We start from the raw sequence: 140,042 nt of genomic DNA, 5'->3' as shown, positions 1-140,042 counted from the left end.
TTAGAACCGGCACCCATATGGGATCCTGGCGCATTCAAGGCAAAGGCTTTAACTGCTATGCTATCGTGCTGGGCCCTGTTCTTAATTTTGAAATGATTTGTTTTATTTGAAAGTGTGTATGTGTGTGTGAGAAAGAGAGAGAGAAAGAGATCTTCTATTTGCTGATTCATTCCTCAGATGGCTGCAACAGCCAGGCATGAGCCAGGCCAGAGTCAGGTGCTTCATCCGGGTGTCTTGGGCCACCTTCTGGTACTTTCCCGTGTGCATTAGCAGGGAGCTGGATCAGAAGTGGAGCAGCCAGGACTCGAACTGGGGGGGCGAGACAATGATCTGGGGGACCTGGCAGAGCAGAGCAAGATCTCAGCAGGCAGAGGTGTGTCATTTCCCAGAGGCAAGCAGAGGTGTTTGTGAGGGTGCCGAGGACCCCAGCACTTGTAATCAACCCCCCTTTATTTATGTATTTATCGTTTATTTATCTGTTTGTTTGGCTTTGCCAAATTGGTGCAGCTGCACCTCCTGTGCTACAGTGATGATGTGCTGCAGACAGAGGGAGCACAGGAACCCTGGGTCCTCCGTAGGTGCCTGGGAGTGTCCGACTGCAAGCCAAGACAATGAAACCCAGGGCTGTGAAAACTGCTGCTTCTGAGGGGGTGTGCACCCTCTTTGTTCGGGAGGAAGGCAGTGGCAGCCACTTGCCCAGCCCTTATTTCTCCTCTGCAATGTGATTGCTTATCATCCAAACTGTGGGTGGTCTTGCTGGAGCAGCTGCCAGATGAAGCCTGTTGCTCTATGCTGGCCTCAGCTCTTGATTCTTTCTCTCTTCCGTTCTCTTTTCCCTCCCCGCTTTCCTTCCTTGCCTTCTCATCACAATGGAAAGAATGTCTAGCATGAGATATGCCCTCTTACCAATTTTTAAAAATGTATTACTTGAAAGCAGAGTGATAGGGAGATATTTTCCATCTGCTAGTTCACTCCCTAGATGGCCACAATGGCCAAGGAAGTTGAGATAGGTGAAAGACAGGAGCTCCATCCTGGTTTCTCAGATGGGTGGGAGGGGCCTGAGCTGGTCCATCTCCAGCTTACTTTCCCAGGTGCCTTAGCAGGGAGGTGCATTGGACGTAGAACAGCCAGGTTGCAAACCAGCATCCCAATATTCCAAGTATCACCAGGTGGCAGCTTAGCTGACCATGTCACAATCCTGGCTCTGGCTTCCTTCTTTTTCTGATTGAAAATTCTTCTAGCATGTGTGCCTAACACATGGGTTTCATCCATCCCTTAGTGTCTAGCTGGGTTGTGTCCAAAGCTTGATGTTTAGGAAGAATGCTACAGGGAACATGGGACTGCAGTCTCTGGGGTCTGCATTTCCTTTCCTTTCCATGCCCACCCGCAAGTAGAACTATGACTCATTGCAGTAGTTCTTGTTTTAATATTTTCAGGAACTTCCAGCTGCTCTCCATGGCAACTGTACTATTTCACATCCCTAACAGTGGACAAGCATTGCAGTGTTTACACAGCTTCTCTGACAATTGTCATCTTTTGGTTTTTAAAGAATTACCTTCTATGGGCAACAGTTGAGGTATAGTAGCTTCAACTGCTACTTGGGATCCCTGTATATCAAACTGGAGTCCTGACTAATCTGCTTCCTTCCAGCTTTTTTTTTTTCTAATGGGCCCAGAAAGCCAGAGGGCAGACTTGGAGCCCTGCCACCCATTGGGGGATCAAAATGGAGGTCTGGACTCCTGCTTTTGACCTTATGCTTCACTGGCCATTGCAGCCATTTGGGAAATTTTTTAAATTTATTTTTATTTTATAGGTACAGTGACAGGGAGACGGGAGAATGAGAAAGAGAGAGAGATCTTTCATCCAGTGGTTCACTCCCAAATGGCCCAATGGCCAGAGCTGGGCTGATTCAAAGCTAGGAATAAGGAGCTTCTGGGTCTCCCATGGGTACAGGGACCCAAGGAGTTGGACCACCCTCCCCTGCTTTCCCAGGTGCAATAGTAGGGACTTGGATAGGAAGTGGCACAGCCAGGACTCAAACCAGTGCCCAGATGGGATGCTGACACCACAGGTAGATGTTTAATCTGATATACAGTGGCATATACTATAGCACTGACTACAACGAACAAATCTTTTAAAAGATTGGCATGACAAGCTGAGTCAGAGCATCCATTGGCAGGCATGTGATCTATGGCTGGGAACAGACCCGGTTGGGGAGCAAAGGGGACAACCCTAGCTGGGCTGAGGTTCCCACCAAGAGGCGCGTGGCCTGGAAGGGGGCTGCGTTCTGATCTGGAAACAGTTGTAGTCTCCCTTGGCACAAGTGTGGACTGGGATTGAATGCACCGAACTGGGCCGGACCCCGACTCCCCCTGGTGTTCTGGAGGACCAGGGCAGATGTGGGATGGACTAGGCAGGGTCTCAAACCCCTACTGAGCCATGTGTGAGCCATACGTGGGTATTGGCAAACCATGTCTGGGCTGGAACATCCAACAGCAAGAACCAGATTGGGTTGAAGGCCAGTCAGGAAAAGCCACAGTTCCTGCTATGACAGGAGGTGGACTGAGTAGGGTTGGCTCATGGACCCACTGGTAAGCGTGAAACCTGGCATTGGGAGAGGTTCTGATGGAGGAGCCTGGGCAACTCCTCTGGCAGGGCACAGACCCAGCAGGTAAACGCAAGAAACATGATAGGAAACAGCCCAGAAAAAGCCATGGAAAACTACCCACTGGCATACAATTGGCAGACGTGGGGGCAAGACCAGGCTGAATCTGTCCATGTCATCCACTGGCAAATCCAGGCACCAGTGTGGGTCGACCCAGGTTCGGTCGCAACAAAGACTAGTGCACATTATGGAATGCCGCGGTGAGGTTGCCTGTACCGGAAGGGACCGCAGCGCCCAACCAGCCTGAGAACAAGAAAGGAAGTGGGCAGAGCTGGCAGGGGAATAAGGGAGGGTTCCTTTGCAGGACAGCTACTTCCACAGGAGAGCATGGGCTGGGATGGGGGCAGACCAGACTAGGCAGAGCTACCACACCTGTGCGCCTCATGTGGACTAGATCAGGGAAAGGCCAGGCTGGGCGGATTATTCCTACTGGTGCAAACAAAATTAAAGTGGGCGAGGTTTGTTTGGGCAGCATCAACTGGAATCTGGGAGTGGGAGAGGCCTGGGAGGGAAATAGTGGGCTCATCCCTCTTGGGTTACCACTTCCATGGGAGGACATAAAACTAAGACAGCGGCTGGGGTGGAATGGGATGTGGGACAGACTGGATTACTGCTACACTTACTGGCAAACCAGGGTAGGGGGTGGGCCTGGTTGGGGTTATTGTGGGTCGCTCCAACCTAGGCTACAGCTCCTGCTGGTTTATGTGAGGGCCAAGTATGTGCTGGGCAGAACCAGGCTGGACTGCAACACCCATTGGTTCCAGTGGAAGTCGGGAGTGAAAACAGAACCAACCCAGGAATTGCAACCACCAGCTGATTGGAGCGATGGACGGTGCCAGGCCCTGTACTTGTTAGCACATACAAGAAGTTTCTTTGGAGATCTTCCTAATCTAAATGCTGGACTCAGAACCCTAACGAAGAAAAGAGAGAAGACAGAACAGGTCAACCAACCATCTCAGCTATGATGGACTATGTCAATCAGTGGATTTTTCAAAGATCTCATAGTGCTTGGAGTGGCAAGATTGACAGTGATTCATAACTGTGGCAATATCAAGACCACTTGAGCAAGAACCTCAGAGCATGCCCTATATCCGGGACCTGGGGAGGGTGGGAAATTGGGTGGGCTTCTCCCTTAAATACCCCCTTTGAATATGAAGCTAACAATATGGAAAACATACTAGTATTATCCACTTTCCTGTAGCCCTTGAACCTTCTTACCCTAATTAACTATGTAAAGAATGTCAAAATAAAATTTATTAATAAGAAAAAAAAAAAAAAAAAAAAAAGATTGGCATGAACAACAACAAAGATTGGCATGATGATATATGACAGGCTAATCTTCTGCCTGCAGCTCCAGCATCCCATATGGACGCTGATTTGAGTCTCAACTGTTAACACTTATGATCCCTTTGGGGAGTGATCCAGTGAATGCATGATATCTCTCTCTCCCTCTTGTCTCTGTAATTCTACCTTAAAAATAACAATAACCACTCAAAACATGTGAAGTGACAGATGATTGTGGCTTTCATTTGCCTTGCCTTTATTATAAATGATGAACTGGTGCCTATTTGGGATGCTGGTGCTGCAGGCTGAGGTTTAGCCTACTGTGCCATGATGATGGCCCTTCTATGTGAGGTTTGTAGGATGCACACTGGGGACCATCTGACTAGTCCTGTGGGGGGACCTGTACTAGGCAGCTACTTCCTACTCAGGCCCCTGACCCAGCACAGTGGCTCCCAAAAGTTAGCAGTGCCCTGGAGGCCTGGCATAGTCTACTATGTCTGCTATGTCCCATCCCTACTTTCCTAGGATCTGAAGTATGCTTGAGAATGTGTGTTTCCAGCAAATCCCCCAGTGATCTGGAGACTCCAGTTGGAGAGTCATCACCCTAGTGTCTGGGTCAGTAAGTGGGGGATGTGTGCTAGGGGGAAGACAGCACCTGTAGCCTGGGAGACACACAAGGACCCAAACCCTGTCCCTGTCCACTCCCTCCCCCGCGACCCCTGGTCAGAACTCTTCTCTCTGGCACATCCCTGAGATTCAGTCTCAGAGTGCGGCACCATGACAACGCAGGAGAAGGACTGTCATCTGACGGGGTGTGTGTCTGGCGGGCAACCACAGCCCTCTCAAAGCTCCAGGTCAGTAAGAAAGATGTCTGAAGAGAATGTTCAGTGTATGCTGCAAGAGGATTTCAGATTCAATTTAAAGAAGAAATATAACCACAGCAGCCCAAGCAGGTTCCCCCGCCCGCTCGCTCACCTCCAATCTTTTCCACTCCCACCCCCGCAAAAGTGACAGCAGGTGGCCCTGTGTCCACAGCTGCATGCTCTGCTTGGTGGCTGTTTTTTTTCCTGGACCAAGGGCGGGAGTGTGGGGCTGCTTGGCGTTCTTGGAACAACACTGCCCCCAAGAGGAAATTATGGTGTACATGCAAGCATGCCAGTTCCATTACAGACAAAAGCAGAAAAGACCCAGGAGCCAGCTTGGAAAGGATTACACTGCTTTAAAGATGAGACATTGTGGCTATAGCATCCCAACTGGTTTATATTCCAGGTCTGCCAGTTAGTCAATGTGTGACCCTGAGCAAGTTGTTAAACCTCTCAGATCCACCTCCCTGCTAATGTGCCTGGAAAGCAGTAGAGGATGGCTCAAATCCTTGGGGCCCTGCACCCACGTGGGAGACCCAGAAGAAGCCCTTGACTCCTGGCTTCAGATTAGCTCAGCTCCAGCTATTGCAGTCATTTGGGGAGTGAACCAAGAGATGGAAGATGTCTCTCTCTCTCTGTGATTCTGATTTTTAAATAAAGATTTATTTATTTATTTATTTATTTATTTATATTGGAAAGGCAGATTTACAGAGAGAAGGAGAGACAGAAAGCTCTTCCATTCACTGGTTCACTCCCCAACTGGCTGCAATAGCCGGAGCTGAGCCAATCTGAAGCCAGGAGCCTGGAGCCTCTTCCAAGTCTCCCACAAGGGTGCAGGGTCCCAAGGCTTTGAGCCGTCCTCTGCTGCTTTCCCAGGCCACAAGCAGGGAGCTGGATGGGAAGTGGAGCAGCCAGGACATGAACCAGTGTATATATTGGATGCTGCCTCTTGCAAGGGGGGATTACATAATTGAGCCATTGCTGTGAGCCCTGTAACTGATTTTCAAGTAAAATAAAATAAAATAAAATAAAATAAACCCCTTTCCAAAACACAACACTGTTTTGCTCCAAGTTTCATACCCTGCGCTTGCTGTTCACCATGCTTCCCTCCAGAGGACTTCCCAAAAGGAGGCTTTGAGAACTGCCACCTGACATGGATGCCTCTCTTGGGTGGGTTTGCCAGGTCGTCATCCCACAAGGTTGCCTTCTGTTTTTGCATTAACTCCTAGGCTTGCCAGCCTGAGCACCTGATGGCAGGAAGGTTCTCGATGCGCAGGCAAGAGTCATGGCCACCTTGGTGACACAGAGCCCAGTGGGACCCCCTTCCTTCCAGGGAGCAACACAAGGGCATTGCGAGAACATTACAAAATTGCTTCAGTCTTGCATGGAGGGGTCTCCAAAGGGACTGCCCGCCTGGCCTCCTGCTGTCCCCAGCAAGGCAGCGGGAAGGGGGGACCTTGAATGTTGTGGACTCACGCCATCTCCCAGAATTCTTATGAGGGGACTCCTAAATGTTCATGGGAATGTAACTGGAAGGTAAGGTTTATTCTAGTGTAAAAAAAAATCTTGTAAAAGATCATTTGTTTTTCATAATACACTCTTCTACTAACTTTTGAAAGCCCTCTTGTGTGCATGGATTTAAAAGATTAAAACAAAGTATGGAGTGGCAGAGGGGGAGAGAGCAAGAGAGAGCATCTGTTCAACACTCATGGTGGCTGAAGTGGTTGAAGCCAGGAGCCAGGAAGCAGTCACTTGTGCCATCACTACTGCCACCCAGACCCTGAATTAATGGAAAGCTGGAGTCAGGAACAGGACTGGGGAATTGAACCCAGGTCTTCCAATGGGGGACTTCGGCAGCTTAAATCGTGGTTGAACTTGTAGGACAAATTGTCCTCACAAAAAATTTGTCTACTGGGGCAGATATTTGGCCTAGCTGTTAAGATGCTAATAAGATGTTCACATCACATATCGGAGTGCCTCATTTTTTTTAAAGATTTATTTTATTTTCATTGGAAAGTCAGATATACAGAGAGGAGGAAAGACAGAGAGGAAGATCCTCCGTCCGATGATTCACTCCCCAAGTGGCTGCAATGGCCGGAGCTGAGCTGATCCGAAGCCAGGAGCCTGGAGTCCCAATGTGGACTTCCAGGTGTCCCAATGTGGGTGCAGGGTCCCCAAGGCTTTGGGCCGTCCTCAACTGCTTCCCCAGGCCTCTAGCAGGGAGCTGGATGGGAAGTGTGGCCACAGAGATATAAACTGGCACCCATATGGGATCCTGGTGCGTTCAAAGCGAGAACTTTAGCCGCTAGGCTGTCTCACTGGGCCCAGAATGCCTCATTTTAATATCAAGTTCCAGTTTCTCACTCTAACTTCCCACTCATGGAAAGTTTGGGAGGCAGCAGTGATAGTTCAAATGATTGGATTCTTGTCCCCTGACCCAGAGACTTGAGTTGAGTTCCCAGCTTTAGGTTTTGGCCCCACCTGGTGGCTGTTGCAGGTATTTGAGAAGCAAAGCAGAACATGAGATGTTGTTCCTCTGTGCTGCTCAAATGAATAAAAATGAAAAAAAAATCCGAACACCAAAATAAATTTATCTTTTAATCCCATTTTCCATGAACTGTTGAAATTGTCCTGGCATGTAGTCCGGTGCCACTCATGCTTACTGTCCTTCAATGCATTCCTGTATGACTGGTACTGCTGCCAGTTCTTACTGGTACTGCTGCCAGCTCTTCCAGGACAGGGTCATATCTATGTATCTTAGTCACCAGTTGAGTCCCCATGTCCAGGCACAGGTAAGCTCTCCGTAAATATCGGCGTCTTTAAGCAAGCCATCCTGGGTACACAAAATAATGATGATGATGATAGTGATAATAATAGTAATACTAAACAAGCCCAGCTTGGAGAAAAACAGGATATATTGTTTATAATTTTAATTATACTTTTATAAATATTTTTATTTGAAAGGCAGAGTTACACAGAGAAGAGAGACCAAAAGAAAGCTCTTCTATTCACTGGTTCACTTCCCAAATGGCCACAAAGGCCAGAGCTGAGCTGATCCGAAGCCAAGAGCCAGGAGCCTCTTCCGGGTCTCCCACGCGGGTGCAGGGTCCCAAGGCTTTGGGCCGTCCTCGACTGCTTTCCCAGGCCACAGGCAGGGAGCTGGATGGGAACTGGAGCAGCCGGAATATGACCCATTGCCCATATGGAATGCCTGTGGCACAGGTAGAGGACTCGCTTGCTACACCACTGTGCCAGCACCTGCACTTAACATACGCTGTAAACAAGGCACAGGCAGTTCAGTAGTACTCCTGTTCTGGGCCTTGCTGCACAGAGGCCTGCGTGGTCAGGAACACCTTTCTCTGATGCCGGGGACCAGCTAGGGTTGGAAGCACTCTCTGAGTGAGGTGCAGAACTTGTTTGAGTCGTGGTCAGGTCATCTCTCCGTTTGGTTCTCTCAGCCGCTACCCTGTGTGTGGGGTCAGAGAGTTGTCCCGGGGAACTAGATGCCTCAGGCTCCTGTCACCTGGCAAGTGACCTGCGCCTTCAGCTGCATGCGGAACTTCTTTTTTTAATTTTTATTTTTTTAATTTTTCATAATTACATGGTTGAGCAGAGTGGGAAGGATCAAGGGTTAGGGAAAAATGGGTGAAATCATTTCCAAATCTGCCCTTTTTTTTAAAAAAAGAAAATTTAAAAAAAACAAATTTGCTCTTTTTTTTATTGTTTCTGTGGAAAGAGGAAGTCACACCCAGCTTCCCAAATAGCTCAGTACTCAGGAATGGGAGCTGCCACCCGATATCAACCCAGGGTCTCAATATGTACACGTTCTGAGGGTTCTGCCCAAGTGGTTTGGATAGTTCTAAAATTTCTGTCGATTTCTTTTTTTTTTTTTTTAAGATTTACTTATTTATTTGTATTGGACAGTCAGATATACAGAGAGGAGGAGAGACAGAGATAAAGCTCTTTCATCTGCTGATTCACTCCCCAATTGGCTGCAAATGTCAGTGCTGAGCCAATCCAAAGCCAGGAGCCAGGAGCTTCTTCCTGGTCTCCCACACGGGTGTGGGGTACCGAGGCTTTGGGCTGTCCTTGACTTTTCTCCCAGGCCACAAGCAGGGAGCTGGATGGGAAGTGGGGACACCAGGATTAGAACAGGCACCCATATGGGATCCTGGTGTGTTCAAGGCAAGAACTTCGCATTGGGTGCTGGGCCCAATGCTGTCAGTTATGCCGATCCAAGGATAATGCAGCCCTCCCAATGTCCATTGGCTGACATGGTCAACCTCAAGTCTCCATTCATCCAGATTTTTGCTGTCATCATTTGGCTGGGTTAGTTGTCCAATTTACTCCGTTCTGCTATGGTACCAAATGGACTGCCATAGTCTCCATGTGCATCAGGGTCTGCGTCCACTGCTCTGCCTTTTTCACTGAGGAGAGAATATTCTTGCAGGCGAGTCCAAGGACCAGTGCCAGGCAACCCAAGCCCCAATGGATCACTCATCCCTGGGGCTCATGAACCCAGCATCCTCTCGCTGGTGGGCCCAAGGATTGGAGCCAGGCGACATGAGCCCTGCCGAATTCCCCACTCCTGGAGCTCACAAACCCAGCACTCACCGTGCAGGTGGGTCCAGGACCCTGGCCAACCAATCTGACCCCTGCCAGATCCCTGCCAGATTCCTGCCCCCAGGTTTCACAAACCCAGAATCCACCTAGTAGGTTGGTCCCAGGATCTGGGCCAGACGACCCGAGCCCAACCAGATCCCCCATCCCCCGGGCTCACGAAACTGGCACCCACCGGCTAAGTGGGCACAGGGGCCTGGGCCAGGCGATCCGAGCCTTAATGGATCCGTCACCCTCGGGGCGCATGAATCCGGCACCTGCTGACCCAGGCTGTCACGGCTTACCTCACCTCAGCATCCACTATCATATTGTGCAGCCCTGCTCAGTCTAGTCTGCCCTCAGTTTCAGCTCCTGCTGGTGGGTGCTGCAGCATATCTCAGCCCAGCTTGAGCCATGCAGCATTTTTCAGGAAATTGGGCCATCGCAATGATGTGGACAAGCCGTGGATGACTTTCTGGTGTGTCATGTTACAACTGGTCACTGCCCAGTCCTGGCCTTGGGCTGCTTGTATCAGTTCTCCCCTTCAGGGAGTCATGCAGGGTGGCAGTGATGCTGGCAAGGGTATTCACCCTGCTGCCTCCTGGCATCAGCACCCAGGCATCACAGCAGGCAGGTGCCAAGCAGTTCTTTGGGTCATGTGTCTCTCTTCCAAGGAGCTTCAAAACTACTGCTGCGGGGGCCGAGGTTGTTGAGGTTAAACTTCCACTTACAGTGCAAGCCTCACATATAGGTACTGGTTTGAGTCCCAGCTGCTCCACTTGTGATCCACTTGTGCTCCTTGCTTATGCACCTGAAAAGCAGTAGAGGATGGCCCAAGTCCTTGGGCTCCTGTACCCACGTGGGAGACCCAGAAGAAGCTCCTGGCTTCAGGTCAGCTCAGCCATTTTGGGGAGTGAAACAGCAGATTGAAGATTTTCTCTCTCTCTCTCTCCTCTTCTCTGTAAAAAAAAAAAATTAAAAAATTAAAAATTCAAGGGGTAAGAGTGTGAGCAAGTAAACCTTTACAGTAATAGTTGATCTTGGCGCCAGCATTGGAGTGCAGCAGGTTAAGCTTCCATCTGTGGCATCAGCCTCCTAGAGCAGGATGATGATACACAATGAATTGCTACATTTCTTTTCCTGTTCGCTGCTGCCATAACCCTTTGAAATCTCCACTTTGAATCTCTTCACACTCCCATTGTCGAACTCACACTGGCTCCCTCTTTCCTGTTATCATGTGTGGATCCAGCTCATGATCCCCGCATCTTCCGTGTGTACACAAAGCCTGACAGCCTAGGGCCTTGGGACCCGGTACCCGCATGGGAGACATGGAAGAGGCTCTGGGCTCCTGGCTTCAGATCAGCACAGCACCAGCCACTGAGACCACTTGAGATTGAATCATCGGACAGAAGATCTTCCTCTGTCTCTCCTCCTCTCAGTATATAAAAAAATAAATATTAAAAAAAAGAAAAAAGAAAAGCTGCCTCCTGTTTGTGCAGTGAGGCCCTGGTCCTTTTGGTGTGCCATAGTCATGCTGAACAAAGCGGGGGGAGGCCTCTACCCTGACTCATTGAATGGATTGTCAGGGTCATTGGAAAACGTCAGCCCCTCGAAACCAGCTGCTCTGTCTGTTCTGTTCACTGGTAGGGCCTGGTACATATGGAGAGGTCAGCTGTATGGAAGTCAGAAGCACACTCAGCTGGCACAGAGTGGGCAAGTGACCGGCTCAGCATCTTTTGGTGTGATGATGGGAGAGCCAGGCGTGTGCCTGGGGCCCTGGCTATATACTCAGTGGCTAGTCGTGATTTTCTTTGGCTTCTCTAGCATGGTGGCAACTATAGACAAGGGCCTGTACCATCCCTTTCCCCCAACCCCCTACCCCATCTGAAGGAAGGACTCACTGTAAGCTGCAGGCAGAGCTGCTGGCAGGCAGGCAGCTCCTGTGGCTCCCGCTGCAGACAGTCACGCCCTGCCCAGGCCCAGCCTTCCCTTTGAGCCGTGCCAATGCTCCTCTGTGACTTTGACCTGCAATGCAGCTTAGCATGTGCATGTGGGCGCGCGCGCACGCACACACACACACACACACACACACACACCTGCTGGATCCTGCCTCCTTCTCTTTCCCTTCACAGGAATTGATCCCTGATAAACATCTTGTCCCCTGAACTCCGTCTCAGATTCTGCCTCCAAAAAACTCTTACAGTGACATGGATTCAATCCAATGTTCCAGTGGCACCAGGGGCCCCAAACACTGCATCTGCCAGGAATATCTACCTTGGGAGAAAGGAGATGGGTTGAAGGGGTCACCTCGTGCATCAGCCAAATGGAACTACCTGAGGAGTTGAAAGAAATCAACAGGCTTGGGCCCGGCAGTGTGGCCTAGCAGCTAAAGTCCTCGCCTTGGATGCACCTGGGATCCCATGTGGGCACTGGTTCTAATCCCGGCAGCTCCACTTCCCATCCTGCTCCCTGCTTGTGGCCTGGGAAAGCAGTCGAGGACGGCCCAAAGCTTTGGGACCCTGCACCCGTGTGGGAGACCTGGAAGAAGTTCCTGGATCCTGGCTTCGGACTGGCACAGCTCTGGCTGTTGCGGTCACTTAGGGAGTGAATCAATGGATGGAAGATCTTTCGCTCAGTCTCCTCTCTATGTATCTGACTTTCCAATAAAAATAAATAAATATTTTTTTAAAAGAGTCAAGGGGCTGTCCGGGATCCAGGCATGAGACGCCCCGTCCTGAGACCCACCAGCTGCTGGGAGGCTGCTGGAGGTTTAAATTCCCAGGCCCAAGGTCGCGCCCCTCCCAAATCCCATTCACTGCCCAATGAAGGCGGCGGGTGGGTCCCGGACCTGCCCAGTCCCGGAGACCTCCCCCCTCGGTCTACTCACCCCGAAGGAAGCAGCCCCTGGAGCCCAGCAGGCCCGGGAACAGCTCACCATGTGCACATGGCGGCTGTCTGGGATCCAGGCATGAAATGCCCCATCCTGAGACCCACCAGCTGCCGGGAGCTTACTTATTTATTTAAAAAATTTTATTGTTTATAATGATTACATGGTTGATCAGGGTGGGAAGGATCAAGGTTTAGGGAAAATTGGGTGAATTTATTGTTTCCAAATTTGCTATTTCTTCTTGTTGCTTCTGGGGGGAAGGGAGACAAAGGGGGGAAGCCACACATGACTTTCCAAATGCCCTAGCACCCAGGAATGAGGATCCATCACCTCATATGAACCCAGGGTCTTATTTTTATTAGAAAGTCAGAGTTACAGAGAGGAGGAGAGGCAGAGAGGAAGATCTTCTGTCCAATGATTCACTCCCCAAGTGAACACAATGGCCACAGCTGAGCTGATCCAAAGCCAGGAGCCAGGAACTTCCTATGGTCTCCCATGCAGGAGCTCTTCTGGGTCTGCCACATGGGTGCAGGGTCCCAAGGCTTTGGTCCATCCTCGACTGCTTTTTCTCAGGTCACAAACAGGGAGCTGGATGGGAAGTGGAGCTGCTGGGATATGAACCAACACCCACATGGAATTCTGGCACATGCAAGGTGAGGATTTTGGCCACTAGGTTACTACACCAGGCCCTTTTCTTAGATTTTTACTCATTTAAAAATTCTTCCTGGGGCCTGGCGTGGTAGCCTAGTGGCTAAAGTCCTTGCCTTGCATGCACTGGGCTCCCATATGGGTGCTGGTTCTAATCCCAGCTGCTCCACCCCACCATGCAGCTCCCTGTTTGTGGCCTGGGAAGACAGTTGAAGAAGGCCCGAAGTCTTGTGTCCCTTTACCCACATGGGGGCCCAGATAAAGGCTCCTGGTTGCTGGCTTCGGATCGGCCCAGCAACAGCCATTGCAGCCACTTGGGGAGTGAATCATCGGGTGGAAGATCTTCCTCTCTGTATATCTGCCTTTCAATAAAAATGAATAAATCTGACCACACTCCCAGTAAGGGGTGTCGGTCAGCCAGCTGCCTGCTCTCAACCAAGAACCCAGGCTCAGATGTGCTGAGCTTGAATAAACCATCCTTGTGCACTTGGATCAACTTCAGACTCCTGGTGATTTCTGGGAATCTCAAAATCTGGGCACAACAAATGGGGGCTTGTCCGGGATCCCCAAGATCATCAGGACTCCACTCAAGGAGTGTGTGTGGACCTACAAAGTCTGTTCAGCTATATAGTTCTGCATGCATTCAAATGGACTTACTGCTAAGGGTACAGTTTCAAAACTGGCCATGGGACCCCAAATCCCCATGAGCTAGATGGAAAATGTATGGATACATGTATGCTAGATGTCTTCCTGAAACTTTCAGTTTCAACATTAACCTTTGGGCCTTGTATTCTTAATAGATTACTTACTTTTTTATTAGAGGATGCATTAGTACCAGTGACGATTCTGAAATCCCAGTACCGCCCTTGTCCTGAATCTGATTTAGAAATAGAGACCTGGGAGCCGTGATTGGCTCCCATAGTTACTAGAAAGAGAATGAAACCATCCTTGTGCACTTGGAAAAAATAAAAAATTAAAATAAATAAATCTAAAAAACAATTTTTAAAAGACTGTTTTAAAAAAATGATCTTCCGTCCCACTGATTGATTCAGGGAACACAAGTTGGGTTGCAGGAGCCTCTAAATATTTGCAGTATAATCCACTGCTTTCCAAGGTGCATTTCACAGGGAGCTGGGTCAAGCTGTGTACCAAGACTCCAGCTGACACGCTATTCACCCAGATATTTGCTATCAAAGCTTGGCTGGGAAAGTTGTCCAATTTGTTCTGTCCTCCATCCTCTGCCATGGTACTAGATGTCCTCTGCAGGTTCCAATGGACTGCCATATCCCCCATGTGCATCTGGGCATGCTGTTCACTGCACCATCTTCAGCAACTGAGGAGGCCCAGTTCTGACACATGCACTCCATGGTCAGACATTTTCCCCATGGTTGGAGTTCTGAGTCCAGTGGTCCAGTTGCGGGGTGGGGGGTGGGCTCCCCAAAGAAACATCACTAGAGGTGACCCCAGCCTGACTCCTGTGTGCCAGCCAGTATGGGGTCCAGCTCAGTCCATCACCCACATCAGCCTACACACTGGTAGTTGCAGTTGCTTGGTCAGTTCTGTCTCCAGCCCCATCTCTTATGCAAACCAATGGATGCTGCAGCCCAGCCCAACCCTGCCCACCACACACTCAGCCCTCCAGCACATCAGCAGGAAGTACAGCCTAGTTGGAGCAAACTCCAGTAAGCCCCACCAGGCCTGCCCCCAGCCCTGGTTCCTGTGCATGCCAGTATGTGCAGCAGACTGGTCCAATCCATCCCACCCATATTCCATTTGACTCTCATGCACATCAATGGTTGCCGCAGCCTAGCTCAGCCAGACCACCCCACTATCCAGCCCATATTATGCTGGCTGGTGCTATCACCTGTCCAGCCAGGTCCACCCCTAGCTCTGGTTCTCATGCTCACCAGTGGAAGTTGCAGCCCATCAGAGAGGTACCCAGTTTCCCCACTAGTCCCACTCCCTACCCCAGATCTTGCACTTTCTAGGTGGTTCTATGGTCTAGCCTGACAGGACTTGCCCCTATTCCCAGCACTTGCCAACTGATGCTGCAGCAAAGCCCGACCAGCCTGCACTTACTCTGGCTCATGCATGCACCAGTGGATACAGTCGTTTGGCCCAGCCTGTCTCTCCCCCTAACCCAGCTCACCTGCAGGACAACAGGTTTTGTAGCCCTTCCCAACCTGGTCTGCTCCTGGTCCCAGTTCTCATGCATACCAGTAGCAGCAGTGGCCTAGCAGTTAAGCCCCAACTGCCCCCGCCCCCGCTACTGGGCTTGAGCAAACCAGCAGGTATTGCAGTTCCACAGTGGTGAGCCCACATATCCCCCACAGAATCTGCCCCCAGACCCAGTTCTCTCGTGTGCTGGTTAGTAGCATGGTCCAGCCTAATGTTACCCATTCTTTGTTCCAATACTCACTGGTGGGTACTGTGATCTAGCCCTGCCAGGTAGGGCCCAGCCCTAGCTTTAGTGTGTGCCAGTGGGTGGTGGTCAGTGATGGTTGATGCTAACTAGCCCAGCTCAGGTTTCCCATGTGGGTGAATGCATTGGTTTGACCCAGAAAGATTCCCCAATTTCCGCCTCCAAAATTCTAGAGATTTGCTTACCTGCAAATACGTCTTGTTGGTGTTCCCCCAGAAGTCATTGCTCACCAGCAACATACTCACTCAGCGGTCCTCCCTCTACACATCCCTATACCCCTTTCCCTGATCAATCCTCAGTCCCTGCACCTGGGAGCGCATGAGTTTCCTAGCCCAATCTTCCCACATGGAATAGTTTTGTCCACACAGCAGTTTCTCACTTCATCATATTCCATATTTCCATCATAGTGGCCTCTTAGAAGTCCTTATAAATTTTAGCAGTTTTGAGCTAAATATTTTAATAAATTTATCTCTTTTGAGCTCAGGTCAGAAGACCTTGAATGCTAAAATATTCACCAAGTGCCCCAGTTTGAAGTCTTGCCAAAGGTGCATGAATGTCAAGACTTCACAATAATTCAAGTTCACTATCAGAAAATTAGGACATGGGTGATAGGTTAATTAACACATGCCAGGGTCTGTTTACTAAAACAGGAGAATACTCATAGTGAACTAACCAAAGTTTTTAATGCAGGCCAGCCAGAGGGACATTAACAGTGATGGTCTTACCAGAGGTTTCCCTGGAAGGCAGGCACACTAACCACCAGTGGAAAATAAAGTAATGGTGCCAAAATGAACAAATATCATTTCATAGTCAAAAAGGGGTACTGATGGTCGAAAAATTAATATGCAGTTAACAATAACAGACAAGGACCTGGCACGGTGGCCTAGAGACTAAAGTCCTAGCCTTGAATGCACCTGGATCCCATATGGGCTCCCGTTCTAGTCCTGGCTGCTCCAGTTCCCATCCAACTCTCTACTTGTGGCCTGGGAAAGCAGTCGTGGATGGCCCAAGGCTTTGGGACCCTGCACCCACATGGGAGACCCGGAAGAAACCCCTGGCTTCGGATTGGCTCGGCTCCTGCCATTGCAGCCACTTGGGGAGTGAACCAGCAGATGCAAGATCTTTCTGTCCCTCCTTCTCTCTGTATCTCTGACTTTCCAATAAAAGTAAATAAATCTTAGAAAAATAACAATAACAGACAAGAAAATAATTGATGATGGAATATATAGACTCAGATTTGGGGTCAGATAAGAGAAGCCAGAAATTTTAATTAATAATGATTCTGTTTGATATCCGGGTGGAAAGATGAGTGCTGATGTTGGAATAGTTAAGAAATGTTTGAACTCAAACTCTAAATGTATCCATAGTGTTAAGGTACTTTAGGGTCAGACAAAAGAAAAAGGGATGAAGAAAACTGAATAAATATTTGGAGTTGAGATCAATTACTAGAGGAGTAGATTTTAAAAACAGTTACCAATGCCTGGGGTTTGACTTCAAATTCCAGGGGCATCAGTGTTGGAAGAGATAATATAAGTCAACAACAGATCCACATGGCATAGGTGAAGGAACAACTATCAGAGGATCAGGTTTGAGGAAAAATCAGAGGAGAGTCAATGGTAGTATGTTTAACTGGTTGGCCTGGCTTGAGGACAGTTTGAGTGGAAGGAATTTGGAATAGTTTAAATGGCCGTGTTAGCTAGCCAGATTAGTACATCTTTCAGTATGGTAGAGAAGTCCCAGCTGAGTGGGACAGACAAGAAAGCAAGGATAGTAGAAGAGCTTTGCTTAGGAAGCAGGCTGGCACTGAAGGTAGAATACATATAAGACAGCAGGCCAGAAGAACATTTATGCTATAGTGCTTAATAGGGAAACAGGTAGGGGTGAGCATTGTGGCACAGCAGCCAAAGCTGCCACCTGCAACACCAGCATCCCATTGGCACTGGTTTGTGTTCTAGCTGCTCCTTTTGATCCATTTTTCTTCTGGGAAAAGCAGAAGATGGCCTAAGTATTGGGGCCCCTGCTATCCATATGGAAGACGTGGAAGAAGCTTCTGGCTCCTGGGTTCAGCTTGGCTAGACACTTGTCAGCATGTGTGTGAGCTGACTTTGGTAGTGGTGATGGGAGCAGGAGCAGGCCAGGCTGGGCTGGACCAAGTCTTAACACCTGCTAGCACATGTGGGATCCAGCTTGGGGTGTGGACTGTGCCAGGCTAGACTAAGCTAGGCTACTTCGCATGCTGGTTCACAGGACAGCAATGAACTGGGGCAAGCTGGGGGCAGGGGGAGCTAGGCTGCAGCACTCACAGGCAAGAGCTGGGACTGGGGACAGGCTGGATCAGGCTGGGTTGAGGCACCACTAGCACGCGCAAGATCCAGCTGGAAGCAGGCCTGGTAGATGAACTAAGGAGACTCATCTGCTAGGCTGTAGTTCTCACTGATGAATGCGAAGCCCAGGGCTGGGGGTGGACTGGGCTGAACATGCTGCAGCGCCCCTTGACTTCCTTGTGGGCTAGGCCCTAGCACTCACTGGTGCTTGCAAGAGCCAGAGTGAGTATGGGATGTGTTAGGCTAGGTTGCAGCACCTGCCAGTCCACATGACAGCCATGTCTGGGGGTGGGCCAGGCAAGGCTGGGCTACAGCTCCTGCTGGTGAGAGCCAGAATGGGTGTGGGCCAGTCGGACAGGGCCACAGTATACTCTGCTGGCCAAGTGTCCGTAAAATCTTGAGATCTCATGTGTACAAAAGCTGGATAGAATGCAGGCTTGGCTGGGCTAGGCCACAACAGAGGTTGACACATACAAAAACTGGGGCTGGGGGCAGGCTTGGTGGGAGTTATTGGGGGTTGCTCTAACTAGGCTACGACATCTGCTGATATGTGTGAGGACTGGGTCTGTGGCAGGCTGACTGGGCTGGGTCACAGCACCTGTTGGTAAGATATGGGACTGGGGAAGAGCTGACCAGGCAGGTGCATCCACCAGTGTATGTGCATTGGCTGGTGCAGGTGACAGACAGAACCTGACCCTGCACTGGCTGATGCACACAAGAGTCAAGTCTAAGCTCACTCCAGGTGAGGTTTCTTGGGGACTCCCCAGGTAGACTGCTGGATTCAGATCCTGGCCACAGAGAAAATCACAGGATGTGTGGTCTGACCTTGGAGTGCATGTATCAAGACTGGGCCTCCTCAGTTGCTGATGCCTGTGCAGTGGACAACATGCCCAGATGCACACAGGGGACATGATGGCCAGCTCATCTAGTCAGAAGGGGACATGAACTGCCTCATTAGAGAATGGAAAGCAGAACAAGTTAGACAATTCTCCTGGTCAAGCTTTGCAGCATGTTCCTGGGTCTGTGGATGCACTAAGGTGGACTCTGTCAACCAACAGACCTTGGAAAGATTTTTCTCAACCCTGGAGCAATGAAACCAACAACTTTCCAGAATTATCAAAACCATTCAAATAACATCCTTGGAAAACTCAATCTCTAAGATGACATCAAATGATGATTGTCCATCCCCAGGTGCTGATGCAGTTTGGCAGCAAGGAGTGGCCTCCTCCCTTCCTCCTCCCCCAACTCCCCCAGATACAGGAGAAAAAGAAAAAAAAAGCTGGAAATATTTGTCCCACCCTCCTTCCTCCATACTTCAACCCTCCCCATCCTAATCAGTGGCGTACATATCCTTCTCAGCTATGTGAACAACATTAAAAATAAAATAAACAATTTTTTTAAATAAATAAAATAAAAAGAAGTGGTGGTAAATCAGTCAAGAGAGGCCTGGGCTTAAATTTGGCCCACAAAGACATTAGTGGTACCACTGGAATATGGCTATAGTGTGCCAAAAGGATATTGATGGTAAAATAACAGAGGTACAGAGATAAGGTTAAGATTAAGGTCACTCAAGGTTAGAATGGAACACAAAGAGCATTGATTGCAAAACAGTGAACAGAAGCCCAAGTTCAAGTTCAAGAACATATCATAGTTACTGGTAGAATAATATACTGATTTGATCAGCACTGCATTGATTGGGTAGTAATTAACAAGAGCCCCAGTTTCAAACATAGACCAGTGAGGCTCTTGATGGTAAAATAATTAAGGAAATGCACAGTCAGACAGAGTGCATGAAACACTTAATGGAGGCATGGATTTGAGGCAAGACTAGACTGGCACTGATGATGGGGGTGGTTACCAGAGCTCTAGATCTGATTTCAAAGCAAAGGCACAGTGACAGGTGATGGACAAGTTAAGAGAGGCTCAAGTTTAACTGACAACATTATTTTGTTTATTTTTTATTTACTCAGTATTTATTTATTCTTAGGTTGTAAGTCAAGAAAGGTGTCACCAAAATGAATTTAAAATAGAATATCACTCTGCCACCTCAATATTTTCACAAGAAAACCCCCAAAATCATGCACAATATTCATGCTCAATCATCTTTAATCAGGCTCAATAAAGAACATGAAGAGTGTGGAGAAAAGAAAGTGTTGAGAAAAATGAGCCCCTGCCCTCCCCACCCCCTGACACACAGCAAGTTATCTTGCCATCTGTACATCAGGCTTAAAATTCAGTGTCCATTCTGTGTTGCATACTGTTAGGATTTGAATGTGTCCTCAAAACGTGATCCCTATTGTAACAGTATAAAGACGTGGAGCCTTTAAGAGGTAATTAGGTTGCGGGCTTTACCTCATGAATGGACTAATGCCATTATCAGGGGAGTGGGTTCTTGCTAAAAAGATGAGTCCCCCCTCTTCCTGCATGCTTGCTTCTTCTATGTTCTCTTGTTGTATGATGCAACCATGTTATGCAACTATACATGTTATGATACAAGAAGACCCCTGCCAGGTGCTAGCCTCCAGAACTATGATCCAAATAAACCTCTTCTGTTGAAGAGTTAACATGGAAGAGCTGGATTGCTATCTGTGGGAAGGCTTGCATCAGGTTGACTCTTGGCTGGTGATTGGGAACTTAGACTTCAGGAAGGTTTCCATCATGTCCAAATAAGAAGACTACTCATTATGGCTAAGCTGTACAAACAATGTGACTCATGACAAATGTCACCTTTCTTTTCTGGTAGTCTGGAACCTGGGTACATGCCAGGCTCAGGGTGTCGACATGAACAATCCCCCTTAAACAAAACAAACAAACAAACAAAACCTGCGCACTGAGCCTCTAGTTGACAATATTTCACATGTGTTGTTGCAACCCATTATGGTCCCTTGAAACTTCAGCCTGAAAACAAACAAACAAAAAAACATGCCTGCTCTCCCCTGACCTTGGTCCTGTACATGATCTCCCTTTGCTAATTTTATTCTATCATCTTTCTGGTGTAGTAAGTCATAACCATAAACACAACCACACTTTAAGTCTTAGGAGTCCTAGTCGCTCAGCGCAGGGCTGGGCTAGGAGCCTCTAACATGCATGCATACATGAGTGTGAGATCACATGAAGACTCCAGCTCATGGATATCCCTAACTCATCACCATTTACTCTAGATCTGTCAGATGGAAGAACAAGTTCTAGAAACACTTTTGGCTGCAAGTAACCACTCTCCCAAATAACAGTGGATTAGACAGATTATTTTCTTTCCTTAGCAAAACTGCAGGTGTTAGTTCAATAGCTTAATAATGTTAGGCCAGACTGGGGTCTCTAGGGAATGACCTTGGACGGTCACAGGTATTAGTTAGCCATAATACCAATTGCTGTACATGCTGCAGCACATGCAGCTGGAGGGAAGCAAGCAGCTGCAGTGAGAGTCTCTGGCATTCTAGTAACTTAGGCCACTGACAAGGGACTTCAGTTACTTATCCCTATCAACACCCAAATGTCCTCTCTTCACTAGGGTCTTTCTTCAGGTATGAGGGTACTTTTTTAAAAAGTTCATAAAAATGTAATTAAAAGATAAGTTTGGGAATGACACTAAAGCACAGCATGTTAAGCTGCTGCTTGCAACACCAGCCCCAGCATCCTGTATCGCAGCACTGGCTCAAGTTATAGATGCTCCAATTCTAATCCAGTTCCCTGCTAATTTGGCCTGGCAAGGCAGTGGAAGATGGCCCAAGTGCATGGGGACCTTGCCACTCATCTGGAAGACTAGTATGGGGTTCCAGGCGGCTGGCTTTGGCCTGGCCTAGACCAGGCTATTGTAGCCATTTGGGAAGTGAACCAGTAGATAGATCTGTCTTTTCCTCTCCCTCTTTCTCTGTCTTTCAAAGATATATTTTAAAGGGAAGTTTATTTTGGTGCAAAAATATTTTGAAATCTTTTAATTAAAGAATTTGTGCATGGCGCAATAACTAAACTGGCTAACCCCCAATTCCTTTAAATACCAAGATCCCATATGGGCACCAGTTCATATCCCAGCCGTTCCACCTCCCATCCAGCTCCCTGCTTGTAGTCTGGGAAAGCAGCAGAGGATGGCCCAAAGCCTTGGGACCCTGCACCCATGTGCGAGACCTGTAAGAGGTCCCTGGCTTTAGCAGATGGAAGATCTTTCTGTCCCTCCTTCTCTCTATAAATCTGGCTTTCCAATAAAAAGAAATAAATCTTTCTAAAAAAAAGTTTGCTGGAAATGCTCATATGAAAGAACTATGCATGAATTTGAGAATATCTCTGCAACAAAATAAACTTACTCTGTAAATCCATTTTCCCTGAACTTTTTTGAAGTCCCCTCATACTGAACACCACTTTTTGATCAGAGTTGCTCCAAGGCTGGCCTTTGGGCCTTGGGTGGCCATGGGAGGTGATGAGGCTGGTCTCAGGGTTTTTCTGCGCACGGAGAGTTTCCCCATCATCTGAATCCCATAGAGGGATTCCCCAGTTCACCTGTGCGATAAACCAACATGCTTGTCCCTGCACTGATATGGGGTTCCAAAAACTCAATGCCTCTGCTCCCTGCTCGTGGGCGGACAGCTGTGGGGCCTTGGCTTGAGCTGTCAAGCATGCAGGGAATTTGGGAGCCTCAGCCAGCCCATCCTGAGAACCAGCAGGATCCTGCAGCCCAATGATGAAAGCCTTGGAGTAGAACTGAGTGTGCCCCCACCCCTACACCCCCAGTCCTCTCCTTGCCACCACCTCCCGGCAGGCTCCATCGTGCCTCTCCCTGTGGTCTCCTCACTGGCCCCTGCTACCACCCGGGACTGCTGTGCCCTGTCTTCACAGCAGCCAGAGGGAGCCTGCTGGAACCAGATCCCATCCCATCCCATCTCTGCTCAAAGCTGCTTAGTGAAGTCTCCTCTACTCAAGAAACTGAAAGCCAAAGTGTTGGTGGTGGCCCTCGAAGCCCTGCGGCATCTGGCCCATCTAACCTCACCATCACACTCTGGCTTCCACGACCACACTGTGGACACTCTCCAGCCCCACTGACTCAGCCCCTCTGTCTAGAATGTTCTTCCTCACACACTGTGGCTGCCTCTCACTTCATTCAGGTCTTTGTTTAAATGTCAGCCTGTCAGGACAGGTTTCCCTGAGGTCATCACCCACTACCCATACTACTGTTGCCAGCCTGTCTCCTCAGTCCACCTTGTGCTGACACCACTCACCTTTAGCTGACCTGCTCCATTCGGCTTCTCCTGTCCCCTGGAGAGGCTGTGTCCTGATGGACCCACAGGGAGCTGACAATAGCGTAAAGCTCCATTTAATCCCCACCACCCGCTGGCTTGATTGCACCAAGCTCATGCACACTGAGAACACTTGAGGAGCCCACAGATGGGCAGAATCCTCTACCGTGGCCTATTTGAATATAATATAAAAGTGCTGAGTAGCTCAGGCATGTGTCGAATACTGTATTGAAACTGAGGAACAGAATGGCTGCATGGGTGCACTTTCATACCATCATAAAGTAAAAAAAAAAAAATGCTGATGTTACTGTAATTCTGTCTGCTGTTGTCTCCACGGGGCTGCAGATCCCACCACATCGCCACTACCCAGAAGGCTTCCTGGCACACCGTTTCGGTGTTCGGCAGTGCTTGCAGAACACACAGCTGTGGAGAAGCTCTGGGACACAGTGGACATTTGCTAAGTGCTTGTTGAATGGATGAATGGACACATCACCGTGGGAAGACATGAATCAGACGATGGACCCCATTCCCCTTGGCTCCTGGAGCTGTGGGCTCTGCAGTGCTGCCTCCCGGGACACCCGGGAGCTGGTCCTCACCACCACCACAGACACTTTATTCACAACACAAAGCTGGTGGCGGGGACAGGAGCAGGGCCGAGCACAACCCTACTTCTGCTCCCGCCTCCAGACGATGACCATGCCCCTGGCATCACTGGAGGCCAGCAGGCTCTCGTCGCAGTTGAAGCTGACGTCAAGCACGGGCGCGCTGTGGCCCTGAAGCTTGTTGACGGCAGCCTTGGCCGCCCGTTCCACGTCAAAGAAGTGCACGCACATGTCCTCACTGCCCGTCACTGTCCGGGTGAGAAGGAGAGGCTGTCAGGAAGCACTGGAGTTCCCTGGGGCCGGGGGTGGGGTAGTCCCTGAGGCAGCTGAGGTGCCAAGCCCCAGCATGGCTTCTCTAGGCCCAGGGTATGTGAGGTCTCCGAGCTGAGCTCTCACACTGCTCCCTGTGAGGTTTATGAGTCCCCAGCAGGAGGCTGTCTTTGAAGCCCAGGTGGAAAAGGGCATCATCAAGGTTGCTACCAGTCCTGGTCCCTGCTTGTCCCCCGCTGCCCAGCACCACCCACTCTCTGTCCTGCATACTCACCCACACAGGCTCCCTGACGAAAGGACATGAGTGGGCAGAAGATACTGCGCACAGGGTGGGAACTCTGCTCAATGGGGAAGCTCCTCTTCAGCTGTAGGGTCCCCTCGTTGTCCACCACCCTGCAGGATGACAGACAGAGTGGCGGTCAGGGCTCGTGGCCTCAGCCCCAGAAGCGGGCCCAGTATTGAGCATGCCTGTATCCCCACCGGAGTGCTTGAGTTCTCTGCCTTGCTCATCAAATGCAGTGTGTGGAGATGAGGGCTTAAACCTCTATGTGTGGGTACCTGGATGAGTGTATGCAGGTTCTGAGACACCCATGGGAGCCTCTGCAGAGTGGGGCTGATCTGCAGGGTGAATGAAAGAGCTGAACACAGCACAGTTGTGTTCACTGTAACAAGGCCCTGGTGCTATGGTTCCAGGCAGCTGGGCCAAGGCTTCCCTCCCTCCACAGCATGACAAAGGCTGGAAGGCAGAATCCCCTGTGGTGGGAGGGAAGAATGGGGCATGGCGGGGATTGTGGGGAGGAGTGGGCAAGGACCAAGGACTCAAATTTTATTAGATTGCTTTTCTTTTTTTTTTCTTCACCATACCTCCCCTTCCCCATCCACATACGGGCCAAGCACAAGGCCATTGAGCTGATGTGTATGTGCGGGAGGTCTCCCTCTCCTTAGATACAAGACCGCAGCCTGTGGGAAGCAAGCATGCTTAAATTGACAAAGCAGACAGATGGATGGTTACATTTGGAAAAGGAGAACCAAAGGAACAAGGTATAGTGAGCTGTAACCTTCTGGGCAGTGGTTTTTCAAGCCAGGCAGGAACTTTCCACCCCAGAATTTCAAAATTGCTGGCCCTCAGTAGGGCCAGCACATGGGTTTGTGAAATTGTTCCATGTCATTCCACTGTGTGGCTCGACCTGAGGCCTTCATGTGGTAAGAAGCAGGTGTGAGTCCTGAAAGTAAGCCACACCTCCTCCCGCAAAGAAAACCAAAACAGGGAGAACAAAGGAGGGGCGGGAAAGGGAGTAGAAGGGAAAGAGGAAGAGAGAAAAGAAGGGAGGGAAGGAGAAAAGAACGAGGGAGAAGGGAAGGAAAAAAGGAAGGTTGGATGGAAGGGATGGAGGGAGGAAGGAAATAAATGAAGGAAGGAAACTGGGTCTGAGCCTCAAGGGGATTATTGGCTAATCTATGCCTGTTTGCTTAATTATATAAGGGAGCTGGTAGCAATATGTACAATTGGTTGTTATAAGGATGCAATAAGGTGATATGAGAAAGTGCTTAAAAAGGGCCTGGTGTGTTGGCTCAGTAGGTAAATCCTCGCCCTGCATACACAGGGATCCCATATGGGTGTTGGTCCGTGTCCTGGCTGCTCCACTTCCCATCCAGCTCCCTGCTTGTGGCCAAGGAAATCAGTCGAGGATGGCCCAAAGCCCTAGAACCCTGCACCTGTGTGGGAGACCTGGCAGAAGCTCTTGGCTCCTGACTTCGGATCAGCTCAGCTCCAGCCACTGTGGCCACCTGGAGTGAACTAGCGGACAGAAGCTCTTTCTGTATCTCCTTCTCTCTGTAACTCTGCCTTTCCAATAAAAATAAATAAATCTTTATTTAAAAAAGGGGGGGAGGGCCTGGCCATAGCATAGCAACTGCTGTACAGGTGCTTGCTACTGCTAGGACTACTGCTACTAATGACACGTAATCCTCATTGTCATGTGAAGAGGGGACTGGGCATATAGCCTCGGCGAAATGCCTGTGCTGCAGGAGGCAGGCTCTTGTCCTAGTCTGATGGAGGAGGTGGGCCTCTACCACATGGTGGCTGACAGGGACACACCTGTAGAGCAGCAGCTTGTTGAGGCAAGTGTTGATGAGCAACGAGGGGTCACGGGCCTCACGGCTGACCCAGGAGCGGGCGGAGATGCTGGTCACGGGGCTGCCCTCATGCACCACCAGTCGCTTGGCCTTGGTCAGCTTCCCTGAAAGGGAAGAGAAGAAAAGGCAAAGGGAAGGGCCACCGCTGTGCTCTGAGAGCGTGGGCAGGGGCGAGCAGCAAAGTGTGTCAAGGCGCAGGCCTGTTGTCCGCCTACCTGTGGCCATGTCGAAGAGGAAAGAGAAGACGCTGCCACGGTCATCACCCGCCCAGAGCAGCCGGCCAGGGGCATCAAAGGACAGAGCGAGGACGCGGCCTGTCAGCTTGCTGGAGCCACCCTTCACTTTCTTGCCCGTGGAGATGTTCACAACATGCACATTGTGCTTGGCATTCCCCACCTGTGGATGGAACACAACAGCCCATCATCCTGCTCCCAGCCAGTCCCTCCCTGAGTCTGATCATAGTGGTGCTCTGGCAGGTGGCACTGGTAGCTCTCTACTAGAATTTAATCACAGTGGGCATGTGGCACGTAGACCAGAAGGTGACTGAGGCATTCATTTCTCCCTAGCCAGCCCCTCTGGGGACAGTGGCTTATGTCACAAAGGGGCCTCGGAGCCATCATGCTGCCTCTTGGTTGGTGGCCTTACAGTTGGAAAAGAATGGAAAAGCCCTTCCATTCAAGTGTTGCCCAGCCCATGGCCCTGTGAGCAGCAGCTTGCCTGTAGTTGGTCCCCCTATGCATCAGCACGCCCGCCTCAAGAAAGGCGAGCACACCCTGCATTTTCCTCCCCAGCTCTCCGAGCCGTCTGTCCTGCAACTGGACCACAATGGGACTTGGGGCTGGTGCACTAGATGATGTGCCAGCCTTTGCACCATGCTCCCCAGGATAAGCCCCTGCTTGGCCAACACTATAGGACTACAGCCAGAGGGGCCAAAGGGGTCCCTGCCCCCCTCCCTGGAGTCTCCCAAGGCAAGGTCATCCCAAACCAACACTTGATCTCCCCATCCCCACACCATCTTGGCCTGTTTCCCTCCCCTCTGCCCACAGCGGGCTGGACCTGCGTGGCAGGAATGGGTGTGTGTGTGGGGGAAGCTTTCTAGATTCCCCAGGCCATCCCCCCTTAGTCTCCGCTGCCCTGGGGTGAACGGGCGCCCTAGAGCCTGACCACAGTGAGGTTGTTGTTGACGGGCTGGAAGGTGCAGCAGAGCAGTTCAGCGCCATCGGGGTCAGGGATTTCCCGGATGCAGCGACCATCCTCAGAGGCCCAGATGCGCATGGTGGCATCGAGTGAGGTGGACACAAGGATGTCATTGGAGAGGGACCAGGCAAAGTCGGAGACCCCGCGGGTATGGCCCCGCAGCACACGGAGCACGGTGGGTGGGGCGGGTACCAGCTGGCACAGGGAGATGCTGCCGTCCAGTGAGCAGCAGGCCAGTCGGTGTCGGTCGTCGTTGGCGAAGCGCACCCTTGGGACTGCAATGTCAAGGAGCAGTTGTGGCAGTCAGCACACTCACTGGATACTTTGCATCTCTAACATGCTCTGTGGCTGTGCAGGGGGCGGGGCTGTGCTCTCCCTGCACAAGCACAGTAGCCTCAGCAAGATACCTTCCTTGGTTGGCACAGGGAACTGCTGCCCCACAGGGTCCTCTCCCGAAAGCTCCCTCCAACCTCAGCAGGTACTTCGCAGATTGCAAAAGCCACGTGCCACGTGTGCAAGTCCCTCTGTCTTCACAAGCCCCTGACAATCACCAGGGCCTCGACAGCCTGCAAAGACCCATGCTTCTCCGGATCCCCTTCTGCCCTCCTCTGAGGGGGCACTGCTCATCAGCACAGCTTTGAACTCTTCCCAGCGCTTCAGGAACCCCGTCAGCCTGTGGCCACAGTGCTCTGTGCACTCCTCGGGCCCTTTATGGTGCACAACCAAGCACTCGGGCCCTGGAGGCCACTTCCGCAGAGGGCTGCAAAAAGGCTCTACAGATGCTACTGCCTGCCTCGGAGGGGCGCCAGGGGCTTGCATTCTGGAAAAGAATGCATTGAGTGGTGGTCACGGTTTGGGTAGCTGCACAGTAATGCCCTGCCCGCCCTCCCCAGCTTACCTGCCTCATCCACGTGCTGGTCAAAAACATGGTACATGCCAGCAAAGGCGTAGTTCTCACTCAGTGACGTGTCCCCAGCCATGGCCCGACTGGCTTCTGCTGCTGATGTGGGTACCACACTGCCAGGGGGCCTGGGCCCCAGGAGGAAGTGGACAGTGACAGGAAGGAAGTACGTTAGGCCTACCACTCTTTCAGGGTCCCTGTCTTCTCCACAACACCCTCCCCACTCAACACCCCCCTCCCCGGCTCGTCCCGCCAGCCTGGCCCTCAGCTGCCTCCGGGGCCTACCTGTCCTCATAGGTAGCACGGTTCATCTGTGCCTGTAACTGGTAGGAGCCACGACTGACGGAGCGGCGGTGCCCGCGGGCTCCCAGGGCCCGGGGGTCATCCTCAAAGTCCTGCAAAGGGATAGGTCAAGGATGGGCTCATCTCCAACACCTGAGTTCTGGAGCTTTCCAAATAGCTACAACCTGGTCCCTTCTTACCCACATGCCCTATCACCTCCCCTGCCTTCCTGTGGTGCCTCTCTTACCACTTTCCCTGCTGGGCAGATCAATATTCTGAACACAGAAAGAACATGTTCTCCTGGGAAAGCCACTGGCCTCTGTTGTACCTCACTCAAGTTTCAACTGTCACCTCCTCTAGGCCATCGTCCCTCCTCATCCCACTGAAAACAGCTTCCCTCTACTTCTTGCACTGCTTCTTTTTCATCTCCCAAGTCCACGTTAGTTTTCTAGCTTAACACATGTCACTATGAGCCATTGTAGCTTATGTGGCTTTTAACACTTATTCACCCACTTCTCTTATTTACTGTTTACCATGTTTGCTGTATACTGACTTTTGGGAGGTATTCTGTCTCAATCCTCTACTGGCGCTGAGGGGCTGGGACAGTGCCTTGTGCACATCGTCCACGGACTGGGGGCCAGCACTGTGGTATAATGAGTTAAGCTCTCAGTGATGACACTAGGAACCCATACGAAGCACTGGTTTGAGTCCCAGCTGCTGCACTTCTGATCTAGTCCCTGCTATTGCACTTGGGAAAGCCCCAGAAGACGGCCCGGTGCTTGGGCCTCTGCCGCAGACTGTGAGAAACTGGGATGGAGTTCTAGGCTCCAGGCTTCATTCAGCCTGGCCCAGCCCTAGCTCTTGCGGCCATTTGGAAAGTAAACTAATGGACGGAAGACTTCTGTCTCTATCCCTCTTTCTGCCCATCAAATGAACAGACTAAATCTTTAAAAAGTCCATGGGTGGGATGGGACCTATGTGGGACACGTGGCTAGCAACGTGTTTAACGAGCTCACCTCCATGCGGTCAAGGGTAGTGCGGCTGCTGCGGATGATGCTGTTGCTGTAAGCACGGGCACTGCCTGGCTCAGAGAGGGGTCCGTAGCGCTGGCCTAACAGCTGTCCCCTCAGCCTCAGGTACTGCCTACGCAGGGCTGGGGGATGCCCAGCTTTGGCATTCTCCCGGAGCAGCTGGCTGCGCCGGCGGATATACTGGGTCCGAAACTGTGGGAACGTTGGTGTGCGGTATGCGTTGTACCTGTGAGGTCAGGTGGCAGGGTGGACCGCAGGCACAGACCACAGGGACTTGATCAGTTCAAGGGACAAGGTAGAACAAAAGTGTGACTGGGGTCAGGGTGTTCATGTTTATGGTACAAGGTCAATCTCTGCTGGAGTCAGGACAGGGTGACTGAATCAGTATACACCAGCAAGTTAAACTGCCATGGCAATGGAGAGTGGGTTGTTAGTGTCAGGTGGTGATGACGTGAGCATGAGTAGTACCAATAGTAACACTGGCAGGGCAATGACGTCCCAGCTGCATCCTCCCCGCCCAGAGGCTTAGTTGCTTTGCCCATACCCACATCAGATTGCACTTTCCCAGCATGCTGTGGGAACCCTCTCCAGCTACCTTCTGAGCATGCCCCCATACCCTGCCACAGGGCAAGCTTCCATCGAGCAAGCCCACACAGCCACTTCTCACTTATCACTATTTCACATGCACTAGAATAAGTTCTCCCAGCTTCCCACTTATCACTATTCCGCATGCACCAGAGTAAATGCCACTCCCAGGTGCTCCGACCCTGCGCCTCACCTCGCATCCACTGCTAATACTTGCTGCCACACCGCGGCCATTCCCCGGTCTCCTCCTCTGGCGTGTCAGCCCGCGGAAGCCTGCAGGAGAAATGCCTGGAATGTCAGCGTCCCAGGCGAAGAGCTCTAGTTCTGCCCGTTCCGCCAAATGACAGTTGCCATAGAAACGGAGTCCCGTGAAGCTGGCATGTCACGAAATCCCACCCGACTGTTACCATGGTCATCACCCCTGAACTACCCTGCCTAGACAGAGCCCGAGGTGGCTCACAGCCCCGATTCAGACCTGACCCCGCCCCTCCGGGTCGCCATAGCAACGCCCCCTTCCCCCACCCAGCAATTTTTGTTTGACAGTCCCCGCTCTTCTGACCCCCCGCCGCCCTCCGCCTTCCCTTCTCGGGTCCAAGAGAATAGCCCAGGATCGAGGACCACCTCCGGGGCTGCCTCCGGCTCTTGAGGCCCCCCGGGGCGGCCTGGAGACCACTGTCACCCGTTTCTTCGGTCTCGCTTCTTCCTCTGTCAGGCTCCAGACAAGATGGCTGCCTGCTACCAGAAAGAGCTGCCGAGTGCAGAGTGCATCGATAGGAGCCCTTCGCCGGGCGTGGGAGTCCCGCACGCGCACTGAGGGACAGTAGCGCCGGCCCCGGGACTGAGACTCCACCCCTCGGGCGGACCCTCTCCTGAATGACAGTTTTTACCTGGGTGAGCCAGTTCATTACTCATTACAAATCAGAAATACGACTTTCAGAAACAGAGACAAACAAAAACAGACTTTTGAAAGAATAATGCAAGAGTAGGCTCTTAGTCAAGCAAGACTAAATAATAGAATAAAATATCACCGTGGACGCCGAAACCCTTGGAAAGCTCTTCAGTTCCGGAGTGACTGACTGGCGGGCCTCCGGACACTCCCAGGATAAGTGTCGGTTGTGTGGGTGTAACCGGGAGTGGTTGGGTTCCCATGCCCCCACGGGGCTGGAGGCTTGTCTCTATAGGCGCAGAAATACTAACTCAGGACAGGCTTTGCGGTTTGGATCCAAGTAGGCTGTTCGAAGCTTAGTTTCACCTTGAACAGGAAGCTGTCGCTCAAACTGTTCACCTTAACATCGCCAGCACACAAAATTGAAAAGATTGGGACACAAAGTTGAATGGCTTGTAACTGGACGACATTTTCTGACAAAAATTTTAAAGCTTAGTTTTGTTTTGCTTAGGTCGGCTTGGCTTATGAGCAAACTGTTTCCTCCTTTTTTTAGTTGTTGTTATTATTACTATTATTATTATTATTATTATTAGAAGGGAGGCAGATTTACAGTGAATGACAGGTCTTCTGTTGGTTCACTCCTGAAATGGCCACAATTAGTGCAATTGAGCCTATCTGAAGCCAGGATCCAGGAGCTCTTCCAGGTCTCCCACGTGGGTGCAGGGTCCCAAGGCTTTGAGCCATCCTGGAACTGCTTTCCCAGGCCACAAGCAGGGAGGTGGATGGGAAGTGGCACAGTTGAGACTCAAATATGGGCTGCTCGTGGCTGCCAGGAGGAGACTAACCATGTTCAACCACCATGCCAGCCCCAAAACTTAGTTTGTATGCTATGTTTATTTTATTAGTAGTAGTATTTTTAATTTGAAAGAGAAAAAGGGAGGAAGGGAGAGAGAGATCATTTGCTAACTCACTTCCCAAACTCTCACATCAGCTGGGGCAGTTAAGGTAAAGCCAGGCAATGGGGAACTCAATCAGTGTCTCCCACGTGGGGGGGGGCAGAAGTACAAGAACTTGAGCCATCACTGCTGCCTCCCAGGATGCACATTAACAGGAAGCCGGAATTGGAAGCACAGCCTGGTCCTCAACGCAGGCACTCTAATATGGGATGCATGCGCTCCAAGTAGCTATCTTAATCTTAAGCACTACACCAAATGACTGCGTCTTTTGCACTGTTTGCATAAGACAATGAACTAAGGTGTTAATGAAATGAGGAGATATATCCAAAATGTTATTATCCTTTTTTGTGTGTTTCAACAAAAATATACACCTTGTGGCAGAATAACTTTACGTCCCCCTTGAGCATGTAATTGTCATCATCTTTTCTTTTTTTAAGATTTATTTATTTATTGGAAAGTCGGATATACAGAGAGGGGGAAAGACAGAGAGGAAGATCTTCCGTCTGATGATTCACTCCCCAAGTGAGCGCAACGGCTGGTGCTGTGCTGATCTGAAGCCGGGAACCAGGAACTTCTTCCGGGTATTCCACATGGATGCAGGGTCCCAAAGCTTTGGGCCGTCCTCGACTGCTTTCCCAGGCCACAAGCAGGGAGCTGGATGGGAAGTGGAGCTGCCGGGATTAGAACCTGTGCCCATATGGGATCCCGGGCGTTCAAGGCGAGGACTTTAGCTGCTAGGCCACGCCGCTGGGCCCATCATCTTTTCATATTAAGTACCCTGCTGTAATATGTTTGCTAGAGAGTGAAATGTGTAATCTCAGCAAGAACCACTAAATGTTGATTGGATAATACACGGCGCACTAGACAAAGTGATTTATATGTATTAATCTATCTAATTTTTACTGGGAAGGCAGATTTACAGATATAGAAGGAGAGACAGAGATTTTCCACATTCTGGCTCACTCTTCAAAAGGCAGCAATGGCTGGATCTGGATAGGTCCTAACCAAGACTCCAGGAGCTTCTTCCAGGTCTCCTACATGGGTTCAGGACCCCAAGGACTTGGGCCATCGTCTGCGGCTTTCCCAGGCACATTAGCAGGGAGCTGGGTCAGAGTGGAGCAGCCAGAACTAGAGATGCCTCCCTCACGGTTGGAGGCACAGTGCCAGCTCCAATTCATCTAATTTTAATAATGGAATGTTGTGGGGCCTACTGTTTTCCTCATTTTACAGGTGAGGAAATCTGAAGACCAGGAAATGACACTTAATTGGTCCCATGTTTGTGATCAGCACTGAATTTATTTCCATGATTGTTTATTAATTTTGCTTAGATAAAACACATGATGCATACCATTTCTATCCATTTCTCCCCTCCCTGGACGTAGTCCTGTCCCATTCATTCCATCCCCTGCTTCCAGAGAAGCATGATGGGAGGAACTCGCAGAAAAGATGCCCCAGAGGACCAGCATGATGACTCAGTTACTAATTCTCTGTCTGCATGTGCTGGGATCCCATACTTCCCGCTCCCTGCCTGTGGCCTGGGAAAGCAGTGGAGGACGGCCCAAAGCCTTGGGACCCTGCACCCACGTGGGAGACCTGGAAGGACTGCTGGCTCCTAGCTTTGCATTAGCTCAGCTGTAGTCGTTGCAACCATTTTGGGAGTGAACCAGTGGATGCAAGATTTTCTCTCTCTCCTCTCTGTAAATCTCCCTTTCCAATGAAAAATAAATCCTAACAAAAAGGGGGGGAGGGGCTCCTAGATGCATTATTGTCTCACTATTGACATGAAATCTCTTATTGCATTGTTATTTTTATGATTTTCATATGTTATTTAAATTTTAATTTAGTTTTTGGAAGGCAGAGAGAGAAATCTCTCATCTACTGGTTTACTCTTCAAATGCCCACAATAGCCAGGATCAGACCAGGCTGACGCCAGGTTCTCAGAACTCAATTTAGGTCTCCTATATGGTTGGCCAGGACTCAGGTACTTGAACCATCATCTGCTTCCCTTCAGTGTGTGTGTGTGTGTAACATTTATTTGAAAGGCAAGGTTACAGAAAGAGAGAGGGTGGGGGACACACACACACACACACACACACACACACACACACACACACACTGAGAAAGCTTCCATCTGATGGCTCACTCTCAAAATGGCCACCATGGCTAAGGACTAGAAGTTTCTTATGGCTCACTATGTGGGTATAGGTACCCAAGGACTTGGATCATCTTTCACTACTTCCCAGGCACATTAGTGGAAAGCTGGATTGAAAGTGGAGCAGCTAAGACTCAAACAAGGGATTATTAAAAAAATTATTTATTTTTATTGGAAAATAGAGAGGAGAGACAGAGAGGAAGGTCTTTCATGCGCTGGTTCACTCTCCAAGTGGCCGCAAAGGCTGGTGCCCAGCCAATCAAAGCCAGGAGCCTCTTTCGGGTCTCCCACATGGATGCAGGGTCCCAAGGCTTTGGGCCATCCTTGACTGCTTTCCCAGGCCACAGGCAGGGAGCTGGATGGGAAGCGGGGCTGCCAGGATTAGAACCAATGTTCATATGAGATCCCCGCTAGTTCAAGGTGAGGACTTTAGCTGCTACGCTGTTGCGCCGGGCCCCCAAGCAGAATCTTTTTTTTTTTTTCTTAATGCTCCATACTTGTGGAAATAATTCGAGGACAGCCCAAAGCTTTGGGACCCTGCACCTGTGTGGGAGATCCAGAAGAAGCTCCTAGCTTCTGGCTTCAGATCAGCACAATTCCTGCCACTACAGCCGCTTGGAGATTGAATCATCAGCCAGAAGATCTTCCTCCCTGTCTCTCCTCCTCTTTGTAAATCTGACTTTCAATAAAACTAAAATAGATCTTTAAAAAAATCTCATCCTACAAGGCCATGTTATATAAAACAATATAATGAAAGGGTTAAATATAAATTAGTTTTTTTTAAAGATTAATTTTTTATTTGAAAAGTAGAGTTACAGACAGAAGGAGAGACAGAGAAAGCTTTTCCATCTTTTGGTTTTCCCAAACATCTGCTTCACTCCGCAACAGCTAAGGATGAGCTGCTCTGAGACTGGGAGTCAAGAGATTCCTCCAGGTTTCCCACCTGGGTGCAGGGTCCCAACGATTTGGGCCATCCTCTGTTGCTTTGTAGGCCATAGGCAGGGAGCTGGATTGGAAATGGAATGGCCAGGACTTGAACTGGCACCTATATATAGGAAGCTGGCGCTGCAGACAGAGGCTTAGCCTAGCACACCACAGCACCAGCCCCTGTAAGTTAGTTATTAATACACATACAGTGTTTGCTACATTTGTAGTGTGAAGGTTACTGTGTTTTGGAGAGGCGATATAATCCATTTCAGATACAGTATAACTTGGCCGGTGCTGCAAGCTATGCCAACTCTGAGTTATATGGCTTTGTGTAAATAGTGTAACCTCTCTGTGACTCAGTCTTGTCATGCGAAAGAAAGCTGTCTTGGTGGGTGGGTATGAAGACTGAATGAGCTAGTACCTGTGCAACTTAGTCTCGTGTCTGGAACAAAGTCAATGTCCATTCAGTGCTGCCTGCTACTTGTTGTTTTAGAAACTTTACACAGTCAAGATTTCCCTCCCAGAGGTCAACCTACTGCAGAAGTGATTGATACAAACGAGAATTATTCCAGCTGCCACTTGGATGTTCATATTTTGAATTTTTCTTTCTTTTTTTTTAAAACTTAATCTGCTTACTCTAATTCCATTAAAATAAGCGCTAACCGACAGCAGAAAGTACTTGTAGTTGGGAGCTTTGGAGACAAAGAGCAGATGTAGCTGCTAAATGGCAGTGTTATGCAACCCAAATCTAACACTTGTCACAAAGAATGCAATAACTGCAGCTGGCATTTTGGTACGGTCAGAGTGCTGGTTCAAGTCCTGGCTGTTCCACTTTCAAATAAATCTTAAAAAAAAAAAAAAATCCAGTAACTCAGGGTAGGGGTTTAGGGAAAAGAAAGGCAGCAAAATTTCCTCAGGATACTAGCAACCTGGGAGGTGGCAGGTTAATGCCTGGATAGCCAATCTCTCCGGTGAACAAAACACAACCAGAACTTCCATACGAAAATACAGATGTAGCTACATGAGCACAATGAAGCGAGTGGTACGCGGGAGAGAAGTTTTCCCAGTCATTGTGACAACATTCTGTGGAGGCACCTCTGACGGGAAGCATGGCTGTCCGAGCTGTAGACGTAAATCTCTTCCTCAGGCCTGGCACTATAGCCTAGTGGCTAAAGTCCTCGCCTTGCACACCCTAGGATCCCATATGGGTGCTGGTTCTAATCCCAGCAGCTCTAGTCCCCTGGCCATGCTGAAGGTACTGTGCTGATTACTTTGTGCCTTAGGCAACTTTCTTATTAAGGCCAGTTTCTGGAATTCTCCAAAAAGCATTGTATATTGGTTGAATTGGACCAACACTTAGCTTTTGTTCCTTAGAGTGGGAAAAAGGAATTTAAAATGTATTTAGTACAGATTTGGCATGGTTGGGGGAAATGTGGGCCATAGGCCTGTGGGGGCGGGTAGTAAGGCACTAGAAGCAACTTCGCTTGGTTGTGAGTGACCTTGGTTGTGATCATGACCTCTGGAAACAAAGCTTCAGCCATGGCGAACCACAGGCCCCCTGCATTCCAAGAGGAGCTGGGGCTGTTTCCATGCCAAAATCATAGTGAAAGGAGCCCAACCAATAAACCAAACCAGATTTGTACAGAAAAGATAGGGAAACTGGCGCTGTTTTAAAAGGTTCTTTGGGAACTGCGTGATGGCTCAACTGGGTAATCCTCTACCTGCATGTTTGAGCAACCCATACAGGCACTGGTTCATGTCTCAGCTGCCCCACTTCCCATCCAGCTCCCTGCTTGTGGCCTGGGAAAGCAGTAGAGAATAGCCCAAAACCTTGGGACCCTGCACCCATGTGGAAGGCCTAGAAGAAGCTCCTGTCTCCTGGCTTTGGATCAGCTCAGCTCCAGCCGTTGCAGTCATCTGGAGAGTAAACTAGCAGATGGAAGATCTTTCTCTCCTTTCCTCTGTAAATCTGCATCTTCAATAAATAAATAAAAATAATTACATCTTTTTCTAAAAAAGAGAAGAGAATGTTCAGTAGTGGGGTGACTCCATTCACGGAGACACAACCATGCCTTTTCTTTTTCAGGCTTGTTCTTTCTTCCCAGACCTGCTGCCCATTTGGCCCCGCCCCGAGTTGAGAAATGCAAAAGGAAGCTTAGGATCATTTGGGGAGTGCACCAGCATAAGGAAGAAACACAAAGGAAAGTAAGGCCTGCAGTGGCTGAGGCTGCTTTTCCTGACTTCCACTGGCAGAAGCCGGCCCGACTTCACAAGACAGAATGGAGCATGGCTTGAGGGGAAGCAGGTGGCCTGGGATGATCAGGAGGTGCTGAGAATCATGGCCAACGGGGAAATGGGAGGAGCTGTGGTGCTGAGTGTAGGAGTGTAGCCATGTCATCCTCATTCACTGATCTCATTTCTGAAGTTTTTTTCTGAATAGTAAAAACTATTTCCTGATGAGAAGAATTTGGCTCAGGGCTAGAGTCCTGACATAGGGGGATAAGCCACCACCGCCTATGATACTGCAGCCCATATTAGAGTGTTGGTTCAAGTCCCAGCTGCTCCATTTTTGATCCAGTTCCCTGCTAATGCACAAGGGAAGGCAATGGAAAATGGACCAAGTGCTTGGAACCCTGTCACCTATGTGAGAGCCCTGGGTGTTGTTCCTGGTTTCTGGTTATGACCTGGTCCAGACCTGGATGTTGTAGCTATTTGAAAAATAAACTACTGGATCAAAGATCTCTTTCTGTCTCTCTAACTCTCCCTCTCAGCAACTATGTCTTTCAAATAAGTAATAATTACATCTTTAAAAATAAATGAGCCCTTGTTATATTCATATGTCACGTAGACATCCAAAAACAAGAGCAGCCACAGGTTTCCAGTTCACATCTCTCATGTCAGGCATCATGGCGAGGAAAGGGACAGAAGGACTGCGTTGGCAGATGCTAAGACATCGTTCGCCATGGCTGAGTTCCCACTGCAGCTGAGCACTGCGCCAACACAGAGCCCCGGGGAGAGGAGGCCAAGATAGCCTTACACCCCTCCGGAACCTCAGCAGGCCAGAGGGAGAGTGTCTCATGAAGCCTGCCTGGGAACTGGCAACATGAACTGGGAATGGCCTTGCATCAGCTCAGCATGTCCTGCCAAGACTAAGATGAGTTTATCCATAAGGCCTGTGCAGCAACAAGGTAGCCAGAACGCCATGGTGAAGCCATGGCCTCCTATCACAGTTCCTCTTTACTGGCTCCCCCGGAACTCAAGTCTCTGTGCAGAGGCTGCTTCCTCCGTGGTGCCTGCCCTGACTACCCTTACCCTTGAATGCTCTGTAAAAGGGCATCACTTCCATCTCCATGCTGCTTTATTTTCCTTAAGGCATTCCACTCCCCAATATTATACAGTTTTATTTCTTTTTAAAGATTTATTTACATACTTGTTTATTTATTTGAAAGGCAAAATGGCAAAAAAAAAAAAAAGAGACAAATCTTTGAATTATTGGTTCATCCCCAAATGGCTGCATTGGTTGGGGCTGGGCCAAGCCAAAACCAAAAGTACCATACAGTTCCGTTCAGATCTCCCACATGGGTGTAGGTGCCCAGGCGCTTCTGCTGCTTTCCCAGGCTCGCTAGCAGGGAGCTGGAGGAAAAGTGGAGCAGCTGAGACTCAAACCAGCTGAGTTTTTTCTTTTTTAAGATTTATCTATTTTTGGGCCCGGCGCGGTGGCGCAAGTGGTTAAGTCCTCGCCTTGCACGCCCGGGGATCCCATATGGGCGCCAGTTATAATCCCGGCAGCCCCGCTTCCCTTCCAGCTCCCTGCCTGTGGCCTGGGAAAGCAGTCGAGGACGGCCCAAAGCTTTGGGACCCTGTACCCGCGTGGGAGACCCGGAAGAGGCTCCTGGCTTCGGATCGGCATAGTATCGGCCCGTTGCGCTCACTTGGGGAGTGAATCATCGGATGGAAGATCTTCCTCTCTGTCTCTCCTCTCTGTATATCCGCCTTTCCAATGAAAAAATAATAAAAATAAATCTTTAAAAAAAATAATAAAAAATAAATAAATAGAAAAAAGATTTATCTATTTTTATTGCAAAGCCAGATATATACAGAGAAGAGGAGAGACAGAGAGGAAGATCTTCCTTCCTTTGATTCACTTCCCAAGCGGCTGCAACGGCTGGAGCTGAGCTGATCTGATCCGAAGCCAGGAGCTCTTCCGGATCTCCCACACGGGTACAGGGTCCCAAGGTGTTGGGCCGTCCTCGACTGCTTTCCCAGGCTACAAGCAGGGAGCTGGACGGGAAGTGGGGCTGCCGGGATTAGAACTGGCACCCATATGGGATCCTGGAGTATGCAAGGCAAGGACTTTAGCCACTAGGCCACCGTGCTGGGCCCTCAAACCAGCTTTTATAAGGGACACTGGCATCACAGTTGGTGCCTCAGCCTACCACACCACACATAATGTACCCCTCTTAATCTGTTTTATGTAGAATCCACCAAAGCCTCACTGCTAAGCAAAACAACTTTTGAATCTGGCATCCCACTCCTAGTTGTATTATAGGGCAACACACAATACATGCTGTCACTTATTCACTCTATGACAATCAGCAGGTGCTGTGCTAGGTTTTCCCCATGGTGTAGCTAATTTTTATCTTTTAAAAATTATTTATGGGCCCGGTGCGGTAGCCTAGTGGCCAAAGTCCATGTTTTGCACGCTCTGAGATCCCATATCAGTTTGTATCCCCATGGCCCCACTTCCTATCCAGCTCCCTGCTTGTGACCTGGAAAAGCAGTCAAGGACAGGCCAAAGTTTTGGTACCGTGTACCATGTGGGAGACTCAGCGTAGGCTCCTGGTTCCTGGCTTCAGATCAGTGCAGCTCTAGTTGTTGCAAGCACTTGGAGAGTGAATCAACAGACAGAAGATCTTCCTCTCTCTCTTTTTTGTATATCTGACTTTCCAATAAAAATAAAATAAATCTTTAAAAATTATTTTTGGATAATCAAGATGGCAGAATAGGGTAAGGACATGTTTAAACAGACAAACATTAGCCAGTGTGAAGCAGAGAGGGCACATTCCAGGAAATAGGAGAGGACAGAACAACAGCAGAGGGGTACCTGGAGACTGACAGACACAGGAAAGCAGCGGACACAGTGGTGTGGTGTTGCAGTGACTGATACCCCAGCGGCATTCAGTGAGTGGTGATCTGAACTCTACCAGCAGCCAGAACTCCACCAGCAACAAGGTGGGAAGGGACGTTCACTGGGAGCTTGGGAGGTGAACCCAGACAAAGAACTGCCTGTCCTGCTGGTCTGTTTGATTTGACCAGGAGCAGAGACAGAGCGGCAGGTTCCAGATGGGCAGTGCAGGAATAGGGTGGATTTCACAGCCCAGTCAGCCCTCTGGTGCCAAATTGGCACCATTTTGTATAGAGAAGCAAAGGCTATGAACAGTACAGCACAAGCACTGAGCTGGGAGTGAACTCATTTCTGGCTCAGTGAACTGCAACAATGTGGCATTCTACAAGTTCCACCCAAGATAGGTCTGAGTAGCCCTCAGACCTGACGGCCAGATGGTCAAGAACTCTAGTAGTGGCATATCAGGTGCCATTTTGTACAGTGTGAAAAAACTTTAAGACTGCAGGGACAGGCTTGGCATGGTGGTCTAGCAGCTAATGTCCTTGCCTTGAACACATCGGGATCCCATATGGGCTCTTGTTCTAATCCTGGAAGCTCCACTTCCCATCCAGCTCCCTGCTTGTGGCCTGGGAAAGCAGTCAAGGACAGTCCAAAGCCTTGGGACCCTGCTCCCATGTGGGAGACCCAGAAGAGCTCCTGGCTTCGGATCGCCACAGCTCTGGCTATTGTGGTCACTTAGAAGTGAATTATTGGATGGAAGATCTTCCTCTTTCTCTCTCCTCCTCTCTATATATCTGACTTTCCAATAAAAATAAATAAATCTTAAAAAAGAAAAGACTGCAGGGACAACAGTGAACTGCACATGTGCTGAGCTAGAAGCGAACTCACTGAGCTCAGTGCATTGCACTGGTCCCACAGTGAAAATAATACCGACTATTGCATCCTACGGATCAAAATAGGTCCGTGTGGCCCTCAGACCTAACAGCCAACAGGTTCTGGCAAGATCAGCACCACCAACAACCTAGCTATATAGGATACCTGGTGTCTCCCTAATCCTGGGACCTACTCCAACTAGAAGTGGGAGAAAGGTTGTACAGACAATGGTGCAGCCTCAGCACGGTATCACAGGAGGTGGAGAGTGGTGAGCCAGGAGCTGGGGCTACAGAGACCATGGTGGAAATCTAACATAAGAACCCAGACCTGGAACTCGCTGGAGGGAATGGCACAACCCAACTAGAGCTGGGTACCAACTACAATAAATAAAATCGAACTGTAGACTTGTGGGTGACAAAGCTTAGAAACCTGCCCCAAGAAGAAGAATCTGCTAATCAGAAGTACAATGACCAAGAGCAAAAGAAGAGACAAAGGCACAATGAATATTACTGAAGATTCCCCTGCAAAGAAGCAAAAGCCTTTGCCAACCTCAGAGTTAACTGAGGAATACATCGAGAAAATGGGGGATACAGAATTCAAAACACTTGTTATAAAGTTTCTTATCAATGAAAAGCATGTAATACAGGAGTTCAAGGAATTTAAGGAACATGTCACACAGGAAATGAATCAGATATATCAGAAATTAAGAATACAGTGGAGCAAATTGAAAGTATCATGGAAAGTCTCCAAAATAGAATGAGGCAGAAGAAAGAATCTTAGAGTTATGAAAATCTCAGAAATGTGAGGATTACTATATTTTGACAGTAGGATGCTGGACTCTTTGCCATTGTCCATTTCTGCAATGATGGACATATGATTGTTTATGAAGAACTATACTATAGTAATAATATAGGGGAACTAGGTAGAGGGAGAGGGAATTTGGGGAGGGGATCAGGAAAATCCCAGGACCTATGGAACGGTATCGCAAAATGATAATAACAATAATGATAAAGAACAAAATATTTTTGTGAGGGGATTGGTGTCATTGCTTAATAGGTTAATCCTCTGACTTCAGGGACTGGCATCCCAAATGGGTGCTTGTTTGTATCCTGGCTGCTCCACTTCCCATCCAGCTCCCTGCTTGTGGCCTGGGGAAGCAGTGGACAGCCCAAGGCCTTGGAACCCTGGACCCCTGTGGGAGACCGGGAAGAAGCTCCCAGTTCCTGGCTTCAAATTGGCTCAGCTCTGGTTATTATTGACACTTGGGGAGTGAGCCAGCAGATGAAAGATCTTTCTCTCTGTGTCTTTCCTCATAGAATTTAAAAAAAAAAAAATGGAAAAAATTACTTGAAAGGCAGAGTTACAGAGAGAGGAGAGACAAAGATCTTCCATCTGCTTACTCCCTCAAATAGCCATAATGACTTTGACTATGCCTCACTGAAACCAAGAACCAGGGGCTTCTTTTGGGTCTCCCACACGGGTGCAGGGTCCCAAGGACTTGAGCTATAATTTACTGCTTTCCCAGATGCATTAGCATGTAGCTGGATTGGAAGTGGAGCAACCGGGACACGAACCAAATCCCATATGGGATGATGCCGCTGTGGGCGACAACTTTATTCACAATGCCATGGCACTGGCCCCAGATGTAGCTCATTTAATGAGCTAACTTTATCATCCCTGGGTTATATACAAGGAGACAGAGGTGTTCAAAGTGGTCCTGTTAATTTTTTTTTAAGATTTATTTTTATTATGTTTTATTGGAAAGGTGGATATACAGAGAGGAGAGACAGAGAGGAAGATCTTCTGTCCGATGAGTGAGCGCAACTGCCAATGCCATGCTGATCCGAAGCCAGGAGCCTCTTCCGGGTCTCCCACGCGGGTTCAGGGTCCCAAAGCTTTGGGCTGACCTCGACTGCTTCCCCGGGCCACAGGCAGGGAGCTGGAAGGGAAGCGGGGCTGCTAGGATTGAACCGGCGCCCATATGGGATCCCGGGTGTGCAAGGCGAGGACCTTAACCACTTGCACCACCGTGCCGGGCCCAGTCCTGTTTATTTTTGAGATTTTTAAAATTTTATTATTTTTTAATGGAAAGTTAGATTTACAGAGAGAAGTAGAGACAGAGACAGAAATCTTCCATCTGTTGAGTCATCCCACAGTGGCTGCAACAGCTGGAGCTGTGCCAATCCAAAGCCAGGAGCCAGGAACCTTCTCCGGGTCTCCCACGTGGGTGCAGGGTCCCAAGGCTTTGGGCCATCCTCTACTGCTTTCCCAGGCCACAGGCAGGGAGCTGGATGGGAAGTGCAGCATCTGTGATAAGAACTGGTGCCAATATGAGACACTGGCCCATGCAAGGTGAGGATTTTAGCCAGTCGGCTATTATGCCAGGCCCTTGTTTTGTTTTTAAAGATCTATTTTTTCTGAAAGAGGGAGACACTTCCACTCACTTGTCACTCTTCATATGGCTGCAATGGCTTTTACTGTACCAGTCAGAGGCCAAGGATCCATGAGCTTCTTCTGGGTCTCCCATGTGGATGCATGAGCCCAAGTACTTGGGCCATCCTCTGTTGCTTTCCAAGGCATATTAGCAGAGAGATGGGTAGGAAGCAGAGCAACTGGGACTCGAACCGGATACATGTAGGCTTCTCAGACAGTGACTCTACCTAAGTGACAGCATCAATACCAGATCTTTGGGTTTTAGAGAAGGAAAGCCGTGACATCTAGTGCTAGGCAAATGGAAACTTCTGCTGCCTGAGGAAGCGAGAGGGGTCCTGAGATCTGTACATAGCAAGGGGAAGAAGGAAGGTGGTCCAGGACCAGTATCCAGAAAATAGTAACCTGACAAACAAACATCAGAGGGCATGTTAAGAATATGGTTTCCAGGGATCCTTAGAGCAGAAATGCCTCTAACTGTGGAACGGCATGGGCAGGGGGACAGAACAGGCCATCAGGAAAATGTGGTAGCTACCCCCATCCATGCCACTGTTGGCAGCTGAACAAACTAACCCCCTTCATGACCTTCTCCTATTTACAATGAATATTTAAGATTTAAATTTTATTTATTTGAAAGATGCAATGACAAACAGCATGGGGAAGGAGGGATGGAGGGAGGGAGAGAGATGGAAGACCTCTCTTTCTCTCTTTCCCTGTCCCTCTGTGTAACCCTGGATTTCAAATACAGAAAATCTATATTCATAAAAATTGGTAAAATAAAATATATGATATTAGAATGAAAACAGGCAAAAACAAGCAGAATAGAGTTCAGAAATAAATTCACAGAGCCAACCAAACTGTGACAGTGATGTCATGAAAACACATTGGGCAAGGACAGTCTGTTGGGAACTGGACGTTGCCCTGCAAATTCACATCCTTGGATCATGGTCAAAACTTCGTCATAAGGTATTGGCCTTAGGCTTAAGGCCTGCAACCACAACTGGCCCCAGTGGGAAAACAGGCAAAAAGCTGCTGTATGGGAAATTATATTTTCTTGGCTCTTCCAGCAAAAGCTTGCAAGGGGGAGTGCAAGCAAAACCTCGGTTCCGCAAAGGAAACAACCCACACAAGGCAAAGGCAACTTACAGAGTGGGATGAAACATTTGCAATGACTTATCTGTTCAAAGGCTGATATTCTTCAAAATGTAAGAAACCAAACAGCACAACAATAACAATAATCGGATGTAAAAAAACAGGCCAGGGACATGAGCAAATGTTTTTCCAAAGACATACCAAATGGCTCATATTCCCTGAAAGATGCTCAACGTCACTCATCAGGGAAATGCAAATCAAAACCACCATGACATGTCATCTCACAACTCTTTCAATGGTTAATGATAAAAAAAAAAAAAGTAAAGCTGGTTCGTGGGTTTCAAAAAAGTCATGATAGGGTTGGCCCTGTAGTACAGCAAGTTAGCCTGCTGCCTCCTATTGAACAGCCCCTGTGAACAAAGGCTCAAGTCCTAGCTGCTCCACCTCTGACCCAGCTTCCCCCTGATGACCTAGAGAAAGCAATGGAAGATGGTCCAAGTGTTTGCTTGGGCCCATGCACTCATGTGGGAGACTCAAATGGAACTCCTGGCTCCTGGCTCCTGGCTTTGACATGGCCTAGCCAGCCCCAGCCGTCACAGCCCCTTGGGGAGTGAAGCCACGCATGGAAGCGCTCACCCTCCATCTCTAATTCTGCTGATCCAATAAATGAACAACTCCTAAGAAGGCAAGGGAGGGTGCTGTGGTGCAATGAATTAAGTTGCTGTTCAGGATGCCCATGTCTCCTATGGCAGTGCCAGTTCCTATCCTGACTATCCTGTTTGCAATCCAGCTCCCTGCCAATGTTCCAGAGAAGGTAGACCTGGGAGCCCTGCTCCCATTCTTGCACTTGAGCTACTTCTCTGCTTTGAATGTGTCTCTTACACGCTGGAAGAAATGCACCTGGGCACCCTTACAGAGCCCAGAAAATGGACTTGGGGAAAGTGTGTAGCAAATTCTTTGTCTTCCTGCACTGTGCACTTTGGGTGTGACAGATTTCAAACCAGTATCCAGGGCAACCTCTGGGTACATAAGTTGGTGCTGGGACTTCCTTCCTGAACTCCTCAGCTACTCTTGCTACTTTTCCTTTACAGTTTAACTTACAGGCCAGCCTCCTGAACATATAAGGATTTCAAGGTCTATTGGTGTTGATGCCATGGCTTAGTGAGACAAACCTCTGACACAGTACCAGCATCCTAGATGGGTATCAGTTCATGTCTTGGCTGCTGCACTTCCCCTCCAGCTCCCTGCTCATGGCCTGGACTGGAGAGCAGTGGAGGATGGCTCAAATCCAGCTCAGCTCTGGGCACTGCACTCTTTTGAGGAGTGACTCAGAGGAAGGAAGATCTCCCTCTTGGTCTCTCCTCTCTCCGTAAAAACCCTTTGAAATTAAAACCAAATGAAGAGATCACCTTTTTTTTTTTTTTTTTTTTTTTTAAGATTTACAGGAAAGTGGGTAAGACCATTGTTTCCACATTCTTTTTTCCTTCTTCTGTATCTGGGGTAAGGGGGGGAGATAAAGGGAGAAGCTCCACCTATCCTCCCACCCTTCCCAGTGTCCCTGACCTGGGCATGCTCTGAGGGAGCATGCTCAAGTGGTTTTGATATTTCAATAGTTCTGAATTGTTGCCAGTCTCGCTATTCCAAGCATGATAAAATCTCTCCAGAATCCACTGCCTGACTTAGTCCACCTTACACTGTGTTTGCCCAGATTTTCACTGCCAACACGTGGCTGGGGTAGTTGATTTGTTCTGTCCTCCGTCCTCTGTTGTGGTACCAGGTGTCCTCTGCAGGTTCTGATGGACTGCCATATCCTCCATGTGCACCTGGATATGCTGTCCACTGCTCTGAGCCACTGAGGCAGCCCAGCTCTGACACATGCACTTCATGGTTAAACCATGGAACCTGCACTTGACAGATTTAGCCCCCAGTGCCATCCTCTGCCAGCCAGTGCTGCAGCAAAGCCTAAACCACCCTCACCCACTCTGACTTATGCTTGTACCAGAAGGAAGTCAGATTTTCCCTGATCTAGTTCACATGAGGGCCACAGGTGTTACAGTCCTGCCTGGTCTGCCCCCATCCCAAATCACACTATTAGGCGTGGTGGTCCAGCAGACGAACCCTACACATTCCCTCTACCAGCTTTGCCTCTTCCCCCGGTCCTCACATGTGCTGACTGTTGGGCCTGGCTAGGCTGCACCCTCATCTGGCATGGCCTGCCTCACCTTGGCATTTGCCAGTGGGTGCTGCAGCCTAGCCAGGCCCAGCCCACCCCCAATTCCAGCTCACACTGGTGGGGGTTCCAGCCTAGCTAGCAGTTACACAGAAATCGGATCTTCCATTTGATTGTTCAATGCCCAGATAGTTCCAATTGCCAGAGCAGAGTTGATTCCCAGGAGTTCCATGTGCCCAACGTGGGTCCATGGGACTTGGAGTCTTTGATTGCCTTACTAGGTCATAATCAGTGAGTTGGATTCAAAGTGTGGCAGCCAGGAAATGAAATGGGCCTTATATGGGGTGTTTATGCCTGTTAAGAACTTGAACTCCATGAGGAAGGTTTCACATTTTACATGTTTAAAAAAAATTGGGCCCAGCACAATAGCATAGTGGTTAAAGTCCTCACCTTGCATGCGCCAGGATCCCATATGGGTGCGGGTTCTAATCCTGGCAGCCCCACTTCCCATCCTGCTCCCTGCCTGTGGCCTGGGAAAGCAGGTCAGGACAGCCCAGAGCCTTGGGACCCTGCACCGGTTGTGTGGGAGAACCGTAAGAACTCCCGATTGGCTCAGCTCCAGCTGTTGCGGCCACTTGGGGAGTGAACCATCAGAAGGAAAATCTCTCTCCTTCTCTGTATAGCCGCCTTTCCAAAAAAAATAAATCTTTATGCTTGAAAGGCAGATTTGCAGAGCAAATTTCTGATGGCTCACTCCCCAGTGGTAAGGGGATCTTCTTTCCAGTCTCCCATATGGGTACAGGGTGCCAGGGACTTCAGCCCTCCTCTGCTGCTCTTACAGGTTTTCATGGAATTGGATGGGAAGTAGACACAGGAACTGGGGTTCATGACAAGCCAGCACTAAAGCTTAGCCTTAGCCCAGTGCACTACTTTGTACCCAAAATCCTTACACTCCCTTCTCCCATTACTGGCAGGGATGTAGAAGTTCAATGTTTCAGCTGCCACCTGCCATTACCAGGATCCCCTGTAGGAGTCCTGGATGCTCCACTTGGGGTTGTTACTTGCCCACACCTGGAGCAGTGCTTAGACCGTGTTGTGCACATGAAGACACAGATAAAGATCCTGGCTCAGTCCAGCCCAGCTTATTTGGACTGGTTAGGGGGGAACCAGGAAAATGTCCTCTCTGCAAGACTGCCTTTGAAATATTTAAACAGGCTCTCCCCAATCCCTTAGTCCTCCCCAGGTTTCATCATGGACCAGGAGCTGCATATAGCTCATCCTATGAGATGAAGTCCTCACCACCCCGATCATTCCTTTATCAGGGTACCCACACCAATACTCAAGGGAGCACAGTAATTCAACATGATGGGAAGATCTCTGGAAACTCAAGCCTACCCTGGCGCTCAGTTATCCCCTCATTGCAGGTCTGGATAGCCCCCAAGTTCAAGTCAGCTCTGAAGTGAACAATGAAAAAAAGCACTCGTTTTTCAAGGTTCCAACTTTTATTCAGCTTAGTGAGACTATTCTAAGCACACAAGACACAACAGAATACTTTCTTCCAGCACTTAAGTAAAAATGACAATTACCAACATTTTGAAGTTCTCTAAAACCTGGATAATGATCTGGAGTAAAAAAAGTCTATCATGTTGATACAGATTTCTTCCAAGTTCATTTGGAAATTGCTTCCGTGGTAAACAATGTGTACACATTAAAAAAAAAAAAAACTTTAGATACAAATGGAAGAAAAAGTCTGACCAAATAGGCTTTTTCTTTTTTTGTCCAGAAGAAAATAATCCTGAGTCCGAACAATGAAAGGAGTAATACTGAGGCCCTGCAAATATCCTAAAATTTACCTCCAAATGTGCAAGGAAAAAGAAACCACTCAATTTTTAATAAACATACATGGAGCTTTCTAAAAAGGTCTTTCACAAGCTACCCTGGGAAGCTCAATTCAAAAAAAAAAAACAAAAACCAAAAAACAAAAGCTGATGTTAAAAACAGGTGTTTCAGTGCAGCTCCAAAAAACTGTTATAAATACAGCTGTTTAGAAGGATGGTCCTGGGTCAGAAGTGTTAGTCCTTGTGTATCTGAGAATAGCAAGAAGGGGGAGAATCACCCCTGGAAGGATCTGGCCGCCATCTTGCTCACCTTCCAGAGGTGCCTTCAACACCCCCTCCCTCAAGCCCCAAAGAAAGCAGGTGAAAGCACCCCACCCCCACCTGCAAACTAGCCCTGCTGTGCAAACTCAAAGGGGGGGGGGGAGGGCAAAGGATGGGGGTTGTTGGTGGGTTGGGGTATGCGGGGAAACACAGTGCTGAGCAGTTGGACAGGAAGTTGCAAGGAGTACAGCAGGAAGTTTGCAGTCAACACCCGGGTCTCACCTCTGTGACGTGCAGAGCACCGTCCTAGTTGTCGTAATTGTCCCTGTAGTTTCCTCCTGGGTAGCGGTCGTAACCCCCCTGGCTTCTGGGAAAAACCATGCTAGCTTTATATGGATACCTCATAAACAGCTGTTTATATAGTTACACGTGCCACATTAAACCATAATACATGCCAGCACAACATGTCTACAATTAAATGTCATAGTACAATACAGCCAACATAAATGCAGAACTTGGTCTTGGCACAATCCCATGATTAATGCCATCACAAAACCTGAAATGCTATGCTACATAGCCATGCATAGCGCACACAGCTCCACACCCAGGTGTGACAAGCACTAGCCCTTGCATTACCCACCTGCCAAAGTCTCGGGGCCGTGTGTATCCATAGCCATATCCTCCAGGGCGAGCATCATACCTACCAGAGCCATAGCCCTGGTCTCCACCACCTGTAGCAGGTAAGAAATGTCTAACCAGTTACCCAAAGGCCACCAATGGATGGATTCCCCAGACCAACTCCAAAGTCAAACGGATTCCGACACTTACCTCTGGGGTAGCTGCGACCACGCCCCTGGGCCCCAAAAGCGCCCCCTCCTCTGGTCCCCCGGGCAGACTTGCCTGCGTGGTCCACACGGATCTGGCGACCATCCAGGGACTAGGTGTGGCAAGGAGACAGAAGGAGGATGGGTGGCAGTCAACTAAGGCAGTGGTGAGATGGGACTGGGCGGGGGTTTGGGGTGGGTTGGGAGGGTAGGGGTGGGGTGGCACAGGTGGGCTTAAGAGCCCAGAAGTTGTTGCCAAGCACCAGGTTCTGGGTGCCGCATTCCAGAACAAGCTCCTCTGACCAGAGCGGCTTCAAGCAGGAGCTACAGCATCCCACACAAACGACCTGGATCCACCATGATCCCCCTGCTACTACTTACATCTTGACTGAACACAGGCTGAGTTCTCCTCCCCACTCCTCTAAGCTGCCCTACTATTAGGGCTGGACAGACACCTCTCTTGGTTTAAGGCTTCCGAGTCCATCCCAGAAGACTCACGAGGTCCTCTCCGGGCCAGGCCCACAGGTCTGCAGACTCTACTATCTAAGCCCAGAGCAGGTCAACCATCCACAGGTGGCTTCTCGGCCTCATGCAGGACCAGTCGTCGCCTCCCAGGCAGCCCGGCTCTGTCTGCCGCTGCCCTCCACCCCCTAGAACAGAAGGCAGTCACGCTCCTGTGAGTGGGAACTGCGGGGCTTGGTGGCCACGCTGCCCCAAGCAGAGACATATAGGGGAAAAGAAAAAAACAAAACAAAGAAAAAACAGAACGGAGGAAAATGGCACACGGGGACGGGGCCCCACTACAGGCAGAAGACCTCACCTCGCCATTCATGGCTCTCATGGCATCTGAAGCATGTTCCGGGTTAGTGAAGGTGATGAAGCCAAAACCCCGGGAACGCTGAGTCTCCCGGTCCTTGACAACGACCACTGCGGAGGGCAAGAGGCGGGGGTAGCCATGACAACAAGCAATGGCTTGCAAAGGGGACCGTGGGGAACCCACAGAATCCCAAAGAGACTCCAAGCTTTACAACCAAGGCAAAGGAATGTCGGAAAGCCTGAATCCCTCTTCCCCTGGTGTTCCCTGACAAAGGCTGCACCTACTCCTCACCCTCAGAAATCGGTCCGAAGCTGCTGAAGTGGTCTTCCAGTGCCTGCTCATCGGTGTTGAAGTTAAGTCCTCCAACGAACAGCTTCCCTTCTTCGGACATGGCGGCGAGTTCAAGTCCTGCAGGTAAAAAAAAAAAAAGCTACGCAAGTGCGAACAGAGCCACACACGGAAAACACATAGAAAAAAAAAAGGACATCCATCGGGTGGGCAAGTCCTTTAAAGTCACAACTGCGCAAGCTCAGTCTCCGCCCCGGCTCCGGCTACCACGCCCGTCATTCTGCGCAGACTCAGAACCTCCTCACGTTTCTCCCGCGCCCGGACAAGATGGCGGCGGTCACGTGGGCGATGGAGGGGGTTAACCAGGTCCCGGAGGTAGCGTAGTCCCTGCAGCCACCGGGGCCGGCAGCCCCTCTCCGCGTTCAGATGCAACTCCCGAGGCTCCCAACAACCGAGCTATGTTTCACCACTAAGCCGCCCATTCCGATAAATAAAAAAAAAAGCCTCAGCCTACGTGTCAGACTGTCACTTTCCCCGACCCGCGTTCCTTCCCGCTGGCTGCCGCGGCACGTCAAGGAACCCGCTGCACAGCACCTGGACTTTGCTTACCTGGAAATGTAAAAAAAGACGAAAGAGCCGGGGAAATGGCAACCGTTGGAAGGCAGAGGAAACAGGGAAGCTGGAGCGCGGGAAGACGCTTGATAAAGCCTACGTAGAGCGGACGTATGGGAACGCCTCTCCAACGAGCCCCGGCGTCCGTGTTCATTGGCTATGGCCACAGGAAGGGCGGAGAGGAAGGAAGGGCGTAGCTAAGGGAATAATCCACTCTCCGCGTTGGAGAGAGTCGACCTAACCTTGATGCGTTTGCTGCCGCCTAACGGCAGCCTCCTGCCTGCGAGCAAAACGCCTCTGCCTTACCCGCGGGACCCAGATGCTGCACGTCTCTTTGATCATCGTGCTGTGAGGTCAGCCGACCCCGTCATCTAGCGCGTTCACCTCGTACCCCGTAAGGGACTGCTGTTCCTTGCCCTGGTCCACTTTCAACCGCACCTTTACGCACTTTCTGCTTCTCACCCTTAGGCTTTCTCCTGTGTGGCCAACATTTAGCCGAGAGCGCTGGGACCCTTTACACCCTGTCATTCCTTTTTATCTGTGACTTCAGCTCTCACCCTCTAGTTGTACCCTGAAACCACCTCCACATTAAACCGCCTAAAATGTTTTCTGCAAAACAAGATGCTCCGATCTTTTTTTAAGCTTTATTTTTATTTATCTGAAATGCAGAGTTGAGATTTTCCATCCCCAGATGGCTGCAACAACGGGGGCTGAAGCCAGGAGTCAGGAGGTTCATCTAGGTCTCCCATGGTGGTAGGGCCCTTGGACCATTTTCCACTGCTTTCCCAGGCATGTTTGCAGAGAGCTTGATTTGAAGTGGAGCAGCCGGGACTCACCTTGCTGCAACATGGCGGCAGCCCTCCACGTTGTTCTGTCTAGCCTGTGCCTTCTCTGGCAACAGCAAGATTCACATTTTTGCATGGAGTAAGGGAGTTTCTCTTGAGGAAAATTTCATTGCACCCGGCGCAGTGGCCTAGCAGCTGAAGTCCTCATTTTGAAAGCCGGAATTCCATATGTGCTCTGGTTCTAATCCCAGCAGTCCCGCTTCCCATCCAGCTCCCTGGGAAAGCAGTGGAGGGCGGCCCAAAGCCTTGGGAGCCTGCACCTGTGTGGGAGACCTGGAGGAGGTTCCTGGCTCCTGGCTCCGGATCTACGCAGCACTGGCTGTTACAGTCACTTGGGGAGTGAATCATCAGACGGAAGATCTTCCTCTCTGTCTCTCCTCCTCTCTGTCTCTCCTCCTCTCTGTATATCTGACTTTCCAATAAAAATAAAATAAATATTTTTTTAAAATCCAGACTATAATAGCCCCAATAAATGAGTTGGACAGTTTTTGTTAATTTTTTTGTATTTTTTGGAACAATTTGTATAAGATGGTAATTATCAGTTTCTTGAAAGTTGGATAGAATTATGATATGAAAAAAAAATAATCAGTCTGAGCCTGAACCTTTGTTCTTTTCAACAGGCAGACAGAAAATCCAGGAGAGACAGGAGATAAAGAAGTCCCATCTGCTGGCTTATGCCACAAATGGCTGCTGTACTCCAGCTGGGTAGCTGGGAACTCCATCCAGGTCGCCCTCGTGGGTGGCACGGCTCTAAACACTTGGACCATTCCTGCTGTCTCCCAGGGTCTCCATGAGCAGGAAGCTGGAGTGAGGAGCCAGAGCAGGGAATAAAACCCAGACATGCTGGTGTGGGCAAACAGGTGCCCTAAACTAATGGCTTAACGGCTAGGACAAATACTCAGCCATGTGCCTGAAGCTTGTTGTTGCTAGAGGGTGCATGTTTGACCGTCATTTTTGTCTTAAAAATTAGTTATATTGATGTTTTGCATTTGTTTCTGCATCAGTTTAAATGCAGTCTCTTTTCTAGAAAGTTGAACTTTTTCCTCTACTTTTGTGTCTGCAATTTCCCTATTCATCTATTTTTAAAATTTATTTTGGTTCTGTAGTTTGCATCCTTCTCAATGAGTCTTGGCAAAGGTCTGTTTTTAATATTTTCCATGAACCAGCTTTTAAAAAATATTTTGTTTCTTTGAAATGTGGAGTGACACAGAGAAAGGTAGAAACAGATGTAGACAGAACCCTTCCATCTGCTGCTTCATGCCGCCATTGCTCACAACAGCCAGTGCTGGGCCAGGCCAAAGCGCAGAGCCAGGAACTCAGCTCTGAGTCACCTATGTGGATAGCAGGGCCCACGCACTCAAGCTATCTTTTACTGCCTTCCAAGGTGCATTCATAGGGAGCTGGACTGTAAATGGAAATTAGCAATCTGATATGGGATGCTGGCCTTGGAAGCAGTGGCTTAACCACTGGGTTACAACACTAGCCCCTCCAGGAACCAGCTGCTTTATTACCTTTCGTTCTCTAACATTTCCTTCCACACTTACACTATTTCCTCCATGACTCCACATTCTCAGTTTGTTTTCTTCTGTTCTTTTAAAACAAGTTTAAAAACAAGTCTTAATTTTAGAAAATGTATTTATTTGGGAAGGTAGGGAGACAGACAGGGAGATCTCTCATGTGCTGCATTGTTCTCCAAATGTCCACGGCAGCTGAGGTTGGACAGGCTCAAGTCAGGCGTCTGGAATTCAGTGTATATGGGTGGCAGAGACTTAAGTATTTGATCCAGCAACTGCTGCAGCTCAGGACATGCTTTGGCAAAAATCTGGAATCATTAGTGGAGCCAGGATTCAATCCTACGCACTGCAGTGTGGGGTGTGGGTATGTGGTATTCCAGGCAGCATTTTTTAAGCAACTTAAAAAAAAAAAAACAGATTTATTTATTTGAAAGGTACAGAGACAGAGAAGGAGAGGGCTTCCATTTGCTGGTTTATTCCCCCAAATGCCTGTAAAAGACTACAGGTGGGCTGGTTCAAAGCCAAGATCCAGGAGTTTCTTCCAGGTCTCCCCACATGGGTGCAGGGATCCAAGGACTTGATCTATCATTTACTGCTTTCCCAGGCACATTATCAGGGAGCTGGTTGGGAAGTGGAACAGCAGAGGCTTGAACTGGTGCTCATAAGGGATGCTGGTTCCACAGGTGATGGCTTTGCCTACTATACCACAACACTGGCAACCAGATAGTATCTTAGCCAGGATGTCGTCTTTTTTGGCTGCTTTTAAATTGATACATAGAACCTGGCACGATAGCCTAGCAGCTAAAGTCTTCGCCTTGCACGTGATGGGATCCCATATGGGTACCTATTCTAATCCCAGCAGTCCCACTTCTCATCCAGCTCCCTGCCTGTGGCCTGGGAAAACAATCAAGGATGGCCCAAAGGCTTGGGACCCTGCACCTGTTTGGGAGTCCTGGAAGAGGTTCCTGGCTCCTGGTTCCGGTTCGGCTCAGCTCCAGCCGTTGCGCTCACTTGGGGAGTGAGTCAGCAGATGGAGGATATTCCCTGTCTCTTTTCCTCTCTGTATATTTGACTTTCCAATAAAAATAAAATAAATCTTTAAAAAAATAAATAGATACATAAAAATTGTAGGTAATTTTGGGTGCCCATGATTTCCTTCTTTTTTTTTTTTTTTTTTTGAGGGTTGAGGGTGTTCCCATCTACTGGTTCATTTTCTGAATGCTCATGATGCCTAAGCCTTGACCAAGGTCAAAATCAGAAGCCAATCACTTTAGCCATTTCTGCTGCCTCCCAGGGTCTGCATTATTAGGAACTTGGAGTCAGAAACTGAGGTCCAGGTACGCAACGTGGGGCATGGCTTTTTAGCTGTTAGGCTAAGCATTCACCCATGGTGTGATTTTTTTTTAACGTAAAAGGTTTAATTGGGGGTGGGGGGCACAGGATCTAGTCAAATAAGCCGAACCCCATGTCGTGGGCTGACTCTAATGACTTTTCTTTCTTCTGTTCCACTGCTGCAGGGGCCGACCTGGTGGCCGCGGCAGTCAAGCCTGGCAGCAGACAAGGCCACAGCCCCGGCTGCAGGCACACTGGCCAGCTTGCCAATGCCCTGGGCGATCATGTCCCTGGTGTTCTTGCTGTTGAGCTCACAGCTAACCTTTTTTTTTTTTTTTAAAGATTTATTTTTTATTATTTTTTTATTGGAAAGGCGGATATACAGAGAGGAGAGACAGAGAGGAAGATCTTCCGTCTGATGATTCACTCCCCAAGTGACTGCAACGGGCCGATACTATGCCGATCCCAAGCCAGGAGCCTCTTCCGGGTCTCCCACGCGGGTGCAGGTTCCCAAAGCTTTGGGCCGTCCTCGACTGCTTTCCCAGGCCACAGGCAGGGAGCTGGAAGGGAAGCGGGGCTGCCAGGATTAGAACCGGCGCCCATATGGGATCCCGGGCGTGCAAGGCGAGGACCTTTAACCACTTGCGCCACCGCACCGGGCCCCACAGCTAACCTTTTTGAGCTGCTCGCCGTCTGCCTTGATGCCCACGCTGTCCAGCACCTTCCTGATGTCCTTGGCACTCATTGGGCGAGGCATTGTCCTCCTCCCCCAGGACGACCAACAGGTAGGAGGTGACAGAGTGCATGGCAGCATCACCCTCCTCTCGCTTGATGCGCTGTTTTGAGGTATGTTTATATTGTGTAATCTCTAACCAGGGCAAGCGTATCTCTCTCCTTAAATACTTAACATTACCTTATGTTGCAAATATTCGTATTTCTCTCCCTGTCTCCTTTCAAGGGGTCCTCCATCTCGCAACCCTCCCGTGGGAGGTGCTTCCCCGTTTCCTCTTCCCACGGTCACTCGGTCACTTCATGAATAAAACATCTTTCCAACTGAAAAAAAAATTCAAAATAATTTCTAGCTAAAGGCATGCTTATAGGAACATTATCTATGATTTTCATTTGTGATAGATGTATTTAGAATTGAACATTTTTTAACAGTTAATATTACTGTGTCCCATGAATTTGACATGTAGCATTTTTATTATTTTTTGCATCCCCTATTTTTTTAATGATTGAGTTTTATTTATTTGAAAGGCAGGGTTACACACAGAGAGATCACCTGCTGATTCATGCCCCAGCTGGGGCTGGGACTGAGCCAAGCCAAAGCCAGGAGTCAGGAACTTCATCCAGGTTTCTCTCCCATTGGGTGGCAGGGACCCAAGCACTTGGACCATCTTTTACTATCTTCCCAGGCAAATGATCAGGAAACTGGACTGTAAGTGGAATATCCAGAATTCAAACCAGTGCTCCAATATGTTGGTGTCTCAACCTGTTGCAGTAAGACACCAGCCCCATATTGTTATTTAGCTTCAACTATTTCTTTTTTTTTTTTAAGATTTATTTATTTTTAGGGCCTGGCGGCATAGCCTAGTAGCTAAAGTCCTCGCCTTGAATGCCCCGGGATCCCATATGGACGCCAGTTCTAATCCCGGCAGCTCCACTTCCCATCTAGCTCCCTGCTTGTGGCCTGGGAAGGCAGTCAAGGATGGCCCAAAGCCTTGGGACCCTGCACCCGTGTGGGAGACCTGGAAGAAGCTCCTGGCACCTGGCTTCGGATCGGCGCAGCACTGGCCGTTGAGCTCTCTTGGGGAGTGAATCAACAGATGGAAGATCTTCCTCTCTGTCTCTCCTCCTCTCTGTATATCTGACTTTCTAATAAAAATAAATAAATCTTTTTTTTTTTTTATTACAAAGCCAGATTTACAGAGAGGAAGGGAGGTAGAGAGGAAGATCTTCCATCCGATGATTCACTCCCCAAGCAGCCATAATGGCTGGGACTGCGCTGATCTGAAGCCAGGAGCCAGAGCCTCTTCTGGGTCTCCCACGTGGGTGCAGAGTCCCAAGGATTTAGGCCTTCTTTGACTGCTTTCCCAGGCCACAAGCAGGGAGCTGGATGGGAAGCAGGGCTGCTGGTCTGATAAAAGTTAAATAAATCTATTTTAAAAAGTGTTGGGGCTGGCACTATGATGTAGTGGGTGAAGCCACTGCCTGCAATGTCAATATCCCATATGGCTGCTGGTTCAAGTTTGGCTGAACAACTTCCAATCCAGCTTCCTGCTAATGTGCCTGGAAAAGCAGCAGAGGATGGACCAAGTACTTGGACACTTGCACCAATATGGGAGACCCAGATGGACTTGTCCTTCATAGCCTGGCCCAGCCCTGGCTGTTGCAGCCATTTGGGCAGTGAACTAGGGGATACAAAATCTCTTTCCTCCATTCTCTCTTTCAAGTAAAAAAGTCTTTTAAAAATTTTATTTTCATTTTTTTCAGTTGAAAGTCATATATGTGTGTATGTATCTATAAATAGATAGATAGATAGAGACTCTGCTATCCTCTTGTTCACTCCTCAAATGCCTGCAATGGCCTGGGCTGGGCCAGGCTGAAGCCAGGAGCCTGGAACTCAATCTGGGTCTCCCATGCGGGTGGCAGGGGTTCAAGTTCCGTTCTTTTGTTAATATTTATTTGTTTTTATTTGAAAGGCATATTTATAGAGAAGGAGCAATAGAGAAGGGGACTCAAGTTCTTGGGCCATCGTCTGCTGCCTTCCAGGGTGTGCATCAGCTTGCGGGATTCTGCTTCCTCCCCAATCATGAACATATGGTCTAAGTTCCCTGTGAGCCTGAGGACTGGACTTGGCTTGGGCAGCCAACAAGCTGGGATAACAAGCAGAGGTAGACTCAAACCCAGGCCTTGTGTGTGATACGGGATGCAGGTAGCTCAATTTGTGTTTGTAACTGCTATGCTGAACACCAGTCCTATAGGTAATTTGTTGCACAGCAAGAGATAACTACCATATGGGGTTCATTTCCTTATTGCGATGAACTGTTGTCATATCTAAGTTGTCAATTTGTGCAATCTGATGAAGGGCTGGAGGCCCTGCTCTTACCTGCTCTGGGGTAAAGGGCAGTGTGTGGAGATAAACCAGAATGCTGGATAGTCCCAGTTCCTGGCGATGTGCAAACCTCACTCCTGCCTGCTCACACCCGGGATTCCCCCTGGTTGGGGTTCATTTGTCAACCCTCAGAAGGAGGTCGCTTTTTGAAAAGGCAGTCTTTCCCAGTGTGCTGCACCACTTCTGGCGTCGGCAGGAGGTGTGGGGCGGAGGTGATTGCCTCTGGCTGCCGGGGACTAGCTAGCTCCCCAGATACCTGTACTCGTGCACTAGTTGAGTTCTGCCAGGAGGGAGCACCCGAGAGCCTCCCCAAGGCAACACAGGAGAGCAGAGAGCCAGAAGTTAACATTCGGTCTCCATCCCACTCCACCCCCATTTGCTGCCTCTAGCCATGTGCCCTGAAAATGCATCTCGTTACAGTCCTACCTTTGTGCACACATGGGCCTCTCCGAACTACACTGCAGGTTCTGGAATCCATGTGTCTCTAATTTCTTTTGGCTGGCTTCAGGCACAGAAACCGGCAGCTCATGCCATCTGTTGATTTGGGCAGAAGCCAGAGCCTCCAGTGCCCTAGAGGAACACATTTTTTTCTGCCCTTCAGGGCACCTAGCGTCTGAGTCACACAAAGGGCTTCTTGCCTTGGTCCTTGGAGGCCCCCAAGTTGCCATGCACAGAAATGACTGGTCTGGCCTTTCAAATGGCTGAGCTCATTACTCATAGCCTGGAGCCCAAGGGCATCAGGTGGTTATGAAGAAAGGGAAATTTCTGATCCTGGGGCGCCAAACATCCCCTATCATGAGTGGCCCTCAGGGGACTCTGAGCTCCCTAGATCCAGCGAACACTTGTGGGGAGGCACAGCATTTGCACACCCTTGATGCACAGTGGTCTCGTCCTGTTCAAGCCACAGAGCTCTCAGCTGAGCAATGGTCTCCTCCCTCTTCAGCACTGTGGCAATGGGAACCTTTTGAAGGTCACCCCCAGCTTTATATGACATGCTTAGGGCTGGCGGGAAATAAACAGCATGGGCTGCCCTGATGCCCCTTCTACTTTGAATGCAGCAACTTCTGGCCAGGACCTGGCACTGTGAGAGGCTATGAACTGAGGATCCCACTTGACCTGTGAGAAAGCCCCATCTTCTAATGTCAGTGGGAAAAAAGGACCATTTTTGATCATGAGTCTAGCAACGAGTAGGTGGCTTCTTTTAGTGCCAGAATTCTTATGACACTTGATTTGTACGGGAATGGAGAAGGCAAATAAATGCTTATATAAGGAGTCAAGGCTGCAGTGGTCACAGCAGGGGCTGTGAGTTGGCAGCCTGGTTAAGGGCCCTACATCACATGGCAAGGGTACAGTCCCCCAGTTTGCTTCCCAAGCAGATGCCACAGTAGGAGCCTTAGATTCCTGTCCCAGGGCTGCTAAGATTCACGCCTAAGACTTGCAGAGAAGGGTCAGGTGCCAAACTGATACTGTGAAATGCCAGGGCCAGCTCACCTGCTGTTCCTCTTAGCAGCTCATTACTTTACAGTCTTTGTAATATAACCTTGCCCCTTTTTTGGAGCCAGGAACTGCCTCTCCTCTCTGCTTCTGGGTCCTGTCCTGGAAACCCGCATTCCTAATGCATGCCCCTCCCTGCCCCCCACCCCAGGCAGACAGATGAACCAAAAACCGAACGCAGGCAGCCTTTCAGCCTTTCCTCAAGCCCTCTGGCATCTGGGCTCACCTCCTAAGATTCCCAGCTGCTACCCCTACCCCTGCCCCTCTCGCCACTGGGGGAAGTTGGAGCTACCCTCCACCAAGGCAAGGATTTCAGCTGTCTGTTCGAGGACCATCCCTGCAGCCTCCTGCCTAGTGAAGACTTCGGGGAGAGAAATACACAGACTACCATGACCTTCGTGTGTGCAAAGTGTAGTTAAAAATAAAACCGCGCATGGAAACAGAAGAGGCTGTAGCCTCTGGGGATTGCTGGGGAAACTGAGGGGGAGGCAATGCCGAAGCAGAGCCCAGTACACTCAGGCCCAACTCTCCAACAGGTCAAGGAGTGGCAGGCAGGGAGGTTGGGGGTGGGGTGGGGAGGAGGGCCTCATGTGAAGGCCCTCCGGGCAAAGAAAGAACTGGCAGGGTTGATGGGCTGCCTGGTCAAGACGGGGCTGTAGCCTCAGCCCCCTCCTCCGAGTCCCACACCTCTGACTGCAGGTAATCGGCGAACAGTGCCTTGGCCCGGCGCAGCACACGCCCCAAGTGGTGTTTTCGCACGAGGCGATCAAAGTGCATGGCCAGCTCGTTGTAATCCAGCCCATTGCGCATGATGTGGTCGCGATGCTCCAGCAGGATGGCCAGGCAGAGGAAGAGCATGAAGGGGTTCCCTCGGCCAAATTCCTGGGGTGGGGGCAGGCCTGCTGGGGGTGGGGGTGGGGGAGGCAGGGGCTTCCCAGGGTCTTGTGGAGAGCCTGCCTCTGCCATGAAAGGGGATCCTATGGCCAAGTCGCTGGTGGGAGAGGCCTCCTGGGTGGAGGGTGGAGAAGAGGAAGATGGGGAATCGGGATGGGAAGAGGAGGAGAGCAGTGGGTCTGGGGAGTTCAGCAAGGGCTCGGAGAGGGACTTGGTGCTGAGAAGGGTGGCTGGGTGGGGCAGCTGGACACGAGGGTCCCTCCGGGGGCCCATGTTATCCCTGAGTTGCTGTAGGCCATCCAGGCTAGCTTGCCGCAGGAGGCGGCCCCCACCGCCAGGCCCTTGGCTACTGCTATTGGCCAAGTGGTCAACAGCATCTTCAAAGGCTCCGCCTCCTGCACCGGCAGGCCTCAGCATGTGCCGCTGGCGCATAGGCCGCCCCCTGTGGCCACTGAAGCCAGTTTCTGCTGCTTGGCTAGGGGGTCCAATGAGCTCCACCTCATGTTCCGGGGGGTCAGGAGGCAAGGAGCTCCAAGTGACCTCAAGCATACGCAGGGCGTCATCGAAGGCGAACTCTCGCTTGAGCTCAAGCAGTAGCCAGCGGTAACAGAAGAACAGGTCGTCAGCACCGGCTTCTTGCAGGTACTGGTAAAAGTCGGGGTCAGCGTGTCGCAGCAGCAGCTTGAGGTGGGCAAACTTGGTGGCCATGGCACGGCCGTCGGGGTGGAAGTTGGCAGCCAGGCGCTTCATAATGCCACAGAAGCAGACAAAAGCATGTCCCTCATGGTCCATGACGGCGAGAATGGGCGAGGCGAGGTCACTCATTCCCTGACAGTAGGACACCTGTGGGTGGGTAACAGCGTAAGTGGTGAGTAGGTCGTGCAGGGCCCGCAGGTGTGGCCCGTCTTCCGGCCCTGCGTAGTAGGGGTGGGCCCGGTCAGTGCGCAGCACGTCTTTGAGGACTGTGCTTCGGATGAACTCCAGGTCCTCTGGGCTTGCTCGCTGTGCCCACTCGCTCTTGAGCTGCTCATACTCTCGGCTCTTGCGTTTCATGTAGTCCATCCGCTCGCGGCCTGTCAGCCCGTCAGGGTATACATTCAGCAGGTACCTCCATACCACCTGGCCAGGTAGGAGAGGGATGAGGCCAAAGATCAATCCGTCATCATCCACCTACAACTCCTCTCTCCCCTGCCCAGGGTCACGTGAGACTTCTGTCTACAAACCCCCTACACATACACCCCACACGTCCCTACCCCCCGCTGCTGTCCTGGAGTATCTCCATCCCAGCCACCAGTTTGTGGGCTACAGGTGTCTGGAGGGCTGCCGATGAGTGCAAGATTAAAGGAGCTAGTAAGTGATGCAGGAGGCTCACCTTCCGCAGAGAGGGCTCCACCCCGCCGTGGTAGATGCGCAACCGCAGCTCCTCCGGGCGGGAGAGCTGGCCTTCATGGTTGAGGTATGTGTGGAACTCGGCATCACTCAAGGGAGGCTTGAAGGGCTTGGCATCTTCCCCATATGACCAGCTCAGCACCTGCTGGACCTTAGACAAGGTACGGCCTACCTGTGGAGGAAGGAGGGTGGCCCACGTGGATCAGCTGGGTAGGTGAGGGGCACAGGCCGAGTGGGAGGCTCAGAATCAGGAGATGCCAGCTAGGCCCCACCCTCCAACCATGGTGGGGCCCCTGGGGTCACTGCCAGCACCTGAGAGAGGATGGACTGCGTGAAGGGCAGTGCAGCTGTCGTCAGCGATGACCGCTTCTCAGCCAGCAGCACATCAGAGCCAATGACATCCTTGGGGCTGATTATGTCCCAGTCTTCCAGCAATGGACCTGGGTACACAGAGGGAAGCACCGTGAGGGCAGGGCCAAGACCCTGACCTCAAGACCTGATTCTTTTCCTTCTACAGATGCCAGACCACTGCAGGGCAATGCAGAACTATCATCCCCTTTTCTTGTGTCATCCAAAACACGTAACCAAATCACACTATGAGCAATTCTTTGGCGGTCCATGTTTTGCAGACAAAATGGCTGGGTAGCCTCCAATTTTTTTTTAAAGATTTATTTTATTTTTATTGGAAAGGCAGATATACAGAGAAGAGAGACAGAGAGGAAGATCTTCCGTCCGATGATTCACTCCCCAAGTGACTGCAACGGTTGATGCTATGTTAATCCCAAGCCAGGATCCAGGAACTTCTTCTGGGTCTCCCACACGGTTGCAGGGTCCCAAGGCTTCAGGCTGTCCTCGACTGCTTTCCCAGGCCACAAGCAGGGAGCTGGATGGGAAGTGGAGTTGCTGGGATTAGAACTGGTGCCCATATGGGATCCTGGCGCATTCAAGGCGAGGACTTTAGCTGCTAGGCCATCACACCAGGCCCAGATTTATTTATTTTTATTGGAAAGACAGTTGTACAGAGAGGAGAAGAAACAGAGAGATCTTCCACCAGATGATTCACTCCCCAAGTGACCACAACAACCAGAGCTGTGCTGATCTGAAGCCAGGAGCCAGGAACCTTCTCTGGGTCTCTCACGTGGGTTTAGGGTCCCAAGGCTTTGGGCCATCCCTGACTACTTTCCCAGGCCACAAGCAGGGAGCTGGATGGGAAGTGGGGCTGCCAGAATTAGAACCAGTGGTCATATGGGATCCCAGCTCGTGCAAGGCGAGGACTTTAGCCGCTAGACTACCATGCTGGGCCCAGTATTCACAATTCTACCATTCAGTGCTACTATTACAATCACTCCTCCCTCCTCCCCACCTTTTTATTTGAAAGGCAGATTTACAGACAAAAGGAGTGACAGAGAAATAGCTTCCATCCTCTGGTTCACTCTCCAAAATGCTGCAACAGCTGGAATTGAGCCAATTTGATACCAGGAGCCAAGAACCTGCTCCATGTTTCCAATGTAGGTGTAAGGTCCCAAGGAATTGGGCCATCCTCTGCTGCTTTCTCACTCCATAGCAGAGAGCTGGATGAGAAGTGAAGCAGCTGGGACATGAACTGGTGCCTGTATAGGACCTTAGTGCTTGCAAGGTGAGGATTTAGCCACTAGGCCATTGTGCTGGGGCCAATCACTCCTTTTATTATGACAACATAGGTACAGTCAGGATAAGATACTCACTGCAGTCTCCACAGTGAATGAACTGATATTTCGGGGTGGGCACAGTGGTGCGGTGAGTTAAGCCGACAGTTGGGATAGTCATATCCCACACTGGAGTCCTGGTTGGAGTTTTGAGCTCCTTTGCTTCTAATCCAGTTCCCTGCTAATGTGCCTGGGAGCAGCAGAGGATGCCCCCAATACATGGACCCTTGCCACCTACACGGGAGATCTGTGTGCAGTTCCTGGGCCCTGGCTTTGGCCTGACCCAACCCTGTATGTTTGTTGGCATTTGGGAAGTGAGCGTGTTTCTCTGTGTGCCTCTCCTTCCCTCCCTCCCTCTGTCACTCCTCCTTGCTCACACGGAGTGGAGGGGTGAGCAAAGTTTTGGCAATATTTGGTTTGCCACAGAAGTTCCCTGGATGTCTCATGGATGCCTGTAAACCTGAACGGCCCAAAGGTGAAGCCTGAAACCTAAGAGCTGTCCATCCGTGCCCCAGCCATCCCCCCATTCCCTGGGGCAAGCGCTGCTATGCCTTGTGGCTCCCGTGTGTAAAAATGACTCTAAGTCTACCTCTTGTTTCATCTGCACCTCTTCTTTCATCTGCAACTGCCTCCTACCAGGCCTCTGCTCCCTCCCGGCTCCTCTCCACTATCCCAACAGCCTGAATTTCTAAAATATTTAACAGGTGACACAAAGAAGTTCATATGAGTAGCAGAGCAAATTAATGGCTGGTGTTGTGGTGTAGCACATTAAACTACATAGCCTGCAGCACTGGCAACCTATATGGGTGCTCGTTCGAGTTCCAGGTGCTTTATTTCCAGTCTAGCTCCCTGCTCATGTGTCTGGGAAGGCAGTGGATGATGGCCCAAGTCATCGGGGTTATGCCATTCACGTGAGAGACCTGGAGGAAGGTCCTGGCTTTAGCCTGGCTAAGACCTGGCCATTGTGGCCACTTGGGGAGTGAACCAACAGATGGAAAACTTTCTCTCCCTATCTCTCTTTTTCTCTCTCTTTCTGTGTATGTGAAATAAATAAATATTTACAAAAAAAGAACAGGGAGATTAAAAAAAAAGAGAGACAGAACTAAGGTTTGATAATTTGAATGAAGATAAAGAGACTTGAGGCCTGGCCAAGGAGATCAGGAAATGCAAGGAGAGGACAGGAATCAGGTGAAAATGCCCAGATTAAACAGGAAACCGGTAGAAGAAGGACTTTTCTGAGATGAAATAGCTCATCAGGTGGGACTAGTGAATAAACAACTCTTTCATGAGTCCTCTGCTCCCCCTCCTCATATGCTGGTCAAATACCCAAATCCTGTGAACGAGGGAAAATTCTTGTCAGTTCCCAAAGCCAAAGAATGGGCTGCTGACAACAGAAAGCAGACTGGCCATGCCTCTGTGTCCCACAGCTCTGGATGTGAGAAGACAGATGGCTTGTGGTACCCTTGCAGCACTACGGAAAAAAGGCCCCCCATCCAAGGGCCCAGCACCCAGACAAGAGTGCCAACACACCTGACCAAAGCCAGCCATCAGGATATATTCAAGTCACATGCCCGAGCAGGGGAGGACAGTGAAGTTCTCTAAGCAGATCAATCCCAAGTGAGTATGAGTGCTCCAGATCAGCGAAGGCAAAGGAGAGGATAAATGACTACCCATCATGCTTGCACAATTAAGCATGATGGGACCCTGTACTCTCGTGGGAAGAGGCTCCGGGCTCCTGAGTTCCGATCTGTTCAGCTCCGGCCATTGTGGCTACCTGGAGAGTGAACTAGCAGACTGAAAACTTTGTCTCTCCTCCTTTCTGTAAATATGACTTTCCAATAAAAAATAAATCTTGTTTTGTAATTATTTTATTTTTATAATCTTTACATAGTTGATTAGGGCAGAAAGGGTCAAGGGCTACAGGAAAGTAGGTAAGACCATTGTTTCCACATTATTTTTTTTCCTGTATCGGGGTAAGGGGGTTAGGATTTAAAAAAAATACATATATATGTGTATATGTGTGTGTGTGTGTGTGGGAGACCTGGAGGAAATTCCTGGTTCCTGGCTTGGGATCAGCGCAGCACCAGCCGTTGGGGTCACTTGGGGAGTGATTCATCGGATGGAAGATCTTCCTCTCTGTCTCTCCTCCTGTCTGTATATCTGATTTTGCAATAAAAATAAAATAAATCTTTTTTTAAAAAAGATATTGCCTAGTGATGACCTCAAGACTATCATGATGTAGTACAATACACCACACAAGGGTATGCAGGATGCTGATGTGAGCACACCTGCTGCGCTGCTCCTTAGGTAAGTGCAGAACATCCACAATGATGTGCAGTACAGAACAGTTGGTAATGATAATAGAAACAACTACATTACTGGTTTATGTACTTACTGTACCACATTCTAATATTATTTCAGAGTGTACTGCTTCCACTCTAAAAAGCTTAGGAGAGGGCATTATGGGATTATTGCCACTTGGGATGCCTACATTCCATATCAGAATGCCTAGGGATGAGGCCCGTCTCTGCCTCTACTTCCAATCTAGCTTCCTGCTACTGTGTACTCTGGCAGGCAGCAGACGACAGCGTAAGCACCCACATGGCACACACAGAGTTCCTTGTTCTTGACTTTGGGCTGGACCAGCCTCAGTTGTTGTGAGGAATTTGAGCAGTTGAGCAGTGAATGGATGATCTCTCTTAAAATTATGCTTTCAAGAAATAAAAGTTATTAAATAAACATGTTTTTCATAAAATATTTTTAATTGGAAAGGCAAGATATACAGAGCAGAGAGGAGATACAGAGAAAAGATCTTCTGATCCAAAGCCAGGAGCTTCTTGCACTCTCCCATGCGGGTGCAGGGTCCCAAGGCTTTGGGCCGTGTCCTCCACTGCTTTCCCAGGCCACAAGCAGGGAGCTGGATGGGAAGTGGAGCAGCCAGGACTTGAACCAGCACCCATATGGGATCCTGGGATACAAGGCAAGTATTTAGCCACTAGGCTGTTGTTCTGGGCCCAAACAAGCATGTTTTAAAAGCTAAAAATTATGGGGCTAGCCATAATTTAGTACCTGATATAGTACTAAAGCCTCTATCTGTAGTGCTGCCATCCCATGTGAGTGCTGGTTCACATCCCAGCTGCCCCACTTCTGATCTAGCTCCCTGACTGGGAAAGCAGCAAAAGACAGCGCAAGGCCTTGGGGCCCTGTACCTGCGAAACCTGGAAGAAGCTTCTGGATCCTGGTTTTTCAGACTGGTTTTGCTCTGGCCATTGGGGCCATTTGGGGAGTAAACCAGGGAATGGAAAATCTCTCTGTGTCCCTCTCTCTCCTTTTCTCTGTAAATCTGTCTTTTAAATTAAAATAAATATTTTAAAAATTAAAAACCTTACTGTAAAACCTTACTTATTATTCTGGCAGGAGCCTTACATACCTTTGATTTACTGGATCTCTTGATTGTGTAAATTCCCTTATGCTTAACGAAATCTTGCGGTGTTTTGTGCATCAGGGCCCTAGGAGAATTAGCTGAACTACACACACACACACACACACACACACACACAGCCTCACAGTATAGTAGGCTATCCCATCTGGGTTCATGTAGTACGAACATCCAATCTATGATATTCGTGCAATGAGGAAATCAACAACCAACAAATGTCTCAGATTGGAGCCCCATCATTAAGCAACATGGTCCTGTAGAGTAAAACGTAAGATGATAGAGAGAATGTGATTGGCAAATTAGTTTGCGTTACCTTAGGATTCCTAGAATATAAGTGACTCAGAAAATGTTAGCGAGACAGGATAATGGTAACCTGGAATTTAAATGGAGGTGGAGGGATTGCGGAATGGAAGTGGTCTAAACACAATCCAAATGTTGGGAGTTAGAGAGCAGGGAGTTAGAATTAGAAGTGCTCCAAATTTGTACTTCTAGAGCTGTAGAGGGTGGGATAGATGGAAGAAGGGGTCTGGCGATTGCACCGTCAAGTCTGTAAGAAGCACAAATACAGCAATGCAGCTTTGATAAAAACATACTTCAGACGAGGTGCCAAGGATGGCTGCGGAAGGAAGAAACCTAAAGGTGCAATCGGCAAAGGCAAAGGAGACGGCAACAACGGCAACGTGAGTGGCAGACAGAGCACGACTCCAGGCTGAAAGCACACCACTGGAAAAGACAGACCTTGCCTGGACGAAAGGAAGATAAAGCAAGACTCGGAAAAATAGGCAAGACTGTCTGCAAGCATATTATCCAGTGTAAAACCTGACCTCAGCTGACCCAAGACTATATATATATATATATATATATATATATATAGTCTTTATGTAACCCACATGGTGTGAATATGCACACATTTCCTGAAAAACATCCAAGTGTTTCCTTATGGGCTGCTGGCCCAGACCCTGCTGGTGGTATTACATAACACTTGAGCTATGCATGACATTTCCTTATCACATAGTCATCAAACTTGCCAAATCCTAAATTAATACAAAAATTTAGGGCAATGCCAGCCAGTAATCTCAGAAGGTTTCCCCTAGATCTAGGTGAAATTATTTTAAGGTTCGTGTGGAAGAATTCATATTTAAGAATAGCTAAAAACAAAACAAAACAAAACAAAACAAAAAAAAACAAAAAAAAAGGTTTGTCTTATGAAAACAGACCAGAAAACCAATGGCATAAAAATAACAGTCGGGCCCAGTGGCGTGGCCTAGCAGCTAATGTCCTTGCCTTGAACACGCTAGGATCCCATATGATCGCCAGTTCTAATCCCGGCAGCTCCACTTCCCATCCAGCTCCCTGCTTGTGGCCTGGGAGACCAGTCAAGAACAGCCCAAAGCCTTGGAACCCTGCACCCGTGTGGGAGACCAAGAAGAAGTTCCTGGCTCCTGGCTTGGGATCGGTACAGCACTGGCCATTGTGGTCACTTGGGGAGTGAATCATCAGATAGATCTTCTCTGTCTCTCCTCCTCTCTGCATATCTGACTTTGTAATAAAAATCAATAAATCTTTTTTAAAAAAGCAACACAGTGTCAGCCCAGCAGCAAGCACAGCTAGTTGGGTGAAATGCAACAGAGAGACCAAAAATCAATGTGCATGAACATGAAGACCCAATATAAGGCAAAAGTGATATTGCAAATCAGCATAGAAGATATGACTATTTAATAAAGGATGCTGGCAGCGTTGATGACTTGGAATTTTTTTTTTTTTAAGATTTCATTGTGTTTGAGACTGGTGCAGTAGCTCAACAGGCTAATCCTCTACCCTGTGGTACCAGCATCCCATATGGGCACATTGATTCAAGTCCCCTCTGCTCCCAGCTTTGGATCAGTTCAGTGCTGCCTGCTGTAGTCATTTGAGGAGTGAACCAGAGGATGCAAGATCTCTCTATCTCTCTCCTACCTCTCCTCTCTCTCTGTAAAAACTACCTTTCAAATTTAAAAAATCTTGATAAAAAAGATTTATTGTATTTATCCCAGTGGTCCTGCTTCCCATCCAGCTCCCTGCTTGTGGCCTGGGAAAGCAGTCGAGGACGGCCTAAAGCCTTGGGACCCTGCACCCGCGTGGGAAGAGGCTTCTGGCTTCGGATCAGCTCAGCTTTAGCTATTTGGGGAGTGAACCAGTAAGTGGAAGATCTTTGTCTCTCTTCCTTTCTGTAAATCTGCCTTTCCAATAAAAATAAATCAATCTTAAAAAATATTTTATTTTACTTGAAAGTGCGAGTTACAAAGAGAGAAAGGGAGAGAGATCCTCCATGTGCCAATTCACTCCCAAAATGGTCACAACAGTCACAGCTGGGTTGATCTGAAGTTGGCAGCTAGAAGCTTCCTTTGGGTCTTCCATGTAGGTGCAGGGTCCTAATGCCCTGGGACACCATCTAGTACTCTCCCAGGCCATAAGCAGGGAGCTGCACGGGAAGTGGAATAGCTGGGACTTGAACTGGCACTCATACGGGATGCTAGCACAAGTGGAAGATTAGCCTGCTTCACTGCTACTCAGGCCCACAAATGCCTTTTTCTAAAAACGTTAAGTTTTCCACAATACATTTCTGTATGTATAGAGATTCATGTTTCCCCTTCCCTTCCCCTCTCCATTTTCTCCTTCCACCATTTCCCTCCATGGTATCACAACAGTATAGTCCCGTAGCATGTTACAAGTTGAATTTGCTGACAATTCAATTTATCATGACAAGAGTATAGGCAACAATAAAAAACCTAGTATAATGTTTTAACGGTATATTTAAGTTTCATTGGGAGTTCTACTTTTATTTGGAAGTAGAGGCGCATATACTGCATAGCACCTTAACTTCCTGGTGTGCTAGTCCCTTTGTACAATATATATATATATATACACACAATACATACATACACAGATATATATATATTAGACAGAGAAAACATTGCATATTGGTTGTCTTAGAACATATGATATTTTTCCTTTTGGGACTGGCTTACTCCACTAAGCATAATGGTTTCCAGGGGGACCCTTTTGTTGCAAACAGCAAGATTTCATTTCTCTGGCTGAGTAGCAGTCCATGGAGTAGGTATACCATAATTTCTTTCTCTACTCCTTTGTTGATGGGCATCTGGGTTGATTCCATGTCTTCACTATTATAAATTGTGCTGCTGTGAATATAATGTGGCAGGTCGCTCTCTTGAATGCAGATTTCATTTCCTTTGGATATATTCCCGGAGGTGGGATGTTCTCTGAGCACCCCCCATACTGACTGACAAAGTGGCTGTACTAATTTACATTCCCACTAAGAGTGGAGTAGGCTACCCTTCTCCCCACATCTCCACCAGCAGGTATTGCTTGCTGGTTTTTGTATGTAGGCCATTCTCACTGGAGTTAGGTGGAACCTCATGGTAGTTTTAATTTGCATTTCCCTAATAGCTTGGGAACTTGAGAGCATTTTTTCATATGGCTATTAGCCTTTTGAATTTCATCTTTTGAGAAATATCTGTTCATGTCCTTTCCCCGTTTCCTTTTATTTTATTTTTAACATTGCTTACATAGTTGAGAGAGATGCATGCCCGTGGGGGTCTCTGATTAGGGTTAGGAAGGTTGAGGCATGGAAGAAGGTAGGTGGGACAAATGTTTTCATTTTTTTCATCTGTGTCTACAGGAAGAGAAAGGGAGGGAGCCACTCCTTGCTGTCAAATTACAACAGCATCTGGGGATGGGGGACAATCATGTGATGACTCCTTAGAGACCCTGGTGGGGAACAGTGTTCTGAGGGTGTTACTTGAGTGATTTTGATAGTTTCTGAGACATTGTCAGGTTTATTGCACCAGGGTTGATCATCTTTCCAAGGTCTATTGATGGACCAAGTCCACCTCAGTGCATCCACAGGCCAAGGAACATGTTACAAAGTTTGGCCAGGAGAACTGGCCAACCTGTTCTGCTTTGCATCCTCTGATGAGGCACTCAGAGTCTTCTGCCAGCCTAGATCAACTGCCTGTCATGCATCTGAGCATGTTAACCACTGTACAGGAATCAGCAACTGAGGTAGCCCTGTCCTGACACCTGCACTCCAAGGTAGAACCACATAACTTGTGACTTCTCCCTGTGGCCAGGGTTTTCAGTGCAGAAGTCTAGTTAGTTCCCTAAGAAACCTTGCCTGGGGGCCCAGCGCGGTGGCCTAGCAGCTAAAGTCCTCACCTTAAACACACTGGGATCCCATATGGGTGCTGGTTCTAATCCTGGCAGCCCTGCTTCCCATCCAGCTCCCTGCTTGTGGCCTGGGAAAGCAGTGGAGGATGGCCCAAAGCCTTGGGACCCTGCATCCCACGTGGGAGACCCGGAAGAAACTCCTGGCTCCAGATTGGCTCAGTTCTGGCCATTGTGGTCACTTGGGGAGTGAATCATCAAATAGAAGATCTTCCTCTCTGTCTTTCCTCCTCTCTGCATCTCTGACTTTGCAATAATAATAAATAAAACTTTTTTTAAATTATTTCTTTTTATTATTATCATTATATGATACAGTTCCATAGGCCCTGGGATTTCCCTTATCCCCTCCCCAATTCCCTAAAAAAAAAAAGAAGAAAGAAAAAAGAAAAGAAAAGAAACCTTGCCTGGGTGACGTCAGACTTTTACGTGCACTAGCCAGTGTAAGGTCAGGTTCAGTCTGTCACCTGCAGCAACCAATGCACATACCTGTGGATGTAGCTACCTGGTCTGCAGCCCAATCCATCCTAGCCCACCACAGACCTGAGCTTCATGAATACCAGTGTGTACACTGGCCTAGTCAGGGACAACTGACCCTGACAACCCCCACCAGGCCCACCTCCAACCCCAGTTTTTGCATGTGTTGGCATGTGATGTATCCTAGCCCATTCTGTTCCACATCCCATCTGGCTCATGCGCATACCCATGGCTGCCAAATCTTAGCTCAGCCTACCCTGCCCCCAGACCCAGCCCACATTGCATGTTCGTGGGTGTTGCCGCCACCTTGCCCAAACTGGTATTCTACCATCCCTGGCTCTTGTTCTCACCAGTGAGAGCTGCAGCCTAGTAGAGAAGTGCCCAGTTTCTTTACCAGGCTCATTCCCAGCCCAGATCTTGTGCTTGCCAAGGGGTACTGTGGTCTAGCCTGATTTGACTTTTCCCCAGCCTAACACTTACCAGTGGGTAAAGCAGCCTAGCCCAACCTGGCCTGCTCCCAGCCTAGCTCTCACCTCACTAGTGGAAGCAGCAGTCCAGCAATAGGGTCTCCAAAGTTCTCCTACCAGGCCCACTCCCAACCCTGGGTCTTGTATGTGCTAATAAGTGCTGCGGCCAAGTCTGAGGTGGCCCACTTCCTGGTCTCGGCATTCGCCAGCAGGTGCTACAGCCTGGCTCAGCCCAGCTAGCCTCCAGTTCGAGCTCTCATAGGTGAGTACAGCAGGCTACCTCAGCCTCAGGTGAACTGGCAGTGTTGTAGTCCAATCTGGCCTGGCCTTCACCCTGTCCTGGCTCTTAGTTGTGCCAGTGTGTGCTCTGGTCTGGCTCAGAGCAGCCTGCCTCCAGATCCGGGTCACACAGATACTAATGATTTACCCATTTCCCATCAGTGTTGTTTGTCTTGCAATTGTTCAGTTTCTGAAGCTTTTTGTACATTTTTCATATTAGACATCCGTTGAAGTGTGTTGACTGTGAAGATTTTCTTCCATTTTGTTAGTTGCCTCTGTACTTTGTTGACCTTTCTGCACAGAAGCTTCTTAGTTTGATATAGTCCCATTTGTTTATTTTGGCTCTGACTGTCAGTACTTAGGTTTTCTTCTCTAAGAAGTCTTTGCCTATGCTTATTCCTTGTACGGTGTTCTGTATGTTTTCCTCTAGCGGTGTTATGGTGCTTGGGTGTAGGTCCCTGAAATGCTTTATTAAAATAAAGATTTATTTATTTTTTATTGGAAAGTCAGATTTACAGAGAGAAGGAGAGACAGAGAAAGATCTATCTGCTGGTTCACTCCTCAAGTGGCCACAGTGGCTGGAGCTGAGCCAATCTGAAGCCAGGAGCCAGGAGCCTCTTGCCAGTCTCCCATGAGGGTGCAGGGTCCCAAGGCTGTCCTCTATTGCCTTCCCCAGGCCACAAGCAGGGAGCTGGATGGGAAATAGAGCAGCCAAGGCACAAACAGGCACTCATATGAGATCATGGCACATGCAAGGCAAGGACTTTAGCCACTAAGCTACTGCGCTGGGCCTTGAAATGCCTTTTTAAAAAATATTTATTTATTTATTTATTTGAAAGGTATAGGGAAAGGGAGAGGGAGAAGGATCTCTTTAATCTGATGGTTCCCTTTCCAAATGCTTACAATAATTGGTGTTGGGCCAGAACTAAGCAAGGATCCTGGAACTCTGCACGGGTCTTCCATGTAGGTAGCAGGGCTCAAAGTATTTGGGCTGTCATCCTCTGTGTTCCCAGGCACATTAGCAGGAAGCCAGACTGGAAGCAGAATAGCTGGGATTTGAATCAGTGTTCCGATATGGGATCATGATGTTACAGGGGGTGGCGTCAATCACTGTGCCACAGCGCTGGCCCCTGGAGTGCCTTGTTCAAGTCTGGACTCTTCTGCTTCCCATCCAATTCCCTGCTAAGGTTCATTCTGGAGGGAGCAGGTGGCAACTCAGGTACTTGGATCCCTGTCACTCATATGGGAGACCTATGTGGTATTCTGGGTTCCTGGTTTCACATCCTGGCTGATGTGGGTATTCAGGGTGTTAATCTGTGGATGAAAGGGCTATCTGTCTTTGTTCTTTGTTTCACAGCATTCCAAATGAACAAGAACACATAAATAAAGCCCCCTTCTAAAAATGGAAAGAAAGGAGTGCCAATGACAGTAAAGGATTCACTGTTCTGCCAATGGCAGAGGTGCCAGAAATGGTCTACTTCCCAGAGAAGGGACCAGTCCACCCAAGTGGCTCACCACATGCGTACTGCTTTCAGGGTCATGAAATGATCAGAAGAATGCCACAAATAACATTTATAATTATAGTTGCACATATACAATGTTAGCTTAATAATAGGTGATGCACCACATCTACTAAACATACTTGTGCGGCTCTATATGTGGATTACTCTATATGTGAGTGTGGAAATATGTAGAAGTCCATCAGTGTACACACCAAGCTACTTTTGAGACCAGGCCACATTGTGTCCCAGAGATTTCCACATTATCTGAAATTTTATTATTATTATTATCATTTTAATAAAGCAGAATGTATTTAGTGGGTGATTAAAAAGTATCTTCTTTGGCAGGTGAAATACCTCAACAGGCTGATCTTCCACCTTCAAGTGCCAGCATCCCATTTGGGTGCTGCTTTGTGTCCTAGCTGCCTCTGATCCAGCTCTGTACTTACAGCCTGGGAAAACAGGAGAGCATGCTCGAAAGCCCTGGGATCTCACACCTGTGTGGGAGACTCATAAGAAGCTCCTGGTTCCTGGCTTCAGACTGGCTCAGTTCTGGCTGTTGCAGCCATTTGATGAGTGAATCAGCAGATGGAAGATCTATCCCTCTGTCCTTCACTCTGTGTAACTCTGCATTTCAAATAAAACTATATATATTTAAAAAAAAAAACACACACACTTGCTAAAAATGAAAATAAAAAAGAAATGCAACTCCAAGGAAATAATCAGGATTTTAATGGGATGATGAGCTAATTCTATTAAAGGAAAGAAAGTATACAAGCAAATTCAATAAAAATTTTAAAATGTAGAACAACAAATCAGAGACTAGCATTAGGATGCAGTTAGTTAAGCCGCCACCTGCGCCACCAGCCTCCCACATGCACCAGCTCAAGGTCCAGATATTCCGCCTTTGGTCCAGCTTCCTGTTAAGGCACGTGGGAAGGTACAAGATGGGCCACTTGAGCCCCTGACACTTTTATGGCAGATGTAAAACAGAGTTCTAGGCTTTGAACCAGCTTAAACCTGGCCCTGGCTAAGCAGTCATTTACAAAGTGAACCAGTGGGCTGGAAATCTGTTTTTCTTTGTCTCTGCTTCTCCCCTTTCTCTGTCTCCCTGCCTTTCTTCCTTTTTTTTTCTTTCAGATTTATTTTATTTATTTCCTTTTATTGCAAAGTCAAATATACAGAGAGGAGGAAAGACAGAGAGGAAGATCTTCTGTCCGATGATTCACTCCCCAAGTGACCTCAATGGCCGGTGCTGCACCAATCTGAAGCCAGGAGCCAGGAGCTTCTTCCAGGTCTCCCATGCAGGTGCAGAGTCCCAAGGCTTTGGGCTGTCCTCGACTGCTTTCCCAGGCCACAAGCAGGGAGCTGGTGGGGCTGCCGGGATTAGAACCAGTGTCCACTTGGGATCCTGGCGCGTTCAAGGCGAGGACCTTTAGCCGCTAGGCCACAGTCCCGGGTCCCACCCTGCCTTTCAAATGAACAAATAAACCTTTAAAAAAAATCAAAGTGGGCCCGGCACAGTAGCCTAGTGGCTAAAGTTCTAGCCTTGCATGTGCCAAGATCCCATATGGGCGCCAGTTCTAATCCCAGCAACCTCGCTTCCCATTCAGCTCCCTGTTTCTACCCTGGAAAAGCAGTTCAGGATGACCCTCTACCAGTATGGGAGACCCAGAAGAGGCTCCGGGCTCCTGGCTTCAAATCAGTGCAGTTCTGGCTATTGCGGCTGCTTTGGGAATGAATTAGTGGACAGAAGATCTTTCTCTCTGTCTCTGCTTCTTTTTGTATATCTGTCTTTCCAATAAAAATAAATCAAATCTTTTAAAAATTCCAAAGCTATGATGATTGAAACAACATGGAGTTGGTTTAGGAGTTAATAAAGTCTTTTAATATTTATTTTCATCTACTTGGGAGTGTGAAAAAGAAAAACAAAAGCAACAACAACAAAACACACACACAAAGTGGCGGACTGATTTTTCTGTCTGCTGGTTTACTCCCCAAATGCTCACTCCATCTGGATCTCCCATGTCGGTGGCACAAACCCAAGCTCTTGGGTATCCTCCACTGCCTTGGATACAGAGGAGGCTGCATCAGAAACACCGAGTAGCAGGCACCTGAACTGACATTCTAATATGAGATGCTGCATTACAACACATGTCCTGCAGTGGGAATTTTCTTCACATTAGCCAGGCAGACGTTTCTTTAAAACAAAACATTTACAGGCCTAGCGTAGTGGCCTAGTGGCTGAAGTCCTTGCTTTGAACACTCCAGGATCCCATATGGGCGCCGGTTCTAGTCCTGGTGTCCCCACTTCCCATCCAGCTCCCTGCTTGTGGCCTGGGAAAGCTGTCAAGGACGGCCCAAAGCCTTGGGACCCTGCACCCACGTGGGAGACCTGGAGGAGGATCCTGGCTCCTGGTGTCAGACGGCGCAACACCAGCCATTGAGGTCACTTGGGGAGTGAATCAATAGACAGAAGATTTTCCTCTCTATCTTTCTCCTCTCTGTATATCTGACTTTGCAATAAAAATAAAATAAATCTTTAAAAAAAATAGAAAAGAAAAAGAGAGTGAGAGAAAATCTTCAATTCTCTGATTCACTTCTTTTTTTCAACATTTATTTTTATTGGAAAGTCAGATATACAGAGAGGAGAGACAGAGAGGAAGATCCTCTGTCTGATGGTTCACTCCCCAAGTGGCTGCAATGACCAGAGCTGAGCCAATCCAAAGCCAGGAGCCCAGAGCTTCTTCCTTGTTTCCCACGTGAGTGCAGGGTCCCAGGGCTTTGGTCCATCCTCAACTGCTTTTCCAGGCCACAAGCAGGGAGCAGGATGGGAAGCGGGGACACCAGGATTAGAACTGGCACCCATATGGGATCCCAACATGTTCAAGGTGAGGACTTTAGCCTCTAGGCTACTGCACTGGGCCCTTGGTTCACTTCTTAGTTGGCTACAACAGCCAGGCTGGGCCAAGCTGAAGCCAGGGGCCAGGAACTCCATCCTGGTGTCCGATATGGATGGCAGGAACCCAAGGACCTTAAGCATCACCTGTTGCTTTGCAGGCACATCAGTTCTAGAGAAAATTCTGGGCTTTGTACATTACCTAAGCTCAGATATTCTGTTATAGCAACACAAAAACGCCCAAGCCACACACCCAGGAACATGAATACCTGTATAATAGTATTCTCTAATGTATGCAGCAGAATCAAATCTTTGCGACCATGTCTTAATGTCTCTGTATGCTCACAGAAACCAGTATGTGGGCAGCAGTAGGAAAATACAGATGAGAAAAAATGGCTGAGAGATCAAGGGAAAAAAATGAATGAGCAAGAGCACAAATGACTACGGGGGCAGGGTGAGTGAAGGAATAAAAACAGTTGTGTTTTGATAAGCATTGTGTTAAATAACAATATCACTAAATCAAAAATCCTATAGCTACACTGCTAAATTGCATTACTTGAAGATAACATCTGCCACTAGCCTATATGCTTTAAATGTACAACACGAGAACTGGTACAAGAGCTAACTCTTTCTGAGCAGCCACTGTGCAGCCAGACACTGTTCTGGGCATTTGAAAATGAATTGCATTCTCCCAGTGGCCCTGAAACACCATTAGCTATATTTTATAGGTAAAGAAACAGATTCAGTTGTCGTGCCCGGCTCTATGCCCAGGATACCTTGCTACCCATCCACTGCATAAAGAAGTCGATTGCAAGCATGGAGTCAGAATTCTGTCGCAGGCATTGGGTACTCACTGTCCTCTGAAGGTCGAATGTCTACCCGCAACTGTAGGTAAGGTTTGGAGGCAGTGGCGAAGGCTGTGCTGAGGTCCCAATCCGACAGGAGGGAGAGGTAAGCTTCCTGGCCTAGCCGGTCCCGACCCAGGTAGCTGATGCCGAAGTTCTTCTTCCTGGACAGAGGATATATGAATGGAACTCTCCGGGGCCTCGGCAGGCGGAAAGCCTCAGAATTGGTTTCCAGAACAAAGGAGGAACACGGAAGGCGCTGCAAGTCACTGTGTCCTGGATACTGTGCCGAGGATTGTGGGCTGCCTGAGGTCACACTGTTCAGAGCCACCTTGCTGCCCAAACACAGAAGCAGATACACAGCTGATGATGCCTGCAGGGTACGCTGGAAATTGCAAAGACGCTGTTCCCATCTGGTACTTGAGGGGGAAGAAGTGGGAAGCCTCTTACTTTGTACTAAATAAAGCTACCAGTTACACTACTCCTCAAAAAGGCAGCTTCAGGCTCCTAGGAAGAGCCTAAGGTAGTCCCTCCCATCACCAGCAGGTGAAGAGCAGGCTGCATCTGTGCAGGGGACACCCATGCTGTCATCTGGTTCAGCCTGCAAAAAGGCAGGACCCGGCCATGCCCTCACTGTGCAGCCCATGTGTAAGCTGGTTTTTCACTGGCACACTGAGTCCTTGCACGAACTTCATCGAACTGTGTGGGGCTGTTTCTTCTTTCTAATAAAGAGTAGCCACCTTTATGGGCTCCATTTCCCATAAACTCTTGTTTTCAAAAAGCCAGAAGGCTGATGCCTTTTATTTGACACAATAACAACAAAGAAACGTAGGCAACAAAGTTAAATAACACCTAAGAATTTCTTTTCCAGACATTCTTGTGCAACTGTACAAAGAGGCACATTGCGCAAGAATCACTGTCACCATGGAGACATTCTAACTGCTCATCAATTCTGTCCTGTTTCCATTTATTATTATGGGCATGTATTCCTCCCCAACAACCATTACAACAAAATAACTATCACACCTGTTCCTAAGAGGCAAAACACTTCTCCCCACCCTCAGACTGGGCTGGCAAAGTTTGCAATGTTTTCTAATGATCAGTGTTCCTGAGGGTGACAGGGACCCAGGCTTTGGATAACTCTGCTGGTGAAGTTGTAAATTGGGAAAATATGCCTGAAGAGCACTTGGGAAATAGGCATTTCATTCAGAAATGGCACTGGTAGGAACTTATCCTAAAACTAGACATTCTGCAATACACCGAGATCTGCTAATGTGTGCTGTTCATGGTGGGACTATTCATAAGAGCAAAGCAAGCAAACAGAACACTACCCAACAGTGAGCCAGCCATTCCTGGGGCCAGGCTCCAGTATCATCCCCACTCACCCGTTCAAATCAAAGGCTCGAATGAGGATGTGCTGTAACACGTCCAGCGAGGTTATCTGGGGGTCTACGGCGAAAGAGCGAAACTCGGGAGCCAAAAAATTTTCATGTTTCTGCAGAGAGAAGGTGGGACTACATTCAGCAAACTGAAGAGTATGGGAGGTGCACAGCGGCAGAAGACGAGGTCAGGGAGGTGGCAAGGGCCACATCAAGGCGAACTATCTGGGGCCATGGTGAAGGCTTTTGTCTACCGAGTGAGGGGCAGCCACAGGAGGCTTCTTAGTGAGAAGGGTTGTGGCCTGACTAAGGATTTTTCAAAAAGATCTATTTGTTTTTATTTGAAAGTCAGAATCGATAGAAAAGGAGATACAAAGAAAGATCTATGCACTGGTTCACTCCCTAGATGGCTGTAATTGCCAGAGCTGGGTAGGCCAGGAACCAGGAGCTTCCTCCAGGTCTCCCACGCTGGTGCAGGGTCCCAAGACTTTGGCCATCTTCTGCTGCTTTCTTAGGCCACAAGCAGGGAGCTGCATGGGAAATGGAGCAGCTGGGACATGAACTGGCAGCCATATGGGATGCCAGAGCACAGGTGGAGGCTTAACCTGCTATACCTCCTGAATCCTTCTGACTGTTCCATATACTGTGTGGGTTGGGGAGGGGTGAGGGGAAAAGGGTGCTGGGGTCCGTGCAGTGGATGTGGGGGGACACGAAGGTGTGAAGAGTATTGTTCCATTGCAGGCAGGGCTGCAAGGAACTTCCCACTGTATGGCAGGGCCCAGCGGATGTCTCTACAACCACCTGAATGCAGCTCCACCTTCCTTTGCATGGACACCGGACCACCCTGCAGAAGAATTCTAATCCATCCAGGCATTGTTTGCTACTGTGGAGTTGGCTTTTTTACTCAATGTGAGCTTGGAGGTTAATGTCAATAATAACGTCTTGCAAAAGGGCCTTCTATTATTCCTACTGTCTTGGCTGTCCCCATTGACCTTATGCTAATCAAGGGACCTGTATTTAGGACTTCATTCTTTCCTTGATCTTTAGGTTTTCCTTTTCTTTGTGATACAAGATTGAGTTGTAGAATAAGAATTGTAGCAGGAACTTCTAGAGTTTTTAGGTGAAACAAATGGCAGAATTATCCTTATTAACACCCACTTGACCATGATGTAAAAAGAGTGAGCCAGAGTTTGACTGTTTCTGTATAAATAAAGCGGACAGCTTTGTCGCATTGTCCATTATGATCATGAAATCGTAGTGGTCCATTTCTTTCCTCTTTACGCCTCATCCACGCACCCTTCTCGAGTTCCAAACTCAGCTGGAGCTGGACTCCGGCTAAAGGGGACCAAGGAGGAAGCTCTTTTAATAGTCCAGGTGCCCAATCTTCCTCAGTATCCCTTCAACCACGCTGGTTCAAATCTCCACATCCAGTCTTGCCCCTTAGAAAATTGGTCCTCCTCTTTGGGCCTGGCACAATAGCCTGGCGACTAAAGTCCTCACCTTGAATGCGCTGGGATCCTATATGGGCACCGGTTCTAATCCCAACTGCCTATTTCCCATCCTGCTCCCTGCTTGTGGCCTGGGAAAGTAGTTGAAGACGGCCCAAAGCCTTGGGACCCTGCACCTGCGTGGGAGACCCAGAAGAGACTCCTGGCTTCAGATTGGCTCAGCTCCAGCCATTGTGGCCGCTTGGGGAGTGAATCATCGGACGGAAGATTTTCTTCTCTGTCTTTCCTCCTCTCTGTATATCTGACTTTGTAATAAAAATAAAATAAATCTTTAAAAAAAAAATGATCCTTCAAGCTGCAACCAATCGAGTGCAGCTATAACAAGAGCACATCTATACCAACATTCCCCTGCTGTGTGGGGGTCTGGCAGTGCGATGTAACAGCCAAAGTCACTGCCTGTGATGCCAACATGCCACATAGGCGCCAGTTCAAGTCCTGACTTCTCCACTTCTATCTCAGCTTCCTGCTAATGGCCTGGGGAAAAGCAGCAGAAAATAACCCAAGGGCTTAGGATCCTGCCACCCACAAGGGAGAGCGAGGAGAAACTTCCGACCCCAGCCTTGGCCATGACAGCCACCTGGGGAGTGAACCAGAGGATGAAAGAACTGTATCTCGTTGACTCTCTCTGTCTGCAAATCCTTCAAATAAACAAATAAATCTTTTTTTAAAAAAAAAGTAATGAAAAAAATCAAAAACCTGTTCGATGACATCCCTAGGTCCCGAGCAGCTAGATCCACAGGGCCCTGACTGGTCTCCCTCCAGCTTTTTTGTTTTGTTTTGTTTTTAAGATTTTTTGATTGGAAAGTCAGAGATACAAAGAGGAGAGATAGAGAGGAAGGTGTTCCATCGGTTAACTCCCCAAATGGCTTCAACAGCCGGAGCTGAGCCGATCTGAAGCCAGGATCCGGGAGCCTCTTTTGGGTCTCTCACATGGCTACAGGGTCCCAAGGCTTTGGGCCGTCCTCCTCTGCTTTCCCAGGCCACAAGTAGGGAGCTGGATGGGGAAGTGGAACAGCCAGGACACATACAGGCACCCAAATGGGATTCCAGCACGTGCAAGGAGAGGACTTTAGCCACTAGGCTTCTGCGTCGGGCCCTCCCTCTAGCTTTTAAACTATATTCACATAGGTTCAGGTGGTTGAAAGTTATCTCAAACACATCCTAGCTCCGGGCCTTTGTTTCTGCTGATGCCCCTGTCTGGAACATTGACCTTTTCCCAGCTGCTGCCACAGCCACCACCCCAGTCTAAGCAAGGCCTGCTGCTCGCTGGAACCACCACCAGCAGCTTTGTTCCTCAGAGCATACACCAAGGCTCTGCCACTTGCCCTTTCACCTCTCGCTTTCACCTCCCACCACGCTTCGCACACTCTGCCCCAGCAACAAGCCGACGCACAGAGGCATGCCAAGCATAGCCCACCTCTCCTCTTAACCTCTGCCTCTGCTGTTCCCTCTGAAACGAATACTCTTCCGTATCCGACATACACATGGCTGACTCCTTTGTGTACTGACGATAGCTGCCGGGGGCAGGAGGGGAGGTTCTACCGCTACCATCTTGGCCAAAGGAACCTCCTAGCTCGCTAACGTCCGCATTATTTCTTCATGGCACTAAGCAGTCTCCCAAGCATGCCACTGCTTTAACAATAAGTCCCTCCCCACCAGCATGCCAGCTCACCGAGGGTGGGGATTTGCACAAAAGTGCACTCAGCACACACGTGTTCACTGACTTCATGGGACAACAGCATACCCCTCCTTCCTTGGGCCCCTCCCTCAACCTTACAGTCCCGCCCATCTACTCAGAAACCCCACCTCCTTCTTCCCTAGGCCGCCGGCACTCCTTTTTATGCCCCCAGGTTCTAACATATTTCCGTAAGGCACCACACCTTGAAGCTTTCCCTCCAGCCACCGCATTACTAGGTGCTGTGGTCTACAACCATCTCCACCTTCCCATCTCCTGAGACATCCAGAGCGGTTGGCCGACCGGCCAGGCCACTCTAAACCTCACCTTGACTCGGACCCGTACCACCTCTCGCTCCTCGTCCTCCGCTACCGCTGCTGCCTGGGCTCCCCCGCCAGGCGGGGGCGCTCCGGAGCCGACCAAGTCCGAGGACCCGGAGGTCGTCGCCATCCCGCGACCGTCCCTTAGTGTGACAGCTGCTCGTAGCCCCCCACCTCTGCGCACACCCTACAGTGCGGGCGCCCGCTGCCCCACCTTGCACCGGGGCGCAGGCGCAGAGGGCGCCACACAATTCTTCCTACCACAGCCCCTCCCATCTGGCCCCGGAGGGAGGTCAGCTCCGCTCATGCGCCAAGTTTGCTGTTGCCAGGTGTCCCGCCCCCAAATCCGGGTATTTTGCTTCGCTTCCGTCACTGCGCAGGCGCGAAGTGAAGTTCCGCCCGCCCTCGTTCCGCGGTTTCGTTGTTTTGGCAGTTTAGCTCCTGATTTACGTAGGTGAGTGTTGAACTGGACAAGCTGGCGAGCGAAATGGGCAGGAGTTGCTGCTGTTGATGTCAGCGTTCATGCCGCACCCCGCCCCCAGTGGCCTCGCTCCCCTGCTGAGAAATGATGTCATCTATTTCAAATACCTGTGTGCTATATTTCAAATGAACCTGATGAACATGAAAAAATATGTTAGCCTTTTATAAGTATTATTTACACATTATAAAAATTCACATAATTGTACAATTATGATTCTTACAATTTATGCATTTTTTCCCCCAAAGATTTATTTATTTTCATTGGAAAGGCAGATTTACAGACAGAAGGAGAGCTACAGAGGAAGATCTTCCATTTGTGGTTTCACTCCCCAAATGACCGCAAAGGCCGGAGCTACGAGGATCAGAAGCCAGGAGCCAGGAGCTTCTTCCGGGTCTCCCACGCAAGTGCAGGGTCCCAAAGCTTTGGACCATTCTCGACTGCTTTCCCAGGCCACAAGCAGGGAGCTGGATGGGAAGTGGAGCAGCCAGGACACAACTGGCACCCACCCCTGACGTTTAAGGAGGGAGAGGATTACCCAGTTGAACCATTACTCTGGTCTGATTCTGACACTGTGTATATGCTTGTTATAGTTAATTAATGTCCCCTCCCCAAAGTCATTTTTATGCTCTCAGGAGGCCTTTGTCTTATTTCATCTTCTAACACTGAAGTTGAAGTCAGTTCTATTACTAAAGCCGTGTGTGTTCATGAAATGTCTGTACAATGGGCATGGGCATTGTGGCTCTGCTTGGGACACCCACATCTTGTATCACAGGGCATGCTTCCAGGCCGGCTGCTTCTGCTTAGTGCAGCCGGGGAGCCAGTGGATGAGGGCCCACGTACTTGGGTCCCTAGCACCTACCTTGGAGACCTCAGTGGAGCTCGTGGCCCCTGGCTTCAGCCCAGCCCACACCTTGCTTGCCAGCCTTTGGGGAGTGAACCAGTGGAGGCAGATCACTATCTCTTCTCCCTCTTTCGCCATAGCTTTCAAATACGCATACACACATAAGTTTGCTGAATTTTTGAACGTATCTTAGACTGTTGAGAAACATTTATTGCAAAATATTAGAAGACATTCCTCCCATTTTGTTGCACAACATTAAACAAATGTAGTTTGGACAAAATACAAGTTGACTTTACAAATACTGTTTCTAACAAGGGTCATCAGATGCGTGGACTTTGTTACCCAAAATCATAGGTTAGGTTCAACTGGGAGGAAAGACAAATTTTATTCAAGTAGAGAATAGATTTATAAATTGAGAGACAAATGCTCAGTAACAACCAAAGCAAGCATTAATTCAAGGATCAAAAAGACTTGATTTTTAAAGGGGAAAAGGGGACCCAGTACAGTAGCCTAGTGGCTAAGGTCCTCACCTTGCATACACCAGGATCCCATATGGGCACCGGTTCTAATCCCGGTGGCCCCATTTCCCATCCAGCTCCCTGCTTGTGGCCTGGGAAAGCAGTCGAGGATGGCCCAGACCCTGCACCCACAAGGGAGACCTGGAAGAGGCTCCTGGCCCCTGGCTTCGGATTGGCTCAACTCCAGCTATTGTGGCTGCATAGGGAGTGAATCATCAAATGGAAGATCTTCCTTTCTGTCTCTCTTCCTGTCTATCTGTATATCTGACTTTCCAATAAAAATTAAATTTTTAAAAAAAATAAAGGGGAAGACAGATACAATGAGGTGAAGTATAGTGACTTGTTTTAAATAATTTCTGATAGGCTGTATTCATTACTCACATTGAATGCGTTTAGGCTAGGTCAGCTTGTGCTTGAGCTGTACGGAGTTGGTTGCTGAGGGGTGGGGAGGGTGGTTGCTATTTTGAGAAAGTCATTCACAAGCAGTAAGTCTTTTGAGTCAGTCCCTAAATCAACAGAAATCCCAGGTTTGTAACCTATAGCAATGTAGGCTCTCCTAAGTACATTCTTCCAAATGGCATTCTTTGAAGTTCTATCAGTGAGGTAAACTGTGGCCTGTGGAGATGACAGGGCTACATCAGGCTAAGCTGCCAACCGCACTGGTTTGAGTCCTGGGTCTCAGTCCTGGCTGCCTCACTTCCCATTCCAGCTTCCTGATTGTGGCTTGGGAGAGCAGTGGAGGATGGCTCCTAGTTCCCAGGGCCCTGCACCCATGTGGGTGACCCGGAAGCAGCTCCAGGTTCCTGACTTTGTAGGATCAGCTCAGTTTCAGACATTGTACCTATTTAGGGAATAAACCAGTGGATGAGAGAATTCTCTGTAACTCTTTTCTTTCTTGGTTTTTTTTTTTTTTTTTTTTTTAGCCAACCCCCCACTTTTAATTTATTTATTTTTATTGCAAAGAGAGGAGGACAGAGAGGAAGATCTTCTGTCCGATGACTCACTCTCGCAATGACCGGAGCTGAGTTGATCCAAAGCTAGGAGCCAGGAGCTTCTTCCAGGTCTTCCACGCAGGTGCAGGGTCCCAAGGCTTTGGGCCGTCCTCCACTGCTTTCCCAGGCCACAAGCAGGGAGCTGGATGGGAAGTGGAGCAGCCGGGATTAGAACCAGCACTCATATGGGATCCCAGCGCATACAAAGCAAGGACTTTAGCTGCTAGGCCCCTGCGCAGGGCCCTAACTTACAAATAAATAAAAAAGATTTAAAACAGAACCTATACACTGTCAAAATACAATATGAAGCTCAGAGATACTTTGCTATCTTTTTGAGCAAACTGCAGCCATCGTAATGTTGTTTTTGTGGTTGACTTTGTAGAGAAATCAGAAATTCCATTTTAATATCTTTCAAACTTTGTTTTCTTGGTAGTAATATTAAAAACACATCTCTAGTTTTTTGGAAAGTATGAAATAATAGTGAATTTTCTTTGAATGTTAGGACAGGGGCAAAAGGTCAGAAGAGGGTTATTGGCATATCTGTCTTCATGCCATATGTACAGAGTCAAAAGTAACTATGGTACTGTAGATTTGAGAATTGGCTTCTCTTTTTAAGGTGTCACAGGATGCGATGAACAAATCATTGGCCTGTAGCTTAGAGTTTATCCTGATAACAGTCTGGTAAAGGTTTTAAACAGGCATATGATGTGGTCAAATGCCTCTGCCTTGGTTGTGGAGAGAGCCTGGGATAGAAAGATGCTGAAGGGCCAGCAGGCGCAGTGGCTCAACATATTAATCTTCCACTCTGCTGTGCCAGCATCTCCTAAGGGTGCTGATTTGTTTCTTGGCTACACCACTTCCCATCCAGCTCCCTGCTTATGGCTTGGGAAAGCAATAGAGGATGACCCAAAGCCTTGGGACCCTGCACCCAAGTGGAGAACCAGAAGAAGCTCCTGATTCCTGGCTTTGGATTGGCTCAGCTCTGGCCATTTCGACCATTTGGGGGGTAAAGCAGCAGATGTTAGTTCTTTCTGTCTCTGCTGTCTATACATCTAATCCACCTTTCCAATAAAAATAAATAAATCTTTATGCTAGAAATTGTACATATATTCATGTTTAATCTGCAAAAAAATTCTATGAGGTACGATTTGTTTTTAGCTTTTTATATGAGAGCAATGAAGACCAGGAAGAAACAAGCTCAAGGTCAAAGGAGTAGTAAGCAGCACAGAAAATAGGCAGTGCAGTGAGCAGAAGGCAGGGCTATGTTTGGCATGTTTGAGGAAGAGCAAGTAGGTCAGTATGCCTTTAAGTAAAATAAACTATGAAGTGAGTGATGATAAGAAATAAGGGGAGAGCAGATAAGAATTTGTTGTTAACAACGAGTCATCTCTCTAAAGCTATACTACAGGCTTGAAATCAGAGTCAGAATTTAAACGGGAGTTTAAAAATGATTGAGATGTCTGTATCTGCTGTCAGAGTAGTTGGTTTTGATGCCTGGTTCCAGCTGCTGACTGTAGCTTCCTGCAAATATAGGCCCTGGAAGCAGTGATTGTTTAAGTAATTGGATTCCTGTTACAAATGTAGACTTGAGTTGAGTTCCTGACCTGTTACTTTGGCCCTGATGTGGTCCATTGCAGGCATTTGGAGTGTGAAGCAGAGGGTGTTAGCTCTCTGTCTTTCTACTTCTCAAAGAATTTGAAGTCATGCTCTACACAAGTCATCTAAATCCAGTCGGTGGATTTGTCATGTTACTCATTCTTTGCCATGTTTTCAAAACTCAAGTAGCCAATTGATTTTATAACTAAGGGCCCATAAGGTTAGTGTCAGAGGCTGGGGTGAGTAGTACGGTCTTCAGAATCAGAGATGAAGGTTGGTTTGGTGAGGGAGGGGTATCTGTGGTGTGAATGATGGGGAAATCTATGGGGAGAATGATGGGAATCTGAAGTGAATAGAGGTCTTTGGAATAACTAATCAATGGTCAGAGTGGTGGATGGTGGTGTCTGTAGATGGGAAGTGAGGTATAGGTGGTGAATGGTGAATGACTGAGCTGAGGCATGGAATCCTGGGGTTAAGTGATTGGGCAGCTCTGTGGTATGATGATGGGGAGTTTGTAGGGTTACTGATGAATAAAGAGGATGAGTAGTGGGTCTATGGGGTCGGTGATGAGAATTGGTAGGATGAGTGATAGGGAGACTTTTGGAATATGTTTTGGGTTTTTTGGAGGGAATGAAGATTTAGGGGGTGAGTAGTACGGGGTTAGTAGGGTGAATGATGGGGTCTGTGTTGTGAATGATGGAGGTCTGTGGGGTCAGTTATGGAGTCACTTTTCATTCATGGGATGAATGAAAGTGATGATGAGTATCTTCGGAGTTAATGGTAAGGTAAGTGATAGAATGTGGGTTAACTTTTCAGGATGAAGAAGTCGAGTGATAAGGTATATGTGAATGGGTGTGAGGTCAGTGTTGGGAGCTCTGTGAGATATGGCATGTAGAACCTGTGGGGTAATTGATAAGGGATATGTAGTCAGTGATAGGGAGTGTTATGAGTTGATTTGTGCTCCCCACCAATTCACATGTTTTAGCATTAGTGCCCCATGTGACATATTTGAGGAAGGGTCTTTAAGGAGATAGTTGAGGTAAAATGAAGTCAGAATGGTAGAACCCTCATCTAAGGACACTAATGTTCTTATATAAAGAAGACTCAAGGGGTGCAAGCCACGTAAGGACCCAGTGGGAAGTCAGCCAGCTATCTACAAGTCAAGGGGAGAGGCCTCAGAAGAAAGCAAGCCTGTTGACAGCTTGACCTCAGAATTCCGGCTTTCTCGCAGAACTGAGAGAATAAATTCCTGTTAAAGCACCGGCTCTGTTGCACTTTGTGACTGAAGCACCTGCTGATTACCACAAGGAATGAGAGGTGTAGGGGGTTAGTAGTGGGCCTTCTGTTAGGTGTGATCAAGGACAGTAAGCTGGGAGGTGACCTCTGCGGGATTGTAAGGCTGTCCGCAGCATGATGGAGGTCTGTGAGTGATGTGTTGAGGAGTCTGTTGGATAAATGATGGGGTATAGAAAGATGAGAAGCAGGATTCCATAGGGCTAATGAGGGAGCTTGTGGGACAAATGATCTATAGGGTCTACAGGGTGAAAGATCCGTGCATGAATGATGGGGTTCTGTGGGGGTGGGTTATGTGTGGTTATGGGGTGAATGATAGCGGTCAGTAGGGTAAACATAGGAATCTATAGAGGTACTGGTATTCTAGCATATAAGGTGTTTGTAGCAAGGCTTTGTGGTGTGAGGGGTGTGTGTGTGTGTGTGTGTGTTGGGGGTGTCTGTGACAAGGCATCTGCGGGGTGAGTGATGAGGTCAGTGTGGTGAGTGACAGAGCTCGATAGGGTCAGTGATGGGTAAGTGTGAAGTGAGCAATAGCCAGATGATGCAGGGATGGGGTCTCTTGGATGAGTGGGGGGTCTGTGAGATGAATGGATGTGTAGCATGTGGAGTGACATGTGTATGTGGGACTGATACTGGGAGCTGGGAGTGAGATGGGCATCTGCAGGACTAGGGATGAGGGACCTGTGAAGTGAGTAATCAGGATACATGATGGGCATCTTTGGGGGATGTGCTTGGAGGCTGCAGGTTGAAGGATGGAAGGAAGGTCTGTGAGGTAAGTATTGGGGTGTAACTGGGGTGAGTATAGAGAAGTATTATGGACTGACCTACATCCCCACCCCTACCCCCCATGAAAAAATTCTATTGAAGCCCAAAACCTTAGTACCTCACAATGTGGCTTTAGTTGGTGATATGGATTTTAAAGAGATAATCAAGTTAAAACAAGGCCATTCTAATCAGAAGTGTCTAATGTCCCTATTAGGATAGTCATGTGCATTAACAGAGGGAAGACCATGTGAGGGAGGTATCTTAACTGCAAGCTGAGGACAGGTGGTCTCAAGGAGAAATACACCTGCTCGCACCTTGAATTTGAACTTTTAGACTCCAGAACAAGGTTAAAACTGTTTTTTTTTTTTTTTTTATCTTGTCTGTGGCCCTGTATTATGGAAGCCTTAGTAAACTAATGCTAGTAGGAAGTAGGTAGTAAGAAGATAGTTACTGCTAAAACAGATACCAAAATATGTGGATGTAGCTTTGGAACTGGGTAATGGGTAGAATCTGGAAGAGTTTTGAGGTGCATGTTAGAAAAAGCCTATATTGAACCTGGCATGGTAGCTTAGTGGATGAAGTCCTTGCCTTTCACATGTCGAGATTCCATATTGGCTCTGGATTGTGTCCTGGTGGCCCCACTTCCCATCCAACTCCCTGCTGATGCCTGGGAAAGCAATAGAAGACGGCCCAAAGCCCTGGGGCCCTGCACCCATGTGGGTGACCTGGAAGAGGCTCCTGGCACCTGGCTTTGGATTTGCTCAGCTCTGTCTGTTGCAACCACTTGGGGAGTAAATCAGCGAACGTAAGATCTTCCTCTGTGTCTCCTCTTCTCTGTATATCTGTCTTTCCAATAAAAATAAATCTTAAAAAAAAGTCTGTATTGTGGGTACCAGTTCTTGTCCCAGCTGTTCTACTTCACTTCCAGCTCTGTGCTTCTGACCTGGAAAAGTAGTAGAGGATGGCACAAAGTCTTGGGTCCCTACACCCACATCAGAGAGCTGGAAGAAGATCCTGGCTCCCTGCTATGGATTGGCTCAGCTCTAGTTGTTGTGGCATTTGGGGAGGTGAACCCAGCAGATGGCTGCTCTTTCTATCTTTCCCTCTCTCTTTAAATCTGCCCCTCCAATAAAAATAAATACATCTTAAAAAAAATAATAAAAGGCTTGGTGTGGTAGCCTAGTGGCTAAAGTCCTGCCTTAAAAGCGCTGGGATCCCATATGGGCACTGGTTTGTATCCCAGCTGCTCCACTTCCCATCCTGCTCCCTGCTTCTGATCTGGGAAAGCAGTGGAGGGTGGCCCAAAGCTTTGAGTACCTGCACCCGCATGGACAATCCAGAGGGAGCTCCTGGCTCCTGGTTTCAGATTGGCTCGGCTCTGGCCATTGAGGCATTTGGGGAGTGAACTAGTGGATGGAAGATGTCTTTCTTCTTTCTGTAAATCTGCCTTTCCAAAAAAAAATAAATCTTTTTCTAAAAAGATTTTATTTTTATCACAAAGTCAGATATACAGAGAGGAGGAAGATCTGTCCAATGATTCACTCCGCAAGTGACTGCAACGGCCAGTGCTGTGCCAATCCAAGCCAGGAGCCAGGGACTTCCTCCAGGTCTCCCATGCGGGTGCAGGGTCGCAAGGCTTTGGGCTGTCCTCGACTGCTTTCCCAGGCCACAAGCAGGGTGCTGGATGGGAAATGGCTGCAGGATTAGAACCAGCACCCATATGGGATCCTGGCACATTCAAGATGAAGACTTTAGCCCTAGGCCACTGTGAAGGGCCAAAGATAAATAAATCTTAGAACAAACAAACAAAAAAATCCTGTTTTGCTACCATGGTCTGATGTTTGTGTCCTGTCAAAATTCCTAGGTGGAAGCTCCCATTGTGGTGGTATCAGGGTGCGAGGGCTTGGGGAAGTGATTAGATGATTAGACAGGGTGGAGCCTTATGAATAGGATTAGTGGCCATACAGGGGAATGTGAAGCCACAGTTCAACCCCCCACCACATAACAGACAGCAAGGCACCATCCATGGAAAGTTTCAGCTGGAAATGAGGATCATGTGAGCGGAAACCAGAGAAGGAAAAAAAAAAAACCAATTTGATTGTGTTCTAGTTTTCTGTGGAAGGTCAAATTTGTAAGTGATGAACTTGGATCTTTATTTGAGGCAATTTCTAAGCAAAGGCTTGAAGATGTGGGATGTGGTCTGATTTCTCATCACTGCTTATAGAAAAACATGACAGGAGACAGTCACATTGAGAAAGAGAGTGTAGACAGGAACCAACTAGAATATGCAGATTCAAAAAACCATTTGGCCTATTCAATGTTACAAAACACAGAGAAAGCATGTTCTGGGGAGAATATCCCAGAGTGTGACCGGACAGTGAAACCATAAAACAATCATGGGCGTGCCCTGTTGAACTGATCAGCAGTGTCAGCACAGGCCAGGCATACAGGCGAGATCATAGCAGCAGAAACAATGCTGACTTGGACTAAAGGGGACAGTGATGGGACAAAACCATGAAAAGTCCCTGATCGCATGAGATGTTACAGGACAGGATGATAGAGCTTACATGCATTTCTCTTCAGGAACACCAAAGAGTGATCCCCAAGGTGAGGCCATCTCTGCTGTAGCATCAGTGGGCCAGGCTGCTGTCCCAGTGGACCCAGAACTTGATGTCTCCCAACTTGGTGAGCCCACAGACAGATCGTTCAGCCTTTACAGGGGATTATTCTCTAGCCCTAAAGTACCAGAATGTACCCTGTTAGGTTTGCAACTTACTGGGGACTTGTGATTCTTTTTCCCCCCATTTTTTTCCTTTCTAGAATGCGAATATCAGTCTTGCACTTGTCTTACCACTGTATTTTGGAAACAGAGAACTCATGTCACAGCTTCACAGTTAGAAAGGAATTTTTGTCTCGGGATGAATCATATCTCAAGTCTCACCCACGCTTGATTTAGATGATATTTAGTAGAGAATTGGGATTTAAAGCTAATGCTGGAAAGGAGTAAGAGTTTTGGGTTGCTAGGATCCAGGTACATGTATTTCACTTGTAACAAGAATGCTACAGACTGAACTGTCTTGCCCACCTTCATACAGTGAAGCCCTAAGTCTCAGGACCATACAATATGATTATATTTGAACATGGGACCTTACTGAAAAATGTGGATTAAGTTAAAATGAGACCAACAAGGCCCTAATCCAAATACCTGGTGCCCTTATCAGAAACAATCTGCATATAGAGATACCAGATTGGGTGCCCAAAGAAAAGACCACATGAGGCTACTGGAAGAAGGCAGCCCCCTGTAGGCCAAGAGGAGCCTCAGAAGGGGCTAAAGCTGCCAGCATTTTGTGCAGCCTCCAGAAGCCTGGTGGCATTCTGTTAGGGCAGCTTCTGTTAAGGGGACTCTGGGTAGAGTCAGGGGGTAGCCTTGAAGGGAAAGTCTGCGTGGTGAGTTATGGAGTCCACTGGGTAAAGAATGGGAGCCTGTGGGGTCAGCCAGGGAGTTTGTGAGGTCATAGATGGCAAATCTATATGATAATGACAGGAGTCTGGGGAATGAATTATGGAGGGGTCCGGGGGGTTAGTCATGGGACATTGATGGGATTAGTAATTCCAGATCTCTCAATGTTAGAATGAATATATTTTATTTCCCGATTTAAAAACTGCCACCATCACAGGCCTCCTATCTTTCTCTTGAACGTTTGCTCCAGAAGCTCCTGGCAATAGCTCCCTGCAGCCCATACCTTCCATGTCTCTGGCCCTTTCTATTCCCACCCATCAGCCTGAGTGTGACAGATTCATTATCTCTGTCCATCCCAACCTGTGAGAGCAGGATTAGACTCTTCTGGTGGCCAGCAAGTACTTCATCAGCCCACATCACACCCTAGGGACCATGGCTGGCTAGTTCTGCTTGCCCTTGGCTCTTGTGGCCTTGGCATCCAATGAGCTCTGAGCATGCATGAGATGCTTCACCGAATCAAGCACGAGGAATCCGGGCAGCACCAACCACAGGCCATTGAGGAAGACAAAGTAAAACCAAAAATAGAGAGGGTGGCCCATCTCCCCATGCTGGAATCCATCACGATGCTCCGTCAGGAAGTACAGCACGTCCCCGTAGACCTGGCCTGTGGGAGGCAAGAGGAGGAGATGCAGTCCCCGTGAGAAAGAGGATGCTACTGTCTCCCCAGCTCTCTATTCCAGGGCATTTTCCAAGTTGTCGTTCAAAGTCTCAGGACCCAGGATCCCAAATTCAAAGAACTAGGGATTCTAAAGGGATTGAGCTGAGAAGCTGAGAAAGCAGAAAAGTAATGATTCCAGAAATCAGACAGCTGAGCATTTCTGCATTTAAGAGAGCTCACATACACACACACACATACACACACACACACACACACACACACACACACACACACACACACACATGAGAGAGAGAAAGAGAGCTTACATTTCCAGAATTGAAAGAATTTGGAGCATTAGCGTTGTGACATAGCAGCGCCATTGTCCCATGTGGGGACCAGTTTGTGCCCTAGCTGCTCTACTTTCCAATCCAGTTCCCTGCTAAGTGCCTGGGAAAGCAGCAGAGGATGGCCCAAGTCCTTGAGCCCTGTACCCATGTTAGAGACCTGGAAGAAGCTCCTGGGCTCTTGGTTTTGAACCAGCCCAGCTCTGGCCATGTAGCCATTTGAGGAGTGGACCAGAGAATGGAAGATCTCTCTGTCCCTCTCTCTTTCTGCAATTCTGACTTTCAAGTAAAATGAATAAATCTTTTCTAAAAAATGCAGGAATTCAAGACAGTCCAGGATTCCAGAACTAAAGATAACTCCTCTTAGCAGGACTAAGGGGAGTGAACAGTTAAAGAACACAAGACTGAATCTCAGAAGAAGGAAGCTCAGAGTCCTGATCCTGGAGGATGCAGGGCTTCTGGAAGCTTCGCTGGAGATGGCATTGGAGTGGAGGAGACCAGAATTGTCCTGCTAGAGAGGCAAGCACAGGGCTGTTCCAGAACCCTGGGGAGTTTGTCTTTCCAACTGACCTTCCCAGCCCGCTGTGGGCAGAATTGAAAGCTTCCCCCCTGCAGGGATGCACCTGTGTTCCTGCTTTCCCCCTTCCCCCACTCCTCACACCCTTTGAAGACCATCTCCTCACCCACAGACACCACAAGCTGGAGGATGAAGCGGAGTGGGTGCTGGCGGAGAAAGGCAATCACTACCCATACGCTGAGTGGTCCCCACAGGAAAGCCGTGATGGTCTCCATGCACACAGTAAAGTTGTCACCCCTGCAGGAGAAAGGATGGGGTTGGGGGATATGGGCATGAGTGCAGGCCAGGAGTGCTCCCTGACTCCCCACCACCCTGAATCAAGGCAACCCCTGAGAATAGAGACAAACACTTACAGGATGTATCGGCTGTCTCCTTTGGCATATTCTTTCCCTGGAGTAAACAAGATAGACACGTGAAGGGTAAACACAGTAAAAAAAAAAAAAAAAAAAGAGGAGCTCACATTTGTGGGAGTTAAAGTCCCTGTGAGAAGACTGCATTTCTAATTCACTGAGCCTTGGTTTCCTCATCTGTGAAATGGGGCTGCTCTTCTGGATTCTAGAGGTGAATGTGGAGGTATGTGACAAGGTTTGTGGAAAAAATAGAATGAAAAGATAAGTCCATTTTTGCTGTAAACAAATTTTGAAATCCATTCAGCTGGCTCATAATTTGCATTTCCCCTCTCTCTTGTTGATACAAAGGTTGTTTACACCAAAATCAACTTATCTTTTTAATTCTTTTTTTTCCATGCATTTTTTAAAAGTGCCCTTGTGTGCTAAGCCTGACACAAAACAGTACTGCTGTGATTGTGGCATAAGAGTGAATAACAGAGTGAATGAAATAGCCAATAAGAAAGGGGAGACAGGTGAACAGACCAGTGAACCAAAGAGGGAGCAGAGAATGGATAAGAAAGAACTACCTCAAATGAAATTAGGCAGGAGGGTTCACAAAACAGGATTTCCAAATGGCTGATAAATACACAAAAGGCCCTCAAATGGTAAAAGCAACTAGCAACCATGATGAGATACCACTCATACCCACTAAAATTTAACAAACACTGGGTGAGAATATGGAGGAACTAAAATTTTACTATGCTGCTGGTGGGAATGGAAAAAGGTACAACTGCGGTTAACATTGTAACATAAAGCTGCTGCCTATGGCACCAGCATCTCATATAGGTGCTGGTTCATGTTCTAGTTGTTCAATTTCTTTTTTCGTTTTTTAAAGATTTATTTTATTTTTATAGCAAAGTCAGATATACAGAGAGGAAGATCTTCTGTCCGATGATTCACTCTCCAAGTGATTGCAACAGCCAGTGCTATGTCAGATCCCAAGCCAGGAGCCAGGAACTTTCTCCAGCTCTCCCATGCAGGTGCAGGATCCTAAGGCTTTGGGCCATCCTCAACTGCCCTCCCAGGCCACAAGCAGGGAGCTGGATGGGAAACGGGGCTGCCAGGATTCGAATCAGTGCCCATATGGGATCCCAGTGCTTTCAAGGCGAGGACTTCAGCCGCTAGGCTACCATACTGGGCCCTGGCTGTTCCATTTCTAATCTAGCTCCCTGTTAATGATCCTGGGAAAGCAGCAGCAGATGATCCTAGTGCTTGACTCCCTAAAACATGGGAGACTTGGAAAGAGCTCTGGTCTCCTGGCTTTGGACTGGTCTAGCCATAGCTATTGTGGGCATTTGGGAGTGAACCAGCAGAAGGAAGATCTCTCTCTCCATGTAACAGAGGGAGATCTTCCATCCACCAGCTCACTCCCCAAATGGTCACAGTGACAGGAGTGAGTCTGATATGAAACCTGGAGCCAGGAGCTTCCTCCAGGTCTCCCATATGGGTGCAGGGACCAAAGCATTTGGCTATCTTCTGTTGCTTCCCCAGGTGCATTATCAGGGAGCTAAAGCATTATGCATGGATTTTAAAAAGCAAATGTTTGCAACCAATAAATTTTAATTTCATTTTCCATGGACTTTTTAAAATACCTTCACATTTACCCAAAAATAATGAATGCAGATGTCCATTCAAAAACCTGGCTGAAATATTCCCAGCCATGCTACTCAGGAGGCCAGAAAGGAATATTGTTTCTAACAACCTAAGACTGGGACAACTTCCCATCAATACCTGTTGAGTCAAACAGACATCCACACTTTGCTTCCTATGTTCTCACACCATAAGGATCAACATGTAAGACTTCTGTGACCCTAGGGCCTGGTTCTAATCCCAGCGACCCCATTTCCCATCCAGCTCCCTGCCTGTGGCCTGGGAAAGCAGTTCAGGATGGCCCAAAGCCTTGGGACCCTGTACCCACGTGGGAGACCTGGAAGGAACTCCTAGCTCCAGATTGGTTGAGCTTTGGCCATTGCGGGCTTGGGGAATGAATCATCGGACAGAAGAACTTCCTCTTTGTCTCTCCTCCTCTCTGTATACCTGACTTTCCAAGAAAAATAAAAATAAATCTTAAAAGTATCAAAAAATTAAAAAAAAAAAAGACTTCTGTGACCTCACAAGTTGTAGATTGTTCCCCACCAGCAAGCTGGCTGTGTTGCAGCACCAAACCTGCGACTGGGCGTCCTGTACTCCCATTCAGTGCAGAACCACCACCCCCCCTCCACCCCCTCAGGTGGAAGGCTCAGTTCCCTTAAGCCCCCAGGCCATGAACTGGAGTTTGCATGACTCATTTCTTAGACTTGATGAATATGCTTGAACGGCTCACAAAGCCTCAGAACACACACATTTTCTAGTTTATCACAAAGGATGTGGATGAAGAGACGCATAAAGCAAGGAATGAGAGAAGTGTATGGTTATCATGCCTTCATTAGGGCCCACCCTTCTATGTGGGTGTTATTTTGGACCTTGTCTTTTATATATATATAATGGAGGTGACATTACTTATGCATGATTGCTAATAAGTCTGGTGGGGAGCCCCAGCAAGGCCTGTCCAGATGCTACAGCATTCCATTTTTGAGGGCATGGGGTGAGACACCACTGGAGTGAAAGAAGCTTACTATATTCCATGTGTAGTCTGCCTTTCTCTCACTTGCCTTGGAGAACTATAAACCAGGAATTGTGGATGCAAACCTCTTGTACATGTGATGTATATGTATCATAAATACCACAACTGTTTTTTTTTTTGTTATTGTTGTTCTGTGTGACTATTATGTGCAGCCAGTTTTCCAAATAAACTAGCAGAAGGAAATATGGTGGGTGGGTAAGTAACCAAGATGACTCCCGCCTAGAAAGAACCCAGTACTCACACAGTTGTGATAAAAAGGCTTGATCTCCAAGGAGGATCTCATGGTAGAGACTGAACCAGCCCTCAATCACCAAGTGAATGAACGCACACACTGCAAACCAGCACAGGGATAGTCGCCGCCAAGTCCCCAGGGGCACGACAGCAGCCCGGGCTGACAGCATCCATGTGATCACAACCAGGACCCCTGAGACAGAGAAGAGGCCAGCCAGGATATGCCAGGTAGGGCGGTCATTAGGCACAAAGTTGTCCAGCCTCAGGTGCCGAGGCCAATATGGATGCAAGGGGCCACTGTTGGAGGTCATGATGCTTGGCGGGCTTTGTGTGGATAAACAGGTCGCAGGCAAAAGGAACAGGAACAACCTGGACAAACAGAAATCACAAAATGAGATTGTAAAATCAAAGCTACATAACATTACAATAGAAATGCCAATGGGCTGAATTTAACTAACAGACAGTGAGGCTGGATTGAAAATAACCTAATTATATGCTGTTTGGAGAACATGACTGAAATAAAAGGCCACTGAAAGGTTGAAAGCTTGTTGCAGCTCAGTGGCCAAGACACCTGCATGCCACAGGACAGTGCATGGGTTCTGCTTCCTGCTGATGCACACCCTGGGAGGCAGCAGGTGATGGCCCACGTACCTGGCTCCCTGCCACCCATGTGAGAAATCTGGATGGAGTTTCTGGCTCCTGGCTTTGGCCTGGCCTAGCCCTGACTGTTGCTGGTTGCTGGTATTTAGGGAGTGAACCAGCAGATAGAAGGTATCTCTCCCCCTCTCTGCCTTTCAGATAAGTAAAAATACATAATATTTTAAAAGTTTCCAAAAAAAAAGTCTAGTGATAACTAAAGAAAAACCATTAAAAAATAACTTTCAGTGAAATAATTTTACAAAAAAACAAACAAATAAAAAAAACACCACCACAGGAAATAGGAGGCCTGACCCCAAGAGGTTCCAGTTTCAAGAGGTCCCAGTTTGGAAGCGAATATACAAACCAGAGTTGATTTGAAGACCAAGGTCAAATCCTAGCCATCTAGAGTCAGACTTGGGGCTGGGGAGAGATTGGGGGTTGGGGGGCGACTCAGGATTGGGCCCAAATCGCAGTGCTCACAGGACACACAGAATCGAGACTTAATTCCGGGGTTCATTGGTCGCAGTCGGTTGGGAGAGTCACAGTCAGTCATCAGGTCTAGTCTTTGTTTGGCGCGAGTCAAAGGAAGCTAGCCTGGTCCCACAGGAGTTATCAGTGCCTAGCATCTTCCCATGTAAAACTATTCCCCCGCTTTTAGTCCTGGAAACTGCAGCTGGACAACGAAAGCGAAAGGAATGATTGGAACCCACGAAGACCCTTAGCCCAGCGCCAGCTCAGAAAGCCGGAGCTTTCCTCAGAGTCTAGGGTCTTGTGGACAGTTGTGGTAAACAGAAAAAGGACCGCCAACTAGGGAGTCCACCAATCAGAACTAGAACCCTCGGGTCCAGCGGCTCAATGAGAAGGCGGACCCACCCTCGTCCGGACAACCGCGCAGCAGCTGCATCTCGCGCAGGCGCACGCCTTGGTGGCGGGGAAAGGGTCTGGCGATCAAGTATTAGGGAAAGGAGGAGTGAGTCGGCCGGAGGGCACTCACCCAGCCCCGGGACGGCAGTGGCGGTTCCAACGGTCTCTCGGCTCTCTTCTCTCTGCGAGCTCGCTGGCTCCGTGGCGTAGCTCCTCCGGGCTGTCCTTCCCTTCAAGGGTTCCCCCGCCCAATAGAGCAGGCCAATGGAGAGGCGAGGAAGACGGCAGGTGCGGCTCCCAGCCAATGGGAGCTCTCTGTGTGCAGTTTGGCCCGGTCCTCTAGCATGGTGCCATTTTTGTCGTTGGCTGAGACCCAGTCAGGAGCGGGATAGAGGCGGGGCCATGCCCTGGTGGGCTGGTCAATCTGTCTGGCTCAGTCCTTTCAACTCTGCCTTTGTTTCTTACACTGAACACCCCCTGCGTTCCCAGACTAAACCACGGAATCTTAATATTACAGGCCGATCACACACATCCTGTACCCTGCACCCCCTCCCCTCCCCACCTCCCTCACGCCGTTCAGCGCTCAGAACTCTGTGAGGATAGCAGCAGTAAGCCTCAAAAAACTAATCAGATTTCAATTCCTTTAGCCTGGCTGGCCAATTGGCATGGAGATTCAACGATGCCAATTCTAAAGAATCAGGCAGAATGCCATAACCCTAAACCAGTGGGCACCCAGAGGGAGCAATGCATCAGAATCCAGACCCATCCTAGACCTACCATCTGTTTAGCACCTGCAAGGTGCAATCCCAAACAATGTTTTGCTTTCCTTCCTTGTTGTCTGGCGAGAGTGGTCAGTCCAAAGGGGGAGCCCTAGATTTGTCAGCTCAGTATCAGACTCCTCTGATACCCATCTGTGCAATCTGTCTCCCCTCCACTCAAATCAAATAGGACCAGGACTTTTCTGCAGGCCCGCCATCCAATCATGAACCATCACAAATGAGGCATGAACCAATCACAGTACGTTGTCTCTTCATGACTTCCAGTTCCCACCCTTAATCCACGCCACACCCCTTTCCTTATTCCAATTTCCCTCTGAACAGTGAAGAAAGAGCCCACTGATATTTCCTACTTTTATTTGACAATAACAAACAATATAAAAAGGGAGAAGGTAGGCGGGGAGGCCCTGGATCTCCCCTTCTCTGCTTTCCTAACTATCCCCCCACCCCTAGGCCCCAGCAGGGTCCATCCCCTGCCTGCCCTTGTGGAAGGGTGAGGATTGACAGGCATGGGAATGGTGTCTGTGTGTGTGTGTGTGTGTGTGTGTAGAGATGTTGGGAATCATGGATAGAGTGAGGTCAAGGGAGTAGAGACGGCCTTCCCTCATTTCCTCATCAGAGCCTGGCACCCTGAGGAGGAGGGATCTTGGGGGGAGGGGGCCAAGAGAATCCTATGCCTCAGCCTATGAGACGGTAGAAGATCCAGCATCCGAAAGTGACCCAGTGACTGGCCCAGCTAAGCTCTGACCACTTGTGGACAGTGTATGTCATGCCGTAGCCCTGTGGGAAAGAAAGAGGCGATGGTCTCACTCAGCAAGAATAAACAGCATCTTATGATGACCCATTCTCTCCAAGGACATTTGGTGACTCCAAAGCAGCCTAGGTGAGGTTCCACAGAAGGGATTGGGTACATCTCAAAGGTAACCATGCATAGTTTTTGCTGTCTCTTACCAAAAAAAAAAAAAAAATTAAAAGCAAGACAAAAATGAAAACAAGAAAAAAAAATAGTAAAAAAGACAAGGCAATCTTACTCTCTGACCTGCAAACTCCCTAATATATAAGGAGCTACTAGAGTTCATTTTTTTTTTTAAGTTAAAAATTACCACAGAAGGCTAGTAGACCATCCCACTAATGAACAAACAAAAGGCTCTTAAACAAGATGATCAGCCTCACTCATAGTCTTCCTCCTGCAGAACTGGCACACACATCCAGGATGTTTGAGAGCCATCCTGCGTTGGAGAACACACAAGCCTGATCACATGTTTTTCAAGGGAATTTGCAATAGGAAAAGACTGGCCTCCCGCTTAGTGTCTACCACTAAGGGACAACTTAAATTGCGTTATATTCTCACAGTGGGAAAAAAAAAAATGAATGCAGACGCTCTATCAGCTGCTATGGGAGATTTGTAAGAATTGCAGGACAGTATCATACATGTGTCACCTTTGTTACCTCCTATAAAAAACAAGAAGAGGGACTTTAACATATTTTTATTTCTGCTTGATATGTTTAAACTTTGGAAGGATATTTTTATAAAATGAATAAAGTGATTACCTATAAAAAGGGCAGAGGATAGAGTGGGGAGCAGAACTTTTCCCTGAATATCTGGAATGTTCTATGCTTTTGAACCACGTGACAGGCATTGTCTATCTTAATAAAAATGGGATAAAATATTTATTTGAAGACAAATAAGACTCAGATTCTGTGCCTACAACCTGAATCAAAATTCAGGTAAGCTAAAATTTCAATTTTCAATCAAACTGTTCTTACTCTAAAATGGAGGAAAAATCTACAACTTGCATGCTGGACAAGCAGAAATAGCAAATAGACTTTAAAGTAAAATGGTAAAGTAAAACTTTAAAGCAGCAGAATCCAGAATTTGCACATTCAAACTGAGTAAAAAGAGGGCCTGGCGAGATGGCCTAGTGGCTAAAGTCCTCGCCTTGAACACTCTGGGATCCCATATGGGCACCGGTTCTAATCCCGGTGGCTCTACTTCCCATCCAGCTCCCTGCTTGTGGTCTGGGAAAGCAGTCGAGGACAGCCCAAAGCCTTGGGACTCTGCACCCATGTGGGAGACCTGGAGGAAGCTCCTGGCTTCTGGCTTTGGATCAGCGCAGCACTGGCCATTGCAGCCGCTTGGGGAATGAATCATTGGACAGAAGATCTTCCTCTCTGTCTCTCCTCCTCTCTGTATATCTGACTTTGAAATAAAAAAATAAAGAAAATCTTAAAAAAAAAAAAAAGAAAGAAAGCTTGCCAATTCCACCTAAACAAAAATCAAATAAAATATGAGGATATTTCAAAAAGTTCACAGAATGGAATTAAAAGGTATATTTCCTTTAGTGAAAAAAGGTTTTGAAATCCATGTACACTTTTAAAATTGTATGCATTTTCCATGAGCTTTACTCCATCTCTGTAGAATAAATTGTTATAATGGTGACAAGTAAGCAGATTTTTACCCATCTCTCCAAAACAGAACATCCAGCAGTGTGACTCAACAAGAGGGGCAGCAGGAAAGGACGAAGCAGGTGCACTGGCTGAGAGACCCAATTCCAGGAGCTGCAACCTCTATCTCCCCATCTTCACCTTCTTGCTGCTCAAGACCAGGTAGCACCATTCCTGGTACATCCCCTTACCCAGGGCCCCACCTCACCTGCTCCTCTGTGGTGTCGTCCACATCAACATCAAACAGGGAGCCCAGGTAGGCCAGGTGGAAGATGGCCAGGGCCCCAAAAAGCAAGTTTAAGGCTCGTACCCTCAGGCCCTGTGGAGGACAGATGGATACACTTGGCAGCTGAATGAGGTACTGCCCTTCACCTCCACCTGCACAGAGAGCCCAAGGACACACACACGTGTGCACGTATGCATGCACATGCACACACACGTACAGGATACAGTGAGTCTCAGGAATGAGGATGCCCAGGGTAAATCCGCAGAGGTATAAGAGAGGCTTTGAGGAAGCATCCCTTTGAGGGATGCTCAGAGGTCCCCAAGCATGAAAGGCTATTACCAATGAGGGTAACAGGGTCAGGCTTGGTGGGAGGGGGATATGCAAGTATGCTGGTGGGGGTGGGAGGTAGGAGCAGGGGCCTACCAGGATGGGGGATTCATGGGGATTAATTATGATCAATTATGTGAGACAAACAGGAAATTATGCTATTGTTTATGATGAACAGGAAGGACAAAACAAATTCCCAAATGACCTAGAAGGCTCATGCCTCCCAACTGCTTTCCCCTCTGGCTCGCTCTGCTCAAGCATCAAGGCTTCCCCTCGCTGTTCTTCAAAGTCTTCCAGGCCCATTTTCACCTTGCACCTTTGCACTGCTCCTGTTTCCTGGGTTGCCCTCTCCACCGTGACACCACTCAGGGTGTCACGTCACCAGGGAGGCCTCCCAAACTGACCTCCCTATTAATTTATTTACTTACTGGAGAGGGGGAGGAGAAGAGCAGAGGCAGATGGCAAGATAGCAGATCCTAATCTGCTAGTTTGCTCCTCAAATGCCTGCAACAGCCAGGGCTGGGGCTGACTGCACTGGCCTGAAACCAGGAGCCAGAACCTCATCCAGTTCTCACACTGGTGGCAGGGGCCCAAGTTTTCAGGCCATCACTGCTGCCACCAGGGGTCTGCCTTAGCAAAGAGTTGGCAGAATGGAGTATGGCTCCCAAGCCAGGGAAATCTGGTCATCTTTGCCAACAAACTAAACTTTCACCCTTGATTTCTGTGAAGTGGAAGCCCTCCAATCCCCACCCCCTTTCTTACATGTATTTATGTATTTTCTCTTAGCTTTGCTCAACAAAGCAAAAACTACTTTTTTTTTTTTTTTAACTATCTTTCCCATTTAATATGGGCTGGGACTTGAGCCTGTTTTGTTCATTACTGTGTCTGCAAGCATCTAGGAAAGTGCCCGGTATCAGCAGGTGCCCCATAAATGCCTGTGAGTGACACGGAAGCCCCCCGAAGGGAGGTGAACTTTTGGGGCTTTATTGGGCACCAGGAGAGGAAGCGGTTTGAGACAGACACAAAATGGAAGCAGAAGGAAGGTTATTGAGGGGGTGTGTGGGGGGCATGTGGTTGCTGGAACTGAGCCCTCCTCACCAAGCGATGCTGGTGTGAACAGTCAGGCCGGCACCGCTTAGACAACACACAGGCGCTGAGGATCCGAGCCAGGCGCTTCCGGAGGACTGTGTGGTAGAGGAAGGGAAAGGAGGGGTTCAGGTTAGCCTCAGAGGTTGGCGACTGCAGACACACCCCACCCACATACCCACACAGAGCCCATCTCGACCCTGCTGTCGTCATCCCCCATCTCCCGCACTCACCGTGCTCCACGTAAGTGATAAAAGCCAGCGACAACAGTACAGCGGCCAGGTGAAAGCTGAAGCCCTGGTGGTAGGGGATGGTGGGGGAGGAGGTTGGGGTAGGATGGGGGAGGTGCTAATGAGGTGAGTGAGGAGGAAGCCCACCCCTCCCACTCCCTATCCCCCTGCTCCGCCCAGCTTTTGCCCTGATCCCACTTTGCCCTGCTCACGTGCAGGAGGGCGCTGGCTGCATAGGTGACCAGCACCGCTGAGAAGGTCCCCAGGCGGAGAGCGTTCTTGAAAACATCTGCAAGGAAAGATGCAGGTGGACATTTCCCTGCGATTCCCTGGGCCCTTCCCAGAGGCTCTCTGGCAGGCAGTGAAAGGAGAGAGGGAGAGACCACAGGAATAAAGCCCTTTTTGCCTTAAAGGAGCTTTCCCTCCCAAACAGCTCCTCACAAATTCAGTCCCAGGTTAACTGCTATTTCCCTACTGCCTCGGGGCAAAACCCCTGGATTCTGTACCCTGCACCTACAGGCCTCTTCTGCTCCTGCGTCAAGACTTCTGAGGCAATATGCTGCCTCTAGTCCATCTGCTGCGGAGCTGCCCTGACTTCTACTCTTCAGGCATGCCGAGTCGTCAGCCAGCAGTGGTCAGCAGAGGCACTGGGCTGGAATCCTGCAGAGGCTTCCCCACTGCTTCTGAATCAGCTCTCATCACTCTCAAGAGAAAACAGCCCATGTCCTCTGGGTGGGCCACAAGGCTCTCCATAACCTCAGGCACTGCCTCTCTGAGCCCTGGCCCCCTTGCTCACTATATGCCTGCTCCAATGATCTTGCTGTTCTGTGTGCGTGCACACATGCATGCACACATACACACACACGCACACACATGAGCCTGTCATTTGGCATTCTTCTTCCCACCATAGCTGCATCCCCTTGCTCCCTCACCTTCCTAGAATCTTTGTCTCGTATGTGGTGGGATATGGCCCTAGCTTATGCATTTAAAATTGCAACACTGCCTGCACTCCTAGATCATCTTTACCTGCTCTATTATTAGTATTTTATTATAGTATCCATTGACACCTAGATGACCTGTGTTCCTTTTTCTCTGATTTATGATCTGCTCTTGCCACACCTCCACCACCCCAAAATATAAGCTCCACCAGGGGAGAGGTGTTTTCATAGCTGTTGCATTTCCAGTGGCTGGTATACAGTAGGTGCTCAGTCAATGTATGGAAGGACCTAGGTTACCAGCTCCCCTAGAGTGGTGACTTGGTGACTCACAGTTATTTAGCCAGTAAGACATAGGCAGGTTCCAGCTTGTGACAACCTCCACCATGGACCGTGGTAGCTCCACATTTAGTGGCTTGGACACCGTCAGGTCCCTGTGGGCCAATGAGATGTGCCAACCCCAGTTGACATCTCAACCCATGTGATCATCACCCTTGCTGGGGCTGTCCCTTTCCCCAGGAGATCCTCCACCCCACCTCCCTGCAGGTGCACTAGGCAATCAGCACCCTGGGGAGGGAGTAGATAAAGGGATCCTCCCCAAGTCCTCCCCCACCATTCCAGATGATCCTTGTGCTCGCTGAAGCCGGACCCTGCCAGCGTGGCTGTGCCCTCAGACAGAAAGCCCACAAAATAGTTGCTGAAGTGGAAGGAGACGGCACTCTCATAGGCTCGCAGCCACCTGGGGAGGAAGAGGCAGGAGAGGAGTTCATGATGCCCAGGCTCTGGAGTCATCTCCCTCACCCCCACCATGTGGCAGTATCCCCAGTCCTGCTCTGTAGACTCACCTTACCAAGGTGCCCCTAGGGTTCCCATGGGTCAGGAAGGCAGCAGAGAAGAAAGAATAAGAGAGTCAGAGAGACCCTGGTAGTTGACCTGAGTCAACCATAGACAAGACAGACAGAAATGTGACCAAAGGGGTAGACTATGAGAGTCACACGCAGACACACACTGCCAAGCAGCTAGCATTTGTGGTCCTATAAACAACATGACCCTGCCACCTTGCAAGGCCAGCCAGTCAGCCAGCCCCGCCTCTGGCCAGGTCCAATCTTGTATCTCTGAGCCCTCCAAAGGCCACACAGCCAGACACAAAGACCTTGGCAGCTACCAGAGCTGAGTCAGTGACCAGAAGACAGAAAACCCTGTAGTAAGTACAGAGCTACTGTAACACCAATAGACAAACAGACAGACAGACACACATGCACACACTTTCACACTGTTGGATTTACAATCCGATATGGTGAAAAACAGGCAACATGTTGCTCCTGTGAAAAGCACAGGTTCAGAAGTTAGTCCTAGGCTTTATGGCTGAATGCTGTGCTGGGTGACACTGGTCAAGTCTCTTGACCTTTTGGGGACTCACTCATTCATTATCATATATAATCAGCAGTCATGAGTAGGGGAAGGGGTTATGGAATCAAGCATGTAGATCCAGTTCTGGAATCAAACCAGAGGCAGGCAATTGATTGTGCCGATCAGTGGATACAGGGACTTAGTTGGCCATGACATCCCTTAGCTGGGCAACAGCAAGTGTTCAGAGAAGGCACACACATAGCCCAATCACTTACTCAACAAGCCACAGTCAGACCATTCCCAGCCTGAGTCATAGACATACCAGAATTGTCCACCCTGATTCATCACATCCGATAACGGCCACCCACCCCTTCATTGATAATGGCACCTTTCCACACACCAGGATGTAGAGTCCCTAGATTCAGGCATCAGTCACCAATGGGTAGACCACCTGCTACATGTCGCCGCCTCTAGCCAGATTCATGGACAGGTTAGCCAGAAACCAACACATTGTTGTCCTCCCTGTTACAGCCACATCACTGTTTTTGTGGCAAAATAGCTGAACAGGTGGACAGCCAGCTCTGAGACAACTATGTGTCAGAGGACCAGTCAAACCTGAAGTCACAGAGGCAAACTTGATCAGAAAGACAAGCCACAGAAAGGCATTCAGTTTCGATCTAGTCATGGAGAGACAGACAGACAGACAGAGAAGACTCAGACTTCCATGAAGCCATCGGTCATAGGCACTGGCCCCATTCCCCCAGACAGCTCCACTCGCCCTCAGGCACCTGTCCTCATTTACCTGGCTTTGCGTTTCTTGCTGTAGTAATAGAAGACAGACAGAAGCATTAAGAGACAGGCTCAGAGTTGGGGAGACCCCAGGTCCCCTACCCAATCCCTGTCCCTGCTGGGCAGGGACCTCAAAGGCTGTGCTCACTTGCGAAGGAGACGATCACCATCAAGGGGAATGAAGTATGGAAAGAGGTAGGGACCCACACAAGTAGACAGGACAAGGCACAGCAGGGCCAGCGCCAAGCTTCGGGCTACCTTCTGCAGCCACCGGCGGCTCTGCAGGGTGAATCAAAGGCTCAATAAGTATTGTCCCCATGGTGGTTCCCACAGTCCCTGACCACCTGTCCTTCTCCCCCGCCCTCCCTACCCAAGGGACCTCACCAGCGGGCGGCCTTGGACAGCCTGTAGGTAGCTGTGGAAGGATATCCAGGGCCCAAAGACGATGGTGCCCACGAAGTAGAGGTAGCCCATGAACTCCACGGGCGAAGGTACTGCACCCACCTCGCCCCGGTCCAGGTCGAAGCCCAGAGACACCGCTTTCATGGCCACGATCATCTGGGCCCCTATGTGTGGCACCCATGGTCAAGTGGATGGGCAGAGAGCAGGTCAGCAAGGGTGGGGGATAGAGAGCAGCAGGTGAGGGGTGGTAGGGAAAGGGGGTCCAATGATAGATACAGGGGCACATTGTCAGGTTGGTGAGCAAGAAGGCTCTGGACAGGCAGGCACCCTCAGCTGGGAGATCAGGGTCATATGTTAGATGGGCCAGACAGACTCAGGATGACAAAGCATGGTGAAAAGATACACAGATGGAAAGGGGATGTAATGCCCCCATGTCCAGTGGGGTGCATGGATGAGGAAGGAAGGGGAACAAAGAAACAGACTGGGAGCAAGGAGAAGGAGGGGAGTGGGCAGAAGGGCTGGGGCAAGTGAAAGTGGCCAACCCACTTACCTCGCATCTTGTGCCATGTCACTGTGTCCACCATGTGCATCTCACTGAGGAAAAATAATAACCTTTTGGTCTTGGTCTCATGAACCTCGTGGCCTGTGAGACCACACAATAGGGAGACCAAGGTGCTTGGGGGCATTCTGCCATCTTGGACCTCGCACAAATTCAAGAGCAATAATTCTTGGGGATCTCAAACTCCCAGCTCCAAACTCCCAGCTCCCGGGGAAGCCCAGGCCCTGTGTGACCTGTACAGACTTGTGAAAGGACAAGTCTTCTAGTCTCCCTTCTTCTGGAACATTCTGCACAGCATACTGCTCATCCTTGCCCTATGCTATGTATGCCTCCTCATAGAACAATCCTCCTAGATTCCCTTGCTTCTCCTGTGAACATCAATGCCCTGCCTTCCCCAGGCCCCATCCCACTCCTGTCCTGAGCAACTCCATGAGGGAGCCCTGGGGACCACACCCACCCTTGCCCCCAACAGTGTTAGGATTGAGCCTGTACACCCGTACCCCATGAGTAGGTAGATGAGGATGGTGACGGAGAGGAAGACGCCGCGATGGGAAGAATGGCGGCAGAGGAACAGCACGAGGTAGCACAGCAGGCTGAGCAGCACGACCCAAACCATGTGCAGCTGGAAGAAGTGGTAGAGGCTGAAGAACCCGCCTGCCACGGTGCTTGCATGCTTCAGGTAGGATGGCAACCCTTCGGGGGAGAGGGAGGGGGGAGAGAGAGAGAGAGGGAAAGAGGGAAAGAGAGAGAGAGAGGGAGAGAGAGAGAACAAGAAAGGGAAGGTTGGTGGCCTGCTAGGTAGGGGAGGATGGCCTGGGCAGAGGGCACAGTTGGGGTGAAGGCCTAGAGGAGGTAGGAGCTTGGTCTGACTGGAGGGGCCCGAAGTGCTGGTGGCAGAACATGGCCGGGCTCCTTGAAAGCACATTTGAGAGACCAGGGGGGGAAAGTACACCCCTTGGTTTATGCTGCATAATATTACTGCCTTCACACTACATTTCATAGGGGGTGACAGCTAGGGCTGTGCTTGGTGGCAGGGAGTGTCCTTGAGAGCCACACACTGAAGGGTCTGGGATGAAGTGTTGATGTTAGCAGGTGATCCAGTGATCCAAGAAGAAGATAGATAGATAGGCAGAAAGACAGACAGACAGAACAAACTAATGTGACAAGATGCTGACCGTTGGAGAATGTGATGATGTGTGTGATCGGTGTGCTAGTTTTTTTTCCCCAAGCTTTCAGGAGCTTTGAAATATTTCAAAATAATAAACTGGGGGAGGGGAGGGGATTGCAAAACCCATTTCAAATGAAATAAAAACAAAGTACAGAACCTTTGAATCTCAGATTTTTCAGAAAATCGCAGCCTCCTGAAGGAACCTCGGGGACTTGAAATCTTACTTGGCTACAGGCCTGCTTATGATTGTCGAAACATCCCAGCATCCGAGAATCTAGAACTTTCATCCTGCCCTGATTACAGAAATTTAGATTACCAACATCCTGGAAACCGAAAAACAGGAGGACTGCAATTTGTCACAATCTCCAAATCCTGTTGGGAATACTTTGGGAGTTCGTAGCCCTGCATCATCCACAGTGTGGGATCTTACGCCTCAGGATCCCCATGAGCTTCTCAGCATCCCAGGAACCCGGAAGGGCATGGCCTGGTATGGCAGGATGTGGCTTGGCGTGCTGTGGTGGCAGGGGTGGCCGTGGTGGATAGCACGACGTGGTATGTTGGAACAGGGCTTCGCGGGATGTGGTAGAGCCAGGCATGTCGGCACCTGCTCTGGTCTGGTTGGACGCGGCAGGGTAAGGTGTGGCTTGGCCTGGATGAACGTGGCAGGTGTGCCAGAGTCTAGCCCAGTGGCACACACATGGTGTGGCAGGCACTTACCAAGCCTCCAGAGGAGGCGGCAGGCGAGGCAGATGGCAAGGAGCAGCCAGATCTGATCAAGGCCCTGCTGGACCGTAGGTAGGAGACAGCCCTGCAGTAGCTGCTGGAAAAATTCCTGGCGGCTGAAGGTGGCCATGGCGGACCCCCACGGATGGATGGACAGATGGATAGATCTGCCAAAGGGGGGAAGGAGGAGGGCACGGAGGGAGCAGGATGTCCACGGGCAGATGGAGCGTTTTTAAAGATTTCCGTTTGAGGGTGCGCAACCCACAGATGGTACTGAGGGGCTGCGGGAAGTCGTGAGCGGCAGGTACATCGGACTAAGCCGCCGACCGTGCGTGCGTGTGTGTCTGTGTGCGGAGGGCAGGGATGGGGGACTGTTGTGGACGCACACACACAGCGGCGACTCGCGGGGAATGCAGGAGCCGGGTCTCGGGATCGCGGTGAACAGTCCTGGCCAAGGATGATCCGATGGTGTACATTCTAGGCCCGTATGGCAAAGGGGGCTGGGGGCGGGCTGGGGGAGGGCTTCCCGGCTTCCAAGGTGGAGTAGCTCTGTGAGGAGGGCAGACAGGGGGATTCTGTGACACTTGGGAGCCGTGTGCATCCCTTCTTGTATGGATGTGGGGGCTGTCCTGTATCCCCCGCGCTCCCCATCATACCCCCCCCACCCGGCGAGAGGCGGCCAACAAAGCCCTGCCTAAGCTGGGGGACTGCAGGGAAGTGGAGGTGGTGGCAGGGGATATAGACTGGGCGGGGGAGGGAGTCGGAAAGGTGATAGGGACGGGGGTCCCAGGACACTGGCTTCTGCTAGGCGCGCGGCGAGGCCGGCTGAGGGACGGGAGCCGGGGACTCGTGCGCACACTTCTGGAGTCTTACCTGGCAGGAAGGCAATCGTATTTCAGGGGGCCAGAGATGCGCCGTCGTTGCCACCGTCGCCACCTCCTCCGGGCAGCCTCCCCCGCAGGCCGCAAGGCCGGGACCAGCAGCGGCTCCCAGGGCGGCGCGGCGAGCGGGCCCTTTAAATCCCGGGGCGGCCAGGCGGCGGGTTCTGCCAATGGGAAAGCGGGAGCGGGGCGGGGTCCGGGAGGAGGGGGGGCGTGAGGCACGGGGGTGGGGGGGGGGGGGAAAGGAGCGGCCGGTTGAGGGGCGCGGGGCGCGGGGCGCGGGAGGACGGCGGCGCGCGCAGCCTGCTCGCCCGCACTTTTCCGGCCTGTGGCTCTTGCAGCCGCGAAGCGTCGGCGTCGGGAGACTTTCTGTCGGTTCCCAAGGGCCAAATTGGGACTCCACCTTGCACGTCCTGATGGGAAGGATGGGGGGCCCCCAGTCTTGTGGCCCCCGAATGCTCACCCGTGCGAGTCCTCTCTGCACGGTTGCGTCCGGATCTCAGAGATGGGGAAAATCTACGCAGGTCATCATTAGAGGGAACTAAAGGAATTTCCAAGCGTCCACACCCCAGGGAGGGGCCCGAAACGTGTATAGGCAGTGACTGGGTGTCACCTAGGAGCAAAATTAGGCGCCTACGCTTACCCCCCGGGGGGGTGGCTGTGAGCACTTGGCTTATCTTCAATTGATTTGCCTACTTAATTCCCCAACGGACTCGACCCTGCAATGAAGGTGACCCCAGCAATTAGTTAGGTATTGCTGGTGGGAGGGGGGACACCGGAAGGCTGCTTTGCAGTACTCAGGGAGCGTTTATAAAGCACTTTCAGAATTCTGCATTGGGCTCAACATGGATGCAGCGCCTACTGTCTACGGTCTGCTCTTCTGCGGTTTCTGTTCCCTCCCACCCCCCAGGCACACTTCTTGAGCACTTGCTGCATTCTTAGTTTTGATGTGGAAGCAAGAAGCAAACCCCAGGCTAGGTGGACTTCCACCCTGACTCAGCGAGCAAAGGCAAGCGGGTTGAGATCAGATAAACACCGGCTGACCGGCATGGCTGAGCTGTTAAACAAAAGAATGGGATTAGCAGCTCTTGGCTTCGAGACACCGCCGGCTGCAGGTGGAGAGCAAATGGATAGCGTCCTAGATATGTATATATTAACAAACCGTAGCATGGACTTTGGTTTCATGCTCGTGTATCAAAGATGAAAAATACTGCACATGCTATGTAGATCATGACATAGGCCAGCTACACACTTATCCCCTCCCTCAGCATCCGACTACAGGCCAGGCATGTTATGCAGTAGATCATTCTTTTCGCTGTCCTCAAATGCTCTCCGGTAGGATCCACGTAGACCAGAAATGTTTCTCTTAGTTGCAACCTGGCATGTAAAACTGGGAGATCCAGCGTGGGCATTTAATCGAGCAGTTAAGATGCCAGTGGGGACTCCTGAGTGGCTGGGTTCGAGTCCTGGCTCTAGTGGGGATTCTATTTTCCTGCTTAATACACACTCTGGGAGGCAGCAGGTGATGGCTCAGGAACCTGGGTCCCTGCCACCCACATTGGGAAACCTGCATCGAATTCCCGGTTAGAACCTCGGCTCAGCCCAATCTCTATCGCTGTGGATTTTTTTGGGAATAAACAAGGAGGTGGGAAATTTGATCCATTTGTTTTTCTCTGAAAAAAAAAAAAAGAAAAGAAAAAGAAAAAGATAACCAAAAGAGTTATATGATAAAAAGTTAAAGAAAATGAGATACAACTAAGGTCTGGCATTGCAGGTGAAGTTGCCACCTTTGGTGTTGGCATCGCATATAGGAACCTGTTTGTGTCCTGGTTGCTCCACTTTTTTGCAGCTAATGGCCTGAAAAAAACAGTGGAAATGACCCAAGTCCTTGGGTTCCTGCCACCCACCTGGGAGACCCAAATGAAGCTCTTGGCTTTGCCTTGCATCAGTCCGGGCCATTGCGGCCACCTGGGGAGTGCAACAGCAGGTGGAAGGTCGTTTCACTCCCTCTTTTTCTCTGTAGCTCTTTCAAATAAATGGACTTTTTTTTTTTTTTTTTTTTTTAAGGTAACTGGGGCTGACATGGTGGTTTGACAGGCTAATCTTGCACCTGCCAGCAAGAACATCCCATATGGGCACTGATTTGTGTCCTGGCTGCTTCACTTCTCTTCCAGCTCCCTGCTTGTGTCCTGGGAAAGCAGCAGAGGACAGCCCAAAGCCTTGGGACCCTGCACCCATGTGGGAGACAAGGAAGAAACTGCTGGCTCCTGGCTTCAGATTGCCCCAGCTCCAGCAGTTAAGGCTGTTTGGGGGAGTGAACCAGTGGATGTAAAATCTTTCTGTCTTTCCTTTTTTCTGTAAATCTGCATTTCCAATAAAAATAAATAATTTTTTTTAAAGGCAATGAGGAAATCTTCACTATGTTGCTGTTAGGCTTTGTGAACTGAACTGTTTCTGTCTAGGCTTTTGATGTGTGTAACGAAGGGGTGTTAGGTTCTGGACATATACAGAAAATTTACGAGTTAATAAGAAAAAGCAGGGAGAGTGATGCAATAGCTCAACCGGTTAATCCTGCATCTGTGAGCGCCAGGATCCCATATGGGTGCTAGTTCATGTCCCATCTGCTCCACTTCCCTTCCAGCTCCCTGCTTGTGGCCTGTGAAAGCAGTTCCGGAGCGCCCAAAGCCTTGGGACCCTGCACCTGCGTGGGAGACCTGGAAGAAGCTCCTGGCTTCTGATTTCGGATTGGCTCAGCTCTGGCCGTTATGCCCATTTGGGAGTAAACCAGCAAATGGAAGATCTTTGTCTTTTCTTCTCCCTGTAAATCTGCCTTTCTGATAAAGATAATCTTTTTTTTTTTTTTAAAGGCGCGGGGCCCAGATACCTTCTTTTCTGAATGATTCTCTATTTGTACCTGCTTACCATAGCTACTGTAGTCCTTGTCTTTTTCATTTTGTGAAGAAATTATTTTGATTTGAAAGGTAGATTTTTTTTCAGAAAGAGAAGAGACAGAGAATGATCTTCCATCCTCTAGTTCACTTCCCAAATAACTGCAATGCCCAGAATAGAAGTGATTCAAACCTTGGAGCCAGGAGCTTCTTCCAGCTCTTACATGTGGGTGCAGAGTCCTAAAGCTTTGGGCCATCCTCTATTACTTTCCTAGGCCACAGGCAGGGAACTGGATGGGAAGCAGAGCAACCTGGGCATGAACTGGTGCCCATATGGAATGCTGGTGCTTCAGGCAGAGGACTAGGATTTTCCATCTGTTGGTTCACTTCCCAAATGGCCGTAATGGCCATTTAAAACAAACAAACAAAAAACAGAAGGTATCTGAAATGGCTAACGCATACATATATATAATTTATGACAAGATACCGGTTATCAAGGAAATGTAAAATTAAAACCAATGTAAGGTATTGTTTTCACATCTCCCAAATGAGATGCTTCCTATTTCTAACTGGAGCTTCATGGAAAATGGGCACTCAATAACTTTCAAATCTGATTGCCTTTGTGATCATTCTGGGTTATTGCTTTTTGGCATTTTAGTCTCTCCATCATTAAAGAAATGCAAATTAAGGCAATGAGATCTCACCTTTCATTTTTCAAGACTAGCAAAAAAGATGTTGAGCCTCATGATATTAACATATTTATTATTTCTCTGTATCATTCTCACTTTCTTTCCCTACACATGTGCACACACACACCATGCTGCAGGCATCACACTACACAAACCCACACATACACAGGAAATTTTCAAGATTCATGGAAGATGGAATTAAAGGATAAAGCCAATTTTCCATGTGTTTTCGAAGTTCCCACTGTCAAATACATAGTTTTACGTATAAGAATTTTTTTCTGAGATATGTATTTTTTTCTTTATTTCTGAGTTATGTAATTTATTTTATTATTATTATTATTATTTAAGATTTATTTATTTTTATTGGAAAGGCAGATATACAGAGGGGACGAGACAGAGAGGAAGGTCTTCTGTCTGATGGTTCACTCCCCAAGCAGTTGCAATGGCTGGAGCTGAGCCAGTCCGAAGCTAGGAGCCAGGAACTTCCTCCTGGTCTCCCATGCCGGTGCAGGGTCCCAAAGGTTTGGGCCATGGACTGCTTTCCCAGGCTACAAGCAGGGAGCTGGATGGGAAGCGGGGCAGTTGGAATTAGAACCGGCGCCCATATGGGATCCTGGCGTGTTCAAGATGAGGACTTTAACCACTGCGCTATCGCGCCAAGCCCTGTAATTTGTTTTAGAATTCCTTGAGGGTGGATGGCCCTTGAACTGAAACACTTTGCTATGAATTTCTGAAGAGCAAAGACGTTTTGTTACATTCCTACCTGCAAGAGTCTGAGAGTTCCAATTCCTCCACTTCCTCTGCTGTATTCGCTCTCTGCTTGCTTGACTCCAGCCATCCCCGCATGTTGCTGGAGTGTCCTTCCAGAGGCTTGGGGAAGCCCTTGTCACGAGGTGCACCTGCCTTATCAGATCTGCTCAATCTTCCTCCATCGGACACAAAGTCTCAATTTTCCCTTAACTTTCACCATCTTGGTGTTGTTTTAAAAGCACAGGCCTGTTCTTTGGAAGAATGCCCTTCGATTGGGGTTTGTCTGATGTCTCCTCATGATTAGGATTGTATCATGCATTCTTGGCAGGAATTCCACACAAGTGACGCTGGCTGTCTCTCAGTGCATCTGGAGGCGCAAAGCCCCAACATGGGCTAGTTTCCTTTTGTAATTTGTAAGTATGTTGTAGAGGGATTTGAGGGTACTTTTGAAAAACTTGTGGAAATCTATCATTAAAAGAGAAGTTTATTTTCATGCAAATAACTTGAAATCCACGCAAATCGGTGTTTTTTTTAAACACTCATAGAGAATGCAAACTGTGAACAAGCTGTCTGAATTTCATTTTTTTTTCACCAAAATAAATTCTTATTTGCATCTATATGAAGCTTTTAAAATATTTTATTAGAAAGTCAGATATACAGAGAGGAAGGGAGACAAAGAAGATGATCCTCCATCTGATGATTCATACCCCCTAAGCGCTGCCACGGCAGGAGCTGTGCTGAGCAGATCCCAAGCCAGGAACCAGGAGCTTTTTCCAGGTCTCCCATGTGGGTTCAGGGTCCCAAGGCTTTGGGCCGTCCTCTACTGCTTTCCCAGACCACAAGCAGGGAGCTGGATGAGAAGCAGGGCTGCCAGGATTAGAACCAGTGACCATATGGGATCTCGGCGTATTCAAGGCAAGGACTTTAGCCACTCTAGGCCACCGTGCCGGGCCCATCTATGAAATTTTAGAACAATTTTCAGACTTTGCGACTATGCAATTTTGGTTTTTTTTTCTCTTCAAAATTTCACTCACAATTTAGCATGCATTGGTGTCTTTTTTTTTTTTTAATTTTTATGGGGCCAGTTCAATGGCATTGCGAGTTAATCTTCTACCTGCAGAATCAGCATCTTATATCAACACAGGCTCATGTCCTAGCTGTTTCATTTCCCATCCAGCTCCCTACTTGTGGCCTGGGAGAGCAGCGGAGGATGGTCCAAAGCCTTGGGACCCTGCACCCATGTGGGAGACCTGGAAAAAGATCCAGGTTTCTGGCCTCTATTCAGCCCAGCTCCGGTTGTTGTGACCATGTGGAGAGTAAGCCAGCAGATGGAAGTTCTTTCTGTCTCTCCTTTTGTTCCTGTAAAATCAGTCTTTCAAATAAACAAATAAATAAATCTCTTTATATATATATATTTTACTTATTTGAAAGAGTTACTGGGCTGAGGAGGGGCACAGTGAGAAATCTTCCATATTGATTAACTTTCCAATTGGCAAAATAAGCCAGGGCTAGACCAAGGCAAAACAAATAGCCTGAAATTTCATCTGAGTGTCCCGTGTGTGTTAGGGGGTCCAAGCACTTGGGTAATTTTCTTCTGTTTTCCTATATGCATTAAAAGAAGCTGGATCAGAAGTGGAATGGTTGGGACTCATATCAGCCCTCAAATGGGATACTGGCATTGTAGGCTATAGATAACACTGATCTTTTTTTTTTTTTTTTTTTTTTTTTTTAGGGAAGAGCGCGAACGCAGTCCCCCACTACCACAAATTATGCAGTCGAGTTTCCCACATTTGGGGAAATCGCAGGGGTCAGCACATCCCAAGTGCAATGGATGAGCCTCGCCCTGGGAAAACGATGGCATCTCCCCTGCCAGGTAAGTATTTTTTTTTTTAGATTTGTTTATTTATTTGAAGTTTGGTGTGATAGAGAGAGAGAGAGAGATTTTTCATTCACTGTGTTACTCCCCTGAATGGTTGCAACAGCTAGGACTGGGCCAGACTAAAGTCAGTAGCCTGATATCCAATAAAGGTCTCCCATATGGATGCCGAGTTCCAAGTACAAATCCAGAGTAGAGCAACCAGGTGTCAAAACAGGGCCGTATAGGATGCTGGTGTCATAGACAGTGACTGGATCTACTGCATCTCAATCATGGGTCCTCCACTGCTGATTCTTGTCACAAGCAATTACTATTCTTTTAAAAATTTACAAAAATTTGTGCTTTTGAACATTGTTTACATAGTTGAGAGGGATGCATGCCCCTGTGGGCCTCTAAATAGATACAGGGAAGTAGGTGGGACAAATGTTTTAGGTATTTTTTTTCCCTCATGTGTCTGCAGGGTAGGAGGCGGAGGGGGACACTTTTTACTGTCAAACTACATCAGAACGTGGGGATAGGGTATGGTCGTTTAATGATGTCAGCCTTAGAGACCCTGAAGTGGGGATGAATGTTCTGAGGGTGTTACTTGAGTAGTTTGGTAATTCTGAGACATTGTTGGTTTCATTGCTTCAGGGTTGAGAAAAATTTTCCAAGATCTATTGGTTGACAAAGTCTACCTTAATGCATCTATAGACCCGGGAACATGCTGCTAGCTTGGCCAGGAGAGTCAACTAACCTGTTCTGTTGCCATTCTCTGACAAGGCAGTTAACGTCCCCTGCTGGCCTACATGCTGTTCACTGCACAGGCATCAGCAACTGAGGAGGCCCAGTCCCAATACATGCATCCCAAGGTTGAACAATATATCTTGTGATTTTTTGGGGGTGGAAGGGCCCCGAGTTTAGCTATCTAGTTGGGCAGTCCCCCAAGAAACCTCACCTAGGGTAACCTCAGACTTGGCTCTTACATGCACCAACCAGTGCAGAATCAGGCTCAGTCTGTCACCTGCATTATCCAACGCAAATATCAATAGGTGCAGTTACCTAGTCAGTTCTACCCCAGCCCCATATGTCACAGGAAACTGACAGGTACTGTGGCCTAGCCCAGACAGCCTGCTACAGACACAGTCCTCATGCATACCAGTGAGTGCTGTGGCCCAGTTGGGGGTGATCCTCATTAATCCCCACTAGGCCCATTCCCAGCTCGGGTTTTTGCATGTGCCAGTCTTTGCTGCAGCCCTAGCCTGGCCCAGCTCGCATCCCATTCAGTTACTGGTCACACCCATGGGTGCTGTGGCTTAATTTAGCCCGACTGTCCCCAGACCTGGCCCACATGTATGCCAACAGGTGCCACTGCCTTGTCCAACCTGGCCTAGCCCCTGTCCTAGTTCTTGTGCTCACCAACAATGGGTATAGCCTAGTAGCAGGGGGAGTGATCACAGTTCCCCTTCCAGGCATGTTCTCAGCTCTGGATCTTGTGCCTGCCATAGAATACTACAGTCCAGCCCAACATGACTCACACCCAGTCCTGGCACTTGCCAGCTGGTGCTGTGGTCTAGCCCAGCAGACCTACAACCATTCTAGCTCTCATGAATGCCAGGGGGTGTGGCAGCCTAGCCTAGCCTGGCTCACCCTAAATACCAGCTCTCACACTCACCCGTGGAAACAGCAGCCCAGCAAGGGAATCCCAAAGTTCTATCAGGTCCACTTCCAGCCCAAGGTCTTACACATTCCAGTGGATGCTGTGGCCCAGTAGAGATGGCTCACCCTCAGTCTGTATGCTGTAGCCAGCAGGTTCTACAACTTGGTTTAGCCTGGCCTACCCCCAGCCCCAGCTCTCACCAGTAGGTGCAACAACCTAGCCCACTCTGGCCCAGCCTCAGCTCTCATGCAAACTGATAGGTATTGTGGTCTAACTTGGCCTGCCCTGTACCTTATCTTGGCTCTCACTTGTGCCAGTGTGTGCTGTGGATTGGCCAACTCCAGCCCACCCACAGAGCTGGCTCACATATGCTGATGAGTGCTGCAACCAAGCCTGGCCTAGTTTGCCCTTAAGTCTGGTTCTTGGTTCGCCAGCAGGAGCTGCAGCCTAGCAGAGGAATTCCCCAAGTTCCCCTACCAAGCCCATTCTCAGCCGCGGATCTCCTGTGTATCGGTGGGTGCTTGGCAGAGCCTGACATGGATAGTCCCTAGTCTTGGCACTAACTGGTGGGTACTGCAGCCTAGCCTGACTGGCCTACACCCATTCCGGTTCTGACTGATAGGTTCTACAACTTACCCCAGTCTGGCCCAACCCCAGTCTTGGCTCTCGTGTGGCCCAAGAGGTGCTGTGATCTAGTGCAGGTGGTCCCAAACCCATTCTGGCTTTAGTGATTGCCAGTAAGTGCTGCAGCCTAACCTAGTGTGGCCCGCTCCCAGACACAGCCCAAACACATACCAATGGATGCTGCATCCTTACCCACAGGGTCCTGTAGCCTGACCTAGCCCGGCTTCCTCTCAGCTCTAGCTCCTGTGAGTGTCAGGTGAGTTCTGTGGTTCATCCTGACTAGGCCCAACACCATCCCAGCTGATTAGCTTACTGTACCACCGCACCAGCCCCAGTACCCTTCTTTGTCTTATTAATATTATTATTATTTTAACATCTATCCTCTTTCTCCCTCTGTCCCTTCCTTTCCCTCTCCCTTCCTTCTTTCCTCTGTGTAGGACTCACAAATCCTTATTTTAATTGGCAGGTTAAAAGCAATGCTAGGTGCACCATACAATAGTAGTATATTTACAGACCTGTGTCAAAATCAGCCCGATCTAATTTTAGGACATTTCCATCACCACAAAGGAAAACTCGTGCCCTTGAGCAGTCAGCCACATTTCCCAGTGGTAGCTCTGGGCAACCACTAATTGCTTTCTGTCTCCAGAGATTTAGCTATTCTGGACATTTCCTATAAATGGAATCACACAATATGTGGTCTTTTGTGTCTTTTTCTTTTCACTGAGCAGATTTTTAAAAATTGTGGTGCAACTCACATGACGTGAAATGCACCGTTTTAGCCATTTTTAGGCATCCAGTTAGTTCAGTGGCATTAATCACAGTCCCATGGTTGTGCAGCAGATACCACCATTCAGCTCCAAAACTGAGTTTCATCTCTCTCAGCTGAAGCTCCATATCCGTTAAACACTAATCCCCTCTTTCCTCCCCTCCCCCAACTCCTGGCCATTTCTATTCTATTTTCTTTCTTTTGGTGGGAGGAAAATGATATCAGGCTTATTTATTTTTCTTTTTTTTAAAAAAAAAATTTACAATACAGTTTTGTAGGCTCAGGTATTTCTCCTTCCTCTCGCTCCTCCCCCCTCACCCCCTCCTGATTTCCCCCGTATTATTACAATAGTATAATCCTTTAATAACAGTCACAAGCCCATCATTCTGCTATTTAAGTGTATCCTGATATTGTAGAAATCTATTGTAGGTATAGACAATGGTAGAAAGTCCAGCATCTTATTGTCAAGATGTATTTAACAGTTTCACTGGGAGTCCTCCTTTTATTCAGGAGTAGAGATGCATGCTGCAATGTATCTTCACTTCTCGGCATGCTGGTCTCCATTACACAGCTCCTCTAGATGAATCTAACCACTCTTAGAAAGCTACCCACCCCCCAAAAAGTGGAGTCATCTCTTATTTCACCTTTGGAGTCTAGTGTATTTTCCATGGTAAGGTGGAAGGTTCATCTGCATTGTGGTGTGTCTTTTGCGTTCAAGGTTAAGTTATATTTCATGTATGTATAGCTCACATTTTGTTGATCCACTCATTCATCATGGACACATAAGTTGCTTCCATCTTTTTGGTTACTTTGAAAATTTTTTAAAGATTTATTGATTTACTTATTAGAAAGGCAGATTTACAGAGAGAAGGAAAGACAGAGAGAAAGGTCTGTCTGCTGGTTCACTACACAGTGGCCACCATGACTGGAGCTGAGTTGACCTGAAGCCAGGAGCCAGGAGCTTCTTCTAGGTCTCCCATGTAGGTATATGGGCCCAAGGGCTTGGATCATCCTCCACTGCTTTCCTAGGCCATTAGCAGGGAGCTGGAGGGAAGTGAGCAGCCATTGTTACTTTTTCACTCAACATAATGCCCTGGAAATCACTCCTCCCCAGCTCATGAATTTCATTCTCAGTCATTTTGTAACTGCATAGTACTCCACCATGAGCATGTACCAGTGTTTATTCAGCCACTGGATGTGTATAGGAGCTGCTATTTTTTCTGGTATTGTCCAGTTATGAACCATGCAGTCACCTTGTGCTCATGTGTTTTTGCATCTGTGGAAGTGCCTCTTCTCTTCTGGGAGTGGAATTGATGGGACATTTGAGAAATGCAGTTTTGTTGGATGAAAAAATCCCTCTCTACTGAGATTGTACAAAGGATGCTTCAAAAAGCACACAAGGGCCCGGCGCGGTGGCGCAAGTGGTTAAAAGGTCCTCGCCTTGCACGCCCAGGATCCCATATGGGCGCCGGTTCTATCCCGGCAGCCCCGCTTCCCTTCCAGCTCCCTGCCTGTGGCCCGGGAAAGCAGTCGAGGACGGCCCAAGGCTTTGGGAACCTGCACCCGCGTGGGAGACCCGGAAGAGGCTCCTGGCTTGGGATTGGCATAGTATCGGCCCGTTGCGCTCACTTGGGGAGTGAATCATCGGACGGAAGATCTTCCTCTCTGTCTCTCCTCTCTGTATATCCACCTTTCCAATGAAAAAATAATAAAAATAAATCTTTAAAAAAAAAAAGCACACAAGAAAATCTCCTTTTAACAAAAGAAATGAAGCAGCCTTTCTTGCTGCCATCCAATAGTCTGTGTTGATTTTTAAGACTGAGGGATCAAATTTCACAGACTGTTTATATGTTAGAATATATACATATATATTCTTTTTTCAAAAAAGTATTTTATTTCCTTATTAGATAGGCAGTTATACAGAGAAAAGGAGATACAGAAAGAGAAATCCTCCATCCACTGGTTCACTCCCCAAGTGTCCACAACAGCCAGAACTAAATTGATCCAAAGCCAGGAGCCAGGAGCTTTTTTTGGGTCTCCCACATGGGTGCAGGGTCCTAAGGCCTTGGGGCATCCTCTATTGCTTTCCCAGGCCACAAGCAGGGAGCTGGATGGGAAGTGGAGCAGCTTGGACATGAACTGGCGTGATTTGGGATCCTGACAGCTTAAAGACGAGGACTCAGTTGGTAAGCTATTGAGCTGGGCCCACAAAAACTGTGTTTTGCAGAGAGATTTATAGTTTCCCCATTACTGGAACCTCTGCTAGTGGCTATAGCCTCCCATGCTGGACTGCAAGCTGCCATGGGAGCTGCCCATTTTACAGAGGTGGCAACTGAGGCTTAGATGTTCTCAGCAACCTGAGGGGGGCAATCTGCAGGCAGATATCTGATCCATAGTCTGTGTGGGCTACCGGCCATTGTAGAGGTGACATGTTTATGTCTCTGTGGGATCTCCAGCTCAGAGAAAATGTGATGCAAGCCTAGAGTGCCCTCCCTAGGAGCCCACTGAGAAAGGGAAACCTGACTTTTGACATTCGGGAGCGGCATGTACTAGAAGGACTTGGTGTTCTGTTGAACTTGAACAAGTTCACAAAGCATCCACAACAGATAAGGCTACTCTGTGACCCTCATGGATTGAAAAAAATAAATAAAACACAGGCACAGGCTGAGCACAGGCACATGGATGTTTTCAAGTCAGAAAGACAATCAAATATTCCCCCTAATCTGACTAAAATGCTGCTTTTAAAAATTTTATTTATTTATCATTTAGTTTTTATAGCCTTAGCCTCCACTCATAAATGCCCTCCTTTGAGATAAGATTTTGAGACAACCTCGCATAGCCTTAAACCCCCTCCCATTTCCTGTCCAGAGCCAAGTGCTGCTTCCTAAAATCCTCCTCCAATCACATAATGCAAGTGCAAAGCCTACGGTTTTATCACCCTTTGCAGTGTGTGTGTGTTTGGGGGGGTGTTTATGTTTAATGAGAGAGATATCTCCCAGCCTTAGTTCACACTCAAATGTCTGGCAGGATTAAGCTGGGAGCCAGGAACTCCACCTGGGTAGCAGGGATCTAACCATTTCAATCATTGCCATTGCCAGACAGGGTGCATGTCAGCATGAAGACAGAATGGAGAGCAGAGCTGGGACTTGAAGGCAGGCACTCTGATATGGGATGTGGGTGTTCCAACAGGTGGCTTAACTGCTGTACCAACTGTTTGCTCTGTACCGTGTATGCTTCCCTTTGGGGCAATGAGCAAGAAACCCAACTTGTTCAACTACAGATCTGCTGTTTGACTGGTGGGCTTGGACAGCACTTACAGAGATGGTTGCAAGTTCAAAGGATCTTTAGAACCCCATTTATGAATTCTCCCAGTTCACAAATTCCTAATTAAGTGGTTTTGAGCCTATAAAGGTCAGTAGTGTCACTGAATGGATGGACTAACTGAAGTCTAGACAGATTAAGTGACTTCTTCTAAGTCCCCACCGCCTTGTCTCGAACATATAGGGTCTACAGACCTTATCACACCAGTGTCTGTCTCACCACTAGAGAATGAACCTGGGCTTGACTTTCAGGTGCTGTCTGGCAAGTGCTGGCTACAGCAGGACTCTGTCATCAACCAGCTGACTAGCAGGCGTTGTGAGGCTGGGCAGGGTGGGTGCTGCTGGCTTCTCCGTGCTTGGAAAGTACCTGGAATGGGGTTGCTACAGGACTCTGCAGTTTTGCAGGTGGGCACTGAAGCTGTTCCTCAGCCTGTAGCCTGTTGCCCTTGGCTTTGGCCTCTCCCCTGCACACTGCTTTTCCTCTTCGTCTCACAGCCAGCTGGGCCCTCTGCACAGGATCTAGTGAGCCAGGGCCTCCAGGAGTATCCATATCTCACCCTAGGTGAGCACCTATGGTGCTTCAAGATTTGACTACACCAGCTTTATGTCCTGCTATGTGCAAGGCTGAGGGCTTTTGTTGCTCAGACCTGACTTCTGGAAGACAGGTAGTGCCGGGAACAGGGATTGGCTTGGCCACTGATCCCTGTCCCCTTTCAGACAAGCCATTCCTAGGACACATTCCCAACTGTTTTCCTGACTGCCACTCTCTGGGAAAGAAGTCTGTCCAGCAGCACTAATGGTAGCCAGCACTCCCGACACAGATCTAGGATGGCTTCCTAGAATAAAAACCCAGAGATCACTGCCTTCAAGGAAATTATTTAAAAAAAAAAAAAGATTTATATATGTGTTTATTGGAAAGGTGGGGTGGGGCATGGCATGGTAACCTAGTAGCGAAAGTCCTTGCTTTGTACAGACCAGGATCCCATATGGGCACCGGTTCTAATCCTGGAGGCACCGCTTCCCATCCAGCTCCCTGCTTATGGCCTGGGAAAGCAGTAGAGGACGGCCTTGGGTTCCTGCGTTTGCATGGGAGACCTGGAAGCAGCTCCTGGCTCCTGCCTTCAGATCAGCTCAGCTCCAGTTGTTGCGGCTGCTTGGGGAATAAACTAACAGATGGAAGATCTTCCTCTCTGTCTCTTCTCCTCTCTGTATATCTGACTTTTCAATTAAAAAAAAAAATCTTAAAAAAAAAAGAAAGGTGAGGTGACAGGGGGTGTGGAGAACTTCCATCTGCTGGCTCACTCTCCAAATGTCCACAAAAACCAGGACTCAGCCAGGCGGAAACTGGGAACCAGGAACTCCGTCTAGGTCTGTCAGAGGGGTTGCAGGGGTCCGAGTGCCCAGTCCATCATCTGTTGCCTTCCTAGGCGTATAAAAGGCAGATGGATTGGAAGTGGAACAGCTGTGACTCAAATGGGCACTCAGATATGGGATGTCAGTGTCACAAGTGTCATCTTAAACCTGGCCCTGACAGAAATTCTTTGGGTCCCAGCTTGACCTTCTGGTATGCCTCTCCCTGGTAACTTGGCTGTGCGTCCTGACATTACCCTTCTGAAGAGCTGCCCATATGTGCCTGATGCCCTGACCATGTGACATCCCTGGCACATGTCCCCAGAGCATGCGGTATTGACTGCCCACTAGCCATCTAGCCATGTAGCCGATCACCTGTCTTGGGGACAGTTCCTATAAATGGCATCCTTTCTGGGGAAAGGAGGCTAGTTAGAGTCCTTTTTTTTTTTTTTTTTTTAAATTGTAGACTAGTGGTTTATTTATGTGTCTTTTCATCCCAGGCCTCTGGTGACACCCTCTGGGTACTGGTTCTTTCGTTCAAAAATGATCCACTGGTTCCCAAGGCAAGAAACTGAAGACCCTGCTGAACTTTCTAGTGTCTTTCATTGTATGGGTTTTCCATACACCCATATGCTTATACCTCACTCATTTTCTTTTCTTTTTAAGATTTATTTATTTTTGTTGGAAAGTCGGATATACAGAGAGGAGGAGAGACAGAGAGGAAGATCTTCCGTCTGATGATTCACTCTCCAAGCAGCCGCAACGGCTGGAGCTGAGCTGATCCAAAGCCAGGAGCTAGGAACTTCCTCCAGGTCTCCCACACAGGTACAGGGTCCCAAGGCTTTGGGCCGTCCTCTACTGCTTTCTCAGGCCACAAGCAGGGAGCTGGATGGGAAGTGGAACAGCCGGGACTAGAACCGGTGCCCATATGGGATCCTGGCGCATGTAAGGTGAGGACTTTAACCACTATGCTATTGCGCTGGTCCCACCCACTCATTTTCCCGAGGCTTATTCATATTGTCCCCTCTCGAATGCCCCTCCTCCCAGCTACTCCCCTTCTAGTACCCCAGCACACAGCTCTGTCAACATTCAGTTAAGGTGTCATTGTCACAGTCGAGTGCTCCTTGGGACGATTCATAGCATGGATAACTGAATCGTGTGGTGAATGTGCCCATGGATGTTTCTCTAACCAAATTCAAGGTTTACAAGTGCAGGGAAGGAGCAGTGACTGAATCTCTGGTAATCACGAACTCTGTGGGTGCATAAATATGTGTGTTAGTAGACAGGCAAATGAGTGGACAGTGGGTAGGTGAGTAAAGGATGGAGGAGTGGATGCAAGGGTAGGTGAATGTTTCAATGGATGAATTGTAAGGGGAAGGACACCTCTAACATTCTTCCCTGTCCCTCTGCTGCCTCACATCCCTCCCTCAGACTCTCCCACACAGAGCTCTGTAATGGGCTAGAAAGACCCGACACTGCCACCCCCACCCCCTGCTGCCACTGTCCTTTCCACAAACCAGTGTTAGAAGCTGATGCTTGATGAACACACACCTACGCAACAGTTTGGGAGCTGAGAGGAACTGTGAGGCTGATGGGAGGTGGCGGGGTGGGGAGGACAGACAGATCCCTCCGAGAAAGGGATCCACACAGCCAGGAGCTCAGATGGGCCTGGGAGGGCCATCTGCTGGGAATGCAGACACAAGATCGGGAGGAGGCTCTCAGCTCCCAGGCTGCCTCTTGCTGCTGGATCTGATTCATACCTGCAAGTCTCCCCCAGAGATCCCCATTCTTTTTTTTTTTAGAGACAAGCAGAGATCTCTGTCTGCTGGTTCAAGCCCAAGATGCCTACAATGACTGGGACTGAACCAGACCAGGTAGGGATCAGGAACTCCATCTGGATCTCCCAGGTTATGTTGGTGGCAGGAACTCAAGCCCTTGTGCTATCATCTGCTCCTTCCCAGGGTGTATATTTGCAGAAAACTGGCCTAGGGAGTGGAATCAGGCTGTTGTTCTGATACAGGATGCCTTTTGCTATGCTGTCTGGAATTCCAGCAGAAGGTTAAGTCATTCCCACTGAGGCTTTGCCTGTGCCAGACAGTCTGTGCCACGATCCAGCTGCCTCTGGGAGTCATAGAAAGTTTAGAACAAATGACCTTTCAATGTCCCATAGGGATGGGGGGGGCAAAATTTCTGGTGACTAAGAGAGATGGGATAACTCTACTCTGTAAAACTAAGGACCTCCAAATGGTGGAGGAGCTAAGGCTGCTGGTGATTTTACTCAATGACTCAGGGGTGATCTACCTTGCTTCTTGGTAACTCAGAACTCCTTCCTTCTTCTGCTAAATACCATCTTCAATAATAGCAACCAAGTTTCACTTGCTTTTCATCTGTTTCAAGGGTGGGGGAAGGAAACAGAACACACACACAAACACACACGGAACCTTTGATCTATTGGTGCATTCCCCAAATGCCCACAACAGTTAGGGTGGGCTAGGCTTAAGTGAGGAGCCAGGAACTCTATCTGGATTTTTCGCATAAGTGACAGGGCTGAGCGATTCAGTCATCCCTACCTCCCAGGATAGATTAACTGGAAGTTCCAGAGTAGTCAGAACTCAAACCAGCTCTTGGGTAGGGAATAAGGTATCCCCGTGTGGTAGCTTAACCTACTGCGCCACAACATCAGCCCACCCCACTTCTTTTGTTTGTTTGTTTGTTTGTTTGTTTTGGGTGATGCTGTTCATGGTGCCCTCATAGCCCCACATGTGAGAAGCTGAGTCCCCAAAGTCCTAAGTTAATGGTCAATGGGGTGGAGACTTAATCCAGTTATGTTATCTGGGAGGTAGGCTCAAGTGTGAAGTCCTTAGGTAGATGGGCTAGTTCTCAAGACAACACATGTAAGCCCAAGTTGGTTAGTGACTGGCTGTCTGCTGCCAGGCTCACCCTTGGCTTGCTCCTGCACCCACTCTCTGCCATTTCTGGCTTCCAGCTTTCCCAGAAGGCTAAACCATGTGTTCTGTTTCATAGTGCACTGTGAAACTCACAAGCCCATAAACCAAAATCAGGTTCCTTCCTTCCCAATGTGCTTATCTTCCTTCCCAGGGAGGTGCTTTTGTAACAGTGGGCTAGATCCCCCTAATACAGACACGCCTCACTTGGCTCCTGCATGTGTGGTTTTGGTCTCTTCATAGACATACGTAGAGCTCCTAGACCATCAGTTAAGCAATAGAGGTCTACTAGTCGCCCCCACCTCCAAACTGGGTTTCACTTCAAGGACTCCTGGCAGTGGTTTCACACATTGGAAAGCCTTACATATTTCCCCCAGCAGTCTGTAGGGTTGAACACTTTTTAAAAAAGAAATTTATTTTATTTTTGATAATGTTTACATAGTTGAGAAGGATGCATGCCCATGTAGACCACTGATTAGGGTGGGAAGGGTCAAGGAATGAAGAAAGTAGATGAGACAATTGCTTCCAATTTTCTTTTCTTCCTGTATCTGGGGGTACCCGGGGATGGAGGACAAACACTTGATGTCATCTTGGGATCCCCAATGTGGAGCATGTTCTGAGGGTATTGCTTAAGTGGTTTCAATAGTTCTGAGATGCTTTTGATTTTGTTGCTCTAAGGTTGAGGCAATCCTTCCAAGATCCATTGGTTGATGAAATCCACCTTAGAGTATCCATTTGCCAAGGTACTTGTTGTCAATGCTTGGCTGGGAGAGTTGTCCAGTTTGTTCTGCCTTTCATCCTCGGCCATTGTACCAGATGTCCCCTGCAGGCCTCAGTGAGCTGTCATGAACCCCATGTGTATCTGGACATGCTGGCCACTGCACCATCTTATGCAATTGAGGAAACCTATTCTGACACATGGCATTCCACAGTCAGAGCACAGATCCTGTAATCTTTGCCATTATTGAAGTTTTGAGTCCAGTGGTCCAGTGTGTGTGTGTGTGGGGGGGGGGGGTGTCCCCAAAGAAATATCACCAGAGGTGACCTTAACCTGACTCCTGTGAATGCCAGCCAGCGCAGGGTCTGGCTCAGTTCGTCCCTACGTCAACTTACACACACACTGGTGGTTGCAGTTGTCTGGTCAGTTCTGTCTCCAGCCTCATCTCATATGCAAACCAATGGATGTTGCAGACTTGCCTACTTCTACCGATCATACACTTGGCCCTCATATACACCAGTGGGAACTGCAGCCTAGTCAGAGTGACCCCCAAAGCCCCCCACCATGCCTGTCCCCAGCCCTGGTTCCTGTACATGCCAGTATGTGCAGCAAATTGGTCTGGTACACACCAATGGGTGCTGCAGTTTAGCTTAGCCTAACCGCACTATCCAGCCTACACTTATGCTGGCAAATGCTACCACCTGTCCAGCCAGATCCACCCCCAGCCCTGGTTCTCATGCTCACTGGTGGGAACTGCAGCCCATCAGAGATGTGCCCACTCCCTACTAGACCCACTCCCAGCCGCGGATCTTGTACTTTCCAGATGGTACTGCAGTCTAGCCTGACAGGACTTGCCCCCATTCCCAGCACTTGCCAACCAGTCTGCACTTACTCTGGTTCATGCATGCATCAGTGGATATGGTCACTCAGTCCAGCCTGTCTCTTCCCGTAACCCAGCTCACATGCAGAATAACCAGTGTTGTAGCTCTGCCCAAGGACTGAACACTTTTCTAGCTGAGAGACATCCCTGGGGCTGGGGACTGCTGAGCCCTTGGGCTATGTTCATTGGCATTATTTCTAGGCTTCCTTTGCCTTGAAGGATCTGGACACCGAAGGGTGCTACCTGCTCATGGAGTGCCTTTGGGAACCTTTGCTAAGGGTTCCTGCCTCTTCCTCCTAATGCATTCAGCTCCCAACCAGGAGCCAGGAATATTGGAGAGGCCCTGGCTGAATTTCTGTCCTCATTTATCTGTCTTACCTAGGGGTCCTTTGTTGGGGCAGAGCCCACACAGCGGTCCACCGGTCCACTGATGCCTGACCTCCTGGAGAGGTTGGAGGAACACTATTGGTTTGAACTGGGAGGGGGGAAGAGATGGATGACACAGGAAATTCTTTTTATTTTTCTTTAAAGATTATCTTATTTATTTGAAAGGCAGAGAGAGAAGGAGAAAAAGAGGCAGATCTTCCACTGACTAGTTCACTCCCTAAATGGCCACAGGCTGAAGCCAGTAGCCAGGAGTTTCTTCCAGGTTTCCTATGAAGATGTCGGGGACTGAAGCATTTGGACCATCTTTCCACTGCTTTCTCAGGCCATTAACAGGGGCCTGGATCTGATGTGGAGCAGACAGGACTCAAACCAGTGGCCATGAGGATTGTTGGTGTCTTTGGTGGCACCTTTGCCTGCTATACCGCAGCAGCAGCCCCACCAAGGCATTCTTGGCATCGAGGGCTTTAAAAAAATGTTTTAAAAGATTTATTTATTTATTTATTTTTATTGGAAAGGCAGATATATAGAGAGGAGAGACAGAGAGGAAGATCTTCTGTTCATTGATTCACTCCCCAAGCGGTCGCAATGGCTGGAGCTGTGCCGATCCAAAGCCAGGAGCCAGGAAGCTCTTCTGGGTCTCCTATGCGGGTGCAGGGACCCAAGGCCTTGGGCCCTCCTTGACTGCTTTTCCAGGCCACAAACAGGGAGCTGGATGGGAAGAGGGCTTTTTTGTGTGTAGGTGTGCTGATGGGGGTGGTGCAGAGCTAGAGGGGAGAGCCCTTTGTCTTCTCCAAACTTGCTCTCCCTTTGGACTAGATGTGGAATTCAGAAATATTCAGCCTTCCTCAGTCAGGCCAGGAAGAGAGCTGGGGGTCCCAGTGCCTTTGCTGTTGTGCCCATTTTGGTGGGTGGGGTACCAGCTTTAGCAGTGCAAGTGAGCCTCCCAGGCCATGCATATGACCTCACCAGTGCTTGCTTCCCCTGAGACTGACAGGCCTGGAGGCCTGGCTCCCTCAGCCTAATCCCAGGCTTTGCTACTGGGGACAAAGTGTGAGGACTTGGAAGTGTCAAGGGAGCAGAAGGTGGGGCCCAGTCTTGTCAGCACGCAGGCTGTTCTTTCAGCCTGGGCTGGGGCTGCAGACAGCCAGGCCATTTGACAAGGGACAGTCCTGAAACCCAGCTTATCCTGGGCCCCAGCTGTTTGTGGAATCCTAAGCAGCTGTTTAAACCTAAGTTATCCCAGCGACTGATAGCAGCTGTCCCCAGGGACAAACTGCCATAAATCTCTGGGCTTCTCCTAGGCCTGGGCACTTGGCCTCAGTAAGGGATAAGAGAGCCGGATCCAGCTGCTTTCTGATTCCCAGGCTTCTCAGCTCTTTCTAGCCTTCTGGAGTCCAGTTACTTTGTCTTTAAGTGCCCACAGAGCTCAGCTAGTGGGCAATTCAAGGGGAGAGGGTTGGATGGTGTTTTCCCCATTCTAGCTTTGTTGTACATAAAAAAGTTTGAGAAAAGCAAAATGATCCCAGAGTTTTACCTTCTTGGCTCTGCTGAAATCTCAGTTCCTAGAGGAAGCTCACTCTCTTGTTTCGCTTATGACCACTAGCCAGGTACAGGTCACACATGCATGCCCATGTGCAATACATGATCCTCCAAGAGTGTGTGTGCACAGACATCACGATCCAAGCCATGGGTACAGGTGAACACACAAGCATACCCATGAATGAGCCTCTAGGGGCACATATACATACATGCCCAGAACAGGCTCATGGCCATGTGTGAAGCTGCACACATACACTCACACACATACATGACCCAAGAGTTACACATGCAGATACACACAGGCCTAGGCTTCTAGGCATACTTGCACTGGTGCACACACATGCATGAGCACCCAGAAGTACATGTGTGCAGATGCCAAGGGTCCAGGAGCATGCCTGATCACATTTCCATACACATACACATTCACACAGAGTATGTGTACACATGCACCCAGACCTAGGCCCGTGGGCACATACGTACCCATGTACACACCCAGACACATGTTTATGGGCACCCATGGATGCATGCACCCAACTACGTAGATCTGAACCCATGGGCACAACTGTACTCGTGCACATATGTATGCACAGTGCCCAGAGGCAACCATGTACTGAAGCCACAGGCTTGGACACTTGTGTTTCTGCACACACACACACACACACACACACACACACACACATTTTCACACATGTATTCAAGGGCACTCCAGGGTCCCAATGCACAGATGCATGGGTTCAAGTTGATGGAACTCCCTGCAGACACGCATATATACATGCCTGTGCACAGGCTGCTGTGCACAGGAACTGGTGTGTGGCTATCCAGGCCCAAACCTGTTTATGCACCTGGCATGGGTACCAAAGAATATGCATGCATAGACATAAGACAGATTCGCATGGCCTGCAGTGGTACACTCAAACATTAGTCATGTGTGCACCTGGTACACACATGTACAGACTACAAACAGGCTAGCATCCACAGCAATAGGGATTTGCATGTGGATTTCCACATAGGCTCACCCTCATATATATCTACAAACACTCTCTGCAGGGTGCCAGCATCCATGTGCCTGCTGAGCACATCTGAACTCTGCCATCTCACACTTAGGCTTGTGTGACACATATGCACATTCGATTACATCTGTATCTAAAACAACAAAATCTGAATGTACACACTTACGCCATGTATGCATACAAATGTGTTGTCAATGTGCACACACAGACACGTGCACACACTCACACATAAGCACACACTACATGAATGCATCTAAGTCACCTCTGCACATGTGTGTGCATACCCCTTCATGTAAGTACATGCTCCATTATCCTTTTAAAAAATTTGATTTTTTAAAAGATTGCTTTAAAATTTATTTATTTATTTATTTTCAACAAACAAGTCATCATAATTTATTGAAAATATTCAGCTGTATTGTTTTTCACAAATATATGAGCTTACATGCAAGATTCTTGGGGAAAAAAAACCAGATGAGTTTATTTTGTTGCAAACCTTTTGAGAAACCTATTTATAATTTTTTCATAATATGAGTTCCTGTGAACTTTCTCAAGACCCTCTTATGGATAAATAAACATCGTCTAAATCTCTTTCCTGGGGCCTACATTGTGGCAAAGTGGGTGAAGCTGCTGCCTGCAATGCTGGTATCAAATATGAGTGCCTGTCTGTGTTCTGGGTGCTCCACATCCAGTTCCTACTACTTGCCTGGAGAATGCAGTGGGGGTTGGCCAAAGCACTTACATAGGCCACTGTCACCATGTGGGAGACATGGATGCATCTCCTGATTCCTGGGTTTGTCTTGGTCCAGCGCTGGATGTTGTGGCTATCTGGCGGAAGAACCAGCTGATAGGAGATTGTTTTCTTTGTCTCTCTCCCTCTCTCTCAAACTCTTTTTTTTAATAAGTAAATCTTATTAAAGAAGTAAAAAGCATAGTTATTTTTAAGAATATATTTTCCACAAGTACCCTCTCTAATACATTTTCACACTATAATCTTTATATTTTACATGGAAATTTAAAAAAGCAAGGTGAGTGAAGTTTACTTTGGACACTCTGAAACTCAAGAATTTAAGACAACACAAAATATGCTGTAATAAAGATTTATTTTATTTTTATTGGAAAGTCAGATATACAGAGAGGAGAAGAGGCAGAGAGGAAGATCTTCTATCTGTTGATTCACATCCCAAGTGGCCACAACAGCTGGAGCTGTGCTGGTCTGAAGCCAGGAACCAGGAGCTTCTTCCATGTCTCCCACACAGGTGCAGGGTCCCAAGGCTTTGGGCCGTCCTTGACTGCTTTCGCAGGCCACAAGCAGGGTGCTGGATGCGAAGCGGGGCTGCCGGGATTAGAATCGGTGTCCTTATGGGATCTTGGTGAGTGCAAGGCAAGGATTTTAGCCACCATGCTATCGTGCCCAGCCCCTTTAAATTTAAACAGAGTTAGGTCCAGGTAAGTCTGAGCAATGTGGGTGTCTGGATCCCCCAGCCACGTGGCTGTGGCTGGGGGTACCCGTGCTGGCCCAGGCTTCCTGCTGGGGATCCTGGCTCCCCATCCACTGCTAGGCAGTGGTAGGGTCCTGGGCTTGTCCAGGCTCAAGGTCCAAGAATTTCCTCCATCCACAGTGACCATGCTGGGGACAGATCTCAGACGGCTCTGGGCATGCTCAGGACCATGGCTCCACCCACTGCCACCATGTTGGTGGGTGGAGTCCAGGTAAGCCTAAGCAGCAGTGTGGGTGGCTGGGGGAACCTGTGCTGGCTCAGGCTTCCTGCTAGGGATCCTGGCTCCTATTCCATTGGTGCTAGGTGGGGGGCAGGTTCTGGGCTTGTGGGCAGCCAGAGTGCCAACCGGTGCAGGGCTTTGCCTGCTGGCTGCCTTGTGGTGAGCTCTGGAGTCTTGGGGGTATGGAATTACTGCCTAGGGACATCCATGGATAAGGCCACTGTATGTGTAGGTGAAAAATGAATCCTGAGGGACACCCAACAACAGAGCCACTGTACTTGCAGGTAAGCAAGGGGACTGAGACCTGGTGGTTTGGAGATGAGAGACCTGAAGATCTTTATGGGTCAGACTGATGTACCAGCCCACATGGAAGTCCTGGGTTGGGTTTGTTAGCATGGAACATGGCTGACTACCACACGCCAGTGCACACGCAAGCTATGGCTGGGAGCCTGTCTGGCAGGGCTAGATCCCAGTACCTGACAGTGAGTGTCGGATCAGGGAATGGGTCACATTAGACTGGGCCATGACACCAACCAGCACGCAAGAGAACCAGGTCCGGGGTTGGATTCTGTGGGGGATATGTGGGCCCAACCCTATGGAACTACAAGTCCTGCTGGTTAGCTTGAGAGTTGGGATGGTGATGGGCTGAGCTAGGTGTGACCATGGAACTCACTGATGCTCACCAGTACTGGGGCTAGAAACAAGTGGAGCAGGTCCAGGCTGCAACATTCGAATCTGGGTCTGGGAGTGGCCCAAGTGGGGGAACCTGGGAAACTCTCCTAGTGGGTCATAGCTCATACTGATGAGCACGTGGTCGAGGGCTGGGTGTTGGGACGGCTGGGCAGGGTAGCTCCATCCATCAGCAAGTGTGTGAGCTGGTTTTGGAAGGGGCAGACCAGGTGGGGCTGAGCAAACCATAGCCCACTGGCAAGTGTAGAAACCAGGCTGGAGTGCAGGTCATGCTGGGCTGGGCTACCAAACCTTCTGGTTTGCATGAGTTGGGGATGAAAGCAGACTGAGCAAGGCCAAGTTTCACACCCGCCAGTGTGTGATGGGACTGGGGGCTGGCTGGGCTAGGCCAGGCTGTAGCATCCAAAGGCAAAAGCCAAGACAGGTGAGGGGCTATGCCAATCTGGGTCAGAGCAACCACTGGCACGCTGTGGCTGGGATCAGGCCTGGTTGGGGAGCTAAGGGGATGCCCTGGCTGGGTTGTGGGTCCCACTGGTGAGCGTAGGGGCCAGAGTGGGGGCTGTGGTCTGGTCTGGACATGGATGCAGTCTCCCTCAGCACAGGTGTGGACTGGGTCTGGGGAGTGCAAGACTGGGCTAGACTCCAGCACCCATTGGAGCTTGTGAGAACCAGGATGGGTATAGGATGGGCTGGGCTAGGTCTCTGTCCCTGCTGAGCCATGCGTGAGCTGTGTCTGAATATGGACCAGGCTTGGCTGGGCTGTAGCACTCAATAGTAAGAACCGGAATGGATGAGGGCTGGTCAGGAAAGGCCACTGTTCCTGTGGACAGGAGGTGGACTAAGGACTAAGTAGGGCTGGCCCATGGACCCACCAGTGTGCGTGAGATCTGGCATTGGGAGAGGTTCTGATGGAGGAGCTTGGCAACTCCTCTGTTGGGACACAGTCCCTGCAGGTGAGTGCAAGAACCAAGAAAGGGAGCAGCCCAGACCAGGCCAGGTTATGGTACCCATGGGCTTACCTTTGGCTCAGGTCTGGGGCAAGCCAGGCTGGGCCAGTTCATATCACCCGCTGGCAAATCTGAGAGCCAGAATGGTGTGTGGGTCATGCCAGGTCAGGCTACAATACCAGCCAGTTCACATTAGGGCCGGGACTGGGGGCTGGCTGGGCTGGCTAGGCTATAGTCCCCACCAGTGTGAGCTGGAATTGGGGGCGGGCCGGGCCAGGCTACAGCACCCACTGGCAAATGCCAAAGTGAGGTGGACCATACCAGACTGGGCCACAGCACCCAACCAGCACACATGAGACTCAGGGGAGAGCAGGTGAACTCAGTAGAGGGGCTGCAGGGAGCTCCCCTGCTGTGCCACTACTCCCACTGGTGAGTGTGAGAGCTGGGACTGGGGGCAGACCAGGCCAGGAAGGGCTACAACACCTGTTAGCCTGCATGTAAGCTGGATCTGGGACAAGTCAGGCTGGGCAGACTGTACCTACTGGTACATGCATAAGCCAGAGGGGATGAGGGTTGGTTGGGTTTTGCTGCAGCATCAGCTGGCAGATGCTGGCACAGGGGGAAAACTCTGTTGAGCTAAACTACAGTACCACCTGGAGAGTGCAAGATCCGGGAGTGGGAGTGGGTCCAGTAGGGAAACAGTGGGCACCTCCCTCTTGGGTTGCCACTCCAACTGGTGAGCATGAGAACCAGGACTGGGACAGGCATGGCTAGACAGAGAGTGGCACCCACCAGCATGTGTGTGGGCTGGATAGTAGGGCTGGTTGGTTGAACTAGGCTTCAATGCCCATTGACATGTATAAGAGCTGAATGGGATGTGGGACAGACAGAACCATTTGCTATACATACTGGCAAGCATGGGAACCAGAGCAGGGGGTGGGCTTGGTAGCAGTTATTGCGGGTTGTTCTGACTAGGATGCAGTTCCCACTGATTTACTTGGGGGCTGAGTGTGCAGTAGGCAGGATTGGGTTGGGCTGCAATACCCATTGGTTTGTGTGGAAGACAGGACTGGAAACAGAACTGACCCAGCAATTGCAACTAACAGTGTGCACGTAAGCCAATTTGGGCAACAGACTGCCAGACCCTGTATTGGTGTGCACACACAAGAATCAGGTCTGGGATTACCTCAGATGAAATTTCTTTGGGAATCCCCCCAACTGAACTGCTGATCTCAGAACCCCAACCATGAAGAGAAGTACAGGTTCCATGGTCTGACTATGGAGTGCATGTGTCAGAGCTGGACCTCCTCAGAGGCTCAGATGGAGCAGTGGACAGCATATCCAGGTGCACATGGAGGACATGGCAGTCCATCAGAACCTGCAAAGGACACTTGGTACCATGGCAGAGGACGGAGGACAGAACAAATCAATCAACTACCCCAGCTATGTGTTGGCAGTGAAAATCTGGGCAGAGACTAAGGTGGACTATGTCAGCCAGTGGAGTCTTGAGAAATTTCATCGTGATTGGAGTGGCAAGATCGGCAGCAATATAGAATTGTTGAATTATCAAAACCACTTGAGCAGGACCCTCAGAGCATGCCCCACATTGGGGACTTTGGGATGGTTGGGAGGCTGGGTGTGGCTTCTCCCCTTATTTTTCTCCTCCCCTCAGATACAGGAAGGAAAAAAGAATGTCAAAACAGTGGTCTTACCCACTTTCCTCTAGCCCTTAACCCTTCCCACCCTAATCAAATATGTAAAAATTATCAAAAATAACATTTATACAATTAAAAAAAAGAGTTACATAGGATAGAAAGAGAGAATCCTCTATCTGCTTGATTAACTCCCCGAATGGCAACAACGGTCAGGGCTGGGCCAGGTCAAAGCCAGGAGCCAGAAGCTTGTTCCAAATCTTCCATGTGGTTACAGGGAGCCAAGCACTTGGATCATCTTGTTACTTTTCCAGGCTAATTTGCAGAAACTGGATCAGACATGGAGCAGTTGGGACTCAAACCAGAGCTCAAATGAGATGTAGGTAGTACAGGCAGTGGCTTTACTTATTATGTTACAATGCTGACACCTTAAGATTTTTTTTTTTTGAAAGGCAGTATGTGTGTGTGTGGGGGGGGGGGGGGAGAGAGAGAGAGAGAGAGAGAGAGAGAAAGAGAGAGAGAGAGAGAGAGAAAACACTTGTAGCCATTGCTCCTTTGTCTAAATGGCTGCAATGGCTAGGGCTGGTCATGCAGAAGCCAGGTGCCTGGAATGCACCTGGGTGACAAAGGCCCAAGCAGTTGGGCAATATGCTGCTTCCCCAGGTGCATTAGCAGGGAGCTGGACCAGAACTGGAGCAGCCAGGACTTGAACTGTTGCTCATATGGGATCCAGCATCAGTGGTAATAGCTTAATCTTCTGTGCCATGACACCAGTCCCACCTGTCACCATTCTTTGAGGCACCCTTCCAGCAGCTCTGCCTGGCTGATCATGACTCCCTTCCCTTGCATCTGGCAGTGCTTTCCTGTGGCATAGGCAGGGACCCATGATTCATCCAAGCTTCCCCAAAGCCCCTGTATCATCTAGAAAGACCCAGACACTCACTGTTTCCCTGGGGCTGCCACCAGGCATGAGATCATCCCACTCCGCCCACTTTCCTGAACCAAGGCCTGCACTCATGTTCTGGAAACTCCACAAGCATTACTCATCCTGCAATGTGGCAAAGCATGGTCCATGGACATGGTTCCATGGATTTTTTTTTTTTTTGTGGAAAATGTTTATTTTCATCTCTTAAAAAGGAGAGAAAAAAGATCTATCTTCCCATCTGCCGGTTCATTCCCCAAATGTCCAAAACAGCCAGGGCTGAGACAGGCTGAAGTCAGGAGCCAGGAACTCTATCTGGATCTCCCATATAGATGGCTGGGACCCAAGTACTTGAGCCTTCACCTCCTGTCTTGTAATATGCATTAACAGGAAGCTGGATTGAAAAGCTTGTAATGTGTATTGGGACTCAATCCTAATATGGGATGCTGCCATCCCAAACAGTGGCCACTCAAGGAGTGTGTATATATGTGTGTGTGGGTGCCGGGGGGTGGTGGCGGGGGGAGGGCTTCATTTCTGGCTTTCTTTGGGTTGCTCATGTCCTTTGTCAGTTCCAGAAACTCCTTCAACACATTCTAGGGAGGATGCATGCATTGTCTTTCCTTCACTCAAACGCCCACTCCCCTCACATCCAGTAAAATGAGCCTGATGAAATCACTCCAAAACTTAGGCAATGGACAAGGGTGCTGCACAAACTTCACGGACAATGAACTTCAAAGATGCTTATTTTGGGCACAAAAACATAAAATCCACGCATGGGAAAGTTAGTTGCTCATGCTACCGTCACTAAATACCGCAGACTGGGGGCCTTAAACAATAGGCATTTATTTTCTCACAGTCTGAAGGCTGGAAGTTTAGGGTCAAGGCACTCGCAGGGTTAGTTCCTTGGTGAGGGCTCCTCTGTGACTTGTCTTTCCTCTGTGCACACACGTGGAGAGAGCAAGCTCTGGTGTCCCCTTGTCTTCTTAGGACACTAGTCCTGTTGAGCTAGGACCCTACTCCTTTGACCTCATCTAACCCCAATCACCTCTGTAAAGGCCCTATATCCAATGCAGTCAGTTCTCCTTATCTTCAGATCCTGCATCTTTGGATTCAACCTGCCACAGATTGGAAATATTTTTTCAATTGCACCTGTACCGAACATATGCTGCAGGCTTTTTCCCCCCTTGTCTTTGTTCCCTAAACAATGCAGTATGACAACTATTCAAACAGCATTTGCCTTGTATTGGGCATTAAAGGTAATCTAGACAGGATTTAAAGTATAGATGAGAGTGTGCATGGTTTTGTGTAAATATGACACCATGTAATAGAAGGAACTTGAGCATCTGTGGATTTGGGCATCCAAGTGGGGAGGGGTCCTGGGACCAACCCTGCTGAGGACATCGATGGAAAGCTGTAAGTCACCTTGGGGGTTAAGGCTTCCATATTTAAGTATAAATATGATGGGGCCCGGCGCGGTGGCGCAGTGGTTAAGGTCCTCGCCTTGCACGCCTGGGATCCCATATGGGCGCCGGTTCTAATCCCGGCAGCCCTGCTTCCCTTCCAGCTCCCTGCCTGTGGCTCGGGAAAGCAGTCGAGGATGGCCCAAAGCTTTGGGACCCTGCACCCGCGTGGGAGACCCGGAAGAGGCTCCTGGCTTGGGATTGGCATAGTATCGGCCATTGAGCTCACTTGGGGAGTGAATCATCGGACGGAAGATCTTCCCCTCTGTCTCTCCTCTCTGTATATCTGCCTTTCCAATAAAAAAATAATAAAAATAAATCTTTAAAAAAAAGTAGAAATATGATGAAATCCTCATCCAATCTGCCGCAGACACAGCAGTTACTGGGTGCAGGGTGAGAAGTGGCAGGTTGGTACCTTCTGCTCAGGGATATGCCCATATAATTCTGTGCACAAAGGATGTGGGGGGAGGAGCTATAACAGGCAGGCAACTTGAACTTCTCCTATAGACAGTCTTTTTAAGATTTACTCATTCATTTATTTATTTAAAGGCAGAGTAACTAAGAGTCTTCTATCTACTGGTTCACTTCCCAAATGTCAGCAATAGCCAGCCAGAAAGGTAGGGTTGGGCCAGACCAAAACCAGTATCAGATATTC

General features: G+C 48.9%; 5 protein-coding genes and 1 pseudogene across 18 annotated transcripts; all 6 read right to left on the bottom strand.

Moving 5' to 3' along the window:
• Positions 1-23,454: 23,454 nt before the first annotated feature.
• On the bottom strand, positions 23,455-31,009 carry LOC121166744 (WD repeat-containing protein 13). 3 transcript variants are annotated; one of them, XM_040996017.1, is made up of 10 exons: positions 30,950-31,009; positions 30,115-30,194; positions 29,322-29,562; positions 28,309-28,418; positions 28,021-28,151; positions 27,090-27,397; positions 26,141-26,321; positions 25,888-26,029; positions 24,064-24,182; positions 23,455-23,767 (listed from the first exon to the last, which is right to left on the bottom strand). In XM_040996017.1, the coding sequence occupies exons 2-10, from the start codon at positions 30,153-30,155 to the stop codon at positions 23,583-23,585; spliced, it is 1,458 nt and encodes a 485-aa protein (XP_040851951.1). In that variant the 5' UTR covers positions 30,156-30,194; positions 30,950-31,009; the 3' UTR covers positions 23,455-23,582. The 3 variants fall into 3 exon arrangements, with proteins under 3 accessions (XP_040851951.1, XP_040851953.1, XP_040851952.1); XM_040996019.1 differs by lacking the exon at positions 30,950-31,009 and adding an exon at positions 30,543-30,627; XM_040996018.1 differs by lacking the exon at positions 30,950-31,009 and having other exon boundaries at positions 30,115-30,667.
• A 17,006-nt stretch (positions 31,010-48,015) lies between these two features.
• On the bottom strand, positions 48,016-51,264 carry LOC121166743 (RNA-binding protein 3). Of its 3 annotated transcripts, XM_040996015.1 has the most exons (7): positions 51,170-51,264; positions 50,564-50,680; positions 50,276-50,382; positions 49,460-49,568; positions 49,272-49,362; positions 48,914-48,998; positions 48,016-48,619 (listed from the first exon to the last, which is right to left on the bottom strand). In XM_040996015.1, the coding sequence occupies exons 2-6, from the start codon at positions 50,661-50,663 to the stop codon at positions 48,938-48,940; spliced, it is 468 nt and encodes a 155-aa protein (XP_040851949.1). In that variant the 5' UTR covers positions 50,664-50,680; positions 51,170-51,264; the 3' UTR covers positions 48,016-48,619; positions 48,914-48,937. The 3 variants fall into 3 exon arrangements, with proteins under 3 accessions (XP_040851949.1, XP_040851948.1, XP_040851950.1); XM_040996014.1 differs by lacking the exon at positions 51,170-51,264 and having other exon boundaries at positions 50,564-51,074; XM_040996016.1 differs by lacking the exon at positions 51,170-51,264 and having other exon boundaries at positions 48,914-48,995; positions 50,564-51,073.
• Positions 51,265-59,877: 8,613 nt separating this feature from the next.
• LOC121166742 (TBC1 domain family member 25) lies at positions 59,878-82,700 on the bottom strand. 3 transcript variants are annotated; one of them, XM_040996013.1, is made up of 6 exons: positions 82,444-82,700; positions 78,952-79,061; positions 77,576-77,730; positions 62,068-62,195; positions 61,739-61,927; positions 59,878-61,485 (listed from the first exon to the last, which is right to left on the bottom strand). In XM_040996013.1, the coding sequence occupies exons 1-6, from the start codon at positions 82,576-82,578 to the stop codon at positions 60,115-60,117; spliced, it is 2,088 nt and encodes a 695-aa protein (XP_040851947.1). In that variant the 5' UTR covers positions 82,579-82,700; the 3' UTR covers positions 59,878-60,114. The 3 variants fall into 3 exon arrangements, with proteins under 3 accessions (XP_040851947.1, XP_040851945.1, XP_040851946.1); XM_040996011.1 differs by having other exon boundaries at positions 78,952-79,094; positions 82,456-82,700; XM_040996012.1 differs by having other exon boundaries at positions 82,456-82,700.
• A 9,861-nt stretch (positions 82,701-92,561) lies between these two features.
• Positions 92,562-98,962, bottom strand: LOC121166740 (3-beta-hydroxysteroid-Delta(8),Delta(7)-isomerase). Of its 2 annotated transcripts, none has more exons than XM_040996009.1 (5): positions 98,850-98,962; positions 97,227-97,585; positions 94,327-94,363; positions 94,080-94,210; positions 92,562-93,058 (listed from the first exon to the last, which is right to left on the bottom strand). In XM_040996009.1, exons 2-5 carry the CDS (start codon positions 97,525-97,527, stop codon positions 92,835-92,837), a joined length of 693 nt encoding a protein of 230 aa, XP_040851943.1. In that variant the 5' UTR covers positions 97,528-97,585; positions 98,850-98,962; the 3' UTR covers positions 92,562-92,834. The 2 variants fall into 2 exon arrangements, with proteins under 2 accessions (XP_040851943.1, XP_040851944.1); XM_040996010.1 differs by lacking the exon at positions 98,850-98,962 and adding an exon at positions 98,729-98,802.
• An 875-nt stretch (positions 98,963-99,837) lies between these two features.
• LOC121166712 (protein-serine O-palmitoleoyltransferase porcupine) lies at positions 99,838-110,726 on the bottom strand. Of its 7 annotated transcripts, XM_040995963.1 has the most exons (15): positions 110,609-110,726; positions 109,730-109,902; positions 108,345-108,537; positions 107,836-107,879; positions 107,268-107,449; positions 107,032-107,162; positions 106,897-106,914; positions 105,590-105,604; positions 105,358-105,483; positions 105,078-105,178; positions 104,022-104,098; positions 103,813-103,876; positions 103,592-103,677; positions 102,149-102,259; positions 99,838-100,275 (listed from the first exon to the last, which is right to left on the bottom strand). In XM_040995963.1, the coding sequence occupies exons 2-15, from the start codon at positions 109,863-109,865 to the stop codon at positions 100,174-100,176; spliced, it is 1,386 nt and encodes a 461-aa protein (XP_040851897.1). In that variant the 5' UTR covers positions 109,866-109,902; positions 110,609-110,726; the 3' UTR covers positions 99,838-100,173. The 7 variants fall into 7 exon arrangements, with proteins under 7 accessions (XP_040851897.1, XP_040851898.1, XP_040851900.1 ...); XM_040995964.1 differs by lacking the exon at positions 105,590-105,604; XM_040995966.1 differs by lacking the exons at positions 105,590-105,604; positions 106,897-106,914.
• A 5,946-nt stretch (positions 110,727-116,672) lies between these two features.
• LOC121166749 lies at positions 116,673-116,824 on the bottom strand (annotated as a pseudogene).
• Positions 116,825-140,042: the final 23,218 nt, after the last annotated feature.

The sequence above is a fragment of the Ochotona curzoniae genome, unplaced genomic scaffold (genome assembly GCF_017591425.1).
Source record: "Ochotona curzoniae isolate NIBS_2020 unplaced genomic scaffold, NIBS_Ocur_1.0 patch216, whole genome shotgun sequence".
NCBI lineage: Eukaryota > Metazoa > Chordata > Mammalia > Lagomorpha > Ochotonidae > Ochotona > Ochotona curzoniae.
This window is presented reverse-complemented; position numbering and strand designations above follow the sequence as displayed.

Coding starts and splice junctions, on each gene's coding strand:
- LOC121166744 (XM_040996017.1), bottom strand. CDS start 30,155: ATGGCCGCGGTGTGGCAGCAAGTATTAGCAGTGGATGCGAG. Junction 29,563..30,114: donor GTATTAGCAGTGGATGCGAG/GTGAGGCGCAGG, acceptor CTGACCTCACAG/GTACAACGCATACCGCACAC. Junction 28,152..28,308: donor CGTGCTACCTATGAGGACAG/GTAGGCCCCGGA, acceptor CCTGGGGCCCAG/GCCCCCTGGCAGTGTGGTAC.
- LOC121166743 (XM_040996015.1), bottom strand. CDS start 50,663: ATGTCCGAAGAAGGGAAGCTGTTCGTTGGAGGACTTAACTTCAACACC. Junction 50,383..50,563: donor CTTCGGACCGATTTCTGAGG/GTGAGGAGTAGG, acceptor TGCCCTCCGCAG/TGGTCGTTGTCAAGGACCGG. Junction 49,569..50,275: donor TGAGAGCCATGAATGGCGAG/GTGAGGTCTTCT, acceptor TGCCACACCTAG/TCCCTGGATGGTCGCCAGAT.
- LOC121166742 (XM_040996011.1), bottom strand. CDS start 82,578: ATGGCGACGACCTCCGGGTCCTCGGACTTGGTCGGCTCCGGAGCGCCC. Junction 79,095..82,455: donor TGGTACGGGTCCGAGTCAAG/GTGAGGTTTAGA, acceptor CATACTCTTCAG/TTTGCTGAATGTAGTCCCAC. Junction 61,486..61,738: donor TGGAGCCCTCTCTGCGGAAG/GTGAGCCTCCTG, acceptor CTACCTGGCCAG/GTGGTATGGAGGTACCTGCT.
- LOC121166740 (XM_040996009.1), bottom strand. CDS start 97,527: ATGACCTCCAACAGTGGCCCCTTGCATCCATATTGGCCTCGGCACCTG. Junction 94,211..94,326: donor GGAGACAGCCGATACATCCT/GTAAGTGTTTGT, acceptor TTTCTCCTGCAG/GGGTGACAACTTTACTGTGT. Junction 93,059..94,079: donor CCAGCTTGTGGTGTCTGTGG/GTGAGGAGATGG, acceptor TGCCTCCCACAG/GCCAGGTCTACGGGGACGTG.
- LOC121166712 (XM_040995961.1), bottom strand. CDS start 108,844: ATGAAATGTAGTGTGAAGGCAGTAATATTATGCAGCATAAACCAAGGG. Junction 105,179..105,357: donor CACAAGGATCATCTGGAATG/GTGGGGGAGGAC, acceptor ATTGGCCCACAG/GGACCTGACGGTGTCCAAGC. Junction 103,678..103,812: donor TATCACTTACGTGGAGCACG/GTGAGTGCGGGA, acceptor TCTACCACACAG/TCCTCCGGAAGCGCCTGGCT.